Source organism: Camelus bactrianus, chromosome X (assembly GCF_048773025.1).
Source record: "Camelus bactrianus isolate YW-2024 breed Bactrian camel chromosome X, ASM4877302v1, whole genome shotgun sequence".
In the NCBI taxonomy this organism is placed as follows: domain Eukaryota; kingdom Metazoa; phylum Chordata; class Mammalia; order Artiodactyla; family Camelidae; genus Camelus; species Camelus bactrianus.
In genome coordinates, this window is record NC_133575.1 from 37,368,031 (window position 1) to 37,491,430 (window position 123,400).

Sequence of the window (123,400 nt, forward strand, 5' to 3'; positions counted from 1 at the left end):
TCAGCTTTGTCCTCCTCCCTAACCTTATTATTTTGGTAGTTTTTATGTTTACTAACTGTCCTGTTATGTACTTTTTCCTTTCTAACAGGCATGATTTAATTTCTGTTTTCTCTATTATTTGATCAGAATATAATGAACCTTTCATTGCAGAGAAAGATGCTCTATCATCCATATTTGCTTCAGCAAGATAAGCAGTATTATTTCTGGATTTTTCTAGAAAAACTTAAACTGCTTATTTGAAGACTATATTTTTCTTAGGTTAAGTCAATTCTGCTTCAAGAAAACTTGAATATTTTCATTCAAAGTTCTCAGTCACTTTATTTATCGTGATTTAATTATAGCTATTTGAATGTGTACCTGAGGGTGTGCGTTTTGCCACAACAATCCTTGCTAGCCACTGCTTTGCTCTCTTATTTTGAGATCTATCTTCTGATTTAGTATTCATTTATTTAGAATACTTTCCTTTAGTGTTTTCCTCACATAGAGTAAACTGGTGGAAGAGTCTTCCAATTATTTCATGTCTTAAGCTGTCATTCTTTTGCCCCAAGGAATTGTTTCTTGGGAAGGGGTACAGGGTCTCTGCGTTAGAATCCTTATTTCTCCATGGTCTGTGGGAAGCAGCTTCCAAGACGGGTCCCAAGGATCCCTGCCCCCTGGTATTCATGGCCTTGTGCAATTCCTTCCATTTGAGTAACTTGCTTCTAACCAATAGCATGCCTTAATACTGAGGAGATACCACCTTTGTGATTAGGTTACAAGAGATTGTAGCTTTTATCTTGCTAAGGCTCTCTCCCTTGCTGGATTTAGTGAAGCAACTTGCCATGTTGGGGAGGCTTGTATAGTAGGGAACTGAGGGTGACCTTTCACTATCAGTCAGTAAGAAACTGAGGCTTTCAGTCCAAATGAACTGAATTGTGCAAACAACCATGTAAATGAGCTTGGAAGTAAATTCTCCCCCAGTTGAGCCTTCATATGAGGCCCCAAATCTAGCTGAGACCTCGACTGCAGTTTCATGAGAGACCCTGAAACAGAGGATCAGGCTAAGCTGTGCCCAGATTCCTGAGCCACATAAACTATGAGATAATAAGTATGTGTTGTTTTAGGCCACTGAATTTGTGAGGATGTGGAACCAAGTAATTAGGGACTAGAAGGTCAGTGATTTTGTGAAGGACACTAGGTTGGTTTCTGGAATGAAAGCCGTTAACATCCTTCAGGAATGGTCAGTGTTTGGCTGCTACATAAGTCAGTTTTAGAAATTGTGTGGGTCAGTAATTGGCAGTCTGGGAAGATGGACGATCGGAAACCTGCTGGGGGCGTGGCACTGGTGTGCCTGTGTTGGGCATTATTCAAGGTTCCCGTGGTCATCACTGTGGATTAATGATATGAGGAGCCTGGGCCATGCCAGTGATTGGGGGACTTTGCAGTGTCCTCTGGCAGTCCCTGTAGCCCAGCCATGGGTGGCTTCTGAATGATTGGCAGCCAGAGAAATCAGGGGCATGATCTCAGGAATTTTGGATCTCAGGTGACCAGAGATCAACTTTCCCAAGTTGGTCAGTTTTTGCGGGGGCCTGATGTACACCTGGTTTCCAGTGTCCAAAAAGGGGGTGAGGAGAGTGAGTTTGAGTTTTCATCTCTGACGGAAGAGGAAGGGCCAGGAAGGTTGCCCTGGATGTGCACTGAAATAGGCAGAAGCTCAGTTTAGTCACACAAGATACTGTCCCTCCTCGCCCTGAGCTCTCTGAAGACAATGGAAAATAGGCATATTGTTCTGACCCTGTATGGGGTTCAGAATTGCGGAGCGGCTGAGTGTGGGCACTTGGGAGTCAGCTGACCTTGACTGGAGTGTTTCCTTGTCCTCCTTGCTAGCAGCAGTGTGACCTGTTGGCAAATGACTTAGCCTTGCTGTGCTTCAACTGCTTCTACTGTCAAACGGTCCTAATGATAATCACTGTCATGTAGCTGGCAAGGTTGCAGTGAAAATTGCGAGGCACAAGGCCTCAGGGAAGGGGCAAGTGTGTCACGGAAGCATTAGATTCTAGACTCGCTGTCCCTGAGACAGATCACCATCCTCTTTTCTGTGTCAGCACCACGTGGCTGGTGTCACACACCGAGAGCCTTGCATATTTCAGTGGAAAATGTGATGCAGCTGATGGAGGAAAAGTTGGCAAGGTCCCGGTGGGGGCAACCACTGGTCCCAGCCAGGGAGACGCTACCCCCTGACGCCCAGCACAGGCCCTTCACTCCCCACTGGCTCTGTGCGCATGCTCAGCTGATCCCCACCAGCGCTTCCTCTCTCCCTGACCCTTGGGGATTTGCTGATTTCTCTGCTGTCCTGACGTAGGGCAGAAGAACCCCTTCTTTTTGGAATTTAGGGGGTTGCAGGGCAGTAGGGTGACCGCAGTCTCTAGGGCCCTTCTCCTTCTTCCTCCTCCTTTCAAAAATGAGTAAAATGGCCTGAGAAGGTCACATGACTTGTCCAGACCTCTTGGACAGTGAGTGACGGCAGTGGGCTGGAACCAGGTGTCCCGACTGGGTCCTCCACCCTCACCGCACTACAGCCAAGACCAAGTTTCCCAGTAGAAGTTCCCCTCAAGATTCTGTTAACAGAGGAAGATGAAGTGGGAGCCAGACCCTGCCCCACAGCTCCCTCCTTCCCACCGTCCTGTGGATGCTGTCACCTCTAGGGACAGGCTCGCTGTCACAGGGGCTCAGGGTCATGTGGTTAGTAAGACAGTATATATTATAAAACTTCATTATTTTAGTTTTATTATACAACGTTATATTTGTAGTAGCAAGGTATACACTATAAATAAGTAGAAAGAAGAAAATTAAAGTGGCCTCTAACTCTTATTTCCTAACTATAAATTCTATTAATGTTCTGATTTATTTGCTTTCAGATATTTTTTCTGGGTATGTGCCTTGGTGTTTGTGCACATGAGTTTTTAGTATATTCATACACGCACATTTAGTTTATTTATTTTTAAACATTTTTTATTGAGTTATAATCATTTGACAATATTGTGTCAAAACGCACATTTAATTTAAATGAAAGCTAGAATTGTTTGGTTACCTTCTCTTTTTGCTTTGCATTCAAACAAATATTTTTCCACATCAGCAAATATTTTTGCATACAATTTTAACAGCTGCATAATAGCGAGTCTTTGAATATATCGTAATTTTTGTGATTTGTTAGTAAACATTTATGAAGGATGATTTTGGTTTTGACTGTTAACACCACTGGAGTGAAATTCCTGCATTTAAATCTTTGTGCACATCCATGATTGTTTTCTAAAAACTGAAATCTTGTGTCAGGGTACAAGGACAGATATTAAACAACTTAGGAGGGGACAGTCGTACACTTGGTCCCAGTGAGAAACCTGCCTTTTCCAAGTGTCATACAATCATATCAGTCACAGACACATAGCTTGAAGACACATAAATGTGGTATTCCCTGTGCCTCCCATGAGGTATGGCCCCCAGCTGAAGTGTAACGGTTTCCAGGCTGGGAATCTGAGCCCTGTAATGCATCTGTACACCCTCCCCTCTGCAACTTTAACTTCACAAGGCCAAGCCCCCCCCCCAAAAAAAGCAGGAAATAATCATTTTTTTCATGAGTTATCATTAATTCATGTATTTGTCACAGTCATTGCTTTTCCAGTGTTGTTAGGGGGGATGTAAGAATCCTCATAGTAAAATGTCCAGGTATGACTCTATAAATTTAGGTTAGGAGAAGATATAAGACAGAATGAACAAAGTCAGCACCAGAATCTATTTGGACTGTAGGCATTTGGGCCCAATGGTCCTGCAGAGTAATTAAAATTGAGTTGTTAAATTTGTTTCTGATCTTCCTATCAGATATAGCTGGTAAGGAAATGCAGTCATTTGGAGGATTTACATTGGCCACAGAGAGAAAATATGCCAGGTCTTCCAGGGTGAAGATCTCCTGATCATTGAATTTCAAACACAAATTTGATCTCATTATGGATTATAGCTGAGGTGACTTTATATTTTATCACCCAAATCAAGACACTTTAGAATGGGAAAGGGGAGTCATTAATAATTATGCTGGAACAACAGGTGTAAGCTGGCAAGGGGTCAGCCTGATGGGAAAGACAGAATATTGTCAATAGTAACCTTGTCATAAAGTGCTTGATGATAGGTTTTGCCACAGCTGTCTTCTAGAACAGTGCTTCTCACAGTGTGTTCTTTGGACCAACAGAGCACCATTTGAGAGACTGGAAGAAATGCAAATTCCTGGATCTTACGCCAGACCTTTGGACATGGGGTTTAACGATCTGTGTGTTGATAAACCCACCAGGTGATTCTGGTTACATACTCAAGTTTGAGAACTGCTGGTTTAGAACCATCTAGAAGAAGCCAAGGGTGTAGAGCCAAAGCAGAACTTGGGGACAGGAGTCTTCATGTGCACACGTCACTGATGATCTCATTTCGTATAAGTGCAAACCATCCTACATTTTAATTTTCCTTTGGGACCTTTGACACTACTTTGGCCTCAGGTAGGTCAAAGTTAAAAGAATATATTTATGTCAAAACACCACATTGTACACCTTAAGCAGATATAATTCTTAATTTGTCAATCATTCCTCAGTAAAGCTGGAAATTTTTTTAATATTTAAAAAATTGGTCATAGAATATGACATTTTCAGTCTGGACTTAAAATTCTGTGCAAAGACTCTGTTTGTGGTCAGTTTCTCTTTTAATGTTGTTTTTTAAAAACCTCCACTTAAAATGTTATCTGGGGATATAAAATACAATTGCAAGAGAGACTAGATTCTTTCAAGATATAAAAATTAGTTAGTATAGCTTCCCTGCATATATAATCCCTCCATGGTGATCCATTAGTTCAAGGAAAAAATTCCTTAGTTTTTCTATGATGGAACCCAGCATTTGTCCTCAGATTTTAAATTCATTTTGCTTCCTTCAATGTCACATAGACCCTTCTTCTTCTCCATAGGGTTATTTGACATTAGATATATTTGTTTTTTACTTCCACACCTTTGCACTTAGCATCACATGTCTTAATCATCCAATTTAAGCTTCACCAACACTGGTAGGTAAACTTACTTCCCCATGGAGAGCTTACCTTTCCCACTTGTATTTGTTTTTCAAGTTTCAGAGTTGCTACAAGACCAGTGGTGTGTATGATATATTTCTCCCTTCCCAGTTCCCAGCATAACATCTGGTACTCAACTGCCCAGGAAAGGTGTTTCTGACAATTCTCAAATTAGCTGGGGGACTTAAGAGGGCTTAGTTTAGTCCTCATTGTTTTAGTAAAGAATAACTTTTACTGCATTAACACAGTAAATTGCCAACATTTCAATTATATTTTTCTCCTACAAAATATTATATAATATTAAGTATTTAGTAGTAGGCATACTATGTTGTATATCAGGATGAAAACTCATTAAAATTATTAACTAGGAGATGTGAGTTATTCTGGACGGGGTGAGAAAAGTACAACATGAACCTGAATATTTTCTTGTGATAGAAAGTCAGGACGTGCTCAAAGAATCATAGGACATGTCAAAAGGATATAAGATTTCGTCTGGAAGTGACTCCCACTGGCCGAATCTGAGAATATTTTAAAATTTCAATATAAATATAGTAATAGATTATGAACGGATTGAATAATATAAGAATTGATGAGTATGTTCATATATAAATAAATGAAAAATAAATTGGGGAGAAGGGAAACTTCTTTATAGTAGCATGTCAGCTAATAAGTAGAAAAACTATGGAGTTAGGAAATCATTAGTAAATCAGTGGGTAGAAGTTAGATGAGGAACAGAGCATTTATATAGTCTCAAAGTATTTCCCCACAAATTAGTTATTAATTATAAAGGGAAAATAGTGATTTTACAGTGGAGGAACCTGGCAGACACTGCATTAACTGAATGATTAAAGCTAATCTCACCTATCTTGGGACAAATGGACATCACAGCTTACAGATATGATGTGCTAAGGAGGACACAATATCACTGTGGATTTGAAAACACTATGTAATCTTCCAATATTCTCTGCTCACCCTCAGTCTTCCCCCAGCACAGTCCAGGTTGACCTCCTCACTAGCCTCCGTCACAGTATTTTGTGACTCACTACTAGTGAGGGGGGAAGCCCCATAAAAAGACCGGCAGGACCCCTAAGCAGGGCTGCTGCTCTCCTCCCAGCACCGTCTCAGTTCCCTGGCCCAGAGGCTCTATCTCACTTTTTGCCTCTAAAGCAGCTTACTTACACCTAGAATTCTATTGGTTCCCTGAGCTCATTTCTGATTGGTTATTTCCTTCACTTCTGATGGGTTATTTCTCTCACTCCTGATTGGTTATTTCTCTCACTCCTGATTGGTCTATTTCTACAAAGCTTGTTCCTGGTTGGTCAACTTCTGTTATACTTTGCATATGATGTTGCAAAGTGTAAAACTGGCAGCCTATAAAAGGCCTGTGTATACCTACACATGGGGTCCAGAGCTTGGAGTGTTAGCTCCTCTGGGCCTGCTGGCGTAATAAACCTGAGTTCTCCAACTCTCTGAGTGCTGCTTGGTCTACTGCCCGGATCCAGGTTGCTGTCACAACTGAGCTGTGACACTGAGCTGAAACACTTTTCTCTGCAACACTAGACACCAGCACAGTATCTGAGAATCACCAACAACACAGAAGACAATGTATACTGACCCCAAAACAGTGTCTTCTACTCCAGCTGGCCCTGATTAGTGTCTTCTGACATCCAAATAGCTTACATCCCAGGGTCTGCTGACTCCGCATTGGTCCAGGGCTTGGTCACTGCTGCTCCAGTTTGACAGTCTTTTTAAGCAGGCGCCCCCCCCCTTGTTGAGTTGGAGTGCAAGGACTAGGTGGGTATGTATGTTCGGCTTCCTGCTGGCTCCTGCCTATATCACGCTAGCAATGTGGAGTGCTAGCTTACACAGCCTCATTGCAGATGGGTAGGGTGCAAGTTCAGCTTTCTCCGCCCCTACCCTGCTGACACCTAACCAGTGAAAGTGGGGCATCTTCTTGCATTGCCTCATTGCCTACACATCCACACGTAAAGTCATCTCCACTGGGCTCTGCGGACATGAGGGAAGGGGAAAGCAGGGAACTAACTCATACCACCTTGTTGCTGCAGGGTGGGAGCAGAGGGTCCTCTAGATTTTCCCCACCACCACATTCTGCCTCATTGCTGCCAACGGGACTCAAGGAGCAGATTCTAACTGGGATCCACTGACAGCCAGGGCCCTTGTACAACCTGGTTCAGTCTTATCGTTACTGACCCTCTCAGATCAGGTGGATCCCAACTCAGTCCTTTCCTTGCCTGGGGCCACTCACACCAACTGAATGACACCAAGTTTGGCAAAGTAGAGCAGAAACGATTTGCTGATTAAAGGAATGGAGGAGGGAGGGCTGTTGCTTTAAAGACACCTTCTCCCCGAAAGGAGGAACGTAGGGGACTTTTAAGGGGTAAGAGGCAGGTTCGTCATCAGAAACTGGGGAAAAGTGCAGAGAGTTTCTGGGACAGCAGTGAATGCGCAGTCCCTCAGGCTCCCCTGCATACAGCACTATCAAGGTACAAGTGTCTAGTATAAGACCCCCTTTGGGCTGAGATCTTTGCATGGTAACGAAGCAAAGGCAGCTTTTGGACACTTCAAAGTTTCCTCTGCACAGATACTGCTCTTGGGGTTAGGCTGGAACCAGCTCAGAGTTGACTGTTGCGTTTCCTTTGAGGTGTAACTGAAAAATATCTTTGACAAACATCAGGTGTTTTGGAACAAGAATAGAAATAGATTAAAACTGAGATCTTTCATCTCCCTGGGATATGTACGAGTGACATCATTGCTTCCAAGCGGGTGTGGAGGTTCAGCTCCGCTTGCCGCCCTGCTGACCTCAGGGGTGGGAGGCAGTGGATGCTGACAGGCCCCAGCTTGCACTGCTTTGTTCCATTTCTTTGATGCTGGTGGAGTAGAGGCACAACTTGATGGCAGACCCTGCTGACCCTACCCCAGCAGGGGAATCAGAGCACTGCCACCTGCTTCTGCAGAACAGTGAGTTGGGGGCGGATAATCAGCTTCCCGCTCAACTTGCTGAAACTGTGTCGGAGTTTGGCTGGAGTACAGTGAGTATTGCCTCAAAGGTTTTCTGTTGTTAGACCATATTTTCCTTTAAATAGAAAGGACAGGCTTTTCTTGGATCCATTTTTGTCTTGCCTGTTGGTGGTTCTGGGTTGGAGGCCTTTCCAGGGACGTTTCCAGGATGTATGTGATGCAATAAGGAAACCCAGGGAACTCACCATTGTACCTGAGCAAGGGGTCTCGTTGCCTGCTGCGCAACAGAAAAACCGAACACCGAGGCAACGGACTTTTGCAGAGAGAAAAGGCTTTCTTGCAGGGAGACCAAATTAAAAGACAAGAGGCAAGCTCAGGTCTGTCTCATGGATTGACTGTTTAGTGGGATACTTATTGCGGAAGTAGGGAGCAGGCTGAGGAAGGGCCGCAGAAATGATTGGTGGAAAGCAGTTTGTAAGTTTCAAAAGTTCCTTGCGCAGGCGCTACTGCTCTTCAAGCTTCTTCATGGGTTGGTGGCATGTGCAAATTCGGGGGGTTATTTATGTAACACGTGGTGGATTTTTTGCCTGTGACTTTTTTTCTTAAATTGAAGTATAGTCGATTAACAATGTTGTGTTAGTTTCTGGTGTACAGCATAGTGATTCAGTCATATATACATATTCTTTTTCATATTTTTCATTATAGGTTATTACAAGCTACCGAATATAGTTCCCTGTGCTATACAGTAGGACCTTGTTTTTTTTTTTTAATATATTCTGTGTATAGTAGCTAATATCTGCAAATACCAAACTCCTAATTTATCCCTCCCCTGCCTGCCCCTTTCCCCTTTGGAAACCATAGTTTGTTTTCTAAGTCTTTGAGTTTATTTATGGTTTGTAAATAAGTTCATTTGTATCATTTTTTTGGTTCCACATATAAGTGATATCATATGGTATTTTTCGTTCTGTTTCTGACTTACTTCACTTAGAATGACAATCTCCAGGTCCATCCATGTCTGCTGCAAATGGCATTATTTCATTCTTTTTTTATGGCTGAGTAATATTCATATATATGTGTAATACACACACATCACATCTTCTTTATTCATTCATCTGTAGATGGACATTTAGGTTGCTTCCATGTGTTGGATATTGTAAATAGTGCTGCTGTGAACATTGGGGTGCATGTATCTCTTTGAATTAGAGTTCCCTCCAGATATATGCCCAAGAGGGATTGCGGGATCATATGGTAACCCTATTTTTAGTTTTTTAAGAATCCTCCATGCTGTTCTTCATAGTGGCTGCACCAGTTTACATTCTGATATTTCTTTGTTAGTGTATAGAAATGCAACAGATTTCTGTATATTAATTTTGTATCCTGCAACTTTACCAAATTCATTGATGAACTCTAATAGCTCTACCCATCTTGCTTCTGATGTCTGCCACCTGGTGAGTGAGGCTGGTCTAGAAGCTTGTGCAGAAAATGTTTAGGATTTTCTATGTATAGAATCAGGTCATCTGCAAACAGTGACAGTTTTATTTCTTCTTTTCCAATTTGGATTCCTTTTATTTCTTTTTCTTCTCTGATTACTGTAGCTAGGACTTCCAAAACTGTTGAATAAAAGTGGCAAGAGTGGTTATCCTTGTCTTGTTCCTGATCTTAGAGGAAATGCTTTCAGCTTTTCACCAGTAAGTATGATGTTAGCTGTGGGTTTGTCATATATGGCCTTTATTATGTTGAAGTTGCTTTTAATAGTCCCTATCTTTAATTTTTGTCATTTTAATTTCTGTGTGTCAAGGTGTATTCCTCTTAGGGTTAATCCTATGTGGGACTCTCTGCACTTCCTGGACTTGGGTGATTGTTTCCTTTCCTAGGTTAGAGGAGCTTTTAGCTATTATTTCTTTAAATATTTTCTCAGGCCCTTTCCCCCTCACTTCTCCTTCTGGGGCTCCTATAATGCGAATGCTAGTGCACTTTACATTGTTCCAGAAGTCTCTTAAACTGTCCTCATTTCTTTTCATTCTTTTTTCTGTTCTGTGGTAGTGATTTCCACTGCTTTGTCTTCCGGCTCACTGACCCATTCTTCTGCCTCATTTCGTCTATTATTGATTCTTCCAGTCTATTTTTTTTATTGCATTTATTGCATTCTTCAACTCTATTTGGTTGGTCTTTATGTTTTCTAACTCTTTGTTAAAAACTTCTAACTCCTTGCTCTGTGCATCCATTCTCTTCCTGAATTCTTTGATCATCTTTACGATCATTACTCTGAACTATTTCTCAGGTAGATTGGCTATCTCCACATCACTTAGTCCTTCTTCTGGGATTTTATCTTGTTCCTTTGTCTGGAATATATTCCTCTGCTGCCTCATTTTGTATAAATTTCATTTGTATTTTTATGTGTGGTAGATTAGTTTCATTTCTTGACCTCGGAGAAGTGGACCTGTGTAGAAGACATCTCATGCATCCCAACAGTGCATTCCCCTCTTGTTACCCAATGACCAAGGGCCAGCTTGTCCCAGGATCGGGTCTGGCCTGCATTTGTGGACTTGTTCCATAGGCTGCGGGATCATAGTGCTGCGGAAAAATGTATTACAGCTCGGTGTTACAGCTCAGTTGTGACTGCAACCTGGATCCGGGCGAGAGACCAAGCAGCACTCAGAGAGTTGGAGAACTCAGGTTTATTATGCCAGCCAGCCCAGAGAAGTTAACACTTCACACTTCAAGCTCTGGACCAGTCTGTAGGTTTACACAGGCCTTTTATAGGCTGCCAGTTTTACACTTTGCAACATCATATGCAAATAAAGTACAACAGAAGTTGACCAACCAGGAACAAGCTTTGTAGAAATAGCCCAATCAGGAGTGAGCTCCATGCAAATGAAGTACTACAAATGGGCCAATCAGAAGTTAGGGAAGTGGGCCAATCAGGAGTGAGAATAACCAATCAGAAGTGAGAGTAATAACCAATCGGGAGTGAAGGAAATAAACAATCAGAAGTGAGCTCAGGGAACCAATAGAATTTTAGGTGTAAGTTAGCCGCTTTAGAGGCAAAAAGTGGGATAAAGCCTCTGGGCCAGGGAACCAGACGCTAGTGGGAGGAGAGCAGCGGCCCTGCCTAGGGGTCCTGCTGGTCTTTTTATGGGGCTTCCCGCCTCATTAGTTTTCTTGCTTCTGATGTGTGCCGCCTGCTGGGTGAGGCTAGTCTAGAGGCTTGTTCAGGCTTCCTGGCGGAAGTGCCTGCCCACTTGTGGGTGGAGCTGAGTCTTGACTGTCCGGTGTGTGGGGCTGTATCTAGAGGTGTGTGTAGAGGCGGCTGTGGGCTCAGAAAGTCTTTAGACAGCTTGTCAGCTGATGGGTAGGGATGTGTCCCCATCTAGTTAGTTGTTTGGCTTGAGGCATCCTATCACCAGATCTTACAGGCTATTGGGTGGGGCCAGGTCTTGCTGCTAATGACCCAAGAAAGATGTCACCCTCCAGAAAGGAGAATTCATGCAAGTGAATGCTCCTTGGTATGTCCACCACTGTGTCTATGTCCCCAGGGTAAGCCATAGCCATCCCTTGCCTCCCAAGGAGACCCTCCAACACCAGCAGGTAGGTCTGGCCCGGGCTCCTATGAAATTACTGCTTTTGCCCTTGGGTCCCAGTGCGTGTGAGATTTTGTGTGCATCCTTTAAGAGTGAAGTCTCATTTCCCCCAGTCCTGTAGGGCTCCTGCAGTTAAGCCCTGCTTGCCTTCAAAGCCAAATTCTCTGGGGGCTCCTTTTGCTGGTGCTGGACCCCCAAGCTGGGGAGCTTGATGTGAGGCTCAGAACTCTCACTCCTGTGGGTGAACCTCTGCAATATAATTGTTCTCCAGTTTGTGGGTCACTCACCCAGGGGTATGGGACTTGATTATATCATGAGTCCACCCCTCCTACCTATCTTGTTATGGTTTTTTTCTGTATGTCTTTAGTTATGGAAGATCTGTTCTGGTAGGTTCCAGTCTTTTTCATCAAAGGTTGTTCTGTGGTTAGTTGTGATTTTGTTGTGTTCATGAGAGGAGATGAGCTCCAGCTCCTTCTACTCTACCGTCTTGGCTGCCAGCCCAAATTGATTCCTATGAGGTTTAAAGTTAACTATCAGTCATCCTAGTCCCTCAGTGTGCCTATGTAAGGGGCTGTCAGCTAGTTGTTTCCATATCTGCAATTTCCCTGGTACTCTGCAAAATAATCTTGGTGTTCTTGGTGTATCATTTTGTTTCTACTTTATGTGTCTTGTAAGTTACAGGAGGCAGTTTCTCTTTCATGTTCTTCAAGTCCTGATAGAGCCAAGGGTTGTTTTCTCTGTCTAATACAATGTGTCAATAAAAACATCTTCTAGGAGATTTTATTATTCATGGTTCCTCGGAAAATAAAATCTAAGTAGTAAGAACACAAGTGCAACATTGCAACAAATTTCCAGTCCTGCCCCACAAGGAGTTTGCTGCCCCTTAGCACCTCAAATATGGAAATTATGGAGAAAGCATTGCTCCTCTGGGAGACATTGTTGGGGCAGAGGTGAAAAGAACCCATGATATCCCTTCAATGGACGAGCTACTGGACATTCTTCAAAACCCAGCTCACATACCTCCTTTGGGAAGCCCTCTCTGACAGTGGTGGGAGACTCCACTGATAGCCCTTCTGACCCAGCAGGTCCTATTTGAAAGGACCTAGCTCTGAGCTCTGGTGTTTTCTATATCTTCATGCCCTCAGACCAATCACATTGTTTTTGGGCCCCAGTTCAACATTCTGGACAGGATAGGGCTGGGCTCTGTGATTACCCAATAGTAGTGTGAATTTTTTTTCCATTACAAAGCTGAGTGTAAAATTAAGCTACTATTCCCTTCTATCTACTGACACATGTTAATGGTTGTGGCTGTTGGTCCAAAGGTTCCTGCTCAGTAAATGCTGTAAAACATTTTTCGCCTACACAAGGAAGGCATGCAAGACATGACTGATCAGAAGACTGTGGTTATTACTCCTTTGCATCTACTGTAGGACAAAGAGGTGCTCGTTATTATGTCCTTAATTGCAGGTATGAAAATATTCTGACCTTGCATTCTTCCTGGTTTCAGCTGGATGCTCACATAAATATGAAGGTTGGAGACTAGCCTGCTCCAGAATGCAGGAGAGTCAGTGGTAGAGTTTAAAAGGAAACTCTGTTCTTCCTAATTAAAGTGGCAGTCCCCCAGCATTTCCAGTTCACATCACTCTGTCCTATCCAGCCACCTTTAGAGTTATCACCTTTTAACAAACAATGTTTATTGCCTCTCTTCTCCACTAGGATGCTAGGGACTTGGGGGCTGTTTTGTTTTACCAAACATCAAGTACCAAGAGCAGTGACTGGTGATCAATAAATATTTGATGAATGAACAAATAGGGTGTTACATACTTAGACATTCTACGTCTCTAGTATTTCCTGTGTTACTCATACCAAGTCAGTTTTATAATTAGTCATGCCATCCTGCCTGCAGAGTCTTTTGGAAGGATAATTAATCTTTTAAGAAAATGAATCCAGTCTATGTGTGTTACTGCTCTTCCCATGTGGGATAAAGATACTAAAAATAAAGCAGTTGATTACTCCACATATGTGAGAAGCAGAAATCACTTTAGTATCAGTACAAAGACACGAGCAAACAGTAGATGAATAATGTATCTGTAATTTCCAATAAACAGGAAGGCTGTGAAGAAAATGAAAGCATGGCGAGGAGCTAGAGAGTTTGGTAAGTTAGGAAAGAAAAATATCTGAAGAAAGACATTTGAGCAGGTGCATAAATGGTGTGATGGAGTGAGCCTTGCAGAAGGGGCACTTTGGCGGTGGCCACGGTAAGAGTCAGGACCATGAAGCTCCTGCCTCCCTGCTCATCCCACCCCGGGGAGGCATCTCTGGGCTGCGGCCATAGATTTTCTTACCCCGTTCAAGGAAGGGACAGCACTTTTCTCCATGAAGACTTTTCTCTTTTTACATTTAGATATTTATCTAACAGTTTAATTCTCCCAATTAACTTCAATATTAAGTTAGTTTTAATAATATAGTTAGCACTTGTGCACCTACCACCCAAAAGAAAAAGGTATGGCCTTGACAATAACCTCCCTCTAGCCACGTGTTCCCCCAATTCATTGCCCTGCCTGCCCTCAACGGAGGTAACCACCATCCTAAATCCCAAGTTCATCCACTTTTGATATCCTTTTTGTATAATTTTACCGCAACTATACAAAATCCTAAACAGTTCATGTTCTTTATATTAGTAGCTTTTAATTTTATAAAAGTGTGTTATGCTTTCTATACTATTTTTGGGAATCACGGGTATTTTCCCTTAAATTCATCCTTATTGTTGGTTACTGATCTAGTTCATTCATTTTGATGCCTGTTGATGAACATCCATTTTTGTTTCCAGGTTTTGCTGTCATGAACAGGGTACCATGCATGCTCTAGGTTTCTAGGTTGAAAGTGATCCTCTTGGATATATTCCCTAAGAGGGGGCTGGCTAGATTGTGAGGTATGTAAATATTCACGGTAGGAGGAAATTCCAACTATTTTCTAAGGTGGTTACACTGGTTTATATTCCTTCAACAGGGCAAAAAGTTCCTGTGGGTGTACATCTGCTCCACCACTTTGGATTGTCAGACTTAAATTTTGGCAAATTGAATGAGTATAAAGTATCATCTCATCCTGTGCTGATTTGTATTTCCCTGAGAACTGAAGACTTGGAACATCTCTTCATATGTTTATTGGCTCTTTCTTTCTTCTCTGAAATAGTCTAAAAGACCTAGTTTAAAAAAAATTTTTAACTTTATTTTTTATTGAAGTGTAGTTGACTTACAATGTTAGTTTCAGGTGTACAGCAAAGCAATTCCATTATACATAAATATATATACCTATATTTTCAGATTCTTTTCCATTATAGCTTATGACAAGAAACTGAATATGGTTCCCTGTGCTATACAGTAATAGACCTATTTTTTAAAAAAACGTAACCATAGTACTATTATGACACTCAACATTAACAATGATTCCTGGTCCTCTATTACACATGTATGTGTGCCAAATGTGCTTCCACTGCTTCCATTTCTTCTTTCATTTATTCATTCAACAAACACCCAGACCAGGGCTCTAGGCGTAGAAAGAGAATCTGGGATAATTAGAGAGTCCAACACTCTAAGAAATTAAAAGCTAGCTCAAAGTTTTTATAATCTGCTCTGCCCTTCATCAGGCTGGGAGAACAGACACAGATAAAGACAGATGCAAAATTAACAGGAAACATTATTTCTCCCAAGGATGTCCTGTAGCTGTAATGCCATAAAAACTCCTACTTTGTGGGACTACTGCTTTTTCAGTCACTGAGAAACTGTGTTCTCTACAATCATAGACTATCAGAAGCTGCTGTGTGAAATGGTAACAGTACAAATAAAATATCCCACTCTTGCTAGAGATTGTTAAGTCACTTAGACACAAAAGAGCAGCTAAGATTTCCAGCCCAGGCAGAGAGAAGGGGTATCTAGACACAAAATTCTATATCTATCTTAACTTTATTGTTTCCAATGAAACAGGATTCTGGGTTCACTTTACCGTCCACATACAGCCCTGCTTTGCTTTGAGTTTACCAAATGCTGCTTCATTTACATTTCATCGGAACGTCCCCATTCCTCAGAATCCAATAATGACTTTATTTTTTCCTTTGTTTAGTGAGCCACTACACGGTTCCTCTGGTGTATGGTCTCCCTCATTGACTGACAGATCTGTCAGACTGAAAATTAGTCCCAGATGGTCTTAGGCTGATTGGAGTAGGACACCTTTACATTCCAGATTATTCAACTGAGGCCCAGAGGGGATGTGACTGGACTGAGAGCATCCAGCAAGTGCATGCCTGAGCCCTTCAAAATGTTAGAGCATGCAGATAGCTAGATATGAGCACAGAAAGGGGGGTGCAGGCCAAATGGCAGGGATTGGGCAAAAAGGAGGGGCATGGGGCCAAATGCAGAAAACCATACATGTAAATAACAGGGGGTCCCTGGGCAGACATAGAAAAGCAGGAACATCTGGGCTGATAAACGGTCACACATTTTGGGGTGACAAGTGCCTGGAGGCCTACAAAGAAAGGTGGGAAAAGGCAGGACTCTCCAGTGTTTCCAATGAATTTAAATAAAATTTAATAAATTTCAATAAAATTAGCCTTACAGGTTAGAAGTACACATCATGCACTGACACCATGACACTTCAGATTCAGACTAAGGACAAAAATCCCTCCTCCCCTCGGGAAGGTGGAGTTGGGATGAAAATCAGGAAATAAGACCCCAAACCCTTCCTTCCCCAATGAATATACTGCCCATTCATTTTTACATTCTGTGTAACCAACTTACCAAAAAACCCCAGCACAGCTGCTCACCTGAGCCTGCCCGCTCTCCCCTGGAGAGTGTACTATCCATCCCTTAATAAATCCCCGCTTTCTTAACCCCCGTGTCTCATCTCTGAATTCTTTCTGGGATGAGGTAAGAACCAAATCACTGGCAACAAAAATACTTTCTTCACTTGAGGATTCAGAAAGGCCTTCAGTGGGGCACAGAGCCTTCTATCTCTGTCAGGAGGCCTTCCTGGTGGAGGAGATATCTGAACTCGGTTTTGAAGGATAAGTAGGCATTCCCAGGTGAAGGGCGGCACACCTTCTTCCCCTTCTGCCCAGTGACCTCTCCCAGGAGGGCAGGAGCATCTCCAGAATCTCCACATTGGTGGTGATAAGGGGCAGCAAACTGGTTCAAGGGCAGAATCAGTCTAGCCTTAAAGCTACATTTGCAAAGTAAGGGCCTTATTACTACATAGATTTTATTTTCTGGGAAAATAAAAATAATAAAATCTCCTAAAGACATTTTTAAAGACGTTGCGTTAAAGTAAGGAAAAATAAAAATCATTATTAATATATATTTTTATTTTAGCTGAGGTAGCCAGAGTAGGAGATAATGTAGATTATGGGAACATCCAAATCCCACAGCCAAACCCCACAAGCCCAGCAGAGGGGAAACTTAACACTGACTTCTCTCCTTTTCACCCCCAGTGCTGTATCCTAGGAGGGCTTGCAGGTCCCTGATTTCTTCCCTTTCTTTCCTCGTGGTATGTTCCAGGAGAGGCCTGCAACCAGTCTGACTTCTCCTCCCTTCTCATCCTTCGCTATCTGCCACGAGACAGCAGCCACTCTGCGTCTTTCCAGAGGCCCCTCAGCTTCTCTGAAATTATTACACAGATCCATTGGGTACAGATCCAGAGACCCCTCCTCCAGGAAGCCCGCCCAGAGATAAGTCCCCACCCCTGTGAGACAGCTCCACTGCTCTGCAAAGTGAGTTTAGACGCTTCCTCACCCTCTGTACGGAATGGACATTCCTCCAACATGGCGTGCCCCGTGGGGAAGCGCGACCTGGGCGCGGCCATGTTCCCCGCCTGACTACGGCGGCCGAGAGGCACCAGATGCCCCAAAACACCGACTCCGTAATGACTCCATGTTGACTCTTGGCTGGCGATGGCTTCTAATGTGATTGTGCGCATGTGCAGAGCCACGCCCCTCAGGGCGAAGCCCCAAATCCCGAGAAGGGGCGGTGCTAGAGGTGGTGACCGGAAGCGGCTGCGGTTTTCAGCCGCGGTTTGATAGTTGTTGTCAAGAGGATCTCAGTGCCTTTGCCGGAGGGATGTGGAGGTGATGGGGACCCGGGGAGGGTGAGTGTTGGGGAATTCTGTGTGGTCAGTGATGCTTCTCCGAATGTAGTTGGGTGATTCGCTCGTTATTTTTCAGGCTTTCCTCTTATCTCATATCAACGTTAAGGTCTTAAAGTTCACTCTGAGACCCACAAGATTTGGTTCATTACGTTCTAAGTGTTTTCTCAGAGTTGATCATTTTTCTTTTGCCCATGAATTATTTGGAAGTACATTTTCATTTTACGAAAGTTTATCTTTTTACTAGACTTCTAACCTTAGTGTTCTGTGGTCAGAAATATGTCTACATGAAGCTCATTCCTTGAAATCTGAGGGGACTCATGGCCTAGTCCTTGGTAAATTTTTAATACATGTTCCATGTCTAATTCGAAAATAATATTTAATTGTTCAGTTGTCAACTGTGTTATACAAAATTTGTACTCTTTTTTGTCTGTTTATCCTATTACAGAGAAAGGAGAGATTCGTCTCCACTGTGATAGTGATTTGTTCATTTCTCCTTCCTCGTGACCATGATCCATTCTGAGTTAAGTTTTGTATAAAGTGTGAGACTTAGATCGATGTCCATTTTTTTTCGGATATCCAATTACTCAAACACCGTTTGTTAAAAAGACTGTATTTCCTCCACTTACTTGTTCTGCACCTTTGTGAAAAATAAATGGGCTGTACTTTTGTGGGGCTATTTCTAGGTTCCCTATTTTGTTCCATTGATCTATGTGTCTGTTTACTTTTATCATGAATGTGTGTTGAGTTTTGTCAATACTGTATGAATTTATATGATCCTGTGATTTTTTTCTACTTTACCTTGTTAATATGGGGGAATACACTGATTTTTGAATATTGAACCAGCCTTACACTCCTGGAATAAATCTCACTTTGTTGTGGTGTGCAATTCTTTTTTCTATACTGCAGGAGTTGATTAGCTAATAGTTTTTTCTTTGAGCATTTTTGTGCCTAAGTTCATGAGAGATGTTGGTCTATAATTTTCTTTTTTTGTACCATCTTTGGTTTTAGTATTAGGGTAATACTGGTCTCATAGAATGAGTCAGGAAGTGTTCTCTCCCCTTCTGCTTTGTGGAAGAGATTGTGTAGAACGATGCTATTTTTTCTTTAAATGTTTGCTGGAATTCTCCTGTGAAACCATCTGGGCCTGGAAATTTCCTTTTGGAAGTTTTTTGATTATGGCTCCAATTTCTGTGGTAGTTAAATGACTATTCAGGTTATCTAATATCTTCTCAGAGTATCTATGTATTTAATAGTAGGTAATTTGTAGGAGTCTGTGTTTTGTGAGGAATTGGAGTATTTCATCCAAGTTGTTAATTTACATGCATAAGGTAGTTTGTGGTATCCCCTTTTCTTTTAATAGTTGCAGGATCTATAGTTATATCTCCTGTTTCATTTCTGATGTTGGTAATCTGTGTCTTCTCTCTTTTCATCTTTGTCAGTCTTGCTAGAGGATTACCAATTTTATCAATCTTCTCAAAGAACCAGCTGTTTGGTTTCATTGATTTATCTCTGTTGTTTTTCTGTTTTCAATTTCACTGATTTTGCTCTTATGTTTATTCCTTCCTTCCTTCTTGCTTTGGGTTTACTTTGCCCTTCTTTTTCTAGTATCCTGTGGTGGGAGCTTACCTTATTGATTTCATTCCTTAATTCTTTTCTAATGTAAACATTTAGGATTGTAAGTTTCCCTCTCAATACTGCTTTATCTGCATCCTGCAAATTTTGATATGTTGCATTTCATTTTGATGCATTACTTTTTAATTTCCCTTGAGACTTCCTCTTTGATCCATGGATCATATACAAATGTTTTGTTTAATTTCCAAATGTTTGGAGACTTTCCCATGAACTTTCTCTTATTGATTTCTAGTTTGAAGCTATTATAGTCAAAGAACATACGCTGTGTGATTTCAATTTGTTGAGGTTTGTTTTATGCCCCGGGGTAAGGCATGTCTTGGAGAATGTTGCACAGGTAATTGAAGAGAATGTGTATCCTATTTGTCTGGAGTAGGGTGGGTATGTTCAGTTAGTTTGACTTTTTTTTTTTTTTGGTCTTTTGATTAACAGGAGTAGGCTTTTCTTAGAGCTTTTTTTGTCTGTGCCTTTTGATGGCTCTGAGTTATAAGCTTCTCTAGTGCCCTGTTTGTGATATATGGGAGGGAAAATGAAGGGAATTCACCACTGTGTTGTGAGATCTGTAGACTCGCCACCTTCCCTTTCTACTTTTCAGAGTCTTTCCATTTGTATTTGTTGTGTTATGTCATTTTACTTCTGGGTCTCTTCTACATTCATTATTCTCGTCTATCTGTTTTTTCCTGTATTAATTTTGTTAATTTACATTTTGCTGGGGAAGCACCTGTTTCTCATAAATATTAAATACGTTGCTGTACAGTTATGCGTAATATCCCACAATAACTACTTCGAAACACTGCCTCATCTGGAAAAGATTTTCTCTCTCTCTCTCTCTCTCTCTATATATATATATATATATCTGTGTGTCTTTTTATATATATATGCACACACACATATATACACACATACATACATACACACACACACATACGTACATATGTATGTTTTTTAACCCTTCTGTATTTCATTTGCTAGGGCATTATCTATGACATTGTTCATTTTAAAGGACCAGCTCTTTGTTTTCTTTAAACCCCTATTGTTACATTTATTTGATTTATCTAAGGTTTTTATTATTAGCTTCTTTTCTTTTTTTTCTTTTATTGAGTTATAGTCCGTTTACAATGTTGTGTCAGTTTCTGGTGTACAGCACAATTCTTCAGTCATACATGAATATACATATATTCATTTTCATATTCTCTTTCACTGTGAGCTACTACAAGATATTGAATATAGTTCCCTGTGCTATACAGTAGAAACTTGTTATCTGTTTTATATATACCAGTCAGTATTTGCAAACTCGAACTCCCAGTCTATCCCTTCCCACCCCCCTCCTCCCTCCCCACTGGCAACCACAAGTCTGTATTCTATGTCTGTGAGTCTGTTTCTGTTTTATACATAAGTTCATTTGTCTCTTTTTTAAAGGTTTTAATTAATCACTACTGCTTAATTTTGTTTTTCCTACTTCTGATGATTTTGGTTGAACACATAATTCTTTTTTGGGGGTTTTATTTCTTTATTTACTTACTGTATAAAACATTTAATTTAGTGGCCTTTGGGTGGGGGGAATTTGATACATCACCAGTGTATTACAGCGGAGCCGTTAATCTTGTAGCTTCATCAACATTAGCGGGTTCATTTTTATGACACTGCTGAGGTGTCAGCTGTTTCTGCAGAGGTTCAAGAGAAGGGCCTTTTGAGAAATGTGCAAATGCCTTTTGTGTATCTGCAAAAGCTTTGTTCGCTCTATTAACTTTTTCATCACACACATCATATACATAAGAAGTGTTTATCTTCAGAAGATTAGTGGTAAACTGGTTTGGCTTTATTTTTAACCTTAACGTTTTTTGGCTGGTTATATGGAAAACATTCCTGGACCTCTGCCCTCTTAGTTTGTTCTTGGCCATTGTCTTCCATACCCTCTGCTGCTGCTCAAGCTCCAGGTGACGCCGTCTGCACCTGTTGTATTTGTTTTTAATTAGAAGTAAAGCCATTTGAAGCCATGCATTTCACTCTGTGTACAACTTTAGCATGTTCCATGGCTATGGGTGAAAACTGTGTAGCTTCTGTATTGATTTCTGACTTTGATCCTGGGTTATTTAGGAAAGTGTTTCTTTTCTTTTAAAACAGATTTATTTATTTAGATATATAGAACAGGTTTATTCAGATATATTCACTACTGTAAATTCACCCTTCTAAAATATACAATTCCGTGGTTTTTAGTACATCCACAGAGTTGTGCGATGATCACCACAGTCTAATTTTAGAACATTTTCAACGTGCCAGAAAGAAACCTTGTGCACGTTCGCAGACATCCATCATTCATTCCACCCCGCACCCCTAGCCCTAGGCAACTTCTGGTCAGTTTTCTGTCTCTTATGTATTTGCCTATTCTGACATTTCATATAAGTGGAATCATAAAATATATGGTCTTTCGTGACTGGCTTCTTTCATGTAAGATAATGATTTCAAGGTATAAAATAAAATGAAAGGTATGAACAAGTTAAATTTTAAACACTTCAAGATGATGTGCCAAAGAACAACACAGAGGTGACATGATTGTTGTGCAAATTAAATGAGGGACCTCCTTCGACACATTACATGATTCCCTGTAATAACAATACTTGCTAATATGAATTAAATGTTCACCTGGGCCAATCTGGTGCTAAAAGTAGCTAAAAGTTGGCAGAGCTAAAATTTAAGCCTTTATTAATTTTAGTCTAAATCTCATGATCTCACTCATATTCCAACTTGATGAATAACTCCAATAGGTGTTGGCCTGGCTTTATCTACTCCACAGTATCCAGTGCCCTCCCAGGAAGCGTTTGTGGGGTGAACGCTGAGTGACTGACCATGTGGACACTGTCTTTCCAGGTTTCTTGGAGTCTCTGAGGAGCCGCTGGGTCAGACCCCGTAGTGAAGGCTACAGGATCTTCCTTCTGGCCCCAGGAGCTCTGGTTGAATCCACAGGTGCCCACCTATTCTTGGGCTCCTGGGAAGATCAGAATTGTCCACAAGAGAGCCTGAGAGCTGAGGCCCCGCGTGACCATGCCTGCCGATCAGAGCTCTCCTGGGCCATCCGTGGCCCTGACTACAGAGGGACCTGACAGCTCCTGTGAGGTAAGGAGGAGGAAGAGGCGCCCAGTAGCAGGAATTCATCCAGAATGAAAGATAGTTGCATTATTTTAATTTGTATGACTTTTTTTTTTTAGCCAGGCAGCATAATCAGGATTTTTATGGTGGGTGATTCATTTCCTTCTGTGAATTTCCTTCTCTTCTCCTATCCATTGCTGATTTATTTATCTTAGCTTATGGATTTTTAAAGAGATTTTTTAAAAAAAATAAAGGTTAATAACCCTTTATCATTCTTGTATATTTTTGTGAATATTTTTGCCACCCTAATTTGAAATTAGTTTCTAGTTTTATTCACAAGTGGCAAAAGATGTCAGTTCTCTAAATCTTTAAAAATGTCTCTTCCCTGCTTTTTTTGTTTTTAAAAAATATATTTTATTGAAGTACAGTCAGTTTACAATGTTGTGTCAATTTCTGGTGTATAGCACAATGCTTCAGTCACATAGGAACATACACATGTTTGTTCTCATATTCTTCACCATAGGTTACTATAAGATGTTGAATGTGGTTCCCTGTGCCATACAGTATAAACTTGTTTTTTTTTAATCTATTTTTTATATATAGTAGTTAGTATCTGCAAATCTCCCAACTCCCAATTTATACGTTCCCACCCCCTCCCCCCAACTGGTAACCATAAGTTTGTTTTCTCTTCCCTGCTTTTGTTTCTCTCAAATTCCAGCTCCCTAGAAGAAAGCACTCTTAATCTTTTTAATGGATTCTTTTTTTTTTTTTAGTTTTGGGCATTATCTATTGACTTTCCACTCTAGAAGGTGGATATTTAGCTTTTCCATGCATCCGCACTCACATACACATTTGTTTCTATCATTGTTTTGATCAAATCTACCATCAGTGTTTATTATCGTGTTTATAGGTGAGTCATGCAGTGTCCATGCTGTGGTTACTATTTCTGTACAACTTTTTCTTTTCCCTGGAATTAACCATTTTCTGGTTTAGTTGTTTCTTTGCTTTACTATACATATCAATGATTCAACTCCAAATTCTTTCCAGCTGTTTAAGTCTCCTCTCTGTATATTCAAACATATTAGGTAATAATCATAGTGACTATAATTATAAACACTCATATAATATTTACTATGTGCCCAGCACTGTTACACACACACACTACATATGCTAACTCATCTCATAATGACCTCGAGAAGTAGATGCCATTGTTATGCCCATTTTATAGAGGGGAAAACTGGGGCATAGAGAGAAACTATTTGGCCCAAGTAAACACAGCTAGCGATAGGGGAGGCTATCTCAACTTTGGGCATCAGTGTCTTCTCCTGGTAATCTTTTTTTAATGGAGATACTGGGGATTGAGCCCAGGACCTTGTGCATGCCAAGCGTATGCTCTACCTCTGAGCTATACTCCACCCCTTATCAATGTCTTCTCTTTGAAGAAATCTCTCCTGGACCTTGTTGACTTGCTGAAGGCTGGTCTGGTTGACCTCTCAGCTTCACACACAGCTATGACCTTGGAGTCTTCTGTTTGCCATTCCCCAGTAAATCCTTTTTACCTCTGTCTTGTGTCAGCTTCCCTTTCCTGGGGATCCTATGTCTTCCCTCCTGTTTCCTGTATCCTGTGTCTTCCTCTTTATTGGTTTACCCCCTCATTTTGTGGGAGCACATCCTCCAGTATATCCTTGAGAATGGATGTGTGACAGGTGGACTTTATGAAGCTTTGCATGTCTGAAACTGTCATGTAAAGTATATTCACATAATATATGTAATTGTATAAATACATTTATAGAAATCAAAAAGTAATAAATGCCATGGAAATATATTTATTTGACCCTGACACTAAATTTATCTTTTTGGCTGGTATAGAATTCTAGTTTGGAAATCATTTTTGTGCCGAGTTTTACAAGCCTGTTTCTAGTCTAGTTCTTTTCTATTCACACATACATTTTGTCTGCTTTTTAAAAACTTGTTGATCCTCCATCTTTAAAATTCTTCGTTCTGCTGATTTCCAGTTCTCTTTCTTTCGCTCTCTTTTCTAGTAGTTAAAAAAAAAAAACCTTGCTCTCCCAAGTCTCCTGTGTCTCTCGTTAACACTGTTCTGTATTGTTGGAGGATGGAGGGAATGTACAGTGCCCACGAGACCAAACAATGAGGCAGGAAGCTCCATATAACCAATGGATCAGTTTATTATTATAGAGTAACTTACAGGGTGGGATCGGGTGGTCAGTGATCCGGAAGCATTCACAGCTGCGCTCTGCACAGGTGAGGGACCATTGGGACAATTTTATAGTTAACCTAGGGTATCAGGGTAGGTGCTTAGGAGCAGGAAATGCATTCCTAAGTCAGGATTTATGAACGGGTAACTAGTCTCATGGGCACTGGGAATACGTCAGTGAAGGTCTTCATTATTGTTTAGAGACTAACAGAGCATAGAGGCCACTGGACCTAACAATCATTAAACAATATCTATTAACTGCAAAGCCCTTGATGACAGAGAAGAGACTCACTACACAATACAGCCCTACGTAGGTTCAGTGGAAGGGCAGGAGGAACCGAACAAGCCCAAGGTGGCATCAGTTATGATAACCGCCATGCATCTGTTTATATTTTATTTTATTTTTTTACATTTTTTGTTGAGTTATAGTCATTTTACAATGTTGTGTCAAATTCCAGTGTAGAGCACAATTTTTCAGTTACACATGAAGATACATATATTCATTGTCACATTTTTTTTTTGCTGTGAGCCACCACAAGATCTTGTATATATTTCCCTGTGCTATACAGTATAATCTTGTTTATCTATTCTGCATATGCCTGTCAGTATCTACAAATTTTGAACTCCCAGTCTGTCCCTTCCCACCTCTCGCCCCCTTGGCAACCACAAATTTGTATTCTATGTCTATAAGTCTGTTTCTGTTTTGTATTTATGTTCACTTTTTTTTTTTAGATTCCACATATGAGCAATCTCATATGGTATTTTTCTTTCTCTTTCTGGCTTACTTCACTTAATGACATTCTCCGGGAACATCCATGTTGCTGCAAATGGTGTTATGTTGTTGGTTTTTATGGCTGAATAGTATTCCGTTGTATAAATATACCACTTCTTCTTTATCCAGTCATCTGTTGATGGACATTTAGGCTGTTTCCATGTCTTGGCTATTGTAAATAGTGCTGCTATGAACATTGGGGTGCAGGTGTCTATTTGAAGTAGGGTTCCTTCTGGATAGATGCCCAGGAGCAGGATTCCTGGGTCACATGGTAAGTCTATTCCTAGTCTTTTGAGGAATCTCCATACTGTTTTCTCTTTTCAGAATATTCCCTTGTAATAGTGTGCTATTTTTGTTTTATGGAGGCAGCGTCTTATCACTGTAAGGATGTTCGTATTAGTTTTTCAATTTAATTTTTAAATAATAATATAGACACGTGGCTCAAAAATGAAAGTTAAAATATATATAAAAATTTAAAATATAAAAGCTGTATAGTCTAAATTCGCTTACCCGTCTTTCCCCTATCTGTTCACTTCTCTTTAATACACATAACCAAATTAGTTTTCCTTGCATGAGTTTCTTTATGCAAATAAAAGCCACTGAGACCACATTCTTATTCTTCTCCTTTTAATTTCACAAAAAGAGGCCCACTTTCAAGTTTGGTGAAATAGACTATGAATTATAAACAATGTTGCCATGAACATTTTTGTTCATGTCTTGTAATGTACAGGTGTACACCCCTCTCTTGACCTGATACATAAGGGTAGAGTTAATGGGTCATAGATTAAGTCTATCTTTTTTATAGTAGTATTCTTATTTTTAACGAGGGTACTGAACATTGAACCCAGGACCTCATGCATGCTAACTATGCACTCTACCACTGAGCTATGCCCTCCCTGCTAAGCCTCTCTTTTAAAAAATGTTTCATGGTTAAATATAGCATATATACAGAAAAGTGTGCAAAACAGACACATACAGCTCAGTGACTTTTCACCGTGTAGTTCTAGAAAGTGTCCATAGTCAGCATTCCAGAATCCCCCTACTCCCCAATATAACTTCTCTCCTGACTTTTATGATAATTACTTTCATTGAGAAGGAAGTCACAAGCAACAGAGTGGGAGAAGAGATAGACAACAGAGGACTTACACCCAGGATGGGTAAAGATCAACAAAACAATAAGAAAAAGCAGATGACCCAGTAGTCATGGGCCTTATTTGCATAGGAGTGTAACAAAAGAAGATATCTGAATGTCTAAGAAAAGTCTGAGATGGTACTCAGTCTCTTTAGTCGTTAGGGAAATGCAAAAGTTAGCCCACAATGTAACACCACTACACTCCCACCAGAATGGCTAAAATTAAGAAGACTGACAATGACAAGTGTTAGCGAGGATGAGGAGCCATATCAGCAGCTCATATGCTCATTTCAGCACATGTAACCAATCAGCACATGCAGCTGCTGATACATTAGCTCATATCAGCGGTTCATATGCTGCTGGTGGGAGTGTAGGTTGGCACAGTCTCTTTGGAAAACATTTTAGCCTTCTTCATCAAAGCATCCGGAGCTCATATGAAGAAATAGTTCTCCTAGGAAAATACCCAGGAGACATCCTTGGCTAATGTACCAGGACACATGTATAAATGCTGTAGCATTACTTGTAACAGCCAGAAAGTAGAAATAACTTAAATCCCCATCAGTAGTAGAATGAACATAAATTGAACATATTTCATGAAAGAATCCAGACACAAGATAATTTGTATGGTTTTAATTTATGTAAAGTTTTAAGACAAGCAAAATAAAACCATATTGTACAGGGGTGTATGGTTAGGTGGTTAAACTCAAAAGCAAGTGCTTACCATCAGAGGCAGGATTGTGGTTTCCATGATTGTTGGGGGAGCTGGGGGAGGCAGGGAAAGAGGCATGAGGAAGGCTTTTGGGCAAAGGGCTGGCAGTGGTCTATTTCCAGACCAGAGTGGGAATTAGGTAGGTATTTGCCTTGAGTAATTAGTTAAGCCAAATATTTATGTTTGATGAATTTTTGCATGAATTTTTATTTCATAAAAATCTTCTGAAAAGGAAAATAATGCACACCCTCCAGTTTTGACCCCAGTCTCCCATATACCCTTTCCAAGTGCAGCTGCAAACACACATACACACACACACACACGTGCACACACAACGTACACACACATACTCTGCTATATCCATTTTTGAACTTCCAACATTTTTCTCATTTAACCATAAATCTTGCTGATCATTAAATGACAGTAGATGTAATGAGTTGCCTCATCCTTTTTAAAGGATGAATCATATTCCATTATGTGGACATACCAAAATATAACCAGCCCCCTGTAAATAAACATTTAAGATATCCAGTCTTTTGCCATTACAAACGATGCTGCAATGTACATATTTCAGTTAACGCAAGAGGGAGTATATTGAAAGAGAAATTTCTGCAAATGGAGTTATCAGGACAAACGATATTTATGCATTGTCATTTTTGATAGATACAGCAAAATGACCTTCTTTGTGGGTTGTATCAGTTGTGTAAGAATGTCTGTTTTCACCATACCCAAGACAGAACAGTGTCTTGTCACATTCGTTTTTCTTTTTGGCCCATGTTATAGGCTAAAACATGGTAGGTATCTCAGTGCAGATTTAATGTGCATTTCCCTTATTATGGCTGAGACTGAATATTTATAATTGTGATTAAAGAGCTACTTATTTTTTCCTGAGCTGTTTTTAAAAGTTCCTTTGCCCATTTTTCTATTAGGTTGTTGCTGTTTATACATTGACAGTAGCTCTTTGTCCCAAATATTTCCCCTCAATTTCTCATTTGTCTTTTAAATGAAAATTCTGGCTTTTTCTCCCTGCATTTCGCCTAATTGTGCTCATCAGTTTTTTATGTCCTCCAAGTTTTGTTTCATAAGTAGAAGGCTTTCGCCATTGCTCAGCTATATTTGGAAAAATAAATGTCTGCACTTTCTTTTCAGTACTTTTGTGTTTTTAGTTTTGCTTTTACTTCTGTGACTATCTGGAGTTTTGGTTGTTGTAAGTCCTTAGCCAGGGCTCAGTCTTCATTTTCCTTAAAATGCCTACACATTTGTCTCAACACCATTTATTGAATAATCTATTCTTCCCCACTAAAATGCAACACTACATTAGTGTGTGTGAATATATATATATATATATATATATATTCTAATGTATAACTGAGTATATTTATGGACCTTATCCTGTTCTATTGCTCTAATAGTCATAATCTTTATTATTCCAATGCCTCTGTATTTATAATTTATTCTTTCAGAGAATAGGGCTAAGTCTCTGATTACACTTCTTTTTCAGAAATTTACTGTTTTCTTGATTGTTTTATTTTCTGTACACAATTTGTAATCAGCTTACCAAAATTTTAAAATAATCCTCTTGTCAGTGAGTCTGCATTAAATTTATATTTTAATGTAGGGCCATTTGTCTCTTAATGATCATTCAGATTTACTATTAAAGAACAGGGTATGTCTGTGTTTTTTCAAGTAATCTTTGCATTTCCCATTAATGTGATAACGTTTTCTTCAAATATACTTGTGATATCAGTGCTTATTTCTATTATCTAAATGAAAAAATACAATGCAAATATATACAAATGTATATTGTTACAAATTGGAACCAAAATTGCAGTTATACACACAAGAGGTAGTTGGCGAGTGAGTGAAAGGAAAAATAAAAAATCCTGTGTTTCTCTTATTCTTGTGCAGAAGAAGGATATAGGCATTGATGGACCTTGTTAGAGAAACACGTGTATAGTTAATGGTCTTATGCTGCAATAGGTGAACAGAAGAATACAAATAGAATGGATAATTTTCAAATGAGCATTAAGTGGGGAAACACCAAAAATTTGATCTGTCAAGGAGATTAAAAGAGACCCAAAGAAATATATAAATATCAGAGATTAGTCCTAGTGTTATAGTAATTACACATTGTAAATGGGTTAAAATCATTCATTAAAAGAAACAGATTCTCAGATTAGATAGAAAAAACAACAACCAAAAACTTTCCAAGGTCCAGCATTATTTTATAAATATGAGTTACACTTAAAAGTAAAAAACCCAGAAAATGTGAAAGTAAAGGGATAGAAAATCATAGACTTGGCAAACAAGAACCAACAGAAATATGGGGCTGCATTTTCAATATCAGACCAGAGGGAACGGAAGGTAAAAACATCACAAGAGATGAAGGCAATGGTTCAAATGGTAAAATACTAAGATTTATAAAAATCATCAATACATTGATAGCTAACAATATACCCTTAAATTGTGTAAAATAAAAACTAGCAGAAATAGTTAACTCTACTGCTAGCTATTTTAACCCCTTGATCAAGCAAAAAATAATACTCTAAAGTTTTGCTGTATTAGAGTTTATAGTATTATGCAACTGCAGAGAATTCACTGAAAAAGTAAAAAGCTAGCAAAAATAAATCACATCTACAAACATTGAAATATTTTACATGAGTATGTTTTAAGGAGAAAACATAAATAATCTTATGAAATAAGTAGAGGATGTCTTAGCCAACTCGGGCCGCTATAACAAAATACGTTTGTCTAGCTGGCTTAAACAACACAGATTTGTTTTTCTCATGGTGCTGGGGTCTGGTCTTGGTGAGAGCCCTCTTCTTGGCTGCAGGCGGCTACCATCTAGCTAGCTACCATCTTGCTGTCTTCAGGTGATCTCTTTGTGCGTGGGCAGAGGGTGATTGCAGAGAGAGTGAGAGCAAACTGTGACATTTCTCCTTTTAAAAATTTGTTTATTTTTATTAATTTGTTGGGGGGGGCAATTAGGTTTGATTTATTTTTAGAGGGAATGCTGGGAATTGAACCCAGGACCTCGTGCATGCTAAGCACGTGCTCTACCACTTGAGCTATATCCTCTCCCACATGTTTCTCCTTATAAAGGCACCTATATGAAGGCCTCAGTCTAATCCCATCTTGAAATTGATTTTCTTCCGGCTGTTGCAATTGGGGAAACACCCCAGATCTGAAGATCGGACTGTGTCAGCTGGGTGGTTTGGCCTCGTACTTCCAAAGAGAGGAGGAGACAAGTCACAGTGTGGAGATTCACAGGTGGAGTTGTTTTGCAGTCAGAGGAAGTCTCAGACAGCTGAAAAGACAGTGTTTATCTCTGTGTCCAGCTTGTTTAGTTTCTTTTTTTTTTGTATTTTTCTCTATCATTTTTTAAAAAATTGAAGTATAGTCAATTTACAATGTGTCAATTTCTGGCGTACAGCGTAAAGTTTCAGTCATACATATACATACATGGGCACAAATTTCTAATCTCAGTTAATCATTCATGAGACAGAGAATGGGGAGTTGAAGAGCCTGTGTCTGGCTTCTCCACAGATTCAGGCAAAAGGAGAAAGGTCAGCATTTGACCTTGTCACCAGTAAAAAAGGGAGTCATTTGCACGTCCTATGGGGGTCACAGGAAAGAGTGGACAGCTAGGTTTATCTGAGTCACGTGGGAAGAATGATTCTGTGTCGTAAGGCATTTCTTGAAGAGGAACACAGACAGGTGGGGGGATTTCTTAGCTGTCACTGTTTTCAGGGCTCAGGTGAAGTTCATCATTGTCAAGGGTTCTGAGTCTTGTCTATATGAGTCTAGTCCTATATATATGTCTGTGCTACCAGCCACGTGGCATTCTTCTGCCCTACAGAATGATTGAGCAATGGCCAAGGGAAGGGGTTTAAGGAGACATTTGGAGGTGTTGACAGGTGTTTTGCGTGTGAAATGCAGGAGCTGGGGTCCTCCTTGCTGTTCCTTTTAGACTTCTCAAGATTAAGGGGAATGGTGATAACGTCCAGTTGCAGGTATTGGAGGATGTAACAGCCAGTGAAATGTAAGGTCCTTGCCACAGTTTGGGGGCGATATACCAGGGCATTTTCCTTTGTGAGGAAGGCTTCAGGGGTGGTTCTTAAAGACAAAGATCATGAATGTCCCTCCCTTTCCTGGACCTCCTGGAGTCTAAGGTGTTTCCTCTTCAGGTTCTGTGTTGTTGTGCATCCTCTCCTGACACAAAATCATTATGGCCCGTTCTAATAGCTATAAATTCACCTCCTCCCCACCATCTCCCAGTGATCTCCTACCAGTTCCCAGACCTTTCATCTGAATGGCCCATGTGGGTCACTGTAGGGGGACATAGTAAGCAGTGTACCGAGCCAAATAATAATTATCTTTATGATCTAGAACAGTGTCGGTCCAACCAAACAATCCAGGTAGCTGAACCAGAATTAAATGTCAGTCTCTTAGGCTGCCTCCCTTCTGGCTGGGCTGCTGCCCAGAGGGTTACCAGCCAGGCTAGTCTGGGCTTGCTAGGTGAAAGAAAGATTATACCCAGGCATGTTCAATAGAGGATCCCAACTTGTCAAAATACGTCCATCTAACCCCTAACACCTTTTGTTGTGATCATTAATTACCCAGGGTGCAGCTGAAGCGAGATGATTCCTCTCTGGGGACAGACATTGTCATTGACCAAACTCCCTAACTAGGGTGTGCGGACCAGGTGGAGGTGAGAGTGGCAGATTCTGAAATCCTTTTGAATCCATTAAATTTTTTTTTTAAAGTGGAGATACTGGAGATTGAACCCAGGACCTCCCGAATGCCAAGCACACTGTCTGCCATTGAGCTATACCCCTACCCATCTCGAGTCCATTTTTGAGGAGGTCATTCCATCGCTCAGCAATACCAGATGCCGGTAGATGGTAGAGAGTGTGGAAGTCTTTTATCAAATACCTTGACTATCAGCCTATCATCACACAGCTTTTGCAATAAAAGGCGGACCATTTTCAGGCTGCCAATAAATAGTCCAGAAAGCTGAAAACCTGACACAGCTGAATTCTAAGAGCCACAATGGTGTGGCTGGAGTCAGCTGAACAGACTGAAACAGCAGCAGTTCAACCTGAAAAAATGTTGGCAATAGTGCAACAGTGGTGAAATCCCTGAGAGCAGGCTCTTAAGGTGTGAGGCGGTTTGCCAGGAGCAGACAGGCCCACACTTCATGCTATGTGCATCCCAGTGGGTCATCTTTTGGAAGGAGTCACAGTTTGGCATGCAATGGCAGCCTCTGCATCAGAAAGGTGGAGTCTTGTCATTTGTGCCCAATCCATGATGATGGCTGTGTTGACATGTCTATGGGACGATGGATGAAGAAAAGCAATAGCAGTAATCTGGGCACCGAAGGCTCCGTCAGCAACCTGACTCCAGTCAGTGTCATCAGAGAATGGACCCTTACCATGGACACCTATGTGGGTGACCCAGACCATTCAATTAATAGCTGTGATTTGTTTCCACAGTCCATGATACCAAAGAGGCCTGTCCAATCCCAGCCTGTAGTCTTCTAAGTGGGAGTCTGCACAGCTGGACACTGGCAATAGCTCAAGAGTCAATAAATATCAAAGGGAACATTGGCCAGAATTGTAAGAAGAATAGCCTTGAGTTCTGCCTGCTGAGAGGAGCGCCTACATCCATTCTAAATTTTGCTAAGGTGGTGGGGAGAATAGCTCAGTGGTAGAGTGCATGCACGAGGTCCTGGGTTCAATCCCCAGTACCTCCATTTAAATAAAAAAAATTATTCTAAGGTCAAACAGCTGCATAGCCCAGTGGAAACTACTAGATTCCACCTTAGCCCAATCATTAGTGGATCAGGTCCAGGCACTTGAGGGATCATCTGTGAACTGAGGGCCCCGTTAAGCCCAGCAGCCTTGCTCCATGGTTTGCCGAATGGGAGATAAATTTTCCTCCAAAGAGTTAGCTGTCCTATTTTCACATAAAGCCAAGATGCTGCTGGAGCCAGCCCAGCTATGCTCTTGAATATACTCTTTCCTTTTGACAGGCGAGGCTTGTTGGGTCCTTCCCACCTCACTGGTGATTGAGTCTGAATTGACCTACCTCAAAATGGGACTGTCAGGCCTGGAGAGTTTGCAGGGCCTCCAGGGGTCAGGTGTTCAGTTTGGACAAGGGCCCAATAGCAAGCTAATAGCTGCTTTTCCCAAGGGGCTGTAGCTAGTAGCTGTGTAAGGAAGATTACAAAGGCGGTACCCCAAGGGGCTTTTCCGAGTGGAGGCTGCCTCCCTTTGCTAGTGGCCCCAATAGGCAGCATCATCGGTTACACAGACTGGTAGCTCAGCAGGGTCGTTTAGGCTCTGGGGACCCCGAAGATAGGGAGCAGAAAATGCACCTCAGCTTGCCGGACAGCATCCTACGCTGTCTTTTGGTTTGTGCCCCACTCAAAGGACATTGTTTGTGGTTTGGCTAATATAAAGGATCAAGTAAGACATCCAGGAGAGGCACATTCTGTCTCCCATTCCCAGAGAGTCCAGTGTGATGCTGGGCTTCCTTTTTGGCGTGGGGTTCAAAGACATAGAAGTTTTTCATTGATTGCGAGAGGGATAGATTATTGTGAATCCACCCAGAGGTCCCAGACCCTTCCCTTGAATTTTGTCAGGGTTCACCAGCCACCTCTGATGGCAAAGGGGTGATGATACTGTGGGCGGAGCCATTGAGACCTAGCCTTCTCTCTAACCGAGAGGACTTTATCTGTATGCAGAGGGTAGGGGCAGTCTCACTAAAGCCTGACCCACTCACTGGCGTGAAACACCAAAGTACTCTCATCACCCCTGGGAGAGTACTGCCAATGTATATCAAAGGCCTTCCCACGTGAATACACATTGGTCTTGGTCCTTGGTGCCAAGAGCTTTGAAGGGGCTGAGATTTTACCCTCCTTAAGCTAACAAGCTGGCTCGCCACACTTTCAAGTATGTTGGCCGAGGTCATGAGACTCCCGAGTCAGTGATGGGAGACTTGACTGCTCACAGAAAAAGCAGTAGCCAGAGTCAGCGTGGTTGCACATTCCAGAAAATATTAAAAATAAAATCTCTTGGCAGCCCAGGAAATTTCTACAAACATAAAATAGAAAGAAAATAGTTTTGTTATTGACTAAGCATTAAACCGGACCACAACGCGCACCATAAGCGATTAGCTGAAGAGATTGCAAAGACAGGAAGAACTCTCACCCTTCTATGTGGTGGAGCACCTAGCATCCATTAGATGCTTGTTCTCAAGATAAATGATAACTTACCAACTTATAAGTTCTCCTGCAAGAGGACTTTACGGGACAATTCGCTCTATCTACACTCTTACATAGTCATCCTTAGTTCACCTGGTAATTGGAGTGGCCGTCTGTGCCAGTTCATTGCCTTTATCTAAAGGCAAAATGAAACATCTGTCTCTATGACAAGCAGGTACTTACAGTTTAGAGCCAGGCTCCTAGGCAGAGTGATGGGGAGATAGGGCCCTATCTTCCTTGATGTTTACATTTCAAGAGGATGGCTCCCAGGCCCTTAAGAAAAACATTCCTGGGTGGTCATGCTGACAAAAGGCTTATTTACTCTTTTAAAAGATTTACTTACATATCAAAGGGGCAGAGGAAGGATTTACTAATACCAGTTTTCTCAAGGAAAGGAAGAGGGTAAAGGTCTCTCTCTTTTGGCAACAGGGAAAGTTCCATTTCTTTATCCTTACAATTTCCCTTTTATAATAACATTATAATTTTCTAATTATCTCCATTGCCCTTTCTATCTTTCTCTGGGCAGTTTGCAGCCACCTAAATACACAGTAGGTCCATCCAGTAGCAAAGCAAAGCAATTATGAAAGTTACCACAGGGTAAATTTTCAAAGTCAGCATAATATTTGCATTGGAGAAAAAAAGCCTATAAATGTGTCTTACCAGCGGTTAAAGCACATTCTTGATTAGCAATGTGCAAAAATTCTTCGTTCTTCATATGTTACTTTTACAAACTATTGTGTTGTCTGTATTGCTTGCTCTTTCAAATGATACGTTATTCAAGTATTATTTTGTAATTCCTTGTGAAGTCTTACCCAGTCCAAGCCTAAGGGGGTTTTAATTAAGGTTTTTTTTTTTCTCATAAGATCCAGAGAATTTCTCCTGAATTCCTGTCACTCAGTAATTACCATCACAAGTACATAATTTAGCCCTGCAGTAATTGTTCTGTCTCCCCAAATAATATTTCCCAGATGCAAAACACAAAGACACTGGTGGTCATTTGTAGTATGCTATTACGAGGCACTCTTTGAAGGGTACAGATTGAACTTCCAGTGCTTAATGTATTTGCTTTTAAGTCTTGAGGAAAAACCCAGCCTGTGGGCCATTGGCTTGCATTGGTCTAAGTCAATAACAGACATGCAAACCTCCATGAATAATAGGCATCTACTTTTGTTTATCCATACTGGGACTGGAGAGAACTTGCATACTAAAATTAATCCAATGATGTAATTCCATCTTCTGCAGTCTTTATCTATAAATGCCAGATTTCTGTTTGTCTACTAATGAGATGCTTTTTAAAAATACCATCCTTCTGTCCCTTCTCATATAGTCATAGTCCAATATCTGTTTGTTCCCTTGAATATGAACAGTGCTATAACTCCAAACTAGTGATGCTGTCCTAGTACTATTTGATAGCGAACTGCTTCTGGCCTGTACAGATGAGTGGCTCTGAGAACTTTGGGGTGATTTTTTTGCTCCATCATTAAGAAGTTATTCCAAATAGTCCAATTCCAGAATTTTCTCAGTTTCCATTCTACTTGTGCTCCCATGGCTTTTAAACATGTTGCATGATGTGATTCCCTCCAGTTCGCAATTGTATTCTGTGTTGTTGTAATTATCCCAAAGCACTAAGTTTATTATTTAAGACCTCACTCTCAAAAGAGTTAGCTATACCTGTGCCTGTTCCTATTCCTTCCAGGATTGTATTCTAATAAGCCTCCTTTGCCCTTGTGTGGTCCCCAAACAGGCCCCTTAAACAGATTCCATAATGCGAGGGTTCAAGGGATATATGTCTGGTTGTGAAGAGTGATGCTAGCCTCAGATATATTAAGAGAAACCATCCACCTATAATCCTGACGGCTATTAAAGTAGGCTCAGGACATTGCCACATTCCAAATGTAGCAGGGAGATTTCTTTAATATATCTCTTGAGGGGTCTGTTGATAGGATTTCTACCAGTTTGGGTGATGTAATTTACCAGCACTGTCTTTAAAGCTATCAGTAGGTCTATTGAACATCACCCCTACCATAGTAAAGGTGAGAGAACCTTTCACCTTCACTAGTAGGATTACCCCTACAATTCTCTTGATTGTAGTATAGTTAGAATTCTTTCCTGTATAAGGATCTTTCCAATCAAACTAGTTAACAGAACACTTTTGTGTCAAATTTAGAGCTTGAGTATCCTGATGCATATTAGTTACTTTACTTTGGTGTTATCAAAAATTACTAATGAAGATGGTTCCACCTTCACTCTGCCAGTAACTGGGCTGTTGGAATTACTAATCCAGATCATGTCTATTCTGGGAATACAATGTGGAGTTGATCAGAAATATGTAATTGTGGAGACCATTACTTGGAGTACAGGGGAAAAAAAAGCTATGTAACAAATAACATGTTTGTTTTCCAGTAAAATGTGATTCTTAAGTAACTGAAATAACCCTACTGTGACTGGGACAGCAAGGCAGTCTATGAGAATAGTAATACGTTTGCTAGAGTACTTTGTAGGGGAGGGAAAAATAATTTTCCTTTTATCCTTCTAAGTTCTTGGTGAGAACCCCTTTAGTAAAAGACAAATTAATAAGAGAAAACTAGTTTACTAACTTGTATATCTCATGTATCTTTGGGAGATACCCAAGGGAAAAATGAGTAACTCAAAGTGGTGGCTTAGAATTCCAGCTTATATAGATGGAGAAATGACAGGACAAAGGAAAATGGTTTTAGGCTTCCAAGGGCAGCATACTGCAGGATGGTAAATATATGGGAGGTGACTAATGGTAGATAGAGGCCAATTGGTAAAGTTTGTTATGTAGGTGCCATCTCCAGGCTGATTGGGTCTAGAGTTGTCTTCCATGATTAACCTTTAAAAAATTTTTTTTAATTTTATTTTTGGGAGGAGGTAATTAGGTTTACTTAATTATTTTTAATGGAGGTACTGGGGATTGAACCCAGGACCTGGTACATGCTAAGCACACACTCTGCCACTTGAGCTATGCTCTCCCCTCTTCCTGTGATTAACTTTTGTCCTTCCTGGTAGGGAGAAGAAGAGGGACACCTTTGAAAATTTATATCTTGCTTTTAGGCAAATGGTAGGGCAGAGAACTTTTCTTGTACCTTCTTCTTCTCAATTGCCTTCAGCTCGAAATAATCCCTAAGCCAAAGTGGCATATTTTGGGGTGACACATTCTACTGCCCTTCAACCTCCTTTCAGTTGAGCTCAGTACCAATATAAATCACTCTAGGGAACTAAAGATTCAAGTCCTTTGTGGGAATAACAGTCCAGTCCTCCTGGGGTGGCTTCACAGGGAAAGCATGAATCCAACTGTATTTTTTTTTAACTTGGATAGCCCATATGGGTAATCAGCACTTGAAAGGTCCCTCCCAGTGTGATGACAGCCTTTCTTTCCCTGGGACACTTTAATGTAGATGTGTTACCAAACTCAGGTTTGGCAGCTCACCATTAAAAAACAAATAATCAAGAGGCAAATGTCAGTAGAAAGGAAAAAGGTACTTTAATCAGAAAAGCCAGCAATCTGGGAAGATGGTGGACTCATGTCCAGAGACCAACTCCCGAGATTCTGCTCGGCCATGACAGTTTTTAAAGGGAAAAATGGGGGGAAGAATCTCAGTGACTCATTGATGCAGGAGGTTGGTTTCAGCATCATTCTCCATTGCGCACAGACTGGCTGACTCTCTCTTCCGATGTTGTCTTGCCCATGTGATCTGCCTGCAAGATTGCTAAGGGGGCTGTTGGGGATAGAGATCTAGTCATTCTTTAACTGCTTAATTCTTCATTCTCACTCCTTTTTTACCTAGGAAAAGAATCAACAGGTTAGGCAAGGCATGGTGTGCATTCAGGAGAGCATAAGTCCAGAGTTAGTTTCAATTGCTTAGTGATCTTATTTTCAGATTAAAAAGGGGCAGAAATGGGTAAACAGGAAAGGGGCAAAAGAGCTACTTTCAGATGAAATCTCCTTTTTGATAGAGGGGCTGACCTTTTCCAGGGGTTCCTTCCAGCTTCTTATGATTTTATGTCTCAGGGTTTCTGGGAAAGATAGAAACCTTTTAAGAATTGGATATGATTATGAGAAGATTCAGTTAAATTAGGCACAGGACGTAGTCTCAGACCAAAATTCATAGGTCTGCTCAACATAAATTCAAAAAAAGTGATTTCACGCTTGGTGGCAAGGGTTGTTCTAATTTTTAACAAGCTAGTGATAAAGCTGTAGGCCTTTTTAACCCTAACTGGTTGCTCAATCTTGGCCAATGAGTTTCTTTAGAGTTTGATTCATTTGCTCTATGTGTCCATGGGATTAAGGATGATAGGATATATGATAGTTTATAGAAATCTGTAAACATTTGCATAATTCCTAAATGACAGTCAAAATAAATTGACTTTTGCTGTCTGATTCAATATGCTCTCGTATCCCCAACATGGAAATTATGTTTATTAAGAGAACCTTTACCATTGCCTGAGCACTGGCTTTTTGAAGAGAGGAAAACATCAGGCCATCCTGACATCATACACACCGTAAGTAGACAAAACCTCTTACCTTCTGCAAGCATTGCTTCTATGAAATCCAACTGCCAGCAGTTCCTGTTAAAGTTGGTTGGGGAAAACTTCCAGTGCTTAATTTGGGAGTGGCCTGGAAAGAATTCTGCTGACAATATATTTCTTTAACGTGTTTTGAATAAATTCATCTCTTTGGTAGGCATAGTGAGAGCCGAATGCCTTTAAAATCTCTATTACTTAGCTGATTTTGTTGATGATACAACAATACCAACCAAGTATAAATAGACCATGGAATAGGAATTATGTTGTTAGGTAATTCCCATAGTACAGTCAAATTCCTTTTTAGCCCCTTTTTGTTTAATGTATTTTTATAAAGTATTTATTTTTACTTTGGGTGGGGGATAATTAGGTTTGTAGGTTTGTTTGTTTGTTTGTTAATGGAGGTACTGGGGATTGAATCCAGGACCTCGTGCATGCTAAGCACACATGCTGCTACTGAGCTATACCCTCCCCCACCCTTTTCAGCCCCTTTTTAAATACATTTGTCCATTTCCTTTTTTTAAAAAAAAATTCATATATTTACATTTCCTTTTTTAACTCTTTAAAAATTTAATATATTTTAAAACATTTTTTATTGAGTTATAGTCATTTTACAATGTTGTGTCAAATTCCAGTGTAGAGCACAATTTTTCAGTTATACATGAACATCCATACATTAATTGTTACATTCTCTTTCGCTGTGAGCCACCACAAGATCCTGTATATATTTCCCTGTGCTACACAGTACAATCTTGTTTATCTATTCTACATTTTGAAATCCCAGTCTGTCCTTTCCCACTCCCCATCCCCCTGGCAACCACAAGTTTGTATTCTACGTCTATGAGTCTGTTTCTGTTTTGTATTTATGTTTTTTTTAGATTCCGCATATGAGTGATCTCGTATGGTATTTTTCTTTCTCTTTCTGGCTTACTTCACTTAGAATGACATTCTCCAGGGACATCCATGTTGCTGCAAATGGTGTTATGTTGTCATTTTTATGGCTGAATAGTATTCCATTTTATAAATATACCACTTCTTCTTTATCCAGTCATCTGTTGATGGACATTTAGGCTGTTTCCATGTCTTGCTATTGTAAATAGTGCTGCTATGAACATTGGGGTGCAGGTGTCGTTTTGAAGTAGGGTTCCTTCTGAATATATGCCCAGGAGTGGGATTCCTGGGTCACATGGTAAGTCTATTCATAGTCTTTTGAGGAATCTCCATACTGTTTTCCACAGTGGCTGCACCAAACCGCATTCCCACCAGCAGTGTAGGAGGGTTCCCTTTTCTCCGCAGCCTCTCCAGCATTTGTCATTTGTGGCCTTTTGAATGATGGCCATTCTGACTGGTGTGAGGTGATACCTCATCATAGTTTTGATTTGCATTTCTCTGATAATTAGTGATATTGAGCATTTTTTCATGTGCCTATTGATCATTTGTATGTCTTCCTTGGAGAATTGCTTGTTTAGGTCTTCTGCCCATTTTTGGATTGGGTTGTTTGTTTTTTTCTTACTAAGTCGTATGAGCTGCTTATATATTCTGGAGATCAAGCCTTTGTCGGTTTCACTTGCAAAAATTTTCTCCCATTCTGTAGGTTGTTGTTTTGTTTTGCTTATGTAAAAATTTAGTATATTTTAAAAGTTTTTTTTCCTTAAGTTTCTTTTTGGGGTGGGGTATTACTTATTTTTGGAGAAGGTACTTCTCTGAACCCAGGATCTTGTGCATGTTAAGCATACACTCTACCACTTGAACCATACCCTACCCCCGTCCATTTCCTTTTAGAAGGCTGGTTATTTAAAACAGAATGAAAGTTTCCTGTTGTATTAGAAATGGGGCTTCTAAGTTGAGTTGGCTGCGTTTTAACAGTGAGTTTTGCAGCTCTGTCAGTGAAATCATTGCCCTGAGAAATTTGGTCATTCTGCCCTATGTGGACTCTACAATGGATTACTGATAGCTGAGCAGATAGTTGTGAAGCTAGTAACAACTTGGATGTTAATTTTCCATGATATTTTAGTTCCCAGTGAAGTCAGGGATCCCCTATTGTTTCAAATTTGCCCCATTACACAGTAGACACCAAACACATTTTTACTCTCAGCATATAGATTCACTTAAAGTCCTGAACCAAGATTTGGACCCTAGAATTGCTATTGACTTGGCTGCTAGTACTGATTTAATTCCAAGCAAAACGTAAGGTTCCAAGATTTCCTGAGCAGTTACCAGTGTCTGAAGCCTCAAGATGACCCTTTTCATCCGGGTATATGACGCATCAGTAAACATCATCAAGTGTGCATTTTGAACAGGAATATCAGAAAAATCTGGTTGCTGCCTACTGTCTTCTGCTACTACCATTGCATACTCGTGATCATCTATTTGGTCTGGATCTTGTAAAAGAGTAGCAGGGTTTCAGAGATCGCATCTTCCAAGTACAAGACAAGGATTGGATAGGAATGCTTGTTCATAGTTAGTCAGATGGCATGCCGATAGATGCCGAGTTGTAGGCACATAAGATATCTGGCCCAGCATGGCTCCTGCCACCACTTGGAGGCATCCAGGCACTCCCAGTGCCACAACATCCCAAAGAACTGAGAAATGTGCTACTGGTCTGTAGTCTAACCCCACCTTTTGAGTTAAAATTCCATGAACAGCGCCTTTATTTTCATGACAAAACAATTGGGAAAGTTTTTCAATATTTCAAAGCCCCAAAGCTGGGGGAGAGACTGTAGCCAGTTTCAGCTGTTCACAAGCCTCTTCCAATTCCAGGGACCAAGTCAGAGGCTCTGGAGAATCACTAGACGCATGCTTCACCCAAGGCTTTGCATTCTCTACAGGAGCTGGGACCCGCTGCCCGCAGTACCCTCCGAGCACCCCAAGGTGTCTAGGTTGTTTTATTGTAGTCGGCCCTTTCATCCACTAAATTTCCTGCCTTACCCAACAACAGATACCATAAATATTTTACTTCAGTTTGGCAATATTAGAATTTGTCTGGGGAGGCCTTATGCCCCAGTGAAGCAAGGAATGGTAACAAAGCCAAAATACCAGGTTTTTGCATTACTTTTCAGTTATGGAGGCTACCAGCAAATCATCTACATATTCAATAATTATAGATCCCTCCCGTGGGACACATTTCCCTGTTTCCTGTGAATGACTAGAGAAAATGAGAGTCCTGAAACCCACGAGGAATCCTTTGCCATGAATTCTGGAGTCCTCTGGAGAACATCATTCTAAGTGAAGTAAGCCAGAAAGGGAAAGAAAAATACCATGTGATATCACTTATATTTGGATTCTAAAAAAAAGAAAGACACAAATGAACTTATTTACAAAACAGAAACAGACTCACAGACATAGGAAACAAACTATGGTTACCGAGGGGGAGAGGTGGGGAGGAATAAATTGGGAGTTCGGGATTTGCAGATAGAAACTATTATATAAAATAGATAAACAACAAGGTCCTACTGTATAGCACAGGGAACTATATTTAATACCTTGTAATGGCCTATAATGAAAAAGAATATGAAAAGGAATATATATATGTGTGTGTGTGTGTGTGTGTATAAAACTGAATGACTATGCTGTACACCAGAAATTAACACATTGTAAACTGACTATAGTTCAATAAAGAAAAAAATACTGAAGTCCTTAATAAGTAAAATCAAACAAGAATTTAGACTCATTAGCTAGAGAAACATTTAAAAAAAGAGCAAAATACTAATAAACTACAGAGGAAAATTTTGCAGACTATGGTACCAAAGTCAGAATAGTTGTAGGGTTCAGAACTCCAGGGGTTAATGGAGCAACAGCTTTATTTACTTCTCTGAGCTCTTGTATGAATATATAATGGTTGTCTGTCTTCATCAAATTTTATCTTCCTTCCTTATTGGAAGTATGGGAGTTTTAGAGGGTGAATTCCCTTTTTAAGTTATCCCTGGTTTTGCTAGTTCTTTTTCTCCCCCTTGTATCATCCCTTTGACATCATTATCATTTCATATTTTATACATTTTTATTGAAGTATAGTCAGTTTACAATGTTGTGTCAATTTCTGAAGCATAATGCTTCAGTCATACATGAACATACATATATTTGTTTTAATATTCTTTTTCACCTTAAGTTACTATAAGATATTGAACATACCTTGAACATACCCTGTGTTATACAGTATGAACTTGTTATTTATCTATTTTATATATATTAGTTAGTATCTGCAAATCTCGAGCTCCCAATTTATCCCTTCCCACTTGCTTCCCACCCTGGTAACCATAGTTTGTTTTCTATGTCTGTGAGTCTGTTTCTGTTTTGTAAATAAGTTTGTTTGTCTTTTTTTTTTGATTCCACATATAAGTGATATCATATGGTATTTTTCTTTCTCTTTCTGGCTTACTTCACTTAGAATGACAATCTCCAGGTCCGTCCATGTTGCTTGCAAATGGCATTATTTTATTCTTTTTTATGGCTGAGTAATATTCCATTGTGCATATATACCACAACTTCTTTATCCAGTCATCTGTTGATGGACATTTAGGTTGCTTCCATATCTTGGCTATTGTAAATAGTGTTGTTATGAACACTGGGGTCTATGTATCTTTTCAAATTAGAGTTTTCTCTGGCTATATGCCCAGGAGTGGGATTGCTGGATCATATGGTAAGTCTATTTTTAGTTTTTAAAGGAATCTCCATACTCTTTTTCATAGTAGCTGCACCAAACTACATTCCCACCAAAAGTATAGGAGGGTGTAACCAAAGATTATAAAGTCCCTTCAGTATTTCACCCAGTGATTTTGGCAGCCATTGGTGATACTTGCTTTTATAACATTTATTAGCTGAAGTACTTCTGAAAGAATAAATTTTCATAGTGAACTATTTGTATATACTGAAATGCAGTAGTTAGAGAAAGGATAGTCATTTTAATAAAACTCAAGTAATATCTTTTTCCCGATATATAAAACACGTCAGTGGTTATCTATTACTAAAAGAATTCGTGTTATTTTCACAGTCAGACTCCAGCATACTTCCTTGGATTATTGTTTCCTCATAATTGCCTCCTTGACATATCACATAACCTTCTCTCCTTTTCACAGAGCAATTTGCTCTTTCCTTAATTACTATGTATTTTCTTGTCTCCAGACCAGTCTCTTTGTCTTTTCTGGAAAATATTTTACCCCACTTACCATCACACTTATTTTTTTCCAGGATTCTGTTTAAACTATACCATCTCTACAGACCCTAAACCTGCATCCCCAGTGGAATTGACTGTTTTCTCTTTGCAGCCCACAGTGTATCCTGCATATATTTCTAACGTGAACTTTGTTTTTTGAAACTGAGTTATATTTGCAATACATTGAATTACCCAGATCTTAAATATATAGTTTGATGAATTTTGACAAATAAAATATACCCATCACCCAGATTAAAATATAGAACATATCCATCACCCTTGAAAGTTCTCTCTTGATGAGTCAATATCCTCCCTCTAGGCAACCATTGTTAATATTTTTAATCCTTGTAGATTAGCTCTGCCAGTCCTTGATTGTCATATAAACAAGAATCACAGGGTTTGTGTTTAGCTCTGTGTTTGGCATCTATTTATAAAATAACAGAATATTTTTGAGAGGCATCCAGGTTGTTGTGTCTACCAGTATCTCTTTCATTTTTATTGCTGACTATTGCATTGTATGAATATACTATTTTTGTGCACTTACTTGGTGATGAACATTTGGAATGTTTCTAGCTTATCGTGATGAAACCTGGTATAAACATTCTTGTGAATTTTTTCTGAGGATGTATTGTCGTCATTTTTTTTAAACTACCAAGGAATGGAATTCCAGCTAGATTATAGACTGGTGTATGTTTAACTTTGTTAGAAACTGCCAAACAGGTTTCTAAAGTGATAGTTCAGTTTGGCATCTCCACTAGCAATTTTTCAGTTTGTTTTTAATTTTAGCTTTGAAAGTGAGTGTATAGTGCCATCTCAGCCTAGTTTAAATTGCATTTCCCTTATAACTAATGAATGATGTTGTACATCTCTTCATATGCTTCATAGGCCATTTGTATGTCTTTTTTTGTGTGTCTGTTCAAATATTTCCTCCATTTAAAAAATTGGGTTATGTGTGTTTTTCTTTTTGCTTTGTAGGAGTTCTTTATCCATTCTCAAGCTAGGTCTTTTGTATGTGTATTGCAAATATTTTCTCCCAGTCTGTCTTGACTTTTTGTTTTCTTAATGGCATCTTTTGATGAGCAGAAGTTTTGACTTTGATAAAGTCCCATTTATCAAAATTTTCTTTTATAGTTGTTGCTTTTTGTACTATGTCAAGAAATCTTTGCTTGTCCCAGCATTGCAAAGATACTCTCTTACGTTTTCTTCTAGGGCATTTTTAATTTTAGTTTTTATATTTAGGTCTATAATCCCACTTGAATGAATTTTTCTGTTAACTTGTTCTATCACTTGCTTTCTACTTCATTAATTTTGTGGTCTTTGCTAGTTCTTTTCTTTTACTTTCTTTGGGTTGATTTGGTCTTTTATTTTCTAGCTCCTTGAGGTTAAAGTTTAGGTCATTAATTTTAGAATCTTTTCTAATATAAGCATTTAAAGCTAAAATTTACTTCTAAATTTATCTCTATCTTCTTCATGCAAATTTTGGTATGTTGTTATAGTAGGCAGCCTTCTAAGTTGGCTCTCAGTGATCCCCACTTCTTGGTATTCATACCCTTGTGTAATTCACTCCTATTTGTGTGTCAGCTGGACCTAGTGACTTGCTTCTAAGAAATAGAATATGACAACAGTGATGGGATGGCACTTACAAGATTAGATTATAAAAGACTGTAACTTCCATCTTGCTGGCACTCTCTCCTGCTCTTCTCGCTTGCTTGCTCCAGTGAAGCCAGCTGCCATGTTGTGAACTTCCTTGTTGAGAGATCTGTATGGTAAGGGACTGAGAGCAGCCTCTGGCCAGCAATCAATGAGGAAATGAATCACTCAGCACAATAGTCCTCGAGAAACTAAATCTTACCAACAACTACTTGACTGAGCCTGGAAGTGGGTCATTCCAAGTCAGTGTTCAAGATGAACATAGCCCCTGCCAACACCTTGATTGCAGCCTAGTGAGAGACCCTTAGTGAGAGGACCTGGCTAAGCCACACCTGAACTCCTGACCCACTGTGAGATAATAGATGTTGTTGTAACTCGCTAAATTTTAGGGTAATTTGCTATGTATGCATCAAATAAAAAACTAACACAGATTTTGGTACTGGGAATAGGGTGTTGTCTTGACAAATACCTCAAAATGGATTATCTTTCAAATGGGATGTGGGTGGCAGGGAAGGATTTTAAGGAGCATGTTAGAGAAATCCAAAATTGCTTGAACAGACTATTAGTAGAAATTTGGACTTTAGGATGCTGCTGCTGAAGGTTCAAAAGGAAACGAAGAACATGGTTTGGAAACTGGAAAATCCTGTGTGATAGAACCTTAGCAACACTGTCTTCTACAGTTACGTGGAAAGTAAAGCATTGTGCTTAATGAACTTAGTGATCTATCTGATGCTTCCAAGAAAAGTGCTGAAGGCACCTAGTTTCTTCTTGCTTTTAGCAAAATGTAAAAAGGAGATAAATAGAGAGACAGACTGTTAAACACAAAGGATCCAGAACTTGATAGTTTTAAAAATTATTAGCCTCTGCAGATAGCTAAAATAAGATTCTAAAATTAAGATGGCTTTGAAACACTATCAGGAAACTATGGTTTAGAAATAAAGCAAAAGGTGTGACTATACAACCTTTTGTTAAGACCTCAGAATGATCAGAGGATCAGAGCATTCAGCCACACACAACTCCTATGAAAAGATTAAGGGTACATCATAGATCTTCTCAGTCCCTCAGCCATTTCAGCAAGAGTCCAAGGTAGAGAATGGCTTACCTTAAAGAGGTCTGTGGGTGCACAGTTTTTGTCTAGGAGAGTGAACCCAATGAGATTAACAGACACCTCATAAAATTTTAGAGCAAACTATATGAGCAGAAACACTACCACCTTAGACTGAAAGAATAGAGACAGTACAAAAATGGAAAGATGTTGAACCTTCAAAATTCTACTGGCAAGAAGCCGACTGAGAAAACTCTTCTACTACCTTTCATGAAATGCTACCTTTCATCTTTTCATGAAATAGGAAAGATGGCTCATGAGGTGGGACCAAAAACACAGAGGGTAGAGCCAAAAGCCATGAAGAATTATTCCTAGGCCTTGAGACCTAATCAAGGAACTCCTAACTTTGCCCAGCCAGATAACACTTACATTCTTTAGCATGTAAAATTTTTGTATTTTGTATTCTGTATTTTGACCTCGATTTCTTCTGCTGAGCAGTGAGTGGTCATTTTAATCACTGTTTCTGTGTATATAGTATGTCATTTTTTGTTTTGTTTTGTTTTGTATTTTTCTAGCTGCTTCCAAACTCTTTTCTTCCTTGGTTTTCATTAGTTTGACTACAATGTGCATAGGTGTGGTTTTCTGTGAATTTATCCTGCTTGGGGTTTTCCAGGTATCTTGAATCTTGTAAATTTATATCTTTTACCATATTTGGGAAGTTTCTGCCTATTATTTTTTAAAATATCTTTCTCTTCTCCTTCTGGGCCTCCAGTTACATGTATGTTAGATCTTTTGATGTTGTCTTATCCATCCCTGAGACTGTATTCTTTTTAAAAAATTATTTTTCTCTCTGCTTTTCAGACTGGGCAATTTCTGTTGGTCTGTCTTGACGTTCATTAACTCTTTCTGCTGTTATGCCCATCTAGTAAGTTGTTTAGTTTCAGATTACATTTTTCAGTTCTAGACTTTTCACTTGGTTATTTTTTATGACATGTAACATTATATTAGTTTCATGTGTACAACATGATGATTCAATATTGTATATATTGTGAAATGATCAGCATAATAAGTCTAGCTAACACTCATTACCATACATAATTACAAAATTTTTTTCTTGTGATGAGAACTTTCAAGATTTACTTTCTTAGCAATTTTCAAATATGGAATACAGTATTATTAACTATAGACACCATGCTGTGTATTACATCTCCATGACTTATTCATTCTGTAACTGGAAGTTCGTACCTTTTGATCCCCTCACCTATTTCACCCACCACCCACTCCTGCCTCTGGCAACCACCAACTGTTCTCTGTGTCTATGAGCTATTTTTTTGTTTGTTTTTCTTAGATTCCATGTATAAGTGAGATCATATGGTATTTGTCTTAGTCTGACTTATTTCACTTAGCATAATGCCCTCAAGGTTCATACATGTTGTTGCAAATGGCAAGATTTCCTTCTTTTTATGTCTAAATAATATTCCATTGTACATATGTACCATATTTTCTTTATCCATTTTCTGCTGATGGGTGCTTAGGTTGATTCTATTTTATCTTTCTTTATAGCCTTTAAGTCTATTTTGTCTGATATAAGTATTGCTTTCTTGCCATTTCCATTTGCATGAAATATCTTTTTCCATCCTCTCACTTCTTTTTTAACATTTTTTAATTGATTTATAATCATTTTACAATGTTGTGTCAAATTCCAGTGTAGAGCACAATTTTTCAGTTACACCTGAACATATATATATATATATATTCATTGTCACATTTTTTTCTCTGTGAGCTACCTTAAGATCCTGTATAGATTTCCCTGTGCTATACAGTATAATCTTGTTTATCTATTCTACAATTTTGAAATCCCAGTCTATCCCTTCCCACCCTCCACCCCCTTGGCAACCACAAGTTTGTATTCTATGTCTATGAGTCTATTTCTATCTTGTATTTATGCTTTGTTTGTTTGTTTGTTTGTTTGTTTGTTTGTTTTAGATTCCACATATGAGCAATCTCATATGGTATTTTTCTTTTTCTTTCCGGCTTACTTCACTTAGAATGATATTCTCCAGGAACATCCATGTTGCTGCAAATGGTGTTATGTTGTCGTTTTATGGCTGAATAGTATTCTGTTGTATAAATATACCACTTCTTCTTTATCCAGTCATCTGTTGATGGACATTTAGGCTGTTTCCATGTCTTGGCTATTGTAAATAGTGCTTCTATGAACATTGGGGTGCAGGTGTCATTTTGAAGTAGGGTTCCTTCTGGATATATGCCCAGGAGCAGGATTCCTGGGTCACATGGTAAGTCTATTCATAGTCTTTTGAGGAATCTCCCTACTGTTTTCCACAGTGGCTGCACCAAACTGCATTCCCACCAGCAGTGAAGGAGGGTTCCCTTTTCTCCACAGCCTCTCCAGCATTTGTCATTTGTGGATTTTTGAATGATGGCCATTCTGACTGGTGTGAGGTGATACCTCATTGTAGTTTTGATTTGCATTTCTCTGATAATTAGTGATATTGAGCATTTTTTCATGTACCTATTGATCATTTGTATGTCTTCCTTGGAGAATTGCTTGCTTAGGTCTTCTGCCCACTTTTGGATTGGGTTGTTTGTGTTTTTCTTATTAAGTTGTATGAGCTGCTTATATATTCTGGAGATCAAGCCTTTGTCGGTTTCATTTGCAAAGATTTTCTCCCATTCCATAGGTTGTCTTTTTGTTTTACTTCTGGTTTCCTTTGCTGTGCAGAAGCTTGTAAGTTTCATTAGGTCCCATTTGTTTATTCTTGCTTTTATTTCTGTTGCTTGAGTAGACTGTTCTAGGAGAACATTTTTGAGATGTATGTCAGATAATATTTTGCCTATATTTTCTTCTTGGAGGTTTATTGTATCTTGTCTTATGTTTAAGTCTTTGATCCTTTTTGAGTTTATATTTGTGTATGGTGTAAGGGAGTGTTCTAGCCTCATTGCTTTACATGCTCTGTCCAGTTTTCCCAACACCATTTGCTGAAGAGACTGTCTTTATTCCATTGTATATTCTTGCCTCCTTTGTCAAAGATTAGTTGACCGAAAGTTTGTGGGTTCATTTCTGGGCTCTCTATTCTGTTCCACTGGTCTATATGTCTGTTCTTGTACCAATACCATGCTGTCTTGATGACTGTAGCTCGATAGTATTGTCTGAAGTCTGAGAGAGTTATTCCTCCAGCCTCTTTCTTTCTCTTCAGTAATGCTTTGGCAATTCTATGTCTTTGATAGTTCCATATGAATTTTATTATGATTTGTTCTAGTTCTGTGAAATATGTCCTGGGTAATTGGATAGGGATTGCATTAAGTCTGTAGATTGCCTTGGGCAGTGTGACCATTTTAACCATATTGATTCTTCCAATCCAAGAGCATGGGATATCTTTCCATTTTTTAAAGTCTTCTTTAATTTCTTTCATCAATGGTTTATAGTTTTCTGTGTATAATTCTTTCACCTCCTTGGTTAGATTTATTCCCAGATATTTTATTACTTTGGGTGCTATTTTAAAGGGGATTGTTTCTTTACTTTCTTTTCCTGTTGATTCATTATTACTGTAAAGAAATGCAACTGATTTTTGAACGTTAATCTTGTAACCTGCTACCTTGCTGAATTCTTCGATCAGTTCTAGTAGTTTTTGTGTAGACCTTTTAGGGTTTTCTATATATAGTAACATGTCAGCATATAGTGACACTTTTACCTCTTCTCTTCCAATTTGGATCCCTTTTATTTCTCTCTCTTGTCTGATTGCTGTGGCTAGGACTTCCAAGACTATGTTGAATAGGAGTGGTGATATGGGCATCCTTGTCTTGTCCCAGATTTTAGTGGGAAGCTTTTGAGTTTTTCACCGTTGAGTACTATGCTGGCTGTAGGTTTGTCATATATAGCTTTTATGATGTTGAGATATGTTCCCTCTATACCCACTTTGGTGAGAGTTTTTATCATAAATCGGTGTTGAATTTTATCAAATGCTTTTTCTGCATCTATTGAGATGATCATGGGGTTTTTGTCCTTTCTCTTGTTGATGTGATGTATTACATTGATTGATTTGCATATGTCGAACCATCCTTGTGTCCCTGGGATGAACCCCACTTGGTCATGATGTATAATCTTTTTTATGTATTGTTGGATTCTGTTTGCTAATATCTTGCTGAGGATTTTGGCTTCTATGTTCATCAGTGATATTGGCCTATATCTCTCTTTTTTGGAGTGTCTTTGCCCGGTTTTGGTATGAGGGTGATGGTGGCTTCATAGAGTGAGTTTGGGAGTATTCCCTCCTTTTCAATCTTCTGGAAGAGTTTGAGAAGGACTGGTATGAGTTCTTCTTTGTATGTTTGGTATAATTCCCCAGTGAAGCCGTCCGGTCCTGGACTTTTATTTGTAGGGAGGTTTTTTATTGCTATTTCGATTTCACTTTCAATTTCTGTGTGTCCTTCACTCTAAAGTGGGTCTCTTGTAGGCAGCATATTGTAGGCTCTTATTTTGTTATCCAATCTGCCACTCTGTGTCTTTTGATTGGAACGTTTAGTCCATTGACAGTTATGGTAATTATTTACAGATGTGTGTTTATTGCCATTTTAAATCTTGGTTTCCAGTTGATTTTGTATTTCTTCTTTGTTCCTTTCTTTTTCTTTTTCTTTTTGTGGTTTGATAATTTTGTCTTGCTTGATTTCTTTACTTTAGGTTGATTCTATATATTTGCTATTATAAATAATGCTGCAGTGAACATGGGATGTATATATCTTTTCGACTTAATGTTTTCATTTTCTTCAGATAGATACCCAGAAGTGGATCATATACTAGTTCTGTTTTTAATTTTTGGAGGACCCTCCGTATTGTTTTCCACAGTGGCTGCACTAATTTACATTCCCAGCAGCAGTACATCAGGGTTCCCCTTTCTCTATTCTCACTAACACTTAGTTCTTGTCTTTTTAGTAATAGCCACTCTAACAGGTATGAGGTGATATCTCATTGTGGTTTTGATTTGCATTTCCCTGATGATTAGTGATGTTAAGTACCTTTTTACATACCTGTTGGCCATCTGTATGTCTTCTTTGGAGAAATGTCTATTCAGATCCTCTGCCCATTTTTAAATCAGACTCTTTGGAGTTTTTTTGCTGTTGAGTTGTATCACTTCTTTATATATTTTGGATATTAACCCCTTATCAGATATATGGTTTGCAAATATTTTTTCCCATTCATTAGGCTGCTTTGTCATTTTGTTGAAGGTTTTTTTGGCTGTGCATATACTTTTTAGTTTGATATAGTCCCACTTGTTTATTTTTGCTTTTGTTGCCTTTGCTTTTGTGTCAAATCCAAAAATTCATCTCCAAGACTTATGTCAAGGAGCTTACCACTGATGTTTTCATCTAAGAGTTGTAAGGTTTCTGGTCTTATGTTCAAGTCTTTAATTCACTTTGAGTTAACTTTTGTGTATGGTATAGATAGTGATCCAGTTTTCATTCTTTTGCACGTGGCTGTTGAGTTTTCTCAACACCATTTATTGAAGAGACTGTCATTTTTACATTGTATATATTTGACTCATTTGCCATAAACTAATTCACCATATGTGCATGGGTTTGTTTCTGGACTCTCTATTCTGTTCCATTGATATATGTGTCTGTACTTCTATCAATACCACACTATCTGAATTATTGTAGTTTTATAGTAAGTCTTAGCACTACATAGTATAACTCCTCCATGCTATTCCTTGCTTTGTGTGCTCTAAGTCCTTTGCATAGTCATATAAACTTTAACATTTCCTTGTCAATTTTTACCAAAAAGTTGACAAATAATTGGTTGCACAAGTATAAGACAAATGAGTAAAGTGACATAAAATTTCAACAACAATCAACCAAGTTGATTTATATATTATAGAACACTATCCCCACCAACAGCTGAATGTACATTCCTTTCCAGGGACACATGAAACATTCTTCTAGGTAGACATATGTTGAAATGATACAGAGTATATATTTTGACAACTATGGAATTAAATTAGAGTTGAGGGGAAAAAAGGCATCAAGAGAAAATGGCTGATTTGCAGCAACATGGATAGACCTGGAGATTGTCATAGTAAATGAAATAAGCCAGAAAGACAGCAAAATACCATATGATATCACTTTTATGTGGAATCTAAAAAATAACACAAATGAACTTATTTACAAGACAGAAACAGACTCACAGACATAGAAAGCAAACTTATGGTTACCAGTGGGGAAAAGGGGTGGGAAGAAATAAATTGGGAGTTTGGGATTTGTAGATACTAACTACTATACAAAAAATAGATAAATAACAAAATCCTACTACATAGCAGAGGGAACTATATTCAGTACCTCGTAATTGCCTATAACAAAAAAGAATATGAAAAGGAATATATGTATGGTTATATGACTGAAACATTATGCTATACACCAGAAATTGACACAACATTGTAAACTGACTATACTTCAATAAAGAAAACACGCTTGTTTAACTGCCACCAGATCTATTTTCCCTCATCTCCTAGGGCTGACCATGTCACCCTGAACAGAATTATATTGTTCCAGGTCTCAGTGTCCTTTGAAGATGTGACCGTGGACTTCAGCAGGGAGGAGTGGCAGCAGCTGGACTCCACTCAGAGGCGCCTGTATCAGGATGTGATGCTGGAGAACTACAGCCATCTGCTCTCACTGGGTAAGCACAGCCACCCTGTGAATCTGCCAGGAGCCTGTTATGGGTAAAATTGTGTCCCCCCCAAAGAAAATATATTGAAGTCCCAACCCCCATTACCTCAGAATGTGACCTTATTTGGAACTAGGGTCTTTACAGAAGTAATCAAGTTAAAATGAGGTCATTCGGTGGTTGCTAATCCAGTATGACTGTGTCCTTATAAAAAAGGGAAATCTAAAAATAAATAAATAAATAAAATTAAATAAAGTAGGGGAGGCTCAAAGTGGTAGAGCACAGGCTTAGCATGCACAAGGTCCTGGGTTCAATCCCCAGTACCTCTTCTATAAATAAATAAATAAATAAATAAATAAATAAATAAATAAATAAATAACCTAATTACTCCCCCCCCAAAAAACCCCCCCAAATAAAAAAGAGAAATCTAGACACAGAGACATGCAAACTCAGGAGGAAGACCATGTGAAGACGCAGAAGGAGAAGGTGACCATGTGACTGGAGTGATACATCTATAGGACAAGAAGTGCCTGGGGCCACCAGAAGCCAGGAGAGAAGTATGGGACGATTCCTTCCCTAGCATGGTCCTGCTGACACCTTGATTTTGGACTTCTAGCTTCCCAAACCTCAAGACAATACATTTCTGTTGTTTTGAGCCACCTAGTTTGTGGTACTTTGTTATAACAGCCCTAGGAAACTAATAGAGCTTTCTGTCCTGGGAAGTGAGGTGCCTCTGTAGCAAATACCTAACACAACATGGAGGTGAGGGAGGGTATAACTCAAGTGGTAGAGCTCATGCTTAGCATGCCCGAGGCCGTGGGTTTAATCCCTAGTACCTCCATTAGAACATTAAATAAATAAACCTAATTATTTCCAACCCTCCCCCCCCCCCAAAAAAAACACATGAAAGTGGCTTTAGAATTGAGCCATGGGTAGAGCCTGGAACGATTTTTAAGGTGCTTGGTAGAAAGTTCTGGATGCCTCAAAAAGACTGTTGGTAGGAATACAGATGAACATTAAGGATATTTTTGGTGAGGCCTCAGTGGAAGTGAGGAAGGTGATTTATTATAAAGCAGCAGAGAATTTGGCTGGATTGTGTTCTTGGGTGGGAAGTAGAACTGGGAAGTGACAAACTTGGATTTTGAGCTGAGGAGACTTCTCAGCAAAGTGTTTAAGGCAAGGCTTGATTTCTCCTCGATACTTCTAGTAAAATGGAGGCAGAAAGAGAGAAATTGAAGAAGGAATTGTTAGTAAAAAGGAACTAGAGTATGAAGCTTTGGAAAATTCTCAGCCTATCCATGTTGCAAACTATGAGAAGGTGTACACCAAGAGGATAGCTGGACAACCAGTTGCTAAAAAGATGAGCAGGTGTAGGATTTGTGGATCCAGTCAACCATCTCAGTAGAAACCCTCTTCAGCTTAGGCTGAAGAGGACAGAGGCAGGAGAAAAGGAAGGAAGACTGTTGGATTTCTGGGAGTCTACAGACAGGAAACAGGCTGGTAAAGCTATTTGGCTGTGAACATGTGTTATCCTTCAAGAAAAGGGATGAATGACCCCATCTCCCAAATGGTTCAGAAGCCCGTAGGGATGTCACTGCCACCATGGGCCCAGAGGGCACACACAGGGAAGATGCAGGGTGACAGGCTGTCATCTCTTTGTTTCCAGAAGGCAAATACCTCATTGGTATTTTTTAATTGAAGTATAGTCGGTGTACAGTGTTGTGTTAATTTCTGATGTACAGCATAGTGATTCATTTATACATATATATTCCTTTTCATATTCTTTCTCATTTTAAACTATTACAAGTTATTGAATATAGTTCCCTGTGCTATACAGTAGGACCTTGTTGTTTATCTATTTTATATATAGTAGTTAGTATTTGCAAATCCTGAACTCCCAATTTATCCCTTCCTACCCCTTTTCCCCCCTGGTAACCATAAGTTTGTTTTCTATGTCTGTGAGTCTGTTTCTGTTTTGTAAATAAGTTTGTTTGTCTTTTTTTTTTTTTTAGATTCCACATATAAGTGATATCATATGGTATTTTTCTTTCTCTTTTTGGCTTACTTCACTTAGAATGACAATCTCAAGTTCCATCCATGTTGCTGCAGATGGCATTATTTTATTCTTTTTTATGGCTGAGTAGCATTCCATTGTGCATATATACTACTTCTTTATCAGTCATCTGTCGATGGACATTTAGGTTGTTCCCATGTCTTAACTATTGTAAATAGTGCTGCTGTGAACATTGGGGTGCATGTCTCTTTTTGAATTAGAGTTCGATAGAAGCAGTTCTAGTGGCTTCCACTTGGTATTTCCCACTCTTGCTCCATAGGTCAGGAAACCAGCGTGGGGATTCTGCCAGTTGTTGAGTATATGTATTCCCATGATGCATTCTTGAACCAGGCAAATAATCACAAGATGGGTTTGGGAACCCACTGAGCCCACTGTGTGTGATGGACTTGAGCTAAAACTCCACTGACCACTTCACTTTTATAAGCCCTTACTCTGTCTGGTGGGCCATGGTGACATTTTGGGTCCTTTGGAATTAATGTCAATTTAGAGCCAGTGTCTAGTCATCTCTGAAAAGCCTCGCAATTTCTTTTTCCCTAGGGTACAGTCACTGATAAAGGGCTGTAGGTCCCTTTAGGGAAGACTGGGAGAAAGGTTAGCAGTATAAATTTTTGGCAGTGTTGTGGGGTCCTTCCACACTAGAGGAAGGACCCCCCCACTTCCTTCCTTCATTCAAAAAGTTCTGGGTGTATAAACTGGCTCAAGTGTGGGAATTGATTGAGGAACCAGGACTCTGCATTTTGATGTCTCAAAAAAAGACTTGTGTTCCCTTGACTTAGAACATGTCTCCTTATACAGCTCAAGTCAGAATTTAGTAGCTGGCCCATCTGTTTCTTTTCCAGGGACATCATGATCAACTGGCCAACCCCCTAGATCTCTGTAACTCGGACTATTCTGATTACTGCTTTGACCCTGCTATCCATTATGGGAACTGCATCCACATTGCATTTCGCAACTAAATGCCTCCCTTTGGCCCCCGTTACTCCAGGGTCCAATTTCTCCCATTGCATTTTGGTTTCCCAGTTCAGTTTCCCAAAGAAACTTCTGACCTACAGAGACGGGCAATCACGGATTACTGGCAGCCCCCTCACAAATGTATTTGTCACAGTCGTCATGACAGACGTGTCCCTGGACCCTCCCCGTGTGGGTGAGCCGGTCTTATATGATGCATCCACTCCCAACATTCCCGTTTCCCTCTGCCTTTGGGAGTACACTGCCCCAGTTCTGGCATTTCCACTGAATTCCATGCAGGACGTGTTTTGGTCCATGTTTCAGCCAAGCAGCCAAACAAATTGTTGGAGCCCTCTCTAACCCCTCTGGTGCCAACAGTAAAATTCAGAGTCTGCTTAGTGTCCAGAGATAAATAAATTCGGCCTGATCTAACTTTACATTCTTTCCATTATCCCACACTCTTAATGTCCATTTCCACCCACAGTTCCCAGATTCATGCCTGTATAAATTGGTCAAATGATGCAGTTCTTCTGGAATCACACCTCCTCAGGGGTCACACTCTGGACCTCACCCTTTGGGCCTTGGTGAGACTTGAGTCCAGGTATAGGTCTGGAAGCAAAGAAAGGTGGTGGGCGTAAGTCCTGAGGGGAATCAGTAGCGCATTACAAGACAAAGGCAAGTACCTCTGGGGAGGCCATTGCTCCTCAGGCAGAGTAGGGTTTATCTTCTCCATCGAGGGTGGAAGGGTGGCTTCTCCTGGCAAAGACCCATCAGAGTTTTAAGAGGTTCAGGATCCTCACCTGTCCCCATTCTACATTTTGGAATCCCATTCCTTCCTAACCAATGCCCTCCTTTAACAGCAGACACCCTGTGAGGTTGGGAATTCAGTTTGTATGGTGATGTAGCCACTCAAAGGATGAGACTCTGGGTTTGGTCTTCAGCAACCTTAGCTCAGCGGCTACAGGAGCTAAGGGTTCCTTTCAGGACATAAACATAGACATAGAAATGTTCAGGTCATTGATGCGGTGCTTGAGCTGGGAAATCAAATCCCTGAGCTCATCCTTTTCTTGCCTCACTTTGTCCAACTCAATTAGGAGCACCCAGGCAACCTGATTATACTCGTAAGTTTGACAGAAATGCCTCAGTTATCAAATACCAGGTCATCCAGACCTTACCTCTTACAAGCATTTGATTTAGGAGTATCCAGTGTTGATGTTTTGCATATTTCTATCGCCATATCATACCAGGGACTATTAGTGCTCTCTTTACTAATAGATAGAGAATCATTAATACCTTTGAATCTAATCAGAATAAGGAAGCAATTCCAGAAATTCTATCAACAACTCAAAAAAAAAATAAGTGGGGAGGGCATAGCTCAAGTGGTAGAGTGCATGGTTAGCATGCATGAGGTCCTGGGTTCAATCCCTAGTACCTCCCCCGAGAATAAATAAATAAATAAACCTAATTACTTCCCCACACCAATAAACAAACAAACAAAAAAACCCTCATCCTATGTGGAACTGAAAAAAAAGAAAAACGAAGACACTAATGAACTCATCTACAAAACAGAAACAGACTCACAGACATAGTAAACAATCTTATGGTTACTGGGGGAAAGGGGATGGGAAGGGATAAATTGGGAGTTCTAGATTTGCAAATATTAACACTATATATGAAAATAGATAAAAACCATAATTTCTTCTGTATAGCAAGGGAACTATATTCAATATCCTGTAGTGACCTTTAATGAAAAAGAATATGAAAATGAATATACGTATATACATATGTATGACTGAAACATTATGCTATATACCAGAAATTGACACATTGTAACTGACTATACCTCAATTAAAAAAAAATAAATTAAAAAAAAACTCATCCTGAAGATTCTGTTCCTCTAGAGCCACTCCCAGTACCAAACTCTGTATTATGGTAATTATGTTTGTTTATTTCTTTTTGTCTTAATGGAGGCACTGGGGATTGAACCCAGGACGTCGTGCATGCTAAGCAGGTGCTCTACCACTGAGCTGTCCCCTCCCCACTCTGTATTATGGTCCTTCAGAGAAATGAAACCAATAGGATATGGGTATATATACATAGAGTATAAGAGCACGTGTGTGTGCGTGCGTGTCTGTGTGTGTGTATATAAATACAAAGTAAGGAGAAGAGATTTATTTTAAGGAACTGGCTTTACTCAGTTGTGGCAAATCTGAACAGCAAGCCAGTAGACTAGAAATTAAGGTGAGATCATGTTGCAGTTTTGAGTCTGAAACCCACAGGGCAGGCCACTGACTGCAAACTAGGCGGATGTCTGTGTTGCAGTCCCGAGGCTGAATTCTTTCTTCCACTACCCAATCCTTATTCTCTTTGCCCTTAGCACACACCTCAGCTGATCATGGTTCTTTATCTGGAAGGATGACGCAAAACTTTATTCCTGAAGGGTCCAGGCCATTAGTAGTCCTGCCCAAATTGGGTGGTCGTAGTTTTCAATTGACTTTAATCACAGGGCATGGCAGTATGCCTTAAGGGGTCTCCTGTATTCTAGATATATACGCTTCCTCACCTCCGTTGTGAGGGTCTGTACAGCAGTTGTCTCCCCTTGGTAGCCAGGATCCATCACCCCAGCCAGCACAGTAACTCCCTTCTTTGCCTGTTGATTCAAAGGCATGAAAAGACCAAGATGTCCGGGTGGCAGACTTAACTTCCAATTCAGTGGAGTCATTGTCCTGTTTCTTGGTGGAAGCATTCCTCCCTTTGGAACTAAGACATCTAGAACAACAGAGCATGAGGTTGCTGGAACAGGAAGCAAAATTTTTGCTAATGGGTCACTTGAGGTGACAGTGAGTGGTGCCACTTCTGGTCCAGGGCAGAGGGGGTGGGGCTGCCACCCTGGTGGGCTTGGAGGGCAGAGCATTGAACCAATGAGTTGTTGTCAAGCCTTAAAATCCAGTGGAATTTGCCCTGCTAGGTTTTAGACTTGCTTGGGACCTGCCATCCCCTTTAAAATTCTTATTTCTCCCTTTTAGAATGGGGATATCTATCCTATGTCTGGCCCACCATTGTATTTTAGAAGCAGGTTACTTGTCTGCTTTCCCAGGTTTTCATGGAGAGGACTTTTGTCTCAGACTGACTCATACTGAAGTCTCTCCCATAACTGATTTGGATGATTTAGATGATGAGACTTGAGATTTTGAGTTGATGTTAAGATGAGATTTTAGACTTAAGAGTTGGTGCTGGGATGATTAAGACTTTGGGGGATATTGGGATGGAGCTAGTGTATTTTCCCATGTTAGTGCACATGGAAGGACATGAATTTGGGGGTCAGAGGGAAGGCTCTTATGGGTTGAATTGTGTCCCCTGAAAAAAAAAAGATACGTGGAAATTTTAACCCCTAGTACCTTAGAATATGACCTTATTTGAAAATAGTATCTTTACAAAGGGAATCAACTTAAAATGAGATCATTGAGGCGGGCCTCAATCTGAGTGGTGTCCTTATATAGAAAAGGGAAATTGGGCACAGAAACAGGCATATGTAGAGGGAAAATTATGTGAAAACACACAGGTAGAGGTTGGCCACGTGATTAGAGTAATACATTTACAAGCCAAGGAACACCAAAGATTTCTGGAAAACACCAGAATCTAGAAGATGAAAGGAAGGATTCTCCCCTATATCTACCAGAGAGAGCATGACACCTGCTAACACCTTGATTTCAGATTTCTAGCCTCCAGAAATGTGAGACAATACATTTATGTTGTTTTCAGCCACCCAGTTTTTGGTTACTTGTTATAGCATCCCTCAGAAACTAACACAAAACCTCAGCCATGCTGTTTCCATCCTCAGCTGCCGAGTGCCCTGGGACCTCTTAAGTGAGTGATGGTGCTGTCCTTTGTTGGCCTGAGATTCTTCAGTCCCTTTTCACCTTTGTGATGATTACTTTTTCCCCAATGAAATGTGGCCACTTTTTCCAAAGAACAAATGGAAAGCCATGAGCTGGACCCCATTTTCTCTCCTGTTCTGTTAACAGGGTATGAAGTTCCCAAACCAGAGGTCATCTTCAGGTTGGAGCAAGGAGAGGAGCCATGGATGTCGGAGGGAGAAACCCCACATCAGAGCTGCTCAGGTGAGTGCACATGATCCAGGCAGAAGGGAAACATGGAAATACTTGAGGTTGATGCCTTTAAAGTGCTATGACTGCTACCCTTCTTGAAGGTTCAAAACTTTAGAAACTGCTTGAGAATAGATAACACTGGCCTCTCTGGTACCAAATTGCTCTCTCCCTTTATTCGTATACTGTTATCAACTGTCTACTTTGCTTGGCTCTCCTCCAGAATTGCTGCAATACCTATACTTTGAAGCATATGTCAAGCTTCCTCACTATGGATCTGGCTTTCTTGGATATTCTCTCCTTCCATCACATTTTTATGCTTTAGTACTGAAACCCCATGGCCTTAGATTCTTAACATACACATTCAAGTTTTAATTGATTTGCCTTCTCTGAAGATCAGTTGGTTGCCTCATTCCTGTTCTCCCTGGTGCCATTTCACCTTCTTCTCCCTCTCATTTTCATCTTTTCACTCTAAGATACCAATAAACTGTCATCTACAACCAGCCTCACCTCCTCTTCTCTTTGTAGGTATTGCCTTCAGGTTCCTCACTTCTCTCCACCTCCCTTATCCCCATGCCTCTCTTCCATCTTCTGACTTTATGATCACCGTCACCTAGTATTTTTCTTTTAAAATCAATTTTATTATGATATAAGTTACATACCATAAAATATATCCATTTTGAGTATGCAGTTTGGTGAGCTTTGACAGAGGTACACACACTGGTATAAACACCACACCAATCATGATATATTACATTCCATCAAACAAAAATGTACCTTTATGCCCCTTGTAGTTAGTTAATAACTACCACCACTTCGGCCCCAGGCAACCATTGACATGTTTTTTTTTGTCATTATAGGTTAATTTGTCTTTATTAGGGTTTCATATAAATGGAATCACACCATATGTACCCTTTTTGGTCTGGCTTCATTTGTTCAGCATAATGATTTTACAATTCACCCATGTTATTGCACATATCACTTGTTTGTTCCTTTAAAATACTGAATACTATTCCATTGTATGAGTAACTTGTTAATCTATATACCTATTGATTATAAATGGTCATTATTTGATCATTATGAATAAAGCTGGAGTGAACATTTTGATATGTCTTTGTGTGAACATATTTCTCTTGGGTAAATATCTAGGAATGGAGTTGCTGGTATAATATAATAAGCATTTGCTTACCTTTATAAGAAATTGCTAAACTGTCTTCCAAAGTGGCCATATCATTTTACATTTCCAACAGCAATACATAAGTATTTCTGTTGCTCCAGATCCTCACCAACACTTGCTATCATCATTCTTTTTAATCTTCGCTTTTATAGTGGATGTATAATAATATCTCATTGTTCTAAGTTGCATTCCTCTCATAAGTAATGATGTTGAGGATCTTTTCATGTGCTTATTGACCATTTGTACATTTTTTTGTGAAGTGTCTCTTTAGGTATCATTCCCATTTTTATTGAGTTGTTTATCTTCTTATTATTGAGTTTTAAGAGTTGTTTATATTTGCTGGATACAACCCCTGTGCCATATATACATACTGCCAATATTTTGTTCCAATCTGTGCCTTACAATTTTATTTTCTTTCTGGTGCCTATCAAAGGGCAAACATTTTAATTTTGATGAAGTCTAATTTATCATCTTTTAAAACATTTTAGTACTTTTGTGATCTGTTTAAGAAATCTGCTTTCTACAGGTCACAAAGATTTTTCTCATATTTTATTCTATTAGTTTTGTTACTGTAGCTTTTTCAGTTTAGGTCTGTGATCTATTTTGTGTGTTTAATGTAAGGATTGATGTTCATTTTTATCAATACAATATCTAGTTGTTCCAGAACCATTTGTTGAAGAGGCTTTCTTTTTCCCACTGAATTTCCTAGGCACATTTATCAAAATCAGTCAGTTTTATATATGTGAACCTACTTCTGGACTCCCTATTTGTTCAATTGATCTATATGTCTTTCCATTTTAAAGTGAAGGTTTTATTATTATTCAGGTATGGTGAGGCCAATAGATCCAGATACAACAGTTATTAAAAATAGTTTGTAACTTACAGTTTCCAAGAGGAGGAGGCATGCCACATCATGCAGGGCCACAATAAGAAGCACCAGGGTCAACCAAGAAGTAGAAGTTGTGAGGGGAGAGCATGCAAGAGCCTTTATTGTGATTTTCATGGGGAAGAATGGGTAAGGCAGAGGAAGCAGGCAAGGAAGATTTAGAATTAGCTAGGTTGAGTAATTTCAGCAGGCTCCAGGGTATAGGGACTGTCCTTATTTGTCTGGTACCCAGCCCTGAGGTGATTACGGCAGGGGCATCATGGCTCAGCCTGTGAGATCTTGATAAAGAAGATATTTGGTCGATATGGGCTCTGGATTGGTTGGTTTACACATGAAAGGTATGCTTACAGGGAAGTCATTTGCTGTCTCTAGGAATAACTAGCCCTGGGAGGGGCTCAGCAAGGTACCAAATGCCAGAGCATCAAGAACACACAAAATAAGAAAATATAGTTAACACACTGTCCTTTTGGCAAATTCATACTTTTATTACTGTAGCTTTTATAATGAGTCATTTTATGTTGTTTTTTAAAAATTTTTATTGAAGTACAGTCAGTTACAATGTGTCAATTTCTTGTGTACAGCACAATGTCCCAGTCACACATATACATACGTATATTCCTTTTCATATTTTTTCCATTAAAGGATATTACAAGATATTGAACATAGTTCCCTGTTCTATACAGAAGAAACTTTTGAAATTTATTTTTATATATAGTGGCTAACATTTGTAAATCTCAAACTCCCAAATTTATCCCTTCCCACCCCCTTTCCCTGGTAACCATAAGATTGTTTACTATATCTATGAGTCTGTTTCTGTTTTGTAGATGAGTTCATAATGTCCTTTTTTCTCTCTTTTTTTTTTAGATTCCACATATAAGTGATATCATACAGTATTTTTCTTTCTCTTTTTGGCTTATTTCACTTAGAATAATGATCTCTAGGTCCACCCATGTTGCTGCAAATGGCATTATTTTATCCGTTTTTTATGGCTGAGTAGTAATCCATTGTATAAATATACCACATCTTCTTTATCCAGTCATCTGTTGATGGACATTTAGCTTGTTTCCATGTCTTGGCTATTGTAAATAGTGCTGCTATGAACATTAGGGTGCATGTGTCTTTTTAAATTAAGTTTCCCTCTGGATATATGCCCAGGAGTAGGATTGCTGGGTCATACGGTAAGTCTATTTTTAGTCTTTTGAGAAATCTCCATACTGTTTTCCATAATGGCTGCACCAAACTACATTCCCACCAACAGTGTAGGAGGGTTCCCTTTTCTCCACAGCCTCTCCAGCACTTGTCATTTGTGGACTTTTGAATGATGGCCATTCTGGCTGGTGTGAGGTGATACCTCATTGTAGTTTTGATTTGCATTTCTCTGATAATTAGTGATATTGAGCATTTTTTCATGTGCTATTGGCCATTCATATGTCTTCATTGGAGAATTGCTTGTTTAGGTCTTCTGCCCATTTTTGGATTGGGTTGTTTGGGTTTTTTTGCTATTAAGTTGTATGAGCTGTTTATATATTCTGGAGATTAAACCCTTGTCAGTCTCATCTTTTGGAAATATTTTCTCCCATTCCATAGATTATCTTTTTGGTTTGCTTTTGCTTTCCTTTGCTATGCTATTATAAGTTTAATTAGGTCCCATTTGTTTATTTTTGCTTTTATTTCTATTGCTTGGATAGAGTGCCCTAGGAGAACATTGCTGAGATTTATTGATCATGTGATTTTTGTCCTTTCTTTTGTTGATGTGGTGTATTATGTTGATTGATTTGCATATTTTGAACCATCCTTGTGTCCCTGGGATGAATCAAACTTGATCATGGTGTATGATCTTTTTTATGTGCTGTTGGATTCTGTTTGCTAATATTTTGTTGAGGATTTTTGTACCTATGTTCATCAGTGACATTGCCTGTAATTTTCTTTTTTGGTAGTGTCTTTGTCTGGTTTTAGTATCAGAATGATGGTGGCTTCATAGATTGAGTTTAGGAGTACTCTCTCCTTTTCAATCTTTTGGAAGAATTTGAGAAGGACCGGTATGAGTTCTTCTATGTATGTTTGGTGGAATTCCCTGGTGAAGCCATCTGGTCCTGGACTTTTGTTTGTAGGGAGGTTTTTTTAATTGCTAATTCTATTTCATTTCTAGTGATCGGTCTGTTCAAGTGGTCTGTTTCTTCTTGATTCAGTCTTGGTGGACTGTATGTTTCCAGAAACTTGTCCATTTCTTCTAGGTTGTCTAATTTGTTTCCATATAGTTGTTCATAGTATTCTCTTACGGATTTTTGTATTTCTCTGGTATTGGTTGTAATTAGCTTTTATAGTGAGTCTTGCAATCAAGTAGGATAAATTCTCCAACTTGGCTTTTTAAAAAATTACTCTGGCTGTTCTAGGTCATTTGCATTTCTATATAAATTTTATAATCAGTTTGTAATTTTTTTGAAAAAGCCTACTGGGATTTTGTTTGGAATTAACTCTGTAGGGTCAGTTTTAGAAGAGCTGACATCTTAATAATATTGAGCCTTCTAATCAATGAATGTGGCAATTTTCTGCATCTATTTAGATCTTTGATTACTTTCAGCAATGTTTTATAGTTCTCAGTATAGAAGTTTTATGCATCCTTAATTAAATTTATCTGTAAGTATTCAATGCTTTTTGATACTATTGTAAATGGCATTATTAAAAATTTTATTTTTGGATTGCTTATTGCTAGCATAAATTGCTAGTGATTTATTTTTTTACATTGACTTTGTATCCTGAGGCATTTCTAAATTGTTTTAAGGACACTTTCACTTCTTCCTTTCCAGTCCCATGCTTTTAATTTATTTCCCTTTCCTTATTTCATTGTCTGAGACCTTCAGTTCAATGTTGAATAGAAATGATGAGCATGGGCAAGCTTGCCTTGTTCCTGTTATTTGGGGCAAAAAATTCATACCATTAAGTATGATGTTAGCTTTAGGTTTTTTGAGGCTGCCCTTTATCAGGTTATGTGCCTTCTTTTCTAATTCTAGCTTATTGAAAAGGTTTTTTCTTATCATGGTTGCATATTGAATTTTGTCAAATGCTTTCTCTTCATCTTATTAGAGTGATCTTATGAGTTACTGATTTTATTTTTTTAATATGTAAATTTATTTATTGACTTTCAAATATTAACTTTACCTTGCATTTTTGAGAGAAATATTAGTTGATTGTGACTTATTGCACTTATATATTGTTGGATTCTATTTACTGATATATTTCTTTAAAATTTGTATTTTTCATGAATGATATTGGTTTGTAGTTTTCTCTTTCTTTCTTTCTTTCTTTCTTTCTTTCTTTCTTTCTTTCTTCCTTCCTTCCTTCCTTCCTTCCTTCCTTCCTTCCTTCCTTCCTTCCTTTCTTTCATTCTTTCTTTCTTTCTTTCTGCAATATCTTTGTCAGGTTTTGGTATTAGGATTTTGCTGGCCACAAAAAATGAGTTGTGAAGTGTTCCCTGCTCTATTATCTGAAATAGTTTGTGTAAATTTTGTTTGTTTGCTTCGTTGTTTTTGTTTTTGTCTTTTACTGTTTCATGGAATGTACCAGTGAAACCATTGGGCCTTAACTTTTCTTAGTGGATAAGTTTTAATAACAAATTCAATTTCTTTAATAGACATAGGGCTGTTCAGATTTCCTGTTTTATCTTTTGTGAGGTGTAGTAAATTGTATTTTTAAAGGAATTTGTCTATTTCCTTTATGTTATCTAATATAATTCTATTATGATATGAGAAAAGAATGTATATTCAGCTGTTGATGGGTATTGTGTACAGATTATATATATATATATATATGTATATATATATAACGGATTATATATATATGTGCATATATATATATATATATATATATATATATATATATATATATATAATCAAGTTGGTTGTGTGTTTTTGAGATCTGTTGCTTTACTGAACTGTATTCAACTTGTTCAATCAGTTATTTGTAATTATAGGGGGTAAAAACTGACAACAAGATTTTAAAGTTTATATGAATATGCAAAGGACCTAGAATAGCCAACACAATCTTGAGAAAGAAGAAAAAGTGTGAAAGATTTATATTACCTAATGTTAAGACTTACTATAAAGCTATAGTAATCCAGACAGTGTAGTATTGATGTAAGGAGAAACAAGATGTATAAATAGAAGAAAAGAGAGGCCCGAAATAGACCCACACATATGTGGACAACTGAGTTTTGAGAAAGGTACAAATACAGTTCACTGGGAGAAAGGAAAGTCTTTTGAACAAATTGCGCTTGAACAAATGGATATCAGTATCAAGTGGAGGGAAAAAAAAAAAACAACCTTGACCCATATCTCACACGCATATACAGAAATTAACATGAGTTCTAGTATGACTGAATTGTTTCTATTGGACTAACCCATCTAACAGATCAAAACTGTTAATTCTGGAAAATATATTTTAAGAACTACTGAAGATGCTGGCAAATGACCAAAAGAGCATTTTTCTGGGTCATCATGTACTGAGTAATTTTGGATTGTATCCTGAACATTATCAGTGTTATGTTATGGTATTCTGCTATATTGTTCTTTGTTTTTGTCATAGTAGGCAGTTAACTAGGTTAGACTCAAACTGGAGATGCTGTCTCACCTAAGATAGATAGCAACTCAGATTTCTGTTCAGACTTCTAACTTCTGACTTCTCTCCAAAATCTGCTTGCTGTTATTCACTCTTTCAATACATGTTTTGGTTTGGTTTGGTTTGGTTTCATTTTGTTTTGTTTTTCTAGAGACTATAGTTACTGTCTGTAGAAGGATTTTCTTTTAGGAGCTTACTTCTCCATATTACAGTTGGTCCTTGTACATTTACCCTGTATTCTGAGACCATGCTAAATTCACCTATCAATTCCAGTGAACTTTTTGTAAATTCCTTAAAATTTTCTATATCAATTATCACGTATTTTTGTCATTTCTTTTTTAGTGTGCATGCCCTTCATTTTTATTTTATCTTGTTCCCAATATGAGGGCAAAGGCTTTCAGTCTTTCAGCATTAAGTGTATTAGTTGTGGTTTTCCTTAGATGCTCTTTTTCAAATTGTAATTTCTTTTTATTTGATGAGTCTTTAACATGAATGGATATTGGATTTTCCATTTATTTATTTATTTTTAAATTGACTTATACTCAATTTACAGTGTTGTGTCAATTTCCAGTGTACAGCACAATGCTTCAGTCATACATAAATATACATATATTCATTTTCATATTCTTTTTCACCATGAGCTACTACAAGATCTTGAATATATTTCCCTGTGCTATATAGTTTAAACTTGTTTATCTATTCTATATATACCTGTCAGTATCTACAAATCTCGAACTCCTAGTCTATCCCTTCCCACCCCTCTCCCCCCGGCAACCACAGGTTTGTATTCTATGTCTGTGAGTCTGTTTCTGTTTTACATTTAAGTTCATTTGTCTTCTCTTTTTGAGATTCCACATATGAGTGATCTCATATGGTATTTTTCTCTCTTTCTGGCTTACTTCACTTAGAATGACATTCTCCAGGGACATCCATGTTGCTGCAAATGGCATTATGTTGTCATTTTTATGGCTGAATAGTATTCCTTTGTATAAATATACCACATCTTCTTTATCCAGTCATCTGTCGATGGACATTTAGGCTGTTTCCATGTCTTGGCTATTGTAAATAGTGCTGCTATGAACATTGGGGTGCAGGTGTCTTTTTGAATTAGGGTTCCTTCTGGATATATGCCCAGAAGTGGGATTGCTGGGTCATATGGTAAGTCTATTTTTAGTCTTTGGAGGAATCTCCATACTGTTTTCCACAATGGCTGCACCAAACTACATTCCCACCAACAGTGTAGGAGGGAGGGTTCCCTTTTCTCCACACCCTCTCTAGCATTTATCATTTGTGGACTTTTGAATAATGGCCATTCTGACTGGTGTGAGGTGATACCACATTGTAGTTTTGATTTCATTTCTCTGATAATTAGTGATATTGAACTTTTTTTCATGTGCCTATTGGTCATTTGTATGTTTTCTTTGGAAAATTGCTTGTTTAGTTCTTCTGCTTATTTTTGGATTGGGTTGTTTGGTTTTTTTGCTATTAAGTTATATGAGCTGTTTATATATTCTGGAGATTAAGCCCTTGTCAGTCTCATCTTTTGCAAATATTTTCTCCCATTCTGTAGGTTGTTGTTTTGTTTTGCTTCTGGTTTCCTTTGCTGTGCAAAAGCGTGTAAGTTTAATTAGGTCCCATTTATTTATTTTTGCTTTTGTTTCTATTGCCTGGTTAGACTGCCCTAGGAGAACATTGCTGAGATGTATGTGAGATAATGTTTTGCCTATGTTTTCTTCTAGGAGATTTATGATGTCCTGTCTTATGTTTAAGTCTTCAATCCATTTTGAGTTTATTTTTGTGTATGGTGTGAGGGAGTATTCTAACTTCATTGATTTACATGCTGCTGTCCAGTTTTCCCAACACCATTTGCTAAAGAGGATGGCCAGGGTTAAGGGTAAAGAAATGATTCTAAAAGCAGCAAGAGAAATCCATTTTTGCATTTATTGAGATGAACATTTTATTCTGCTAATATGGTGAATTTCAATGGTTTTCAGATGTTAAACTAACTTTGCATTCCCAGGATAAACCTTACTTGATCATGATGTATTATCTTTTTTTAAAATATACATTTCTTGATTCACCTTGCTAGTATTTGGTAAGGATTTTTATCTCTATGAGGATATAAATCTTTAGTTTGGGGGGATTTTCTTCACTTATAGTGTCTTTGATTTTACTGTCATGTTAAGATAGCCTCATAAAATGAGTTGGGAAATTTTATGCCTGCTCTGTCTTCTGAAAGAATTTGTGGAAAATTGCTATATTTGCTTGAATTTTTCAATATTCACGCCTCTGTTTTGTGGTTATCTGTAAGACTGTTTTAAATTTTATAATTTTTCCTTAAATATAAGAACATTTTTCAGTGAACTCATCTGGACCTGAAATTTTCTTTGTGGGACTATCTTTAATTTCAAATTCAATTTCTTTAATAAATGTGAGGATATTCATACTTCCTTTTTCTTGTTTTGATAAGTTGTTCTTTCAAGGACTTTGTGCATTTTATCTAAGGTGTAAATTTTTGGCATATAGTTGTTTTATAATATTCCTGTATTATCATTTTAATGTCTGTTATATCTTCAGTAATGTGCCCTCTTTCTCTGAAATTGATAAAATTTCAACACAACATCTAGCTTTGTAAGCCTCAGTGGGGCTTATATCTGAGAGAGCTGGAGAGCTATCAGAAACTGAGACTCCACTCTTGAAAGGATCACACGCAGACTTATTTGCTCTGAGTCCCACTGCAGAGGCAGCAGCTTGAAAAGTGCCTGGTTTATATGAGAAGAAGATTCATTGACTAATTTTAGGGCATGTGCCAGAGGGGCAAGGATCTGGAGGAACTTTCTCCAGGAACAGAAGTGCTGGTGGGCACCATTTTTTTTTAACTCTGCTTCCACCTAGCTGGCCTAGTGCTGGCAGGTACTGTTTCTGTCACTCTTCCACTCTCCATCAGCCTAGCTAACACCACACGCCCAATGTTCCCCTGAGGACCCAACCTACCCCACCTACTGGGCAGCCTCAGCTGGCCCCAGTGCCCCTCCAAAGTGGCTCATGCTCCAGGGGATCAGCCCATCCTCCAGTGTGCTCATAGCAATCGTGGCCCAACCACAGCAGGTGGGCCCATGTAGCCCATGTAGGGGATACCCCTAGAGTACCTGGCTTTGGTGACAAGAGGGTTTTGCACCACTGGGCCCCATAGGACACCTTTTAAGACTGGGAGATGTAGCTGACCTATCTAATTAATACATAGAAACAAACAGAGAGTTACATAAAATGGGGAGACAAAGGAATACTTTCCAAACAAAAAGAACAAGACAAAGCCTCAGAAATAGAACTAAATGAAATGGAGATAAGCAATTTTACCAGATAAAGAATTCAAATAGTCATGATGCTGACCAATCTCTGGGGAAGAAAAGATGAATTCACTGAGAACTTCAACAAAGAGAAAATATAAAAAAGAATCAGAACTGAAGACTACAATAACTGCACTAGAGGAAATCAACAACAGATTAGAGGATGCAGAGGAATGAATCAGTGATCTGGAAGACAAGGTAGTGGAAATCACCCAATCACAACAGCAGAAAGAAAAAATAATTCAAAACAATGAGGATAGTTTTAGAGACCCCTGGGAGAACACCAGTCACATTATAGGAGTCCCAGAAGGATAAGAGAGAGAGAAAGGGACAGAAAACTTATTTGAAGAAATAATGGCTCAAAAATTTCCTAACCTGGGGAAGGAAGCAGACATCTATCCAGGAAGCAGAGTCCAGGAAGCACAGAGTCCCAAACAAGATGAACTCAAAGAGACCCATACCAAGACAAATTATAATTCCGATGTCAAAAGTTAAAAGAGACTCTTAAAAGCAGCAAGAGAAGAACAACTAGTTACATACAAGGGAACTCCCATAAGATATTGCTGATTTTTCAGCAGAAACTACAGGCCAGAAGGGAGTGGCACAATATATTCATAGTGCTGAAAGGAAAAAAATCTTATAACAAGAATATTCTACCCAGTTAGGTTATCATTCAGAATTGAAGGAGAAACAGTTTCCTAGGCAAGCAAAAGCTAAAGGAGTTTATCGCCACTAAACTGGCCTTACAAGAAATGTTAAAAGGACTTTAAACAGAAGAGAAAGGGCCATAATTAGAAATAAGAAAATTGTGAAAGAAAAAAATCTCACAGATAAAGGCAAACATATAGTAAAACCACCTATAAAGCTATTATGAAGGTCAAAAGACAAAAGTAGTAAAATCATCTGTATCTAAAATAATTAGTTAAGCAATACACCAAAAGATGTAAAATGTTGCAGGGAGAAATGTAGTGCTTTTAGAATGTGCTCAGACTGAAGCAACCATCAATTAAAAATAGATTGCTATGTACATAGGTTATATGTGAACCTCATGGTAACCACAAACCAAAAACCCATCACAGATACACAAAAAATAAAGAAAAAGACAAATACTGTATGATTTCACTTACGTGCGGAATCTAAAAACCAAAACAAATGAACAAACAAAACCACAGAAACAGAATCATGGGTACAGAGAACAAACTGGTGGCTGCTGGAGTTGAGAGGGGTGAGGGATGGACAAAATAGGTGAAGAGGATTATGAGGTACAAACTTCCAGCTAGAAAATAAATGAGTCATGGGGATGAAATATACAGCATGGGGAATATAGTCAATAATATTGTAATAACTTTGTATGGTGACAGATGGTTACTAGGCTTATCATTTTGTAATGTATAAAAATGTCAAATCTCACTATGTTGTGTACCTAAAACTAATACAATATTGTATGTCAGCTATACTTCAATAAAAAATGTATACTTTATATGTAATTTACCAGAAAATTAGAAAGGTTAACAATTAGTGATCTAAGTTTGCAACTCAAAATATAGTAATGAAAACTGAGAAGGCCAAAAATTGGTTCTACAAAAAGATTAATACAATTCATAAATCTCTGATAAGACTAATGAAGAAAAAGAGAAAACACAGATTATTAATGCCATGAATGCAAAAGGAAACATCATTACAAATCTTACAGCTGTTAAAAGGATATTAAGAAGATATTATAAGAAACTTTATGGCAACAAATTTGATAACTGAAATGAAATGGTGACAGTCCTAGAAAAAGACAAATTGCAAGAAATGTCACAAAAAAGATTAAAAATTTAGTAGTCTTTTTATCACTTAAAGAAGATTAACCTATGATTTGAAACCTTTCTTCATTGGTGAATTCTTGCTGTCATCTAAATGAGTAATACCAATATTACACAAGTTCTTTTGAAGAACAAAAACAAATAAACAAACAAAAACAATGTCCATCTTATTTGATAGTAAATTGAGCTATGTTAGAATGAAAAGTTCTTCTTCAAAAGTTATCATTAAGAAAGTGAACAGACAAGCCACAAACTGGAGAAGATATTTGCAATACACAGATTGGACAAATGACTTGCATTCAGGATGTATAAAGATCTCTTTTTTATTGAAGTATAGTCAGTTACAATGTGTCAATTTCTCATGTACAGCATAATGTCCCAGTCATGCAGAATATATTAAGAACTCTTATGAATCAAAAAGTAAAAGGCAGGCAACCGAGTAGAAAAAAAATGAATAAAAGACATGAACAGATACTTTTTGAAAGGAGGTATCCAAAAAAAATAAAATAAAATAAAAAGAGGTATCCAAATGATCTTTATATATATGAAAAGATGCTGAACATCATTACTCATTGGGGAAATATAAATTAAAACCATAATAAGACAACCCTACACACAGGCAGACATACAGAAGAATGGGTAAAATTAAAATGCTTGACAATATCAAGTGTTAATACTATTTGGAGTAAGTGGAATTCCCATACATTGATGGTAGTAATGTAAATTCTTTCAGTCACTTTGGGAAACAGTACCAACTGATGCTAAATATATGGCTATCCTGTATCCCAGGAACGTCACTCCTAGGCATTTATTTAAGAGAAATGAGCTCAAATGTCCACTAAAAAATGTACGGGAATGTTCATATCAACATTAGTATAATTGTCAAAAACATGAAACACCCCACATGTCCATCAACAGGAGAGTGGACGAATATTGGGCTATATTCTTATAATGTGATACTACACAGCAGTGAAAAACAAAGAGCTACTGATACACACAAGAACTTGGATGAACCTCAAAAACATTGTTGAGCAAAAAGGCCAGGCATATAGATGAGTCCATGCTATATGGTTCAATTTATATAAAGTTCAAGGACAAGCAATACTAATCTATAGTGATAAATTATTTGTGATCTATGCTGAGAATGATGGTTACCTCTGGAAGACAGTAATTGACTGGGAAGGACCAAAAGGAAACCTTCTGAGATAATTAAGATATTTTGTATTTTCATTTAGGTGGTGGTTACATGGCTTTATAATATGAAAAAATTAATTGAATTCTACAGTTAGGATCTGTACTTTACTGGGTAGGAACTATACCTCAATAAAAATGAAGAATTTCTTATACACTTATGAGCCTGTGAGATGATTCCTTGGGGATATTTATATGGGAATGGTGCTGCTTGATCATTGGAGTATACGTGCAGTACACAAGTGTGCCAAATTCACGACATCTATGTCAACACTTGGCATTATCCAGATTTCTCATTTTGTGGCCAATCTAATCGATGTAAAGTGGCTTTTTAATATTTGTTATCAATTTGGGTTTCCTCTTCTGTGAATTGCTTATTCCTGTTACTTTATCTTCTCTAACCATGCAGGTTTTTTCTCTTCTTTTTTTTTTTAAATCGAAGTATAGTCAGTTACAATGTGTCAATTTCTGATGTATTACCTAATGTTTCAGTCATACATATACATACACATATTCGATTTGTTCTCTTCTTGATTTGTACCTAATTTACTTATTTCCTTTTCCATTGAAACTCTTCCTCCTCACTGAGATGCTCCTGGCTATGGATGTTGTTTACTGTCTTCTGTATATTTGTTCTATAGTAATTAACTCAAAAGAGTTTTCCAATATGAACAGTTAAGCTTTTTATTTGTATTCTGATGACTTCCATATTGACTATTTGCTATATTATAACTAAGCTTTAGTACACGCTTACCTACATATTAGACAGTTCTCATAGAGTATTCTGCTTTATTCATCCTTAGTATGTGAGTAATTGGCATCATCACTGCCCAAATCAGGAATCCTCAACATTCCAAATTTTGTCAGATTCTGCTGTTTCTTGTTTCTTCCCTCTTAGTTATCTTCTCCTACTAATTACTCTGCAATTCCTTTTTTCTTTCTAAAAGAATACTGTTTAGATATCCTCTCATCTTAACTCCTAGTAGCATCACCCAAAAGCAGGTCTATGTTTTCTTATGCTTGGATTATCCTGTTCATAGTGGGATTTGCAGATTCCATTCTTGTTTCTAGTTCATCTTAAATGCTGTTAATAGACTTCATTACCTGAGACACTGCATTTATCTTTGCCATTAATTTTATGAAGTAAATTTGCATTTCTTCCATATGTGACCAATAGCTCTTCTCAGTGCCATGTACAACATGACCATTTATTTCCAGGTAAAGTTGTATCTGTATATTTTCCTTAATTCATGCTTTCCTCAAGTTTTCACCTTGTCTTTAGTGCCTACCAAATATGAAGCTTGTCTCTGCATGTAGACTCTTTATTATTTTGTGCTCTGCCTATCTAGGCAATAGACACTTGTATTTTGTTTCATTTCAGGTTATCATCCAGACCGTTAAATGGCCCTTACCCACTCCAGAGTTACTGCTATTCCCCATTTCTGTTCCCCCATCCCTCAGATGCTTCTGCCTCTAGGAATTTTGAAAGTCTCTGAAAATAAGAGCCTGTATCTTATTTTTATTATTCAAATGCTAAGCACGATGAAACTACTTACCAGTATTAACTAATCAAATTTGTAGGGGATAAACATTTGAGTATTTTGCTCTATTCCAGAAGGATTTTTAAAAATTCTGCTTAGAAAAGTTCAGTGGAACATAGATTGTAATTAGAAAGTAAGGACAATGGCATCAAATATTTAAAAATTTACTCTCTGTGCATTGTTTCCATTATAATAGCAGTCTGTTAAAATGATGAGCAAAATGAATAGCACAGAGGGTGTCTGCTTTTGAAGTTCAGAAAACGTCTCACTAGCAATATGATCAGGTTAAATTACAAAGTAAAAGACTATTAAACCACTTAATGAAGGACACATACATTTTAAGTGGCCCAAAAGACGATGCTAAGCAGGCTGAATGGAAGAAGAGGATATGAACGTGTCTTTATTTGGGAATAAATTGGACTTCTGTGAGGCACTTTTTTTTTTGGAGTGGCAAAGAGAATGCTAGCTTGCATGCACAGCTCTTTCTAGACTGATGACTCTCCATTTATGTACTGTTCACAGAATCTGTGGGCTCAGGAAAGGTGTAAAAAAGCTTTTTATTGCAGGAGCAGATTTCTTACCATGAATATTCGTGCTGGTGATATAAATATTGTCCAGTACAGCAGGGGTTTAGAAGTTAAGTTTTATCTTTAAGTCATATATTATATATATATTTAAGTGTTAAATAAAGTGAAACACAAAGCCACTTTCAAAACCAAGCTTAGGAATCCAGGGTTTAATAACTTCAGAATAAATTAAAGCCAAATGTATGAGAATGAAATGCAACTTAAGTATAAGAGGATGAGGTTTTGTATGGGACACGTGTCAGAGTACAGTATCAAACTGACTAATGGGAAAACTGGATTTGATGCCTCAGAGCATTTTCAGTATCTAAAACCTCTTGCTGATAAGATAATGTATAATTTTTCCATTTGAAAATTATTATTGAGAATGTAATATGTCTCATGCACTGTACTGGTAATGGAAAACGTCTGTGATTCCCACTCTGGGCAAGAATGGTGTATTGCATTTAAGCTAATTCACAGTAATAAAATACAGTGATTTAAATACAGAATTTTACTTCTGTCTTAGATAAAGTTTCTAATATCACAGGCCATTGGAAAACCTAGTTGCTGATGCTTATTCGTGTATCTAGGTTTCTTCCATTACTCAACTTCACCCTCTCTTGGATTCTGTGTGGCATATGCATGTTTGAATCTATGTTGCTACCAAGTCCAGATTTTAGTAAGCAAGGAGATGGGAGAGGGCATAGAGAAAACATGCCCACCGTTTCAATGCTCTGGTTTGAAAGTGGCACCCATCATTTTCTCTCACATTCTGTTGAGGACATTGTCACATGGCCACACAAATTTTCAGAGGAGGCTCAGAAATATATGACTGGGCAGCCACGTGCCTGGCTACTACTCTTTTAATGCAAAAAAAATGGCGAAACAGGTTCTAGTGGACAGCTTTCAATCTACTACAGATGGCTTGTCATCTCTCTGATTTTGTACTTCTTGTTAGGTATATATAATTTTAGTTCCAAGAAAACAGTTACACCTGGTTGGAGAACTGGAGTATAGACATCCATTTATTGTTTGTATAGGTCAATATGGCTCTGACCACAGTATTTTTCCCATAGGCATGAATAAATTTTTTTCAGTTTTACTGAGGTATAATTGACATGCAGCATTGTATAAGTTTAAGATGTACAACATAATGGCTTGACTTAACATATGTTGTGAAATGATTGCCACAATAAGTTTCATTAACATCCATACCTTATAGTTCCAAAAGAAAAAGAAAAAAAATTTTCCTTGTGATGAGAACTTTTAGGATCTATTCTCTTAGTAAATTTAATTTTTTTTATCATTAATTTGATATTGTTGCTCATAAGCAAGAAGCAGCGAGATCAGTGAGGATTTAAAATTGAAAGCTAATGAGGACTTAGACTCTGAGTTACCCCTTTCAAGCCTAGACTCTCCACAGATATTTCTCTTTAAAACCCTTGTCTGTTTAATTTTTTGTCCACCTTACTTGATATCACTTATCAAAATAAAGCTAGATTCTTATGTTAAACTCCAATCTCCAATACTGAATAACTATATATGTGTATGTGTATAGATACAGATATAGATAGAGAGAGAGGGAGGGAGGGAGGGAGGGAAGGATCCATACATATATAGACAATCATTCTGAACTTCACTTTCCTTATCTACAATGGGCGTGGATAATAATTGAAAATATAGGACTTTTGAAAGGATTAAATGAGTTCATATGTATATGTTTCTTAGAACAATGCCTGGAACATCGTAAGTGTCATGCAAGAGATTGACACATAGTAAGGGCTATATATATATATATATATATTTTTTTTTTGTCATCATTGTCATCATCATCGTCATCAAATGTAACTAGCTTCCCTGTATTCCATTTGAATTAGCTTATGTGTACCTTTTAATCTTCTGCTATCTATTCTTTGTGTCAATTTTACTTTTTCTTTCTCTTTTTAGATGGGAAGTTTGGGATTAAGACCTCACAAAAAAGAATTTCTGGAAAAGTTTCATTTCATAGTGAAATGGAGGGTGAAGATACAAGGGATGATTCATTGTATTCCATTTTAGAAGAACTGTGGCAAGATGCTGAACAGATAAAGAGCTATCAGGGAAACCAGAATCCTGCTGCTTTCATCAATAAGAAAATATTGAATACAGAGTGGGATTATGAATATAAAGACAGTGGAAAATTTGTTCATCCAGGCCCAAATCGTATTCCTTCACAGAAAAGACCTCATAAACGTAACTCATTTGGAAAGAGTTTAAAGCATAATTTAGACTTACATATTCATAGTAAAAACAGTGCAGCAAAGAACTTCGATAAGATTATTGGACATGGTCAGGTTTTCACCCAGAGCTCTTCTTATACTAACCATGAAAATACGCATACAGGAGTGAAATTCTGTGACAGCAATCAGCATGGAAAAGTCTTCAGCCTCAAACAAGCACTCAGTCACAATCTGAAATTTCCTGTTGGGGAGAAAGCAAATATGTGTACTGAATTTGGGAAGATCTTCACCCAGAGGTCACACCTCTTCCCACCTCAGAGAATTCATTCTATGGAAAAACCTCATGAGCTTAGCAAATGTGTAAATGTTTTTACACAGAAGCCACTACTCAGTATATATTTGAGAGTTCATAGAGACGAAAAGCTCTATATATGTTCTGAATGTGGGAAGGCGTTCATCCAGAATTCAGAATTAATTTTGCATGAGAAAATGCATACTAGAGAAAAACCCTATAAATGCAGTGAATGTGGAAAATCATTTTTCCAAGTGTCATCTCTATTGAGGCATCAGACAACCCATACTGGAGAAAAACTTTATGAGTGCAGTGAATGTGGGAAAGGCTTCTCCCTGAACTCAGCCCTCAATGTACATCAGAAAATTCATACTGGAGAGAGACACCACAAGTGCAGTGAGTGTGGGAAAGCCTTTACCCAAAAATCAACACTCAGAATGCATCAGAGAATTCATACAGGAGAGAGATCCTATGTATGTACTGAATGTGGGCAGGCCTTCATCCAAAAGGCACACTTGATTGCACATCAAAGAATTCATACTGGAGAGAAGCCTTATGAATGCAGTGACTGTGGGAAGTCTTTCCCTTCTAAATCACAACTCCAGATGCATAAGCGAATTCACACAGGAGAAAAACCCTATATATGCACTGACTGTGGGAAGGCCTTCACCAATAGGTCAAATCTCAATACTCACCAGAAATCTCATACTGGAGAGAAGTCTTATATATGTGCTGAATGTGGGAAGGCCTTCACGGACAGGTCAAATTTCAATAAACACCAGACAATTCATACTGGAGAGAAACCCTATGTTTGTGCTGATTGTGGAAGGGCCTTCATCCAGAAGTCAGAGTTAATTACACATCAGAGAATTCATACCACAGAGAAGCCTTATAAATGTTCTGACTGTGAGAAATCCTTCTCCAAGAAACCACATCTCAAAGTACATCAACGAATTCACACAGGAGAGAAACCATATATATGTGCAGAATGTGGGAAAGCCTTCACTGACAGATCAAATTTCAATAAACACCAGACAATTCATACTGGAGATAAACCCTATAAATGTAGTGACTGTGGAAAGGGCTTCACTCAGAAATCAGTTCTGAGTATGCATCGCAGTATTCATACATGAAAGTAACCCTGTTTCTTGAAAATGAGAAAGCCTTTATCATAGCATTTAGGTCTAAGTGTGTTTTATAAAATTCAACCAAGATCCTATATGAATACCTTGCATAATAAAAAGCATTCATCAAGCTCTCTCACCTGAGATGAGAAAAATTACTCTAAGAATGCACTGAATGAAGGGGAATTTCCATATTTGCCCGGACTCACAAAATATAATAGAATTCATACTGGAAAATCAGCTTGATGCATTAGGAAAAACCTTCCTGTAGAAAGTATTGTAAGGCACCATTACCCAATTCGTTATACATGGAGTGTGCAAAACTATATAAATGACAGTAATGTTTACTGTATTATATTAAGCAATTTAAAATGTCAACAAAATGAAAGATAGGACAACAAAATATGTTGATGTGTAGACCTGCTCTCAGTTCTGTGGGGTGTTTTTGTAGCAGAAAACATTACACAATGGAAGGAATAATTGAATTGAATTTTTTTAAATTTAATATAATCGTGTCTATCGAATATGTTTCCTGCTGAATATTTCTCTCACATGAATCCATAAAGTCATTATAGTTTTTTTCATTATGGTTTTATATATACACAAATCTGCAAATACAATTTTACACGAGCACATAAATATAATCCTGTCATTCATATTGGTTTCCATGACATCATGTTTTTATCTTCTTTCATTGTGGTACAATGCAAAATAGCCACAGATCTCTCCCATCCTTTTATGCACACTCCTTTATAGTGTTACTCTTGTTTCTCTTGTTAAGAGGTAGGGCTGTCTCTGTCTACTCCTTGACTCTGAGCTTGGCCATGTGACTCGCTTTGGCCAATGTACATTAGCAAAGAGATTCAAGAAGATGCTGGAGAAGTGTGAAAAGCCTGCTTTGAGGCTTACCCTCTCCTGCTGCCCTTTGGAATTCTCAAACTTTCATGTGAAGAAGCTCAGATTACTGAAGAATGAGAAACCACATGGAGCAGAGATGAGCCAGCCCACCCCAGGCTCCTTAGACCAAATGCCAGACATGGGAGTGAGGCCTTCCTTGACCTCTAACCCCAGCCACAGCAAAAGAGCCACACCAGTTATCCCAGCCAATGAATTACGAGATAAATAAAATGATTACTGTTTTAAGCGTCTAAGTTTTGGGGTAGTCTGCTGCACAGCAAATGCTGAGTAGTACCTAAAATTGTACGCATACTGGGGGTATTGTATCAAAACATAAGACACGGCATTATTAGCTTTGGGCCTGGGTGAAAGGTGGAGGCTGGAAAAACAATGAAGAAAATTGTTAAGAAAGGCTGGAAAAGACGGCAGTTTATGTTGTTTAGTAAGGAAAAGATAGCAAAACAGTCACCATGCTCTGTGGAAAGACTGAGGATGTACCAAATGAACTTGTGGATCTGGCTAAAGAGATTTCCAACAGAATGCTGGAAGTATCAGTTTGCTCATTTTAGCTGCATATGATAAGGTACAGAAAGAAAAATACGAACTCAGTAAACAACATCCATTTGCAAGCAGAATTAAGAAGAAATACAAAAAAAAAAAAAAAGGCCAGGACTTAACTTTGTTCAAAAATAACTGCTTCACATATCCAGTCTTTCCAACTATCAGAATATTCTCAAGGTGAAGAAAAATGGCCTCAGGGTAGAGATCAAATTATGCATGTGGCTGTGAGACCCTTTGTTAAAATGTGTGAAATATTTAAGTTGGCGTTTGGGAAACCCTCTCAGCTAAGCTGAACAGCTTCTAAAAACTTTTCAACTTTGTCCTCGGTAGCCCAACCCACTACTCAAAATCGAGAGGGGCCTGTCTTAAAAAGAATGGTTGATGTTGCATTTGGGACATGGACTAACAGATTCGTAGGAAACCTGTAACAGTTTTAATAGAGTTTTACTAGCAAAATTACCTCCAGGTTGGACTTAAAGAGACTGAAACAGTCCAAAATGAAAAGTGGCTTCTGGACTCCCCTCTCTAACTTCTGTGAACAGGAAGCAAGCTGAGAAAGTTACTCAGCTGCAAACATGGGCCATTTCTTATGGGAAAAGAAGGCCATCTCAGAGAGAAGACCCAAGAACAAGGGATTAAAATGGGCCACGAAGCCACTCGCAGGTAGAACTGTGACCTAAGCAAGAAACATCGTTTGCCCCTGGATCAGGGAGACCTGACAACGTTTGGTCTTTGGGATTTCAGAATTGTTATGGAACAGTGACTGATATGTGCCTCTTGTTCCTTCCCTTTTTGAAAGGGAGTATCTATTGCAGTTATCCTGTCCCTATCTCACTATTGTATTTATATTTGTGTGTGTGTGTGTGTGTGTGTGTGTGTGTGTGTGTGTGTGTTGGGTGGGGGGGTGGTCATATGACTTGTCAATTAGCTCACAGGTCTCTGGATCAAGAAACTGAGAAGCTACACCCAAAGAGCCTCAGTCATATATGAACCTGATATAGAAGACTTAAGGTCTTGGATTTGAGCCTGATGCCATAATTTGGGATAGATATCTAGAGGTCTTGGGAAGGGAGTGTACATGTTTTGCATGGTGTGCTAATGTAAATAATTTGTGACCAGAAGATAGACTGTTAGATAGAAAATGCTACTATTTTCCATCCCTATATGTGTGCCTGTTTTCAAACATTATTTTTCTCTTTGTTTTTCAGTTGGGATAATATCTACTAGCCTATCTTCAAGTTCACAGATTTTAACCCCTACCCTGGCTCTGTCAGGTCTACTGATAAACCCATTGAAGGCATTCTTCATCTCAGTTATGTTCTCTTTTTATTTCTAGTGTTTCCATTTGGATCATAGAGTTTTTATCTTTCTGCTGAAATTCCCCATCTGTTCATACCTGTGGTTTACATTGTCCACTACCCTCTTTAATATATTAATCATTTTTATTTTAAATTGTCTGTTTGGGCCGCCTCTCTTGCCTTCTGAGATGGCCCGCAATCTGTCTATAGAGTCTGTATCTCCCTAAATAAATTTGCTTTCACTTTTTAAAAAATTTAAAAAAAATAAATTATCTGTTTGATAGTTCCAACAATGGGATCAACTGAGTCTGGATGTGTTGATTGCTTTCTCTCTTGACAGCGGATTGTTTTCTCTTGCTGTTTTGCATCTAATTTTTGGCCGAATGTCAGTTGCTCTATATCGGAGAATAGAAGCTGACGTAAATATTTATTCTTGAGAATAGACATGGCTGCTTTCCTTATAGATCATTAGCATAGGGAGATCGAGTCCATCTAGTCAGGATTTGGACTGGGTTTAGGTTTTGTTGTTGCTCTCTTTACCTTTGGTGTGCCAGTGACTTCAAATTTCTCTAGTGTTACTTTGTGCTTAGGAGAGGCACTGGTTTCCCAGAGAACTTTTCCCTATATTCATGCAGCACCCTTGCCTTTAGGCCTTTTTCATGAGTCTACATCTCAGAATCTCTCTCTCCACGCTCTTGCCTCTCCCTTAGTAATAAACTTGTATTATTACCTGGGTCTTCGTGACCTGATGAGCTGGGGGCAGGGGCAGGAGTTGTCCTGGGTCAGTCTCAGTCTTAGGCAGGTCCTGTATCCCTAGGTCTTGAGGGTGAGGCTTTTTCAGTGATCCTGCCCTCTCCATTGGTATAAGGCCTTTAATGGTCTGGGCCCTGGAATGGTTTCCTGCACTTCCACCATGAGTAGATTTTTTTTCCTTTTCCTTTCTTCTAGCTGCAGCGGATCTTCATCTATGTCCTGGTTGGTGGCGGGGGTTGGGGGAGCAACAAGGTTTCCTTCACTTCCCGCAGTGCCTTAAGGCTTTTGTTCTGTAAGGGAGTAGGGGCCCATTGGGGTTTTGTGCCACTTCTGTATCAGCAGCTGTCCCTGGGCAGAACTGCACCACTGAGAGGGGCTTTCTCCAGTCTCTTAGAAATTTATTTAAAATTCTTGCTGAATTCTTACCCCTGGTATGGTGGACCCATCTTCCTTCCTGCCCTGCCATGGGTGACCCAGTGATAACTCCCTGTATCTTTTGAGGCATTTATCAAGCTAGGTGGTTGCTCTATAATCTTAGCTCTCTAATGAGTTCAAGAAAAGTTATGATTTTGTAGATTACATAGTTTTTTTTCTCACTATAAAAATGGCAGCTAAGCTCTTTCCAGATGTCTACATTCCAGCCAGAATCCAGAAGTCTGGATGATCCTCTTTGGCCACTTCCATCAGAATATATTCCCCCTCTCAATATGACTTTGCTATTTCACCCAAGAGGTAGAGTCTGTTTCTCCAACCCTTGAAACTGGATTTGGCCATTTCTTTGGCTAACAGGACATTAGCAGATATGACACAAGCAGAGGCTTGAGAAGTGCTTGCATTGAAGTTTGCCCACTCTTGCCCTTTGAAATCCTGAACCCAAGTGTGAAAAAGCCTGGGTTATGCTATTAGAGGATGAGACCTAATGGAGCAATGATGGAGCAGAGATGAAACTTCCCATTTGAGGTGCCCTAGGCCAACCAAATTTCATTTGCCAGACGTGTGAATGAAGCTATTCTATCCATCTAATCATGTTCAAGCCCACTGTGGTCGGCAGCCTCTGAGATGACCTTACATGATCCCCATCTCCTGGTAGCCACACTCTTGTGTAATTCCATTCCCTTGAGTTTGGGCTGGATTTAGTGACCTGGTTCTAGTGAATAGAATGAGGCAGAGGTAATGTGATATCACTTCCAAGATTAGGTTACAGAAGGACCATGGCTTCCATTTGGGATGCTCTCTCACTCTCAGATGGCTCACCCAAGGGGACACATGAGGCAGCCCTGTTGGGGGAGACCCACATGAGTGAATTTGGGAGCAAGTTCTCCCAGTCTAGCGTTCAAATAAGACCACAGCCCCAGGTGACATCTTGATTGCAACTTCATGAGAGACCTTCAGCCAGAGGCAACCTTCTGAGCCTCACCTGAATTCCTGACCCACAGAAACTGTGAGATAATAAATGTTTGTTGTTTTTAACTGCTAAATTTTAGGGTAACTTGTTACATAGTAAAAGATTAGTAATACACTGGCCCAGACTAGAAAAGCTCTGCCATCCATCCCACCCATCCCAGAGAACTCACAGAATCATAGATTAAAATGGATTGTTTTAAGCCACTAAATTTTGGGTGGCTTGTTACCTAGAAAAAGCTAACGAATACATTTATCATTTACTGAATGTCCTCCACTATTTACCCCCAACAGATAACCAAGACTAATTAACTATGAACACATTCATGTTTTAATCTGTGCTCATAATTTTATATATAGACAGACATATGTTCCATGCTTATAATCAACAACTACATAAGGATTGTTTTTTTCCTTGATTTTCAAATATGGGATCATGTCATGCATCTCTGCTTCTTGCTTTATTACTTCCCAGTACCTTTTTGAATGGGTGCATGATAGTTCATGGGGTGGATATGCAATAACTGATTCAACCATTTGCATATTAAGATTGATTTACATACCCCCTTTTCAACATTTTTGTCCCTAGGAGCAATGCTTTTCAAAATATTAAGAGGCAATTTGCATAGTGGTTAGGTAGATAGGCTCAGGAGTCAGTTGGCTAGGGTTTCAATCCTCAGCTCTACCAGTTACTAGCTATGTGACCTTGGGCGGGTTAGTTAACCTCTCTATCCTGATGTCTTCAGCTATAAAGAATATTCACACTGGTACCTGTCTCCTAGAGTTGACGTGAGAAGTGTATGAACTTCCTAGGGCTGCTGTAATAAAGTACCACAAACTGAGGGTCCGAAAACAACAGAAATGTATTGTCTCCCAGTTCTGGAGACTGGAAGTCTGAAATCAAGGTGCCAACAGGGCCGCACTCCCGCTTCGGGGGCTAGAGAAGGAATTATCCCATGCCTCTCTCCTAGTTTCTGGTGGTCTCAGGCATTCCTTGGCTTGTAGGTGTATCACTCCAGTCACACAAATGTTTTCTTCCTGTGTGTCTTCACACTGTTCGCTCTGCATATCTGTCTCTGCGTCTAATTTTCCCTTTTTTATAAGGATACCAGTCTTATTGGTTCAGGCCCACTCTACTGGCCTCATTTTAATTTGATTACTTCCATAAAGACTCTGTTTCCAAATAAGTTTACATTCTGAGGTACTGGGGGTTAGGACTTCAACATGTCTTTGGGGGATGCACGATTACTCACTAAGAAGCGAAAGCACTTATCTGCGTAAAGCACTTAGAACTATACTTGGGGAGAAGTTCTTGATTAATACTAGATACACCCCACTTCCTGAGCCTGGCAAGGTCCCCCCTTCCATTCCCTATGCTTGGGAAGGATTTGAGAGTTTGTCTGTGGTATCTTAGTCTCATCCAACTACCTAAAGAAAATGTATGGAGTAACAGGAAATGCAGGTCTAGGACTAAGGCTTGTGCTATCGACATTCGAGGATGGGGCCAAGGATTCATTTACAGAGGATAATGAGAAGGAGCAGCCAGAGAGGTGAAAACATACCAGGTGAGCAAGGGGCTCACAGAGAAAAGAGTGTTTCCAATGAGTGTTTCCCTAGAGGAACTTACAGACTGGAGGTCAGTTCACACGAGGATGGAAAACTGGTTCTTGGATTTTGCGACAAGGAGGTCATTATTAACTTTGGTGAATCTTATTTTAGAAGTGAATTTAACTACAGAAAACAACTGAACAAAGTTAGAAATTTTGAACTCAGATGATATTTCGCCACAAAATTTTTCCAATAGTAAAAATGATTTTTAGGTTATTGGGCTGCATCGCTCTACTGTTGTCTGGGTTATACTGAGAAATCTGTTTTCAAGAATCCTGTGTGACTCCAGGTTAGAACTGGCCAGAAGTAGAAATTGCATGAGATTTGGGAAGTCAAAGTGAAGGAGCAACTGTTACTCCAAAAGTTTGAGATTAGATGCAGTGAAGGACAGACGCAGAGATACCCAGAAGGTTTTAATCTTTCCTCACTCACTTCTACTCTGTATTCAGCTCTTCCTAACTCCGAGCCCTGCTGACCACCAGTGGCCCATGATCTGCCATCGGATGCCTGGCTGCAGGCTCACACAGGCAACAGCTTTTCATAGACTTCTCCATCAGCTCCCCTCTCACAGTCTCACTTAAGCAGCTGTAAGTGCCTGGCTTCTCAGATTTTCTTGCAAGCTCTGACTTATCCATCCATGCCAGTTTTTCCAAAGGGCTGGTTTAGTGACTTGTCTAATCTTCCCCCTTCCCCGTCCATACCTTTACTTCCCCAGCTACTCTCACAATTTTGCATGATCTAATTCATATAAAAAATTCCTTATTCCATAATACTCATAATGAATCTACTGCCTCAATTGAACCCTGATTATTAAAGTTATACTTTCTTTACCTGAGAACTTGGTAAACATTGCTCTTCTAAAATTGAGTGATGCCATTGAGAAGTTGAGGATTAACCTGCTCCCTATTTTTCTTGTACATTTCTGCCACGTGATTCTTTTTTTATGCTTGAACTTAAGGATCTTGAGAAGCATACGTCTTAGTCTTGATTTTTGTGAACTAATTTTAACTGGATTATAGTGAGCTGTTCCAATCGTGATTCAAGACTTTTATTTCAGGGAAGTTTTATTTTGCTGAACTTTTTTTCTGATCCATTGCTTCTCCTCTTCAGGGACTTCAGTTATGCACGTATAATGTGTCTTTGTCATCTTATCCATCGATTTCATACCACTCTACATTCATTTCATATCATTATTCTTTTTGGTTGTGTGTGATTGGCTCTAGCCTCCTAGTCAGAGATAATTTCCCATAAATCTCTCATGTTTCTTAATGTCTAGACAGTAACAGTCAGTGTGCTCAGATTTATTTCCATTCTAGGACAGTAAAGGGAGAGAATGTCTCCCTCCCTGGAGACTTTCCCAGGAAAGATTTGCTTACAAATCTATTATTCTAAGACAATAATGTCTCTCTTTCTAAGAGGAGGGTGGGCAATAAATCAATATGGCAATATTGTATTTTTCCTGCATTTTAATCATGTCCATTTTTAATCATGTAGAAATACTGAAAGAACAGTACAGTGAACATACAGATAACTTTCATCTGGATTCAACAATGTATTTGTAAATTTTTTCCTGAGTAATTGATGTTAAGTTCTAGACATTACACTCAAATACATGAGCATCCATCTCCTAAAAATAAGGAAATTCTCTGCCATAACTGGATTATCATCAATCAAATTCTCATATGACATCTAATATGATATCTCATATCCAGCCCATTTTCAAATTTCTCTCATTGTCTCCAAAATATATTTGACAACTTTATTGAGGTATAATAGCATATAGTAAATGGAACTTGTTTAAAGTGTATGATTTGATGAGTTTTAACATCTGTGTGTACCTTTAGAACCACTACAATAAAAATAATGAACATACCCATTACCCTTAAAAGTTTCCTTGTGCCTCTTTGTCACCCAGCCCTCCCTCCTCACACCCTTCTCCCCATCCATGGGCAACCACTGATCTGTTTTCTGTCATTATAAATGAGTTTGCACTTTCTATAATTTTACATAAATGGAATCGTACTGCAGGCATTCTTGTTTTGTTTGGCTTCTTTCATTCAGCATAACTATTTTTGATTCATTTTTGTTGTTACATGTATCTACATTAATTACTTTTATTGCTAGGTGGTATTTCATTGTATAGATATACCAAATTTGTTTTTCTATTCATGTGTTGATAGAAATCTGTGCTGTTTCTAGTTTTTGACTGTTACAAATAAAACTGATACGAATATTTGAATACAAGTCTTTGTGTGGACATAGTTTTCATTTCTCTTGTGTGAATACCTAGGAATGAATAGTTTGGTCATATAGTGAGTGTATATTTAGCTATTTAAGAAATTGCCAAACTGTTTTCCAAAGTGGTGTACCATTTTACATTTCCACCAGCAGTATAGAAGCTTTCCATTTCCTTCATATCTTTGCCCTCTCTAAGTATGGTTATTCCTTTTAATTTTAGCCATCTTTGTGGGAGTGAAGTGGTATCTCACTGTGGTTTTAATTTACACTTTCCTGATAACTAATGCTGTAGAGCATCTTGTGCTTATTTGCAATCTATATGTCATCTTGGTTGATGTATCTTTTAAACTATTTTGCCCAAATGTGAGAGTTCTTTATACATCTTAGATATAAGTCCTTTGTTGGATACATATTTTGTAAACATTTTCTCCCAAGTTTGCCTTTTCATTTGAATAACAGAAGAGCAAAAGTTTTTAATTTTAATAAGTCCAATTCATTTATACTTTCTTTTATAGTTCATGCTTTTTGAGTCATGGTTAAAAAATTTTTGCAAAACTCAAGGTCACTAAGATTTTATCCTGTGCTTCCTTCAAGACATTTTGTAATATTGGTTCTTACATTTATTTCTGCAACTCATTTTGATTTAATCTTGTATAAGGTCTTAGGAAGGGCGTTAAATTCATTTTGTTTTGCGTATGGCTGTCCAATTGTTCCAGACCATTTGTTTGAATATATATATATATATTCATCATATCAAATATTCATCCCTTTGTTTGGAGAGAGATATATATATATCCCTTCTCCATTGAATTGCCTTGTTATCTCTGTAAAAAATCAGTTTATTATTTGTATTTCTGGAATTATTTTAGTTCTGTTTTTCTGTCTGGCTATCTTACTGCCACTACCACTATTGGCATTGCTGTAACTTCTGTATTACTGTAGCATTACTGATTGCTGTAGCCTCAAAATAAGTCTTGAAGTCAGATAGTGTAAGTCCTCCAACTTTACTTTCTTTTCCATAATTTTTTTGGCTATTCTAGGTCTTTTAAATTTCCATATGAATTTTAGAATCAGCTTGTTGCTTACTGTAAAAAGCCTGCTTGGCTTTTGATTGGAATTGAATTGAATCTATAAATCTATTTGGAAATAATTGACATTTTAACAATATTGAATTTTCAGATCCATAAACAGGGTATATCTTTCCACTTATTTAGGACTTGTTTCATTTCTCTCAGAAGTGATTTGTAGTTTTCTAGAATGCAAATTTTACACATTTTGTCAAATTTATCCCTAAGTAGGGATAAAAGTTGAACGTTGCTAAGAGACTAGATCTTAAAAGTTCTCACCACAATAAAGAAATGGTAATTATGTGACACGATAGAGGTATTAGTTAATGTTAGTATGGTAATCATGTTGCAATATATAAGTGTATCAAATCACACACGTTGTACACCTTAAACTTACACAATATTAAATGTCAATTATATCTCAATTTTAAGAGGTTTTTAAAAATTCAATTTCTTTAATAGGTATAAGGTATTCAATTTAGCTTTTTCTTCATTGAGCTTTAGTAGTTTGTATTTTTCAAAGAATTTGTCTATTTCACATAAACTCTCTAATTTACAAGCAAAATGTTCATCATATTCCTTTTTCATTCTTTTTTAAAAATCTGTAGGATCTGAAGTGATGTTCCCTTCTCTCATCCTTGATATTGGTAATTTGTGTCTCTTCTTTTTCTTCTGGTCAGTTTGGCTAAAGATTTAACAATTTTATTGGTTTTTCTTAAACATTCAGCTTTTGATGTGATTGATCTTTATTGTTTTTCTGTCTACAGTTTTATTGGTTTATGCTCTTTTCTTAATTATTTCCTTTCTCTGCTTACTTTCAGTTAAATTTGCTCTTCTTTTTCTAGTTTCTTATGGTTGAAGCTAAGTCATTGATTTGAGACTTTTCTTCTTTTGCAGTATAAAGCTACAGTGATACCAATTATCCTCTAAGCACTCATTTAGTAGCATCTCATATATTGATATGTTCTTTTTATGTACTCATTCAGTTCAAAATACTTCCTAACTTACCTTGGGATTTCTTCTTTGTCCCATGTGTTATTTAGATGTGTGTTACAGTATCCAAATATTTTAGAATTTTATGCATATCTTTGTTATGATTTACAATTTGATCCCATTGTGATCAGAGAACATATTTTGTACAACTTGAATATTTATAAGTTAATTCAGACTTCTGTTATGGTCCAGAATATGGTCTATCTTGGTAAAAGTTTCATGAATACTTGTAAAGAATGTATTTTGCTATTGTTGTGTGGCATGACCTATAATATGAATTAAGAATTTTGGGGGGGGTAGGTATAGCCCAAGTGGTAGAGTGCATGCTTAGCATGCACAAGGTCCTGGGTTCAATCCCCAGTACCTCCTCTACAAATAAATAAACCTAATTACCCCCCCACCAAAAAAAAAGATTTTTGATAGTATGGTTCAAGTCTTCTGTGGTCTTATTGATTTTATGTCTTTTCTATCAGTTATTGAGGGAAAGGTATTGAAATGCCAACTAACAGTGTGCTTCTTTCTATTTCTTTTAGTTATACCAGTTGATGCTTTGTCTATTTTGAAGCTCTGTTATTAGGTATACAGCATTTAGAACTGCTATGTCCACTTGTTAAGTACACCCTCTTTTTCATTATGAAATTACTCTATTGTGGTAAAGTTCTTATAATAGCCACTTCATTTTTTTTCTTATGATCAGTTTTAGCAAGTATGTATTTTCCCATCACATACACATATATGTAGTCTCTAGCCCCTCCAGAGGCTGAGCAGATACCACATGACTCAAAGCCACTACCATAAATCCCATTGTTGGTATAGACTATCCAGCATGGCTCAAGGCCCCCAGGTAACAGATGCTCTTATCAGACAGGACACTTCAAGAACTTAGAGGTTACCTTCTAGTAGCTGGGGCAAGGGCCAAACCATTCTTTGGGCAAGGTTTATCCTATACTGAACACTGATCTTTTTCTGTTCCAGGATCCAGTCCAGTTTTTCACATTGCTTTGAGTTGTCATGTTTCCTTAGTCTCCTCCAATCTGTGATAACTTCTTGGTTTTTCTTTGTCTTTCATGACCTTGACACTTTTGAAGAGTAGTCTTGTAGACATGACTCGTAGCTTGCAGAAATATCCCTCAATTTGCATTTGTCTGATGTTTTATGATGAACAGACTGAGGTTACGGATTTGGGGGATGGATATCACAGAGATTATGTGCCCTTCTCATCACAGTATTTCAGAGGACAGATTATATCAACGTGACTTTCACTAGTGATATTAACCTTGATCACTTTGTTATGGTGGTGTCTCCCAAGTTTCTCTTTTGTAAAGTTACTGTTTTTCCTCTTTCCATACTCTTCATTGAGGCAGAGTCCTCATACTGAAGGAAAGGGGGACTATGTGCCAACTTTTGGATGGAGGGGCATCAAAGAGTTTGTGGTCATATGTTAAAATCATCACAGGGGAATCACTTTGAGGTTATGCAAATACTCTGTTTCTCCTTAAAGTTTCATCCAGTAATTTTAGCTGGATCTTGCCTTCAGCAACTACCACTGTTTTTTTTTCTAATAGTGATTTTCTATTTCCCTCATTGCTTCTACTTTTATTAATTCAGATTCTTCTATAAGGATGATTTGTCCTTTTCTCCCCATTATTTATTCACTCAATCATTTCTTTGTATCAATATGGATGAATGGACATTTATTTTATTCTTTGTATTATAATCCAATACTACATTACGTATTACATGACAGAAATTGTTATAGGTTTGGTCATTATTAGGCCTTTCAGGTTGACTCCTGAGTGCATTTAACATGCCCCCATCCTTTTATTGTGGAGGAGAGCAGTTCCTTACTTACTGGAACTATACGGTGGTCCAGGCTCATTTTGTAATTTCCCTATTCTAGACCTAGAATCAGCTATTAATTTCTCCAAGGAGATCAGGTTTCTTTTGTTGGAAAGTGGCATTTAAAAACCAAGCTCTTGGCATTATGTATGTCCATTGTTACTGGTGTGTCACTTTTAAGAGTGTCAAAGAACTAGGAAATATATGTATGTATTCTACCCATGTATACACATATATTTATTTTTACTTCTTTAGCTATCTATCTGTATATATTTTTAAATAAACATGAGTTCATGCTGATATTTCTGACTTGAACCCAGTACTACAGGGTTCCTTTAGCCTTCTCCTGGCCCTTGCTAATTTGTACTTTTTTCTCTGACAGGAAAGAAAAAGAGTTGACTCCATTTTTGTGGGTGGGCCAATTTGGGGCTTTATTCTCTTCTGTTGTATTGATCTGTGTTTCCGGGTTCTTGTCATTACCATACTGTCTTGATAACTATAGCTCTACAGTGAATCTTGAAATTGAGTGGTGTAAATCCTCCAACTTTCTTTTTTCCAGAATTGTTTTGGCTATTCTTGCTCCTCTATTTTACAATATCCATTTTAAGATTAGCTCATCATATCTAAAGATGGCTTCTTGCGAATTTGATTGGAATTATGTTGTAGCTATAGATCAAACTGAGGAAGAATTGGCATCTTAATTCTATTGGGTCTTATAAGCCATGAGCATGGTCTATCTTTCCATTGTTTAGATGATATTTTATTTCTTTCACTGATGTTTTTTACTCATCAGTATACAGATCCTATCCATATTTTGTTAGATATATACCTAATTCATTCATCTTTGTGGTGATATTATGTGTGTTATACTTTTAAATTTCAAATTCTAATTGTTTATAGCTGGTATATAGGATATAATTGACTTGTATATTTGACAATGTATCCCAAAATCTTCCCAAACTCACTAGTTCTAGTAGCTTTTTTCTAGATTTCAAATTTTTATCTACATAGACAATAATGTTGTCTGAAAATAGTTTAATTTCTTCCTTTTCAATCTGAATGCCTTTTATTTATTTTTCTTATCTATTAGCCCTGTCCAGGATTTCCAGCAGAATGTCGAATAGGAATGGTCAGAGAAGACATCCTTGCCTTGTTTCTGATCTGGCAGTTTCTCACCATTCGGTATGATGTAAATTGTAGGTTTTCTGCAGTGCTATTTATTAGGTTAGGGAATTTCCATTTTATCCCTAGTTTGCTTTGAGTTTTTATCATAAATGGGTATTTCATTTCATCAGATGCTTTCTCTGCATCTACTGAGGTGGTTATATGGCTTGTCTGTTAATATGGTGAATTAAAATGATTGATTTTCAAATGTTGAAACAGCCTTGCACTCCTGGCATGAACCCCTCATTGTTGTGATGTGTGTGTAATCTCCTTTATAAATCATTTGTATATTTTTATATCTTTTTACAAACATAAATATATAAAATATGTTTATATAACTAATATTTTAATGAAGATTTTTGTGTCATTTCATGAGGGATATTGGTCTTCAGTTTTTCTGTCATATCATTTTCTGGTTTTAGTATTTGGGTAATGCTGCCTAGTAAACTGAGTTAGGAAATATTCCTTCTGTTTTCTGAAAGACGGTATGTTTTCTGAAATGTTGGCAAGGGTATGGAAAAATTGGGACTCTTGTGAATTGCTCATGGGAGTGTAATATGGTACAGCCTCTGTGGAAAATAGTTTGGCAGTTCTTCAAGAAGTTAAACATACAATTACCATGTGACCCATCAATTCTACTTCTTGATATATACCCCAAATAGTTGAAAACATGTGTTCAAACAAAAACTCATACACGAACATTCATACAAGCACTAATCACAATAGCCAAAAAGTGGAAACAACCCAAGTGTCCATCAGCTGATGAATGGATAAACAAAATGTGGTATATCCATAAAATGGAATACTAATCAGCCATAAAGAGGAAGGAAGCATGGATGCATGCCACAACATGGATAACCTTTGAAAACAGCATGCTAAGTGAAAGAAGCCAGACACAAAAGGCCACATATTATATGATTCTATTTAAAGGAAATATCCATAACAGGCAAATCTGTAGAGACAAAGTAGTAAAGGTTGCCAGGGGCTGGTGGGAGAGTAGAACGAGGTGTGATTCTTAGTGGGTAGGAGGTTTCTTTCTGGGGTATCAAATATATTCTAGAACTAGGTAGTGGCGATGGTTGTGCAATATTGTGAATATATTAATGGCACCAAATTATATACTTTAAATGGTTAAAATGGTGAATTTTATGTTATGTATGTTATAACACACAAAAAATAGATCAATCTAAATATAAAAACAAAAATATAAAACTTCTGGAAGAAAACGTAGGAAAAGCTTGTGGTCTTGGGTTAGCAAAGATTTCTTAGATATGACATGAAAAAGCACAGTCCATTTAAAAATATTGATAAGTTAGACTTCATTTTAAAAATCGTGTTCTTTGAAAGGAAAACAAGCCAAAGACTAGGAGAAAATAATTTCAAAACACATATCTGTCTTATATCCAGAATATGTGAAACAAATTTCAAAACTCTGTAATAAGAAAACAACTAACCCATAAAAATGGGCAAAAGACTTGAGCAGACACTTCACCAAAAAGGGGTAAATAGGCACATGAAAATATGTTCAACATTATTTGTCATTAGGGAAATGCAAGCTAAAAACCACAGTAAAATCCCCCTACACACCTATTAAAATGGCTAAAATAAAAAAGTTGACAGTAGCAAGTGCTTCATAGGATGTGGACCAACTGGAGCTCTCATACATACAGAGTTTCATAAAAATTAAACAGTCAACCCAGCAATCTCACTCTTACATATTCACCCAAGATAAATAAACATATATTCACAGTAAAACCTGTACATGAATGTTGAAGCAGTTTTATTCATAAATGCCAAAAACTGGAAACAACTCGTATGTCTCTCAACTGGTGTATCATGACTGTGGTGGTGGGTACATGACTCTGCATTTGTTAAAACTCATAGAAATATATACCACAAAAAGCTAATTTTGGGGGGCAGGGAAACAGCTCAATGGTAGAGCACATGCTTAGCATGCAGGAGGTTCTGGGTTCAATCCCCAGTACCTCCATTAAAAAATTAGTATCAAAAAACATATAGCTCAAGAATGCACGGGTCATTGTAGATAATAAAAATGGCTATTTTTCTAAACAGTGAATTTTATTACATGTAAAAATTTTAAAGGTATGAGGGGGGACCCAAAATGGAATATAAACTTTAAACTATGAATCTATCTTACAAATTAATACTACTACACTGAAAGGGCTGGGGAAGAAAAGACATAACCTACAGAATAGCATTTTCCTTGGATATTATAACTTGAAGAATAGTATTTCCCTGGATATTGTAAGGATATAGATGAAAAGAACTGTTCATAAATACTATACTCTAGTTAGTAAATTTGTTCCTCCCAGGGGTTTGTGTTAGCAATTCTGAAACTTCTTTATGCAAATATTATAGTTGGACAAATAAATAAATATTTTGTAGTCAATGAGTCAAATTTCTCACAGTCAGTGAAATAAGTTATAATTAAGGAAAAGGGGAAAGTTAGAGTGAACCCTGTGGTCTTGGGTGGGAATTAGAATCTATTAATTAGATAGAATAGATAGATAGATAGATAGATAGATAGATAGATAGATAGATAGATAGATAGATGTTAAGAGAGAGGGAGAAAGAGAGAGAGAAGGAAGGGAAGGAGGAAGGAAGGGAGGGAAAAGGAAAGGGAAGGAGAAGAGAAGAGGGGTGAGAAAGAGAGAAAGAAAAGAAAGAAAAGAAAAGAAAAGAAAAGAAAAGAAAAGGGAAAATGTATGTAGCATGGGTTAATATACATTCACATAGAGTCCTCCCTGGGTAACCATGGGAGGTTGGTTCCAGGACCCCTGCAGGTACCAAAATCCACAGATGCTCAGGTCCCTTACAGTCAGCCCTCTGTATCTGCAGGTGCAGAACCCACAGAAACGGAGAGCTGACTGTATTTCCCAGCCTCCAAGTTAGCTAAGAGGGCCCAGAAGCGATAATAACCCAGTAAGTACCAATGAGCATACATAGCAACCAGATCCAGGTTTCTAAATATCACTTTCTAATAAAAGGAACCAGAGTTCTTTGAAGTAGTTGAACTGGGGCAGGGAAAACACAAGATGAGCTGGAGCATCCTGTAATCCCAAGAAGTAAGGACGTGCGTCTTCCCCCAAAATGTGGGCATACCAAAAGGGCACCATAGCCAACGTGAGACTGCTTGCAATCGCCAAAGGTGGAACAATTTGAGACAAAAGATAAATAACGATACTATTAGATTATAACCCGTAGAATAGAATAAATATGAGTCCAAATTGATATAAATAAATAATTGAATAAATAGATAGGGAAAAGGGACAAATCCTATTTACAGAATAATTCTAGTTAATAAAGACAAAAGGAATGAGGGGAGTAGAAACGTAATAATTGTTGCAGACAAGGTCCATCCATGGGTGCTAAAATTAGTGGGTGAAAGTTGATGAGAGACAGTGAATTTGCATAGTCTCAGCATATCTTTCTCAAGATGTTTATTAGTGACAAAGGGAAAAATAGTAAATTTATAAAAGTGGAGAAACCTGGCAGACAGCACTGGGTTAACCAAGAAATCAAGGTTAACATCACCATGGTAGCACAACAGTGTGAATGTATTTAATGCCACTGAACTGGTCACTTAAAAATGGTTAATATGGTAAACTTCATGTTACATATATTTTACTACAATTTTTTTAAAAGTAATGTTACATCTATGAGGAAACAGGGGCACTGACATCCCCAAGACCTAGTATGTCCTATGCAATATTTGGGACATACTTATATTAAAAAATGATTTGTTGTTTATGTGAGATCCAGATTTAATTGTTTCTCTTGTATTTTTATTTGCTAACTCTGGAAACCCTATACCCAAGAGGCCACACTTTCCATTTGAACCAGAACTTGCTTCAAATGAAGAAAGCTTGCGGTAATAGCATTCCAAGAAACGCAAAACTCCAAAGAACTCTAGTATGTCCTTTTTCACTTGTGTTACTTCCCCGTGAGACCCAGCAACTTATACTGAGAAGGAAGATGGAAAAGAAAAGAAAGATCAGGCAAACTAGAGCTCTCTTCCTTTCAGTCCTTCCTTCCTCATCAGTAAGCCTAAGGCAGAGTTGCTAGAATGGCCCATGTATCAAGAAGTGAAATAGAGTGGAGTTCGTTTTGTGCAGTGTTTCCACTGTTTTCATCAGCACTAAATAAATATACAAGCCATGAAATCTAAACAAAAAGGAGTTAACATCACCAGTAAAATAACAAAGACGTTATATGCCCCCTGATACGCAGCCCCGAGAAGGGTATATCACTTGTGTAGTATTCTTGTCAAAAATGAGTAACTTCAGTCTAAGAATAAAAAAACATAAGACAAACTTAAATTGAGGAACATTCTGTAAAATAGCTGATTAGTACTCTTCAAAAGTGTCAAGGTCATGAAAGACAAGGAAAGACTGATTGCCACAGATTGGAGGAAACTAAAAAGACATGAAAATTACATGCCATGTGGTACCTTGGATTGGATTCTGGAACAGAAAAAAGAAATTAGTGGAAGAACTGGTGAAAGCTGAATAAAGTCTGTAGGTCAGGTAACGGTATTGTTCTAATGTTAGTTTCTAGTTTTGATAATTATATCATGGTTATGGAGTATGTTAGAGGAAACTGGGCAAAGGGGATATAAGAACCCTGTGCTATTTTTTCGACTTTTTCTGTATCTAAAATGTTTTAGAAATAAACAGCTAAATAAAATTTAAATGGTCATGATAAGAAACGTCTAAGTGTAGAATTTAGAATCATTCATCACGTGGTAAGTATATGCTTAACTTTATAAGAAACTATTGAACTGTTTTCCACAGTGGTTATAGCATTTCACACTCCCACCAGGAACTTGTGGGCATTCCAATTGCTCCACATCTTCAGCAGCACTAGGTAGATCAGTGTGTATTTTTGGTAGTCAGCTTCTAAATGGCCCCAATGATAGCCACCTTCTGATACTCACTGCCTTGTGTAATCCCCTCCCCCTGAATGAGGCTAGACTTATTGATTCACTTCTAATGAAGGGAATACAGCAAAAGTGATGGGATATCACGTCCAAGATTAAGTTATAAAAGACTGGCTTCCATGCTGGGCACTCTCTCCATCTTGGATCACTTACGGTAGCAAAAGAAAAATTCCATGTTTTAAGCAGCCCTATGGAGAGACACATGTGTGGCAGACTGAGTCCTTAGTCCATCAGCCCACAAAGAACTGAAGCCCTCAGTCCAGCAGCCATGTGAATGAGCTTAAAAGTGGATCCTTCATATGACCGTATCCCCCGGTGATGTCCTGACTGCAGCCTCTTGAGAGATCTTGAGTCAGAAGCACCCAGCTATGCCACTCCCAGATTTATGACCCACAGAAACTGTGATATAATAACTATTTGCTGTTTTAAGCTACTAAATTATGAATAATTTGTTACTCAGCTACAGATAACTAATAAACATATTTAAACCACATTGAGTTATTATCCTTTACCTATGACCTTGGCAAAAAAAAAAAAAAAAAAGGTTAATGAGGGAGTGGAGACACAGGCACTTTCATCCAGTGATAAGTGCAAAATAAAAATAGTACAGAAATAGTACAGATTTGAGGAAGGGAAATGCAGGGGTAGGGGATTAAGAGGTACAAACTATTAGGTATAAAATGAGCTACAAGGATATACTGTACAACGCAGGGTATATAGCCAATATTTTATAATAACTATAAATGGAGTATACCCTTTAAAAACCGTGAATCACTATAGTGTAAAAAATTAAAGTGACAGTATTGTTCGCAAATATTTTCTCCCAGTTCATAGGTTGTTTTTTGTTTTGTTTTGTTTATGATTTCCTTTGATGTGCAAAAGCTTATGTTTGATTAGGTCCCATTTGTTTATTTTCGCTTTTATTTCCTTTGCATTGAGAAACTGATCTAAGAAAATATTGCTACCATTTTTTCAGAAAATGTCTATGTTCTCTTCTAGGAATTTTATGGTGTCCTGTCTTGGGATCTGCTCTTTTCTTTTAACTTGGGTAAACTTGACTCCTGATTTAGGAGTGTACTACACATTAATATAATCATTCTCCTAGTATTCATATTATAGTGTTCAAATGTGGGACTTCCAGAGTGCTAAAGGCTACTGTGCAGCCACTGTCCTTTCTGATGATGCATCACTAAGGTGCTATTGAAGGAATGTGAAGAATGGACATTTGTCCAACTACAGACTATGTTCTCCAAACCATCTTTAGATTAATGGAACCCAGACAATGGAGGAGATGTGAATTTCCCAGAATAATGTTCTATAGTTGACCTCACCTGCCCTTAGCCAATGGGGGAGTGAAAGAATAAAAACCTCTCTGGAATAGAAAGAGTGAAAATCAGCTCAGAGTGAGAAAGAAAAATGTAGCCCTGCAGTTAATTAGGCTGCGTGACAGGCATAGCTAAAGACGTTTGCAAGTCAACAGGAAATACTGTTTCTCCCAAAGTCATACAGCAGCTGTAAAATGCCATAAAGACACACTTTTTCAGTTACTACTATTTTCTTATCAATGATGACCCCAGATCCACTTTGCTATTCCCATCTATTGCTGGAGATTTCCAACTGCTGAGCTGCCCTTGCCATTACATACTTAGGGCTGCATCCACATCCTACACACACTCTACGCTTCACTCCTGCCTCGGATTTCACCTGCGTCTCCCGCCTCTCCACCCTCATTCGCAATCCACTGAGCCCGCCCCCTGCAAGGCAGGCTCCCCATAGGCTCCGTACACAGCCCTCACAGTCCCCATTGGTCCGTTTCTTTTCTCCTATCCCTACTCGCCTGCTAGAGTTCTCCACAATCCCGTCTAATTCTGTAAAACACTGCCGTTCCCATCTCCCCATTGTTCAGTCCGGTTCCACTCAGGCTCGCTCCATCCCTGGAGAGCGGTGCTCAGGTATGCTGGAGCGGCGGGAGTCTCAGGGGCGAGTCCATTCTTGGGACTAAGAAGGCTAAACTTAGGTTTCCTGCTCGGGTCGGACTAAAAGGAACCGGGTATATTTGCTCAAGCAAAAGCTGAGTGAGTTACGCGCGGGCGGCGCGGGCGGCGCGGTTTACGTGATGGGCTGGCATGAGGGGGCGGTTTACGTGGTGGGCGGGGTGTGTTTGGGTGCTCTACGTGTTGGGCGGGGCGTGAGGGGCAGTCTACGTGGAGGGCGGGACTGTGGGGCGGTCCTTGTGGGCGGGGCGCTCTTAGAGGGACCCCCCCCCACGCCCCGCCCACCACGGCTCCTTCCGGCCCACTATAGTTGGGAAGGGCGGGTCCAGAGCACAGCCAGAGTTTTGGTTTCCTTGTGGGCGAGTCTTTCGGTGCGAGGGCTGTGCTCAGGTGCTTGCTGGCGGCGGCGGAGGCGTTCAGGCTTTGTACACACCGTACGTTTGTGGTCCGTGTAAACTTGGGCACCTTTTCCTTATCGCTCCGTGCCTCAGTTTCTTAGTTTACGACATGGTGGTGAAGATGGTAGCTACCTGGTGACTGGTGCAGAGTGTTCCGAGCTCAGCTGTGAGCATACTAAAGGGGAGTGATGGGTTTTCTGGGGTGAGAAAAGGGCATCCTGGTGAGGGAGAGATAGACATGTGCTAACAAATAATAGCCGCTAGCATCCCGCCCTTATGTGCCGGCACTGTGCTTTACTTTCTTCAGCTCATTTTCTCTTCCTAATAAGGCGCCAGGTGAATATTACCATCATTCTTATTTTATCTTTCCAAGCAGGGCGGGGCATAAAACACTTTAAGGTGCTGGGCCTTTCTGCTGATCTCTGCCCTCTCCCGTGTCCACAGCCTCTTGCTTGTGTGTCGTCTGCCTTCTAAGTACCCCTGGGATGGTGGGAGTGTTCCTCCAGCGATGAACTCATCTTGATGCTGCGGAAGTTCCTGCTGCAGCTGTGAAAAGGGTGGCCTGGCTTGGGGACGGCATAAGAAAAAGACCCACCTGAATTACAGAGTCAGCCACATGTGATGGTACTGCCATAATAGGTAAGACCAGAGTACAGAGGCCCCTCCCAGCCCTGACCCAGACCAACCACATAGCAGTGTGTGGATTCCCAACATTTATATGGGTTATTTCATTTTCTGACCTCTCCTGGACCCAGAAAATGGGGGCATTGAGTACTCCCCCAAACATTCTGTCAATTATTCCATTTTCATATTTCCCATACCTAAACCTTCTGTGACAATATTAATAGTGATTTATTCCCATTCAGTTGTCTGGGAGGCACAGAGCAGCACCAGACTCCCCGCAAACTTATGTAAGTTACTTTATTTTCTTGACTTACTCCTTTAGCTAAAACCTCTAAAACACTATTAATAATGTTCTCTAGGCATCTAAACCAATCCTTTGACCTCAGATTTCTATTGAAAGCACCAGATCATCCTGAGGCACCTCAGATCCACACTGGGGCCCCATAATCCAGACCTGGGAATACTTAATATTTATACTAATTATTATCTTATGTGCCCCTGAGGGATTCTGCTGGGACAAGGGCTGAATCTCCACTGGTCTCCTCAGCTGATTCTCTGCCCACTCCTTTGGCTGCTTTCCAGAAATTTGTGCTCTCACGCATCTCATCTCCTGTTCCCTTTGTCCACACGGCGAGTTTATACATCAAAAAGACCATTTGTTTATGATTGTTATTTTTGTGTCTTAGGGAAAACCTGACTTAAATGCTTGTGATCAGGCCACCACATTTAAATTTGAAGATTCACATTCTGTTCTCATCCTTTAAAAATCTCTTCTGGTTATATTATGTTCCCTTTCTCATTCCTGATTCTGTTTGTTTTAGTTTTACCTTAATCAAATTTGAGTGGTCTCTAGACCTTTTCTCTTTTACTGGTGTTTTGGTTTCATGTGTCAAATATATATTTTTGGAAAATATGTTTTACTCTTATTCATCTCTTTCCTATTATTTGAAATCATTTTGTTCTTTATATATCTTTTTTTAAACATCTTTTTTATTGAAGTACAATCAATTACAGTGTGTTGATAGCTTTTTTAATTGAAGTATAGTCGATTTACAGTGCTGTGTTAGTTTCTGGTGTACAGTATAGTGATTTAGTTATACATATATACTTTTTCAGATTCTTTTCCATTATAGGTTATTACAAGCTATTGAATATAGTTCCCTGTGCTCGACAGTACGTCCTTGTTGTTTCTTTACATAGCTTCTTGAGGAGGATGCTTAGCTAAGAAGTTTTTAGTGTTTGTTCCCAATATACTTAAGATAATAAATTTCCCTCCATATATATTCCTTCAAGCTGCATCCCACCAGTTTTTTCTATAAACTTTTAAATCAAAATGTAACATTTATCCAGGTAAGTGTACATTTTAAGGGTACGGCTCAATGAATTTTAGAAAGTGAGCATAGCCTGGTAACCATCCCTGAGATCAAGAAGTTACACATTCCCTTTTGCAGCTCTTCGTGTGTACCTGTACTGCTTTGCAGTGTGAACAGACATTGTCAGCTGTCACAAGACTGGGCAGGACTGAAATTGATCAGGGGTAGGCAGGGAGATGAAACATCCTACAAGGTGTGAGATAGATGTGCCCGACACCGAACAGTCCCACCCAAAATGCCAACAGCTCTGACAAACATGGGGGCAGACAGACTCGTCCTTGCTCCCCGTTCTGCCTTGGCCCCAGTCTGTGACCCGTTAGCTTACTCACACCCTCCACCCTTGTCACCTCCCTTTCCCTGGTGTTTGCAGTTACCTGCCACATTTATCTGGCTCCTGGGCCCTGTCCCTCCTGATGTGTCCACCTGGAAATGCCTTTTCAGGTCAGCCCAAGGCATACAATGCACCTTTCAAAACTGACCACCCTTCCACAGCTTTGCAGCATTTAGATGTGTATGCTACCTGGCTTTAAGCCCCTTAAGAACTGGAAATATGTGTTCTGCATTTCTGTGCCCCCAAACACCCAGAAAAACCCCAGGGACATAACAGGAATTCAAAAAAGGTTTGTTATGTGCATACTTAATGGTACGGTATTTGCTGTATTATTTCTTTTTAATTGGGAAGCTTTTATTTAATACAGTGGGTAACTTGCTATGAGCATCTGTTGTACTGTTGTTTCTGCAGCATATACATATGTATGTATGTTGAGCACCAATCACAAGCATGATAAATTTCACAAAGTGAAACATACACGTAACCACCGTTCATTTCAAGGAATAGAAGATTACCAGTGCCAAAGCCCTCCCGCCAAAGACCACCAGGGACACATCTGTGGTTGAACAAGTTGAATTTATTACTCATGGCAGTGAGGGGGAACGCACACTATGTGGTGTCTCCGTATGAGGGGGTGTTAGAAAAAAGACTTACAAGATGTGCATCCTCTTTGGGGTGATTTGGGGGAGCATGAAAGAAACAGGTCTTTGCTCTCGAATGGATGCTGTCAGGAACCAAGGGTATGTGGAATCTCTATGGTGGGAGGAAGAAGAGAGACTAAAACTATAATTTGTAAAGAATCAACAGTCATGTTAGCTAGGAAAGGGGGGTTATTTGATGATTTTTGTGGTTTGGACAATGTTCATGTTTTCATTGGTAGTCAGACATGATTACGGATTTTGTCTTGATCCATCACAGACACACAGTGATGTTGTTTGATGTTTCTCTTCTGTGAAATTGTTCCCGTTCAACAGGGGAACACCAAGTCCCAGCTGTGAGTGTCCGGCCAGCTCCCTTTCTTACCAGCTCCTCCCAGTAACTACCTCCCTGCCCCCATCCCCGAAGTAATCAGCATCCTGACTTCGCTCAACCTAGATTAGTTTTATCTGTGTCTGAACTTTATCTAAATGGGATCATATGGTATGTGTTCCTTTAAATCCACCTTCCAGCCATCATTATCTTTATGAGATTCACCCACATTGTTGCAGCTACTTGTAGTTCACTCTTTGTCATGACTTTCTGGTATTCTGTTCTGTAGATGTAGCACAGATCCTTTGTGCTCAACATTTTTTAAAAACAGTTTTTGGCTGTTATCAATAAGCTCTTCTGGACATTCTAGTACATGTTATTTAGTGCACACATGTATGCATTTCTCTCTGGTATATACATGGAAGTTGAATGCCTGGACCAACCATATGGTAGGTGTAGTGTTAGCTTTTGAAGCAACTATTTTCCAAAGTGGCTGTACCACTTTATATCCCCTCTAGCAGAGCAGAAGAGTTCTGGCTGCTCTAAACCCTCACCAACACTTGCAAACTCCTCCCTTTCTGTGACTCCATCTTTTAGACTTTTTCCCCATGTGCCTTGAGTTTCTTTCTCTTCTTTGTTTTCCATTCTTTTAGCTCTCTGCAATGCAGTCATGATATTTTCTGTTGTCTTCTGGCTCACTAATCCCTGCTTCACCTGTTTCAGTCTGCTACTACAACCCTCTATTGATTTCTTATTTTCACGTACAGTCATTGTTAGCTACATACTTTCTGTGGGATTCTTTTTTCCATCAATTCCCATTGTCTGGTGACAGTCTTCGTTTTACCATATCTTAACTTGCATGTATTAATTTCTTGGTATTTTAGAGTCAGTGCCTAGGAAGTCCAAAGTCACAGTCCATTGAGGGTTGGTACCTAATGTGTTTTTTCCCTTGGCTAAGTTTCTTGATATGCACGGAAATTTGTAGTTGAATGCTGGAAATTATATACAAGACATTTTGGAGGCTTTGGAAGTCAATGTCTTCCTCCATAAAGGATTCACTCTATTCTCTGGCAGGCAACCAAAGTAGGGGCAGATCACTTCAACCCAGCAGGAGCTGAGTTGTTCAAAGGTGGATTGCAATATTTGTGAGGCTCAGTCAGCTTCTGGGTTGGCTCCAGGCCCAGGATGGAGTCCTCCGGGGGGTCCCAACTATATATCTGGGGTGTTTAGTCTGGTGGGTCTGTTTTCCTTGGTGCATTCCTTTCGGCAACCATATTTAGCTGAATGCCCCAGTGTCACAGTGAAGATCCACAATGTGTGGCTGGTATTCAAGAGCATCAGGGAGTGGGATTTTGTGGTCAATGGAATATTCTAGTTAATAGAATGATTGGATATTGTTTTGGCGTAGAAAATCATAAAATACATCTCACATTGGATCTATCCGGCATATGCAGTCATGCCTTAGAATTAGAGAATTATAGATGACCGTAGAGATCAAGTTCATCGTTCTTCAAAACAAAGTGCACTTTGGAATCTGTCACCACCTGATGATCTTCGTTTTGACCAGTGCTTATGGGGGAGGCAATCAAGATGGTAGAATAGAAGGACATGGAGCTCACCTCCTTCCACAAATGCATCAAAATACATCTACACATGGCAGAGTTCTCACAGAATACCTACTGGAATCTGAACAGAGCTTCTTGTGATCACGTAGATAGGGAGAAATGTTAGTTGATGGCCTTGCATCACAGGAGCTTTTACTATAACAATTTTCTCTGCATTCCCCTTTTCCATCTGCAAACATGTTGAAACAGGTGTCAAAAGGAAATAGAACTCATAGGCACCAAGTTCATTGTCTGGAATGTAGTGGGTGCTCAGCAGACGATGGCTCCTTCGCCTTCCGATTACTGTTGTAGGTGAGTGTTAATCCAGACCAACGTCACAAAGGTCACTGCAGCACCAACTACGTGTGGGGTGCTCTGAGGGACTTCTTGGGAGATGAGGATGAATAGGACAGTCTTTTGGTGACTAGGCTGAGTTTGGGTTGGGTTGTGTGCAGCAGATCTAGTGGAGCCATTAAAGGTCTCTAGTTGAGGGATGGGACCAAAGCTTCACCTCAGACACCTGGAGTGGTTCATGGGAGGTGGGAGGACCGGGAGGGAGTCTGGAGCTGCATCATGTGGAGGGCAGACAGGGGCATGGAAGCAGAAGTTGTAGGTGTGAGGATGGAGTGGAGGGCAGGAGTGCTGGCAGAGTGAATGGGCCCGGCCACTGATTGACAGGCGAGGTGGGGAAAGGGAAGGGGCAGTTCAAGGCTAAGCAGAGTGTGGGCGGGCAGGGCTTGAGAAGGTGATAGCACCAAAGATAATGAGCTCAGGCTCCAGTGATGCTGCATTTCACATTCCCTTGAGTCTTTCAAGCTGGAGAGTGGTTCAAGGTCATCTGCAGAGAGGAGATATGAACACAGTCAACAGAGGTGGACTAGCACCAAGGTGCCTGGAGAAAAAGAGCCACAGTCCTGTCGTTTCTGTCCTCCCTGCTGCCTCTCAGGAGCTGGCTCCTGGGGCAGTTGGTGTCTCTCTTCTACATCTTTCCCTCTGCTCACAGGAACACACTCACACTTTATAAATATCCTCATTGTCCAGGATGACAATGTTCTCAGTGAACTCAGTGTGCCCCATCACCAGCCACTCTGCTCTGTGAACCAAAGAGTTTTCACAGAGTTCCTGCCAGGCCTGGGAGTGGCCGCCCTATGAGTTCTGTTTGCCTGTGAGATGTGCATGCCCGCGGGAATGGGGGCAATCACAAAGTGAACTGGATTCGTCCATCCTTCATTCCAAAAACTGCTTTCAACATCACGGTTGTGGCATAGAGAGCGCCACAGAGGGAAGGTAACTTTCAGGAGACTGAGTCAGGACCACTTGTTCAACTGCCCCACCTCACCAGGGAATTCTTCCCAATTTCAGGACACCCTGAAGGCCCTGGGGTGTGATTTATTAAAAGAGGCAAATTCCTTCACAGACAACAAAAATAAATCAACTCCTCTTTACAAGTAGATATTTCGCATTTTATTCTGTTTGCTCTAAAGGGCAGTGGTTACTTGGGTCGAATGTATGGAGAAGTTACTTATTTTACTTACAATTTTTATACCCCAAATGTTTCTAGTGTAGCATAGGCTTAACAGAGGCCAAAAGCAAGGGCATGCCATCAGTACTGGATACACAGAGAGAGATGGCCTTGGTTTGTGAGAGGAAACTTGGTGTAGTCAAAAATTATTTCTTGAGTGCTTGTTATGTGCCAGAGAGCATTCTAGGTGCTGGGAGACAGCCATAAACAAAGCAGACAAAACCCCCCACTCTCACAGACTTTATTTTCTACTGGGGGCAGGAGGGAGTAGAAAGAGACACACAGTAAACAACATAAAGGAATATATAGTATATTAGATGGTGGTTATCACTATGGAGAACTATATCGCAGGGAAGAAGAGAGTAGATATGTGAGGGGGTGTCATTGTAAATAGTGAGGTCTCACCAGAAAGAGATGTTTGAGCAAACGCTTGAGGGAGGTGAGGCAATGAGCCATGCAGATACCTGGAGGGAAATCATTTCAAGGCGGGGAAACAGCAGGTGCAAAGGCCCTGGGGTGAGAGTTTATCTGCTGATTCCAGGGCTGCGTGGCTGGAGCAGAGGGAACAGGTGGCAGGGAAGTAGGCATGAAGTCAAGCTTTCGAGAAACCTATGAACATGAGCCCTGTTTTATTCACACATATGCATACATACACCTACACACACACACACACACACCCTTGAAGAGGTGAAAGGCATACCATGGTTGCTTGCTTACTGCTTTTGGCTGGTTCACCAGCAGCAGGGCCTGAGATAGAAGTTCGGGTTCAGGTGATTTGGTGAGGGAGAGCTCTTAGGGAATGTGTGGAGGGGTGAGGGAAACAGGAAGAAGCCTAGCAAGTATGTGGTTTCAGTAGAAGTGTGGCCTTGGCCTGATCTCACAGGGAGCTTGGGAGCATGGAAGACGCCATAGAGTTGATCTGACTTCAGGCAGTTGGGCTGGGCCTTGGGTACCCACTGTTAGTAATTGACTCTGGATTCCCCCCACCCCTGGGAATGAGGGATGTGAGGGGAGGACATTTGATGCAAAGTGACTCCTGTTGACCAAGGCAATTCTCTGGAGGAAGGACAGTGTGAACGCTTAGCAGCTAACTCTGACCATAGGTGGCGGGGGGCAGTGCACTGGTGCATAAAGGGACCCAACAACGTCTACCCCAGTCATACAGAGACATGTGGAAAGGGCAAGATTTTTTTACCTATACATTAGAACTGTTCAAAGTACACAACTAGTAACGCTTCATCTGTATGGCACCTGTTCTGTCTCCCACTTTGTCTAGACCTGTGTCCCAAACAGTGAGCTCCGAGGCCCCTGTCACTGGGTTGGACTCTTCCGATGCCTGTTCTCCCTGACGTGCCTCTGACATCCTGATGTGGGCCAAGGCCAAGAGTGACAGCATCCCTGCCCGGTTCTGCTCTCATTCATCAGGGCCAGTCTGGTTCTCAGTTGGCAAATGGAAATTCCTACCTACATAAGGCTGCTCCACCAAGTGAGAGTCACTGAAGCTTCAGCTTAAAAGAGCCCGCCATTCTTAGTGCCAATGTGGTTAACATGGCCAGTGGGACCCAGAAGAGCCTCTGCCCACAGTTCAGATCCTTCCTGTGCTCTGGGCAGAGTCACTGCAGCAGAGGTTATCAGTCTATGGTGGGTAGGATGGTGGTTAAGATCAAGGAGGTAGGTCCCCTGGGTCCGACCTTGCTCCTTCCCCCATCCTGCTCTGTAGCTCTTTCCCAGACCCAGTGGCCATTCCTGATTTCACCTGCCAACCTCACAGGGGAGCTGTGAGTATTCAATGACAGGAGGTATGTAACTTCCACGGCACTGCGTCTGCACCTAGTGATTGAGTGGTAGACATTGGATGTTCTTGTTCCAAGTTGTTTAAGAATCATAGGCAGCAGGGGCAGGGTAGAGCTCAGTGGTAGAGCATGTGCCTAGCAAGCATGAGGTCCTGGGCTCAATCCCCAGTACCTTCATCAAATACACACATACATACAACCTAATTGCCCACCTCCAAAAAAGTATATAGTGCTGTAGGTCAATTATATCTCAAAAAAACCGGAAGGAAAAATCTTTTTAAAAAGAATCATAGGCAAGCCATTGGCCAGGTCTCTGAGAAGGAGATCCATCATGGTCTCAGTCCTCAGGTCTCTCAGGGGAGACAGGGTAAAAAAAATACCAATGATTTCAAGCAGGATATGACCAGCACAGGACAGACAGGGATGAGCCTAGTGTCGTGGAGTTCAGGCCATGTTATTTTGAGCAGGTTCTTAAAGAATGGGAAGGACTTGGTAGGCTAACTTCAGAGACCAGGAGAAATTCCGGGAGGGAGGAGTGACATGGACAAGGATGAGATGTGACAGTGTGAGCTGTGCTTGCATGATGGAGGGCCAGCTAAGATGATCCTGGCTTGCAGTTGGCTGCCTTCTCATTGTGTCCCCACATGCCCTTTTCCGGGTGGATGCCCATAGAGAACAAGAGTGCAAAAGTGCTCTCCCATGTCTCTTCTTATAAGGACACTAATCCTCTCAGATCAGGGCCCCACCCTTATGACCTTGCTTAACCTTAATTACTTCCTCAGAGGCCCCATCTCTAAATACAGCCATACTGAGGGGCTGGAGCTTCAACATATGAAATTGGTGAAGGACACAAACATTCAGTCCAATACAGTGCAGTAGTTGTTAAAATCAGGAAATTTGACATTGATACCACAGTATAACCTCATTTGTTTTCATCAATTCTGGTCCCACATCCAATCTAGGATCACACATTGAATTAGTTGTCATGTCTCTTTGGATCCCTTTAATCTGGAACGGTTCTTCAAATCTTTCCTTGATGTTATGGGCTGAATTGCATCCCTTCAAAATTCACACATTGAAGTCCTAACCCCCAGTACCTCAGAAGTGACCTACCTTATTTGGAGATGATGCCTTTAAAGAAATAATTAGGATTAAATGAGGTCAATATGTACGTATATGCATGACTGGGACATGATGCTGTACACCAGAAACTGACACATTGTACCTGACTATATTATACATCAATTAAAAAAAAAAAAAAGAAAAGAAAAGGAAATTTATAATTTTTTAAAATAAAGTGAGAAGCTCTGTAAAAAAATATTTTTAAGATTAAATGAGGTCAAATGGGCAGGCCCTAATTCAGTACAACTGGTATCCTTATGAGAAGATGAAATTTGGACACAGACATGTGCACACATAGAGGAAAGACCCCTTGGAGGCCCAGGGAGAAGGTGGCCGTCTACAAGCCAGAGAGAGAGGCTTCAGCATGAAACCAACCCTGCTGACATCTTGATCTCAGGCTTCTGGCCTTGGGACCTGTGAGGGAAATTAATTTCTGTTGTTTCACCGCCCAATCTGTGGTGCTTTGTCATGGTAGCCTGAGCTGACTTAACACACTTGATTTTCATGACCTTGATGCTTTTGAAGGTTACGGGCTTTTAGAACGTCCCTCAGTTGAGGTGTGTCTGGTGTTCTCTCATGAGTGGATCCAGATTCTGCACCTCTGGCAGAAGTGTCACGGAAGTGATGCTTGTGTCCTTCTCAGTGCTTCATATCAGGAAGCATCACGCCCTCTTGGATTTTTCTTTCTCCCCAAGGTGTAACACAGACTCGGTTGAGGGTAGGAATCCTACATAACTCGCCACAAAGCACTATGACTGTGAAAGGAAAGGCATGAGAAGTCCCCACCTGTGTATTCCACGTCACCCAGTGGCGGTCACTTTGGAGTGGACAGGGACATGAGGTTATGGGCTGTGACTTCTGAAGATTTAGCTGTGGCTGTCACCCCAGGTGGCGGAAGCTGGACCTTGCCCAGGCACCTGAGGCTGGACAACAGCTGTCTGGTCGCCCGGGTGAGGGTGGCCTCTCTGTGCACTGGAATATTTCAGGTTGGTGTGTTCTCAGACCTTTAACTTCTCAGGTTCTTAAAGCTGGGAGATGTCTCCAGTGACTAAAACATTTGACCTGTAAAATGGAGATACTTACCTCACAGGGCATTGGGGAGGATTAAACAAGCTTGTTGGTGGAAAGACCCTGGAAGCACAGTGTTTGGAACAGAAAAGGCTGCATGAGTGGAAGCTATCATTAGCATTACTATTATTTCTGTAATCACATGCCTAACTCCATCTCCCCCAAGCAGGATGCCCCATTCTCTCCCTAGATACCCTCCCAGCCCCTCGGGATAGTCACAGCCTCGTTCTGGACTCCCTTCTTACTACCATATTCTAGGGAAAATCACTTCTGGTGTCTATCATCCTCAAAACCATCCCACACAGTGGTTGTGATTGCTCTGACCTTGTCACAAATTGGGACATCGAGTCATGGAGAGGCCTAGGGATAAGGTGTCCAAGTCTCTACATGTCCCAAGCATCTGAGGTGGGATTCATGTGGGTGACTCTAGTCCCAAAGCCAGACCTAACAGCAAGGCCACTGTGCAGCACCCTCTCTCCCAAGGACCCAACCCACAATGAACTTTCTGCCTCGGTGTTCTGGATGGAGGGCAGTGACAGAAGTGGACAGATCCCCAGATACCCTACCCGGACTCAGATGGCTCTGCCCCAAGCACACAAGGCCCCCCAGGACAAAACTTGGGAGGGGGTCAGTGAGTATGGTGTGAAGTGCAGCTTCTGCCCAGCGCAGCCTTGGGAATGGACGTGCCACTGAGACCCTCCTGGGCTGGGCCTGGAGAATTATGGAGAAGCAGGGGGGCTGGCCAGCCAGGTAGCTAGGGGAGGGGTGGGTGGGCGTGGGCAGAACCAGCCTGACCAGTGGAGAGATGGGAGGGCGGTGCTGTATGGAATTAGATGAGATCACAGAGGACTGTAGAGCATGGCCCCAAGGACGGGAGGTCAGGAAGCTGATGGGGAACTGGGAGGGCTGCATGCAGGGCCTACTGGGACCATGTCTTGCAGGGAGGCAGGCTGTGGTAGCATGTGGGGTAGGGATGTGGAGGCTGGACAGACAGGTGGAGTCAAGGGCAGAAGTGAAATATTTAGCTTACTCAGGGTGAACCAAGGTAGCCGGCCCTAAGTCTTTTGGACCAGGGTTTCTAACACCAGCACTATTGACACCTGGGACTGGATCATTCTTTGTTGCAGGGGCTGACCTGTGCATTATAGGATGTTAGCCATCATATCTCCAAATGGCCCCTGAGGGACAAAATTGTCCCCAGCTGAGAACTACTGACCTAAAGAAACTGTTTTATGTGGTCTGGTATAGGAGTCAGCAAGCTTTTTCTTTGAACGGCTAGGTAGTAACTATTTTAGGCTTCATGTGCCACGTATGGTCTCTGTCCCAGCTACTCCACTCTGCTGTTGTAGTGGGAAAGCAGCCAGGGACAGTTTGTAAAAAAATGGGCCTGGCTGTATTCTAATCAGACTTTATTTATGGGCACTAAAGTTTGAGTTTCACCAAATTGTCACATATCAAAAACTCTTCTTTTGGTATCTTTTCCAATCATTTAAAAATGGGAAAGCATTCTTAGCTCACGGGCCATAGGAAAACAAGTGGCGGGCTGGGTTTGCCTCAAAGACCATATATAGTCTGTGGACTCTGATCTAGCAAAACAGGCTTGCTGTTTTTTTCACCTACGCTACCCAGGTTCCGTTCCCCATATGGGGATTGTAGCAGGTTTTGTACACTGTTTGATCAAAGCAGCTTTTTAAGATCTACCTTTGCCTGCTCTCCCTCTTCAGGTCCCAGCAGTAACACGGGGCGAAGCAGAGACTGAGCACAGAATGACGCCCTGAATTCCCTGATTTCACAGAGAAATTGCAGGTTACAAAAAGCATTCATGCATATATGTACATTCATGTATGACTGAAAAATTGTGCTCTGCACCGGAAATTGACACAACATTGTAAACTGACTTTAACTCAATAAAATAAAAAAATTTTTAAAGCATTCACGCAGATACATGATTTTCAATGAATTTCTTTAACTTTCTAAAGAATTACTTCACACCTACAAAAAAATCACAAGAATACTACAGAAAAATCCAATATAATCTTTATCCACACTCACCAGTTTTTGGCTTTTTGCCCCAGTTGCCTTATTTTTCTCTCTCAATCTCTAGATTGTTTTCTTTAACTATTTGAGAGTCAAGTTGCAGACATTGTGACCCTTCAGTGTGAATGAAACTTCAGTGTGAATCTCTTTAGAATGAAAGCATTCACTTGTATGACCAGAGTACCGCTTTGAAAAATCAAAGAAAAATGTTAAGCTTTATTGAAGTTACAATTCACATACCATACAATTCACTTGTTATATGTGTACATACAGTTGAATGATGATTGATGAATTTCTGCAGCTATCATCACGAATCAGTGTAGAACACTTCCATCACCCCAAGTAGTTGCCGCATGCTCGTTTGTAGTCTTCATGGTGTTCCCAGACGCAGGCTCCCACTGATCTGTTTGCTTTCCGTTGCAATAGAGTTACCTCTTCTATGAGTTTCATGTAAATGGAATCGTACTACATCATATACATATACACGTACACACACACACACACACAGTTGATCCTTGAAGAAAACATGGTTGAACTGTGCATGTCCATTTATATAGAGTTTTTTCAATAGTAAATACTACAGTACTACATGATCCACAGTTGATTGAATCCGATGTGCAGAACCAAGGGGAATGAGGAACTGTGGATACAGAGGGCTAACTATAAGTTATGCTCAGATGCCCCTAACCCCCTAACCCCCACATTGTTCAAGGGTCAAGTGTATGTATACTCTTGAGTCTGGCTTCTTTCACCTAGAAAAGTATTTTTGAGGTTCATTTGTGGTGTTACATAAGTAGTTCTTTCCTTTTTGTTGCTGAGTAAGTAATATTTCATTGTATGAATATACCATATTACTCGTTCACCAGTAGATGGACATTTGGAATGTTTCCAATTTTGGCTATTATGAGTAATGCTGCTATGAACTGTCACATAAAGGTCTTTGTGTGGATATGTGTTTTATTTCTCTTGGGCAAATGGGTAGGAGTGGACTTGCTTGATAGTATGATAAGTGTATGTTTAATTTTTTGAGAAAATGGCAAATTGTTTTCCAAAGTGGCTGCACCATTTTACGTGCCCACTATCACTTATGAGAGTTCCAGTTGCTCTATATCCTTCACAACATTTGCTATGGTCAGTCATTTTAATTGTAGCATATAAAATGTTATCTTGATTGTGATTTAATTTTTTTAATATTTTTTATTGAAGTACAGTCAGTTTACAGTGTGTCAGTTTCTGGTGTACAGCACAATACTTCAGTCACATAGGAACATACATACATTCGTTCTCATATTCTTCTTCACCGTAAGTTACTATGAGATATTGAATATGGTTCCCTGTGCTATATAGTATTAACTTGTTGTTTATCTATTTTATATATATTAGTTAGTATCTGCAAATCTCGAACTCCCAATTTATCCCTTCCCACCCCCTTCCCACCCTGGTAACCATAAGTTTGTTTTCTATGTCTGTGAGTCTGTATCTGTTTTGTAAATAAGTTCATTTGTCTTTTTTTTTTTTTTTTTGGATTCCTTTTCTCCACACCCTCTCTGACATTTATCATTTGTAGACTTTTGAATGATGGCCATTCCAGCTGGGGTGAGGCGATAAACGAGCTCTATTTAATTAGCTTGAAGGAAAATAAGCTTTACTATCAATTGTGTATTTATATAAAACTAAAACTTAACTTTCTTTAATCTGCTAGGATAACTTTGTCTTGGACTATTGGTCTGTTCTTGTTAAGACTGAATGGTTTTTCCCCACCTTTTAAGAAATCTGCCTAGAAAACAAAGATTCTGGGTTTTATCAAAATAACTTCCTGTGCTTTATGTTGTGTTTTTCTGGTCTGTGATTACTTAAGAAAACTGAATCGTCTCTTCTTAAAGAGCTAAGTGTTTTGAGTTTTTTTTAAACAACTACATAATTTTCTGTATTTGCCTTTGAAGTCTTTAGTTGTTACTTTGGTTAAATGAATAAGTATCATTTCACAGTGATCTGTAATTCTACTTAAATTGTTTTTAAGCCTTTCGATATTTTGTATGTTTCCCAAGAATCAAATTCTAAATAAAGTCTTTTTAACCTCAGAGCAACTTTGGGATTTTTCCAGAGGGCCCCTGGAACATCTCAAAAGATATGTTCTCTCTCCTTGTAAAAGAGAGGTATTTAATTAGATTTACTTACTATGTTAAATTATATGGGAAGCATTGTCAAATAAGAAGTGATATTAAACTTTCTTAAGTTATATTTCTATAAATATGTTATTAATATAAATGTTCCAGAAATTGTATGAAATTCCTAAAATTCTGATAATGTCCTGGTATAATGTTATCGGTCATAATTCTAGTTATTATTTTTAAAAGGATGTCACAGAAGTAACCAAATTTCCTTGTCAATTCCATTATAATCAACTCTCAGATCTTTAACCATGGCCACTTTTAAATGTTTTGTGATTTATGAAGTGAAACAGTTACTATTTCACTCTGATGCTTTTGCAAAAATGTTCCTGCAAAAGTCCTTTCATCTTCAAGTAGATTCATGGAAAAGACTGAGAGGTACAGGTTTCTGATAACTAAGATCAATTTGCTATCACATGGGAGGAGCAACAATAGACGTTTCGAATGCTTCCCCAGGACTACCTTCACAGCCTTACAATATGTCATGGGATGGTAGCTTGTGACCTGTCCCTGTTCTCTTTCCCCACATCAGTACAACGTGCCCATTACGTTGATGCAATAATGCTAACATATGAACAGTTGCTTCTGCTGCAGGACTGTCTGCAGACTTTGCTGTAAGATCTGCAAGGGAGAGGATGGGCAGTGAACCCACAGAAAATTCAAGGCCCAAGCACTGCCACAAAGTTTTGGGAAGTCATTTGGGCAGGTAAGATGTGCATTGTCCCAGAAGCTTTGATTGATAAGGTGCAGGTCTGTCTAACCCCTAAGAAGGTGAGAGCAGTGCAAGCCTCTGTAGGGACTATGAGGTTTTGGAGGACTTTTATTCCCTACCTTTACCATACCACTTGGTAAAGAAAGGGCGTATGTGGGACTGGGGATCAGAGCAGCAGGCTGCCTTTGAGAAGGCAGAAATACTTACGAAGGAGATGACAGCTCTGGGCATCTCACGAACAGGGCTGCCATTTGAGTTCATGTGTCTGGTACTCTGGAAGCTATGGGTGGGGCACTATGGCAGAGAAAACAGGGGAGAGAACCCTTAGGATTTCGTTCCCAGCTCTGAAAGGGGGCAGAAACCTGATACACCCCAGAGAGCAGCAGCTCCTAGCAGTGACCACAGCGCTTCTCCAGGCAGAGCCTCTCACAAAGCAACAGCATCATGATAGAACATCCCTTCCTGCCCAGGGGTGGGTTGAGAATATGTTCCATTGACCCACCTCTGCCAAGACTCAGACCCCTCACTTTGACTTAGTGACATGCCCGTTTGCAGCAAAGGAGCACCCTGTCCGCCAGCCCACTCTCTTTAGAAATGCAGATGCTACTAGGCCCTGTAGAGTATGTAGATCTTCCGGATGCCCCATCCTGATTCCTACTGTGATCCCTGCAGCTTATAGAGTGGGAGTGGGGGAAATCCCCACTGATGCTGGGTATACAGATGCCTGGAACCAGGAACAAACCACGGCAGGCAGTGGGCTGAACTCAGAGCAGTCCAGTGATCACTCATGAGCCCTGGCTATTAACCCTTTGCACCGACAGTTGGGCTGTTCTAAAGGGCTTAACCCCTGTGGCTTGGCCAATGGAAAGCTGAGAGGTGGATGATCATGAATAAGCCCTTGTGGGGTCAGGATATGTGAAAAGACATTTGGATTCGCCTGCAAGAGGCTGAGCCAGTCCTCACTGTCTTGCACGCCCCAGTTCATGAGGCACTGACACCCCCTGGCATCAGGATGCTGATGCCCCAGCTCAGGTGCATGACCTAGTAACTGACCCTTTAGTAGACACAACAGATTGGGTGCAGAGGAAGAGCAGCTACTGTAGCACCCAGGTGGGATGGTTTATTGCCAAAGATGCTAGGTTGCCCTTGAAATGCAATGGCTCGGTTAGTGCAGGAACAGAATGTCCTGTGTGTTCTACACAGAGCCCAAGGCAGCTGCCCATGGAGTCTGGGGCCGTCCACTGGCGTTCCCAACTGATGAGAGATTGGCAGATTGATAATACCGGACCCGTCCCTCTGAGCGAGAGTTCTAAAAATGCCTTGGTTTGTGTGGACACTGCATCTGGCCTAAGCCAAGCTTTCCCCTGTTGCCGCATAAACCAGGCTGCCACCGTTAGGGGATTAGAGGAGCTGAGTACCACGTACAGATACCCTCATTGATTAGACAGTGATCAGGGGTCTCATTTCAAAGGTCATGATGTGTGAGATTGGGCAAAAATCATGATACTGAACGGAGGCTCTATCCCGTTGACAGCTCACAAACAGCAAGGTTGATAGGAAGGAAGACGGGCATATTAAAGCGGCAGATTGACTTGCAAACAGGTAAAACCACTTTGGCTGGGTGGACTGAAGTGCTGTCCCACGCTTTAATCGATTTGACTGATCAGCCAGCGGGGCCAGTTGCCCCATATGTCATACTGGGGACACCCACCAGGTGTGGCTTGCAGACACCCAACACCGTATAGGTATGGAAGTCAAGAGAGACAGCCATTGCCCCGACTCCAACTGTGGATCAACGTGCTGCACTGCTGAGAAGATCAAGCCTCGTCACACCTGGGAAAGGCGTTATCTACTGGAATTTGCAGTGGGATGTCCCACCGGGATGGATGAGTTCCTTTGCACCCCTGGGTAAGGGGTAACTGCTCAGTCTCTGCTGGGACCCCATTGTCCTGCTGTAAGCCGCACCTGTTGCAATATGTTGTAACTGGAGTGGAACAGGCACCATTGAAAGAGGAGGGAAAAAAGGAGCCCTGCTCTGGCATATCCTGCCCCGAGTCCATCTTTTCATGCCTGACAGTGCCACCTTTCTGGCCAACATGTATGCATAACCAGGTCAGGTTCCTAAAGCTGTCAGCCTCTTTCTCCTCAAAGCCAGATGGGCATGTTCTGTTTTCCACTCATAGGATGATTTGGCTGCCATCTTTCTTCCCTCCATTGGTCTGAGGGTGTTATAGCATACATAGAAGTCCTCACTAAACTCACCCAGCAAGCCTTATAAGATAGTCACAAAACCTGCCTTTACTGAACACTGAAGTGTCTCTAATGAGGAAAGCTGTCCTCCAAAATGTGATGGCCTCGGACATGATTAACATTATCCAAACAGTGTTGTGTGTTCATACCTGATGAGTCTCCTGATGTGTCATCTTTATTAAATCTCATGGGGCCACAAATGAATGAATGCCCTGAGTGATTGGACCCCTAGCCTAGGGGAATTAAATCAGTTGTTTGGATGATGAGGCACTTGCTGGAAAAAATTGTTACTTATTTTGGGAATTATTATCTTAATCCGTTTTCTCTTGCATGTGCCTATATGGTTACTGTGGCATCTGCCTCCAGTGCAGCCAGACAGCCACCAGATGAGCCACCTCCATGCTAGTGAAACCCCTTGCTGACCATTCAGGGCACATCATGGAAGAAGGGGACACATAAGATTGGAAGAGTCAGTCACAAAGGGTGGAGGGCTGGAGGAGGTCATTGAGAGGACGTGACCTCCACTAGACCCAGGAGCTGGACCTGGGCAATTGGAGGCTCCTCACCCCCTCCCCTGTTCTTGGAATGTACGTTCTTCTCACTGATCCCAAAGCTGGAGCCATTTTCAAGGACGCAGCCTTGAGATAGTAGTGTGCTACTGAGACCATCTGGTTGATATATGTGGCTGGACCCCATTAAGTCCTCTATATAAACTTTCAAGGTTCTGGCTGGCAGGTATGGAGATCTGCTGTCTTGCAGCTGCCCGAGACAAGCCTCATGTGTAAGTTCCCTTGTTTATTAAAACTGCCACCTACCAATCTGGAGTGGTCTGCCCCTTTCTTCCATCTTTCCTCGTCCTCTGTGTACAGGGGCCAGTCTGTGAACCATTATCCCTTTGGGTGATGAGGAAAAGATAAATGGGAACGTCTTACCTCTGAAGTGCTGAAATTGTTCTCTTACCTTCCCAGGGAAATGGCCAGACTTCGCTGGGATATAATTGAGCAGCTTTGTTGTGTAGTCACTGAAGCTGCCCTTTCCTCAGTCTTCAGAGGCCCCCAAGCAGGTGCCTTCTGTCTGTCTTCATTGGAGAAAGGTCCGTTTAGGTCTTCCGCCAATTTCTGGATTGGGTTATTTGTTTTTTTGTTATATGAGCTGTTTGTATATTCTGGAAGTTAAGCCCTTGTCAGTCACATCATTTGCAAACATTTTCTTCCAGCCCATAAGTTGCCTTTTTGTTTTGTTTATGGTTTCCTTTGCTGTGTAAGCTTTCGAGTCTAATTAGGTCCCATTTGTTTATTTTTGCTTTTATTTCTATTGCCTTGGTAGACTGCCCTAGGAAAACATTGCTTTGATTTATGTAAGAGAATGTTTTTGCCTGTGTTCTCTTCTAGGAGATTTATGGTGTCCTGTCTTAGGTTTAAATCTTTAAGGCATTTTGAGTTTATTTTTGTGTATGGCATGAGGGCCAAGCAGGTGCCTTAAATCCTGAATCATGCCCTCTTACCAGGGTATCAAGTTACCAAACCAGACCTAATCTTTGTGTTTGGGAAAGAAGAGAACATTGGTTAGCAGGGAGAAAAATCTGAAGTCATAAAGGTGAGTGAGCACTAGAAAGATGGGGGATGGTGGATGGAAGATTCCAGCTGGTGAGGAAGAGGTTCCCTTGATGTGCCGTCGACATACCATGATCTTCCCTAAAAGAGATGAGGTAGGGCTCTTGGCGGTCACAGGACACGTGTGAGCTCCTTAGATTAAACCTCTCCACGTGTCTCCCCCAATGCTTTGCTTAGCTTTGAGAAAGAACCCTGCCTGCCTGCCTGCGGTGTCCTCAGGCTCTGATCCCTGCCTCCTTCAGCTGGAACAAGCCTTTCTAGGTCATTTTCCCCTTCCCTCCTTTCCTTCTGCAACCAGACACTTAGACATCTGTCCTTAACTTTGTGACTTTCGTTTCTTCTGCTTCTCCCATCTTTGTGAGAAGTCTCATGGTGTTTGCTCCCTGTGTTTGACAGTCAGACCCCACCCCACCCAGATGTAAACTCCTCCTTTCAAGGACCTCCATTATATGTCCCCCTCAGTTGTTTCTGATCCCCAAAATTGAAGCTGTGATGTCTTTGTTTCCTAGTTGATTGTTGTCAGCACATAGAAAACCAATTCCTGTAATTTGAGCTTGTATTTAGCAACTCTGCTAAATTCACTTATTCTAATAATTTATCTATAGAGAAAATTTGGATTTTCTGTGTATACATGTCATCTGCAGACACTGAGAGTTTTATTTATTCCTTTCCAGTCATTACTGCTTTTCTTTGTCTTGCTTTATTTCACTGACCAAGGCCTCCAGGACAGTGTTGAATAATTCAGAAGTGGGCAGAGCACTGATTCCTAATCTCAGGAGGAACATTTTTACCATGTCATCACTAAGTCTTTGCTGCTTTTTTAAACACACCCTTTTATCAGACCAAGGAAGTCCTCTTCTATTCCCAGTTTGCTAAGAATTCATATTATGAAAGTGTATTGAATTTTATGAGATCCTTTTTCTACATCTATAGAGATCATTATATTTTTCCTTTATTAATTCCATCAACTAAGTTATCAACTTTACTGGCCTAGTTTTTTCATAATTCCTTTGTTTCTAAAATCTGTAGTGATATCCACTATATCATTCCTGATTTGAACATTTATGTTTTCCCTTTGTTCTCTTGATCAGTCTAGGCTTTCTCACTTCTATTAATCTTTTCAAAAAACTTGATTTTCTTTGTTACTTCACTTCTAAAGGACAGGGAAACAAATGGGATGGAGGAAGCTCCTAAGAAGTGTTACACATAGATAGTAAGCTAGAAGCTTGAGACCTGAGCAGAACTCACAAGATGTGTGAAGTACAGATGATGAGTAAGTAGCTTTTGAGACACAGGCAGAATCCATAAAATGTGTTAAATTATAGTTAGCAACCGAGCAGCTAGTAGGATACACTAAAGAGGATGAATGGAATATATGATGGAACAAACAAGAGTTACAAAAAGATAGGAAGGTGAACACCAAGTCATAACGTATATTACCACCTGAGCTGACAGCTACGTTTTACTGAAATCAGCCACCAATTAGTGCCACTCCATATGGTTCCACTGAACATCAAAGCCATGACTGCAGGCTGATTGGTGAGCTACAGTTGAGGCAAATGAAGTATGTCTTTGGCCCTGGGCACGAGTCTGATTGGGTCCCTTGTTCAAACCTCAACTCTAGTCCTAACCAATGAGGATGACAGAACAGGAAGACAGGCACATGGTGTATGAACATTACATAAAATACTGAAGAAATGTGGTCCTTCTGCCTGTTTGCATCCTATGCTAAGTGTGTTAACTTACCCCATCTCTTTCCCTTTCTTTCTTGGTGTTTTTTTTTTTTTAATATAGTTTGTATCTTAAATTGATTTAATAATCCACATGACCTGAGCATTTGATTTTGGTCTCTAAGCCTTTAAATTCTGAGATCTCTTAGGATAGGTTGCCTTTTACGATATTGGGGTCCATCATTGTATCAAGCAAATTTTCCATATTAATAAGTCCCAAAGGATGAAGTGAGAGGGATAATTCAGTTTGGAGATTTTTCCTAAAGAAATAAGACAACAATATGAAATAGCTGGTTAAATATTAGGGGCCCAGTAGTGACCTGGGTGGTTATAGGGCCAATCAAGGCTCACAGGGCTGATCTTAGGGATCCCAGAGTAGTCTTGAGGATCCTAGGGAACAAGTTGAAGAGGAATTATAATGAATATCATTTTAGAGGTTTATTAAAGCAATAAGACACATTTAATAACTGGCATAAATAATGGGAGGGGGCAGGACTGAGGGCTGGTCTAAGGGCACAATGGAGATGATTTGAGGGAGGTTGATCAAGGGGGCCTTGCCCTCCCTGCATGTTGTTAAAACGGAGGGGATGTTCACTGAGCACTGTGTCCTGGTCACAAGCTGTTCCCATCCCATATACCTGTGGTCACCATGGGGGCCTGGGGCAGCTCCTCTTTGAGACCACCTCCACTCACTCGGTCCTCACCAACTCCTCATCAGCAACAACACGAGATCCTGCATCACTAAGACTCTGAGACCCTACAGCCCAGCTCCACAGATACCCCTCACTTGTGAAAGAGCGCAGGGCACTCGCCAGTTCTCACGGTCTGCCCCACGTCGCCTGCCCAGTCTTCCTCTGCCCTTATTAACGCTCTGCCGCATGGTCACACGCCTCTTCACTCTGCCCCATTCACCACTGTCACTCCCCCTGTGCCTCATCTCACTCCCAGCTTAATTCACTCTGTCCACATTTCCAACATCCACTTTCTGTCTGCTTAAACTACTCACTCCCACTCTCCCCGGCACTGCTCAGATTTACTTACGCTCAAGTGTTTCTTCGCCAGTAATTCACTCTACCAGACACTTCCATTTCTCCCTACTCTTCCCCATTCACCCCCACTCTGCCCCTCATACCCCTATTCCCACACTCACCCTTCATCACCCTAGTCTCTCTCTCACAATTTCAGTCCATTTATCCACATCCTGCTATTCATCCCCACCCCTTCCCCTCTGGGTCCCTGCCTCACTCACCTCCACTTACCCACATGGCCCATCACATTGACTTCTGGGTCCCAGGAAGCAGGAGTCCAAGATCAAACTGAAATGGCAAGATCTGACCCCCACCCCATCCCAGGATGACCTCTGATGGGCCTGAAACCCCAGGAATATTCTCTATCAGCAGGAAGATGAGATGTTTCATTCCTAGTGCCCTCAGGTGTCCCCTCAGCAGACTGCACCAGGAGCAAGGAAGCCAGCCCACATTCCTTCCTGAAGCTTCCTTCTCCCTGGAAGGGCACTAAATTTGGCATGTCTGGCTTTTGTAGTTCATAGAAAATGAGCCCACTGCTCATTTTCCTGCGGTAATTTAGAGGCAAAAACAAGGCCTGGGAGGGCACAGGCAGGGTCTCAGGTCTGACTCAACCACCTGTTCTGTTACATCGAAACACTGAGCATGCCCAGGGTTTCCACAGCTTCATTTGCTCAGTTCCACCACCAAGATGGTCTCAGTGGAAACTTACAGTAGGGTGAGGGCCACATTTATGGTCATTCA

The 123,400-nt window shown here is 39.6% G+C and overlaps 2 protein-coding genes, 1 long non-coding RNA gene and 1 pseudogene across 7 annotated transcripts; 2 read left to right on the plus strand and 2 right to left on the minus strand.

Annotated features, from left to right (window-relative positions):
• Positions 1-16,616: 16,616 nt before the first annotated feature.
• On the minus strand, positions 16,617-17,601 carry LOC105079429 (uncharacterized; annotated as a pseudogene).
• Positions 17,602-17,612: 11 nt separating this feature from the next.
• ZNF81 (zinc finger protein 81) lies at positions 17,613-88,303 on the plus strand. Of its 3 annotated transcripts, XM_010968100.3 has the most exons (5): positions 17,613-17,769; positions 22,267-22,512; positions 53,534-53,660; positions 60,696-60,791; positions 77,854-88,303. In XM_010968100.3, exons 2-5 carry the CDS (start codon positions 22,441-22,443, stop codon positions 79,548-79,550), a joined length of 1,992 nt encoding a protein of 663 aa, XP_010966402.1. In that variant the 5' UTR covers positions 17,613-17,769; positions 22,267-22,440; the 3' UTR covers positions 79,551-88,303. The 3 variants fall into 3 exon arrangements, with proteins under 3 accessions (XP_010966402.1, XP_074215678.1, XP_074215677.1); XM_074359577.1 differs by lacking the exon at positions 22,267-22,512 and having other exon boundaries at positions 17,654-17,769; XM_074359576.1 differs by lacking the exons at positions 17,613-17,769; positions 22,267-22,512 and adding an exon at positions 38,492-39,107.
• Positions 20,967-22,256, minus strand: LOC105079430 (ribosomal biogenesis factor-like). Its single transcript, XM_074359598.1, has one exon. The coding sequence runs from the start codon at positions 21,384-21,386 to the stop codon at positions 20,982-20,984; it is 405 nt and encodes a 134-aa protein (XP_074215699.1). The 5' UTR covers positions 21,387-22,256; the 3' UTR covers positions 20,967-20,981.
• Positions 88,304-100,280: 11,977 nt separating the features above from the next.
• Positions 100,281-115,236, plus strand: LOC123612163 (uncharacterized). Of its 3 annotated transcripts, XR_012504787.1 has the most exons (6): positions 100,281-100,748; positions 101,157-101,351; positions 101,579-101,623; positions 105,824-105,925; positions 108,412-108,621; positions 112,843-115,236. It is a non-coding gene; the product is annotated as an uncharacterized LOC123612163 (long non-coding RNA). The 3 variants fall into 3 exon arrangements; XR_012504786.1 differs by having other exon boundaries at positions 100,281-101,048; positions 108,412-115,236; XR_006719375.2 differs by having other exon boundaries at positions 108,412-115,236.
• Positions 115,237-123,400: the final 8,164 nt, after the last annotated feature.

Excerpts from the sequence above, each read along its gene's own strand:
- LOC105079430 (XM_074359598.1), bottom strand. The coding sequence starts at position 21,386 with ATGGCTTTACTTCTAATTAAAAACAAATACAACAGGTGCAGACGGCGT.
- ZNF81 (XM_010968100.3), top strand. The coding sequence starts at position 22,441 with ATGCCTGCCGATCAGAGCTCTCCTGGGCCATCCGTGGCCCTGACTACA. Across the intron at positions 22,513-53,533 it reads GACCTGACAGCTCCTGTGAG|GTCTCAGTGTCCTTTGAAGA; the intron begins GTAAGGAGGAGG and ends ATATTGTTCCAG. Across the intron at positions 53,661-60,695 it reads CAGCCATCTGCTCTCACTGG|GGTATGAAGTTCCCAAACCA; the intron begins GTAAGCACAGCC and ends TTCTGTTAACAG.